The 107,500-nt window shown below is 56.8% G+C and overlaps 3 protein-coding genes and 1 long non-coding RNA gene across 4 annotated transcripts; all 4 read right to left on the reverse strand.

Annotated features, from left to right (window-relative positions):
* Positions 1 to 3,249: 3,249 nt before the first annotated feature.
* On the reverse strand, positions 3,250 to 19,818 carry LOC144952810 (uncharacterized). Its single transcript, XM_078883278.1, has 6 exons — positions 19,741 to 19,818; positions 12,145 to 12,404; positions 10,090 to 10,283; positions 8,667 to 8,870; positions 6,458 to 6,659; positions 3,250 to 3,390 (listed from the first exon to the last, which is right to left on the reverse strand). The coding sequence occupies exons 1-6, from the start codon at positions 19,816 to 19,818 to the stop codon at positions 3,291 to 3,293; spliced, it is 1,038 nt and encodes a 345-aa protein (XP_078739404.1). The 3' UTR covers positions 3,250 to 3,290.
* A 17,984-nt stretch (positions 19,819 to 37,802) lies between these two features.
* Positions 37,803 to 44,707, reverse strand: LOC144952784 (uncharacterized). The gene is made up of 3 exons (XM_078883256.1): positions 44,532 to 44,707; positions 41,961 to 42,267; positions 37,803 to 38,815 (listed from the first exon to the last, which is right to left on the reverse strand). Exons 1-3 carry the CDS (start codon positions 44,567 to 44,569, stop codon positions 38,690 to 38,692), a joined length of 471 nt encoding a protein of 156 aa, XP_078739382.1. The 5' UTR covers positions 44,570 to 44,707; the 3' UTR covers positions 37,803 to 38,689.
* Positions 44,708 to 45,222: 515 nt separating this feature from the next.
* On the reverse strand, positions 45,223 to 76,590 carry TDRD12 (tudor domain containing 12). The gene is made up of 12 exons (XM_078883279.1): positions 76,504 to 76,590; positions 72,477 to 72,680; positions 71,876 to 72,004; positions 70,194 to 70,311; positions 66,624 to 66,771; positions 65,394 to 65,600; positions 63,721 to 63,811; positions 53,856 to 54,457; positions 51,987 to 52,194; positions 49,880 to 49,972; positions 48,251 to 48,445; positions 45,223 to 45,234 (listed from the first exon to the last, which is right to left on the reverse strand). The coding sequence occupies exons 1-12, from the start codon at positions 76,588 to 76,590 to the stop codon at positions 45,223 to 45,225; spliced, it is 2,094 nt and encodes a 697-aa protein (XP_078739405.1).
* Positions 76,591 to 82,355: 5,765 nt separating this feature from the next.
* Positions 82,356 to 91,383, reverse strand: LOC144952863 (uncharacterized). The gene is made up of 5 exons (XR_013640701.1): positions 91,356 to 91,383; positions 89,064 to 89,126; positions 85,208 to 85,268; positions 83,385 to 83,504; positions 82,356 to 82,393 (listed from the first exon to the last, which is right to left on the reverse strand). It is a non-coding gene; the product is annotated as an uncharacterized LOC144952863 (long non-coding RNA).
* Between the last annotated feature and the right edge of the window lie 16,117 nt (positions 91,384 to 107,500).

Genomic DNA, 107,500 nt, shown 5'->3' on the forward strand with positions numbered 1-107,500 from the left:
GCAAGCTGCAGGCTGCAGGCTGCAAGCTGCAAGCTGCATGCTGCAAGCTGCAAGCTGCATGCTGCATGCTGCAAGCTGCAAGCTGCATGCTGCATGCTGCAAGCTGCATGCTGCAGGCTGCAAGCTGCATGCTGCATGCTGCAAGCTGCAAGCTGCATGCTGCAAGCTGCAAGCTGCATGCTGCAAGCTGCAAGCTGCATGCTGCAGGCTGCAGGCTGCAGGCTGCAGGCTGCAGGCTGCATGCTGCAGGCTGCAGGCTGCAGGCTGCAAGCTGCAAGCTGCATGCTGCAAGCTGCAAGCTGCAGGCTGCAGGCTGCAGGCTGCAGGCTGCAGGCTGCATGCTGCATGCTGCAGGCTGCAGGCTGCAGGCTGCAGGCTGCATGCTGCAGGCTGCATGCTGCAGGCTGCATGCTGCATGCTGCAAGCTGCAAGCTGCATGCTGCAGGCTGCAAGCTGCATGCTGCAGGCTGCAGGCTGCATGCTGCAGGCTGCAAGCTGCATGCTGCAGGCTGCAAGCTGCATGCTGCAAGCTGCAAGCTGCAAGCTGCATGCTGCATGCTGCAGGCTGCATGCTGCAGGCTGCAGGCTGCAGGCTGCAGGCTGCATGCTGCAGGCTGCAAGCTGCATGCTGCATGCTGCATGCTGCAAGCTGCAAGCTGCAAGCTGCATGCTGCAGGCTGCAGGCTGCAGGCTGCAGGCTGCAGGCTGCAGGCTGCAAGCTGCATGCTGCATGCTGCAGGCTGCAGGCTGCAGGCTGCAAGCTGCATGCTGCAGGCTGCAGGCTGCAAGCTGCATGCTGCAGGCTGCAGGCTGCAAGCTGCAAGCTGCATGCTGCAGGCTGCAGGCTGCAGGCTGCAGGCTGCAGGCTGCAGGCTGCATGCTGCAGGCTGCAGGCTGCAGGCTGCAGGCTGCAAGCTGCAGGCTGCAGGCTGCAGGCTGCAGGCTGCAAGCTGCATGCTGCATGCTGCAAGCTGCAAGCTGCATGCTGCATGCTGCAAGCTGCATGCTGCAAGCTGCAAGCTGCATGCTGCAAGCTGCAAGCTGCAAGCTGCAAGCTGCATGCTGCAGGCTGCAGGCTGCAGGCTGCAGGCTGCAAGCTGCAAGCTGCATGCTGCAAGCTGCATGCTGCATGCTGCAGGCTGCAGGCTGCATGCTGCAAGCTGCAAGCTGCAAGCTGCAAGCTGCATGCTGCAGGCTGCAGGCTGCAGGCTGCAGGCTGCAAGCTGCAAGCTGCATGCTGCAAGCTGCATGCTGCAGGCTGCAGGCTGCATGCTGCAGGCTGCAGGCTGCATGCTGCAGGCTGCAGGCTGCATGCTGCAAGCTGCAAGCTGCATGCTGCATGCTGCAAGCTGCAAGCTGCATGCTGCATGCTGCAAGCTGCATGCTGCAAGCTGCAAGCTGCAAGCTGCAGGCTGCAGGCTGCATGCTGCAGGCTGCAGGCTGCATGCTGCAAGCTGCAAGCTGCATGCTGCATGCTGCAAGCTGCAAGCTGCATGCTGCATGCTGCAGGCTGCAGGCTGCAGGCTGCAGGCTGCAGGCTGCATGCTGCAAGCTGCATGCTGCAAGCTGCATGCTGCAGGCTGCAGGCTGCATGCTGCAAGCTGCAAGCTGCAAGCTGCATGCTGCATGCTGCAGGCTGCAGGCTGCAGGCTGCATGCTGCAGGCTGCAGGCTGCATGCTGCAAGCTGCAAGCTGCATGCTGCAGGCTGCAAGCTGCATGCTGCAGGCTGCATGCTGCATGCTGCAAGCTGCAAGCTGCATGCTGCAGGCTGCATGCTGCATGCTGCAGGCTGAAAGCTGCAAGCTGCAAGCTGCAAGCTGCATGCTGCAAGCTGCATGCTGCAAGCTGCAGGCTGCAGGCTGCATGCTGCAGGCTGCAGGCTGCATGCTGCAAGCTGCAAGCTGCATGCTGCATGCTGCAAGCTGCAAGCTGCATGCTGCAAGCTGCAAGCTGCAAGCTGCATGCTGCAAGCTGCAAGCTGCAGGCTGCAGGCTGCATGCTGCAGGCTGCAGGCTGCATGCTGCAAGCTGCAAGCTGCATGCTGCATGCTGCAAGCTGCAAGCTGCATGCTGCATGCTGCAAGCTGCAAGCTGCATGCTGCAAGCTGCATGCTGCATGCTGCATGCTGCAAGCTGCAAGCTGCATGCTGCATGCTGCAAGCTGCAAGCTGCAGGCTGCATGCTGCAAGCTGCAAGCTGCATGCTGCAGGCTGCATGCTGCATGCTGCAAGCTGCATGCTGCATGCTGCAGGCTGCAGGCTGCATGCTGCAAGCTGCAGGCTGCAGGCTGCATGCTGCATGCTGCAAGCTGCAAGCTGCAAGCTGCAGGCTGCAAGCTGCAAGCTGCAAGCTGCATGCTGCAAGCTGCAAGCTGCATGCTGCAAGCTGCAAGCTGCATGCTGCAAGCTGCAAGCTGCATGCTGCAAGCTGCAAGCTGCATGCTGCAAGCTGCAAGCTGCAAGCTGCATGCTGCAAGCTGCAAGCTGCAAGCTGCATGCTGCAAGCTGCAAGCTGCAGGCTGCATGCTGCAAGCTGCAAGCTGCATGCTGCAAGCTGCAAGCTGCATGCTGCAAGCTGCATTGTGGTGGTGGTTGTTGCGGTGGTGGTTGCGGTGGTTGTGATTGTGGTGGTAGTGGTTATGATTGTGGTGGTAGTGGTTGCTGCGGTGGTTGTGGTGGTGGTGGTGATTGCGGTGGTTGTGGTGGTTGTGGTTGTGGTAGTGGTTGCTGCGGCGGTTGTGGTGGTGGTGGTGATTGCGGTGGTTGTGGTGGTGGTGGTGATTGCGGCGGTTGTGATTGTGGTGGTGGTAGTGGTTGCTGCGGTGATTGTGATTGTGGTGGTGGTGGTGGTTGCTGTGGTGGTGGTGGTTGCGATCGTGGTGGCGGTAGTTGTGGTGGCGGTGGTTGTGGTGATTGTGGAGGTGGCGGTAGTGGTGGTGGTTGTTGCTGCGTGTAGACCGTGCGTGGCGCTGCGCAGGCGAGGCGTGGCCCCCAGGTGCAGTCTGGTGGAGGCCCACGCGTTGTACTTGTAGGACGGCGTGCCCAGCGGGCTCTCGTCTGTGACTCCCCCTCGCGACCTGCTACTCCTGCCACAACAACAACAACAATCACCACCACAACAACAACAACAACAACAATCACCACCACCACCACAACAACAACAACCACGGGTTGTACTTGTAGGACGGCGTGCCCAGCGGGCTCTCGTCTGTGACTCCCCCTCGCGACCTGCTACTCCTGCCACAACAACAACAACAATCACCACCACAACAACAACAACAACAACAACAATCACCACCACCACAACAACAACAACAACCACGCGTTGTACTTGTAGGACGGCGTGCCCAGCGGGCTCTCGTCTGTGACTCCCCCTCGCGACCTGCTACTCCTGCCACAACAACAACAACAATCACCACCACAACAACAACAACAACAATCTCCACCACCACAACAAACACCACAACCGCCACAAACAAAACAACCACCTATCCACCCACCCACCTATCTACCCGCTCACTCCCCCACCCACCTATCCACCCACTCACCCACCCACCTACCCACTCACCCACCCACCTACCCACCCACCTAATCACCCACCCACCCATTCACCCACCCACTCACCCACCCACCTACCCAGCCACTCACCCACCCACCCACTCACCCACCCACCTACCCAGCCACTCACCCACCCACCCACTCACCCACCCACCTACCCAGCCACTCACCCACCCACCCACTCACCCACCCACCTACCCACTCACCCACCCACTCACTCACCCACCCACCTACCCAGCCACTCACCCACCCACCCACTCACCCACCCACCTACCCAGCCACTCACCCACCCACCCACTCACCCACCCACCTACCCACTCACCCACCCACTCACTCACCCACCCACCTACCCAGCCACTCACCCACCCACCCACTCACCCACCCACCTACCCAGCCACTCACCCACCCACCCACTCACCCACCCACCTACCCACTCACCCACCCACTCACTCACCACCCACCCACCTACCCAGCCACTCACCCACCCACCCACTCACCCACCCACCTACCCAGCCACTCACCCACCCACCCACTCACCCACCCACCTACCCACTCACCCACCCACTCACTCACCCACCCACCTACCCAGCCACTCACCCACCCACCCACTCACCCACCCACCTACCCACCCACTCACCCACCCACCCACCGACCCACCCACTCACCCACCCACCTACCCACCCACTCTTCCACCTACCCACCCACCGACCCACCCACTCACCCACCCACCGACCCACCCACTCACCCACCCACCCACCGACCCACCCACTCACTCACCCACCAACCTATCCACCCACTCACTCACCCACCTATCCACCCCACTCACCCACTCACCTACCCACCTATCCACCCCACCCACCCACCTATCCACCCCACCCACCCACCTACCCACCCACCCACCTACCCACCCACCCACCTATCCACCCACTCACCCACCCACCTATCCACCCACTCACCCACCCACCAATCCACCTACCCACCTATCCACCCGCTCACCCACCAATCCACCTATCCACCCACTCACCCACCCACCTATCCACCCACTCACCCACCCCACCCACTCACCCACCCACCTATGCACTCACCCACCCACCCACTCACCCACCCACTCACCCACCCACCTATCCACTCACCCACCCACCTATTCACCCACTCACCCACCAATCCACCCACTCACCCACCCACCTACCCAGCCACTCACCCACCCACCCACTCACCCACCCACCTACCCACTCACCCACCCACTCACTCACCCACCCACCTACCCAGCCACTCACCCACCCACCCACTCACCCACCCACCTACCCAGCCACTCACCCACCCACCCACTCACCCACCCACCTACCCACTCACCCACCCACTCACTCACCCACCCACCTACCCAGCCACTCACCCACCCACCCACTCACCCACCCACCTACCCAGCCACTCACCCACCCACCCACTCACCCACCCACCTACCCACTCACCCACCCACTCACTCACCCACCCACCTACCCAGCCACTCACCCACCCACCCACTCACCCACCCACCTACCCAGCCACTCACCCACCCACCCACTCACCCACCCACCTACCCACTCACCCACCCACTCACTCACCCACCCACCTACCCAGCCACTCACCCACCCACCCACTCACCCACCCACCTACCCACCCACTCACCCACCCACCCACCGACCCACCCACTCACCCACCCACCTACCCACCCACTCTTCCACCTACCCACCCACCGACCCACCCACTCACCCACCCACCGACCCACCCACTCACCCACCCACCCACCGACCCACCCACTCACCCACCAACCTATCCACCCACTCACTCACCCACCTATCCACCCCACTCACCCACTCACCTACCCACCTATCCACCCCACCCACCCACCTACCCACCCACCCACCTACCCACCCACCCACCTATCCACCCACTCACCCACCCACCTATCCACCCACTCACCCACCCACCAATCCACCTACCCACCTATCCACCCGCTCACCCACCAATCCACCTATCCACCCACTCACCCACCCACCTATCCACCCACTCACCCACCCACCCACTCACCCACCCACCTATGCACTCACCCACCCACCCACTCACCCACCCACTCACCCACCCACCTATCCACTCACCCACCCACCTATTCACCCACTCACCCACCAATCCACCCACTCACCCACCCACCTATCCACTCTATCACCCACCAATCCACCTACTCACCCATCCACCCACTCACCCACCCACCAATCCACCCACTCACCCACCCACCTATCCACTCTATCACCCACCAATCCACCTACTCACCCATCCACCCACTCACCCACCCACCCCATCCACCCACTCATCCACCCATTCACCCACCCACCCACCTATCCACCCCACTCACCCACCCACCTATTTACCAACTCACCCACCCACCTATCCACCCCACTCACCCACCCACTCACCCACCCACCCACCTATCCACCCCACTCACCCACCCACCTATTTACCAACTCACCCACCCACCTATCCACCCCACTCACCCACCCACCCACCTATCCACCCCACTCACCCACCCACCCACTCACCCACCCACCCACCTACCCCCCCACTCACCCACCCACTCACCCACCCACCGACCAACCAATGCACCCATTCACCCACCAACCTATCCACCCACACACCCACTCACCCACTCACTGGTGAGGGAGGGGGGAGCTGGTGAGGGGGGGTGAGGAGGGTGAGCTGGTGAGGGTGAGCTGGTGAGGGTGAGCTGGTGAGGGAGGGGGGTGAGGGTGAGCTGGTGAGGGTGAGCTGGTGAGGGTGAGCTGGTGAGGGAGGGGGGTGAGGGTGAGCTGGTGAGGGTGAGCTGGTGAGGGAGGGGGGGTGAGGGTGGGGGGGGGCTGGTGAGGGACCTGTCGCCGTGCCGTGGTGAGGAGGGTGAGGAGGGTGAGGAGCGGAGGTGCTGCGATGGCGCTGGTGAGGGCGAGTCCCACTGGGAGCGGCGGAGACGGCCACCACCGCCACCACCGCCACCACCACTGCCACCACCACTGCCACCACCACCACCACCATCTTCCTCCTCGTCCCAGCCGGCTCCAGACGGTGTCAGGGAGCCTGCAACAACATCAACAACAACAACGTCAACAACAACTTCAACAATGTCAGCAACGTCATCAACGTCGTCAACAACGTCAACAACAACATCAACAACATCAACGTCAACAACGTCATCAACAACATCAACGTCAACAACGTCATCAAAGTCAACAACAACATCAACAACATCAACGTCAACAACATCATCAACGTCAACATCAACGTCAACAACAACATCAACAACAACATCAACAACGTCAACAACAACATCAATATCAACATCAATGTCAACAAACTCAAACAACATTAACAACATCAACAACATCGATATCATCAATATAAATATCAGCAAAACATCCACAACATCAACAATCATTATCAACAACATCATTATCAACAACATCAAAAACATCCTCATCAACAACAACACCAACAACATCAACAACACCAACAACATGGCTGATGTTGTGGGTGAGGAGTGTTTCGGTGAGGAGTGTTGTGGGTGAGGAGTGTTTCGGTGAGGAGTGTTGTGGGTGATGAGTGTTGTGGGTGATGAGTGTTGCGGGTGATGAGTGTTTCGGTGAGGAGTGTTTCGGTGAGGAGTGTTTCGGTGAGTGTTGTGGGTGAGAAGCGTTTCGGTGAAGAGTGTTTCGGTGAGGAGTGTTTCGGGTGAGGAGTGTTTCGGTGAGGAGTGTTTCGGGTGAGGAGTGTTACGGTGAGGAGTGTTGCGGGTGAGGAGTGTTTCGGTGAGCAGCGTGTGGATTAGTGTTTCGGTGAGGAGTGTTTCGGTGAGGAGTGTTTCGGTGAGGAGTGGTGTGCGTGAGCAGCGTGTGGGTGAGGAGTGTTGTGGTTGAGGAGTGTTTCGGTGAGGAGTGTTTCGGTGAGGAGTGTTGTGGGTGAGGAGTGTTTCGATGAGGAGTGTTTCTGTGAGCAGCGTGTGGGTGAGGAGTGTTTTGGTGAGGAGTGTTTCGGTGAGGAGTGTTGTGGGTGAGGAGTGTTGCAGGTGAGGAGTGTTTCGGCGAGGAGTGTTGTGGGTGAAGAGTGTTTCGGTGATGAGTGTTGCGGGTGAGGAGTGTTTCGGTGAGGAGTGTTTCGGTGAGCAGCATGTGGGTGAGGAGTGTTTCGGTGAGGAGTGTTGTGGGTGAAGAGTGTTTCGGTGAGGAGTGTTTCGGTGAGGAGTGGTGTGGATGATCAGCGTGTGGGTGAGGAGTGTTGCGGGTGAAGAGTGTTTCGGTGAGGAGTGTTTCGGTGAGGAGTGTTGTGGGTGAAGTGTTTCGGTGAGGAGTGTTTCGGTGAGGAGTGGTGTGGATGATCAGCGTGTGGGTGAGGAGTGTTGCGGGTGAAGAGTGTTTCGGTGAGGAGTGTTTCGGTGAGGAGTGTTTCAGCGAGAGTGTTTCGGCGAGGAGTGTATCGGTGAGGATTGATTCGGTGAGGAGTGGTGTGGATGAGCAGCGTGTGGGTGAGGAGTGTTGCGGGTGAAGAGTGTTTTGGTGAGGAGTGTTTCGGTGAGGAGTGTTTCGGTGAGGAGTGTTTCGGTGAGGAGTATGTCTGTGAGGAGTGTTTCGGCGAGGAGTGTTTCGGCGAGGAATGTTTATGTGAGGAGTGTTTCGGTGAGGAGTGTTTCGGTGAGGAGTGTTTCGGTGAGGAGTGTTTCGGTGAGGAGTGTTTCGGTGAGGAGTGTTTCGGTGAGGAGTGTTGTGGGTGAGGAGTGTTTCGGTGAGGAGTGTTGTGGGTGAGGAGTGTTTCGGTGAGGAGTGTTGTGGGTGAGGAGTGTTACGGTTAGGAGTGTTTCAGTGAGGAGTGTTGCGGGTGAGGAGTGTTTCGGTGAGGAGTGTTTCGGCGAGGAGTGTTTCGGCGAGGAGTGTTGCAGGTGAGGAGTGTTTCGGTGAGGAGTGTTTCGGTGATGAGTGTTTCAGTGAGTATTGTTTCGGTGAGGAGTGTTTCGGTGAGGAGTGTTTCGGTGAGGAGTGTTTCGGTGAGCAGCGTGTGGGTGAGGAGTGTTTCGGTGAGGAGTGGCGAGCTCACCTTTCGGTCTCTGCCGAGGGGTGAGTGGTTCCTCCCGAGTCTCTGAGCGACGGCTGCGTTCTGACCACTTTCCACGCTCACCACGCTCACTCCCACGCTCACCACCACGCTCACTCCCACGCTCACTCCCACGCTCACCACCACGCTCACTCCCACGCTCACCACCACGTTCACCACGATCTCGGTATCGCTCGCCAGATGACCCTGTGACACACAGAGGGCGCGTGGGGTGACGGGGACAGAGAGGTGAGGATACTCACCCCTGCGCTCACCACCACGCTCACCATGACACTCACCATCACGCTCACCAGTTGTCATGGTGGTGGTTGTCGTGGTGATGGTTGTCATGGTCGTAGTTGTCGTGGTGATGGTTGTCGTGGTGATGGTTGTCGTGGTGGTGGTTGTCATGGTAATGGTTGTCATGGTGGTGGTTGTCATGGTCGTGGTTGTCATGGTCATGGTTGTCATGGTCGTGGTTGTCGTGGTGGTGGTTGTCGTGGTGATGGTTGTCGTGGTGGTGGTTGTCATGGTAATGGTTGTCATGGTGGTGGTTGTCATGGTCGTGGTTGTCGTGGTGATGGTTGTCATGGTCGTGGTTGTCGTGGTGGTGGTTGTCGTGGTGATGGTTGTCGTGGTGATGGTTGTCGTGGTGGTGGTTGTCATGGTAATGGTTGTCATGGTGGTGGTTGTCATGGTCGTGGTTGTCGTGGTGATGGTTGTCATGGTCGTGGTTGTCGTGGTGGTGGTTGTCGTGGTGATGGTTGTAGTGGTGATGGTTGTCGTGGTGGTGGTTGTCGTGGTGGTGGTGGTTGTCGTGGTCGTGGTGGTGATGGTTGTCATGGTGGTGGTTGTCGTGGTGATGGTTGTCGTGGTAATGGTTGTCGTGTTGATGGTTGTCATGGTCGTGGTCGTCGTGGTGATGGTCGTCGTGGTCGTCGTGGTGGTGGTCATCATGGTGATGGTTGTCGTGGTGATGGTGGTTGTCACTAGAGGCCGAACCGAAAGGAAACTTTTTGGCTTCGGCCGAAACAGAAACTGTGCCGGAAAGTACACTCTTAGTTCTTTCGGTAAAGTCACCGTGCAGGTAAAAAAAATTAAATTAAAATTAATAAAAAATAAAAACAATAACATCACGACGTTTCGGAGGCAACACAAGCTTCCGTCTTCAGGTGAAAAACCGTCACAGCCAAAATATCCGTATCAAGTGACAGTTCCACCTGAAGACGGAAGCTTGTGTTGCCTCCGAAACGTCGTGTTTTTATTGTTTTATTTTTTTATTAATTTTCATTTCATTTTTTTCCTACGCGGTGACTTTACCGAAAGAACTAAGCGTACGAATCCTTGCAGAGTAACGAAAGTTTCAAATCTAGAATGTGCCGGAGAAAGTGTCCATTTGGACAACTGTCGCCACCGAAACCCTCACCTGTTCGACCTGACGAAGTTGACGCTGCCGCTGATGACGTGGTGGTGGTGGCGTTGTTGTTGTTGTTGCTGGTGGTGCTGGTGGTGGTGGTGGCGTGCTGGCGACGCCGTTCCCGCTGGCGACGTCTTTCGTGGAACTCGCAGCTCACGCCGCCCGTGTGGGAGGGAGTCTCCACACGCACAGCGCGGTACGTCCTGTAGCACACACACACACACAGTGACACACACACACACAGTTACACACACACACACACAGTTACACACACACACACACACAGTTACACACACACACAGTGACACACACACACACATGGAACTCGCAGCTCACGCCGCCCGTGTGGGAGGGAGTCTCCACACGCACAGGGCGATACGTCCTGTAGCACACACACACACACAGTTACACACACACAGTTACACACACACAGTTACACACACAGTGACACACACACACACACAGTTACACACACACACAGTTACACACACACAGTTACACACACACACACAGTTACACACACATGCACACACAGTGGTCACAGCCACCACAGCCACCACCGCCATCACCACCTCCATCGCCACCACCGCCACCACCACCTCCATCACCACCACCACCGCCACCACCACCACCACCACCACCACCGCCACCACCACCTCCATCACCACCGCCACCACCGCCACCACCACCACCTCCATCACCACCACCACCACCACCGCCACCACCACCTCCATCACCACCACCACCACCGCCACCACCACCTCCATCACCACCACCACCTCCATCACCACCACCACCACCACCACCACCTCCACCACCACCTCCATCACCACCACCACCACCACCACCGCCATCACCACCACCACCACCACCACCGCCACCACCACCTCCATCACCACCGCCACCACCGCCACCACCGCCACCACCACCTCCATCACCACCACCACCTCCATCACCACCAACACCACCGCCACCACCACCTCCATCACCACCGCCACCACCACCGCCACCATCACCTCCACCACCACCACCACCACCTCCATCACCACCACCACCACCGCCATCATCACCTCCACCACCACCACCACCACCGCCACCATCACCTCCACCACCACCACCACCTCCATCACCACCACCACCACCACCACCACCACCTCCATCACCACCGCCACCACCGCCACCACCACCACCTCCATCACCACCACCGCCACCACCGCCACCACCGCCACCACCACCACCTCCATCACCTCCATCACCACCACCACCACCACCACCACCTCCACCACCACCACCACCTCCATCACCACCACCACCACCGCCATCACCACCTCCATCACCACCGCCACCACCGCCACCACCACCAGCTCCATCACCACCACCACCACCACCACCGCCACCACCACCTCCATCACCACCACCACCTCCATCACCACCACCACCACCACCACCTCCACCACCACCACCACCTCCATCACCACCACCACCACCACCGCCATCACCACCACCACCACCACCACCGCCACCACCGCCACCACCACCACCTCCATCACCACCACCACCACCACCACCACCGCCACCACCACCTCCATCACCACCACCACCTCCATCACCACCACCACCACCACCACCACCTCCACCACCACCACCACCACCACCTCCATCACCACCACCACCACCACCACCTCCATCACCACCGCCACCACCGCCACCACCGCCACCACCACCACCTCCATCACCACCACCACCACCACCACCGCCACCACCACCTCCATCACCTCCATCACCACCACCACCACCACCTCCACCACCACCACCACCTCCACCACCACCACCACCTCCATCACCACCACCACCACCACCACCGCCACCACCACCTCCATCACCACCACCACCACCGCCACCACCACCACCACCTCCACCACCACCACCACCGCCACCACCACATCCATCACCACCACCACCACCACCACCGCCACCACCACTACTACTACTGCCACAAACCACCACCACCAACAGCTCCAGCACCACCTCCTCCCCCCCCCCCTTCCCCCTCCTCCCACTCACCTCTCTGCACGACGGGTGGCGCCACCACCACCACCACCACCACCTCCACCACCTCCACCACCTCCACCTCCACCACCACCATCACCACCACCGCCACGTTGCCCCCTCCCCTCGCCGCGTGTCTCCGTAACGAGTCTCTCACTCCTCTCCTCCCTCTCAACCTCCTCCGCCTCCTCCGCCTCCTCCTCCTCCTCTCGCTGTTGGCGCTTGAGAGCGGCCAGGCGGTCCAGGCCCAGGAGGCTGCATCTCGGTGCCGGGACCTGCAGATGGAACAGATGGGGATTAGTCCACACACACTCTGGAGAGAGATGGAACAGATGGAGATTAGTCCACACACGAGGTAGGAGGGAGTGAGATGGAACAGATGGGGATTAGTCCACACACGAGGTAGGAGGGAGTGAGATGGAACAGATGGGGATTAGTCCACACACGGGGTAGGAGGGAGTGAGATGGAACAGATGGAGATTAGTCCACACACGGGGTAGGAGGGAGTGAGATGGAACAGATGGAGATTAGTCCACACACGGGGTAGGAGGGAGTGAGATGGAACAGATGGGGATTAGTCCACACACGGGGTAGGAGGGAGTGAGATGGAACAGATGGAGATTAGTCCACACACGGGGTAGGAGGGAGTGAGATGGAACAGATGGGGATTAGTCCACACACGGTGTAGAAGGGAGTGAGATGGAACAGATGGAGATTAGTCCACCCACGGGGTAGAAGTGAGCGAGATGGAACAGATGGAGATTAGTCCACCCACGGGGTAGGAGGGAGGGAGATGGAACAGATGGAGATTAGTCCACCCACGGGGTAGGAGGGAGCGAGATGGAACAGATGGAGATTAGTCCACCCACGGGGTAGGAGGGAGGGAGATGGAACAGATGGAGATTAGTCCACACACGAGGTAGGAGGGAGTGAGATGGAACAGATGGGGATTAGTCCACACACGGGGTAGGAGGGAGCGAGATGGAACAGATGGGGATTAGTCCACACACGGGGTAGGAGGGAGTGAGATGGAACAGATGGGGATTAGTCCACACACTCTGGACTGAGATGGAACAGATGGAGATTAGTCCACACACGGGGTAGGAGGGAGTGAGATGGAACAGATGGAGATTAGTCCACCCACGGGGTAGGAGGGAGTGAGATGGAACAGATGGGGATTAGTCCACACACGGGGTAGGAGGGAGTGAGATGGAACAGATGGAGATTAGTCCACACACGGGGTAGGAGGGAGTGAGATGGAACAGATGGAGATTAGTCCACACACGGGGTAGGAGGGAGTGAGATGGAACAGATGGGGATTAGTCCACACACGGGGTAGGAGGGAGTGAGATGGAACAGATGGAGATTAGTCCACACACGGGGTAGGAGGGAGTGAGATGGAACAGATGGGGATTAGTCCACACACGGTGTAGAAGGGAGTGAGATGGAACAGATGGAGATTAGTCCACCCACGGGGTAGAAGTGAGCGAGATGGAACAGATGGAGATTAGTCCACCCACGGGGTAGGAGGGAGGGAGATGGAACAGATGGAGATTAGTCCACCCACGGGGTAGGAGGGAGCGAGATGGAACAGATGGAGATTAGTCCACCCACGGGGTAGGAGGGAGGGAGATGGAACAGATGGAGATTAGTCCACACACGAGGTAGGAGGGAGTGAGATGGAACAGATGGGGATTAGTCCACACACGGGGTAGGAGGGAGCGAGATTGAACAGATGGGGATTAGTCCACACACGGGGTAGGAGGGAGTGAGATGGAACAGATGGGGATTAGTCCACACACTCTGGACTGAGATGGAACAGATGGAGATTAGTCCACACACGGGGTAGGAGGGAGTGAGATGGAACAGATGGAGATTAGTCCACCCACGGGGTAGGAGGGAGTGAGATGGAACAGATGGAGATTAGTCCACACACGGGGTAGGAGGGAGTGAGATGGAACAGATGGGGATTAGTCCACACACGGGGTAGGAGGGAGTGAGATGGAACAGATGGAGATTAGTCCACACACGAGGTAGGAGGGAGCGAGATGGAACAGATGGGGATTAGTCCACACACGGGGTAGGAGGGAGTGAGATGGAACAGATGGGGATTAGTCCACACACTCTGGGGTGAGATGGAACAGATGGAGATTAGTCCACACACTCTGGGGTGAGATGGAACAGATGGAGATTAGTCCACACACTCTGGGGTGAGATGGAACAGATGGGGATTAGTCCACACACTCTGGGGTGAGATGGAACAGATGGGGATTAGTCCACACACTCTGGGGTGAGATGGAACAGATGGAGATTAGTCCACACACTCTGGGGTGAGATGGAACAGATGGAGATTAGTCCACACACTCTGGGGTGAGATGGAACAGATGGGGATTAGTCCACACACTCTGCTCACCGTGCAGAGGAGTTTTGGGGTTAGGAGTGAGGAGTTACAGTGGTGAGGAGGAGTGAGTGGTGGTGAGTGGTGAGTAGTGGTGGTGAGTAGTGGTGGTGGTGAGTAGTGGTGGTGGTGAGTGTGAGTGGTGAGTGTGAGTGGTGAGTGTGAGTGGTGAGTGTGAGTGTGAGTGGTGAGTGTGAGTGTGAGTGGTGAGTGTGAGTGTGAGTGGTGAGTGTGAGTGGTGAGTGTGAGTGGTGAGTGGTGAGTGAGTGGTGGGATGAGTGGTGAGTGGTGAGTGATGAGTGGTGAGTGGTGGTGAGTGAGTGGTGAGTGTGAGTGGTAGTAGTGAGTGGTGAGTGTGAGTGGTGAGTGTGAGTGGTGAGTGTGAGTGGTGAGTGTGAGTGGTGAGTGTGAGTGGTGAGTGTGAGTGGTGAGTGTGAGTGGTGAGTGTGAGTGTGAGTGGTGGTGAGTGGTGGTGAGTGTGAGTGGTGGTGAGTAGTGAGTGTGAGTGGTGAGTGTGAGTGGTGAGTGTGAGTGGTGAGTAGTGAGTGGTGGTGAGTGTGAGTGGTGGTGAGTGTGAGTGGTGGTAGTGAGTGGTGAGTGTGAGTAGTGAGTGGTGGTGAGTGTGAGTGGTGAGTGTGAGTGGTGAGTGTGAGTGGTGAGTGTGAGTGGTGAGTGTGAGTGGTGAGTGTGAGTGGTGAGTGTGAGTGTGAGTGGTGAGTGTGAGTGGTGAGTGTGAGTGGTGAGTGTGAGTGGTGAGTGGTGAGTGTGAGTGGTGAGTGTGAGTGGTGAGTGTGAGTGGTGAGTGTGAGTGGTGAGTGTGAGTGGTGAGTGTGAGTGTGAGTGGTGAGTGGTGAGTGTGAGTGGTGAGTGTGAGTGGTGAGTGTGAGTGTGAGTGGTGAGTGTGAGTGGTGAGTGGTGAGTGTGAGTGGTGAGTGTGAGTGGTGAGTGTGAGTGGTGAGTGTGAGTGGTGAGTGTGAGTGGTGAGTGGTGAGTGTGAGTGGTGGTAGTGAGTGGTGAGTGTGAGTGGTGAGTGTGAGTGGTGAGTGTGAGTGGTGAGTGTGAGTGGTGAGTGCTAGTGATGGTAGTGAGTGTGAGTGGTGAGTGTGAGTGGTGAGTGTGAGTGGTGAGTGTGAGTGGTGAGTGTGAGTGGTGAGTGTGAGTGGTGAGTGTGAGTGGTGAGTGTGAGTGGTGAGTGTGAGTGTGAGTGGTGAGTGTGAGTGGTGAGTGTGAGTGGTGAGTGTGAGTGGTGAGTGGTGAGTGTGAGTGGTGAGTGTGAGTGGTGAGTGGTGAGTGGTGAGTGTGAGTGTGAGTGGTGAGTGTGAGTGGTGAGTGTGAGTGGTGAGTGTGAGTGGTGAGTGTGAGTGGTGAGTGTGAGTGGTGAGTGGTGAGTGGTGAGTGTGAGTGGTGAGTGTGAGTGGTGAGTGTGAGTGGTGAGTGTGAGTGGTGAGTGTGAGTGGTGATGGTGAGTGGTGAGTGGTGAGTGGTGAGTGTGAGTGGTGAGTGTGAGTGCTAGTGATGGTGAGTGGTGAGTGTGAGTGGTGAGTGTGAGTGGTGAGTGGTGAGTGTGAGTGGTGAGTGTGAGTGGTGAGTTTGAGTGGTGAGTGTGAGTGGTGAGTGTGAGTGGTGAGTGTGAGTGGTGAGTGTGAGTGGTGAGTGTGAGTGGTGAGTGTGAGTGGTGAGTGTGAGTGTGAGTGGTGAGTGTGAGTGGTGAGTGTGAGTGGTGAGTGTGAGTGGTGAGTGTGAGTGGTGAGTGTGAGTGGTGAGTGTGAGTGGTGAGTGGTGAGTGGTGAGTGGTGAGTGGTGAGTGGTGAGTGTGAGTGGTGAGTGTGAGTGGTGAGTGTGAGTGGTGAGTGTGAGTGGTGAGTGTGAGTGGTGAGTGTGAGTGTGAGTGGTGAGTGTGAGTGGTGAGTGTGAGTGGTGAGTGTGAGTGTGAGTGGTGAGTGTGAGTGGTGAGTTGGTGGTGAGTGTGAGTGGTGAGTGTGAGTGTGAGTGGTGAGTGTGAGTGGTGAGTGGTGAGTGTGAGTGGTGAGTGGTGAGTGGTGAGTGTGAGTGGTGAGTGTGAGTGGTGAGTGTGAGTGGTGAGTGGTGAGTGTGAGTGGTGAGTGTGAGTGTGTGATGGTGAGTGGTGAGTGTGGGTGGTGAGTGTGAGTGGTGAGTGTGAGTGTGAGTGGTGAGTGTGAGTGTGAGTGGTGAGTGTGAGTGGTGAGTGTGAGTGGTGGTGTGAGTGGTGAGTGTGAGTGGTGAGTGTGAGTGGTGAGTGTGAGTGGTGAGTGGTGAGTGGTGAGTGTGAGTGGTGAGTGTGAGTGGTGAGTGGTGAGTGTGAGTGGTGAGTGTGAGTGGTGAGTGTGAGTGGTGAGTGGTGAGTGTGAGTGGTGAGTGTGAGTGGTGAGTGGTGAGTGTGAGTGTGAGTGGTGAGTGGTGAGTGTGAGTGGTGAGTGGTGAGTGGTGAGTGGTGAGTGGTGGTGTGGTGTGAGTGGTGAGTGTGAGTGGTGAGTGTGAGTGGTGAGTGGTGAGTGTGAGTGGTGAGTGTGAGTGGTGAGTGGTGAGTGTGAGTGGTGAGTGTGAGTGGTGAGTGTGGTGGTGAGTGTGAGTGGTGAGTGTGAGTGGTGAGTGTGAGTGGTGAGTGGTGAGTGTGAGTGGTGGTGTGAGTGGTGAGTGTGAGTGGTGAGTGTGAGTGGTAGTAGTGAGTGGTGAGTGTGAGTGGTGAGTGTGAGTGGTGAGTGTGAGTGGTGAGTGTGAGTGGTGAGTGTGAGTGGTGAGTGTGAGTGGTGAGTGTGAGTGGTGAGTGTGAGTGGTGAGTGGTGAGTAGTGGTGAGTGTGAGTGGTGAGTGTGAGTGGTGAGTGTGAGTGTGAGTGGTGAGTGTGAGTGGTGAGTGTGAGTGGTGAGTGTGAGTGTGAGTGGTGAGTGTGGCGGTGAGTGTGAGTGGTGAGTGTGAGTGGTGAGTGTGAGTGGTGAGTGTGAGTGGTGTAGTGAGTGGTGAGTGTGAGTGGTGAGTGTGAGTGGTGAGTGTGAGTGGTGAGTGTGAGTGGTGAGTGTGAGTGGTGAGTGTGAGTGGTGAGTGTGAGTGGTGAGTGGTGGTAGTGGTGAGTGTGAGTGGTGAGTGTGAGTGGTGAGTGTGTGTGTGAGTGGTGAGTGTGAGTGGTGAGTGTGAGTGGTGAGTGTGAGTGTGAGTGGTGAGTGTGAGGGGTGAGTGTGAGTGGTGAGTGTGAGTGGTGAGTGTGAGTGGTGAGTGTGAGTGGTAGTGTGAGTGGTGAGTGTGAGTGGTGAGTGTGAGTGGTGAGTGTGAGTGGTGAGTGTGAGTGGTGAGTGTGAGTGGTGAGTGTGAGTGGTGAGTGTGAGTGGTGTGTGGTGAGTAGTGGTGTGTGTGAGTGGTGAGTGTGAGTGGTGAGTGGTGAGTGTGAGTGGTGGTGAGTGGTGGTGTGGTGAGTGGTGAGTGTGAGTGGTGAGTGTGAGTGGTGAGTGTGAGTGGTGAGTGTGAGTGGTGAGTGTGAGTGTGAGTGGTGAGTGGTGTGGTGGTGTGAGTGGTGAGTGTGAGTGTGAGTGGTGAGTGTGAGCGGTGAGTGTGAGTGGTGAGTGTGAGTGGTGAGTGTGAGTGGTGAGTGTGAGTGGTAGTAGTGAGTGGTGAGTGTGAGTGGTGAGTGTGAGTGGTGAGTGTGAGTGGTGAGTGTGAGTGGTGAGTGTGAGTGGTGAGTGTGAGTGGTGAGTGTGGTGGTGAGTGTGGTGTGAGTGGTGAGTGTGAGTGGTGAGTGTGAGTGGTGAGTGTGAGTGTGAGTGGTGAGTGTGAGCGGTGAGTGTGAGTGGTGAGTGTGAGTGGTGAGTGTGAGTGGTGAGTGTGAGTGGTGTAGTGAGTGGTGAGTGTGAGTGGTGAGTGTGAGTGGTGAGTGTGAGTGGTGAGTGTGAGTGGTGAGTGTGAGTGGTGAGTGTGAGTGGTGAGTGTGAGTGTGAGTGGTGGTGAGTGGTGGTGAGTGTGAGTGGTGAGTGGTGAGTGTGAGTGGTGGTGAGTAGTGAGTGTGAGTGGTGGTGAGTAGTGAGTGGTGGTGAGTGTGAGTGGTGGTGTGAGTGGTGAGTGTGAGTGTGAGTGGTGGTGAGTGTGAGTGGTGAGTGTGAGTGGTGAGTGTGAGTGGTGAGTGGTGAGTGAGTGGTGAGTGTGAGTGGTGAGTGTGAGTAGTGAGTGTGAGTGGTGAGTGGTGAGTGGTGGTAGTGGTGGTGAGTGTGAGTGGTGAGTGTGTGTGGTGAGTGTGAGTGTGAGTGTGAGTGGTGGTGTGAGTGGTGAGTGTGAGTGGTGAGTGTGAGTGGTGAGTGTGAGTGGTGAGTGTGAGTGGTGAGTGTGAGTGGTGAGTGTGAGTGGTGAGTGTGAGTGGTGGTGTGAGTGGTGTGTGGTGAGTGTGAGTGGTGAGTGTGAGTGGTGAGTGTGAGTGGTGAGTGTGGTGTGAGTGGTGAGTGTGAGTGGTGAGTGTGAGTGGTGAGTGTGAGTGGTGAGTGTGAGTGGTGAGTGTGAGTGGTGAGTGGTGAGTGGTGAGTGGTGGTGGGAGTGGTGGTGTGGGTGGTGGTGTGAGTGGTGGTGGTGGTGTGGGTGGTGGTGTGAGTGGTGGTGTGAGTGGTGAGTGTGGTGGTGAGTGTGAGTGGTGAGTGTGAGTGGTGAGTGTGAGTGTGGTGTGGTGAGTGTGAGCGGTGAGTGTGAGTGGTGAGTGTGAGTGGTGAGTGTGAGTGGTGGGTGTGAGTGGTGAGTGTGAGTGGTGAGTGTGGTGGTGAGTGTGAGTGGTGAGTGTGAGTGGTGAGTGTGAGTGGTGAGTGTGAGTGGTGAGTGTGAGTGGTGAGTGGTGAGTGTGAGTGGTGAGTGGTGAGTGTGAGTGGTGAGTGTGAGTGGTGAGTGGTGAGTGGTGAGTGTGAGTGGTGAGTGTGAGTGGGTGAGTGTGAGTGGTGAGTGTGAGTGGTGAGTGTGAGTGGTGAGTGTGAGTGGTGAGTGGTGAGTGGTGAGCGTGAGTGGTGAGTGTGAGTGGTGAGTGGTGAGTGTGAGTGGTGAGTGTGAGTGGTGAGTGTGAGTGGTGAGTGTGAGTGGTGAGTGTGAGTGTGAGTGGTGAGTGTGAGTGGTGAGTGTGAGTGGTGAGTGTGAGTGGTGAGTGGTGAGTGTGAGTGGTGAGTGTGAGTGGTGAGCAGTGCGACCTTGAAGACGTGGGGTTCTGTGGCGGCGCTCTTCTTGCGGACCACCAACCCCCCCCGGGAGGGAGCCGCTCGTCCCCTCCAAGCGGTGGAGCGACGCCTCCACCAGCTCGTCCTCCTCCTCCTCCATCACCTCCACCTCCTACTCCACCTCCACCTACTCCACCTCCACCTACTCCACCTCCACCTACTCCACCTTCTCCTGCTGCTGCTGCTGCCAAACAGAAATCTGATCAGCTCCGTCTCTTCTCCAGCCGTGCCACTCGCTCGCTCGCCCGCTCGCCCGCTCGCTCGCCCGCTCGCTCGCCCGCTCGCTCGCTCACCCGCTCACTCGCTCACCCGCTCGCTCACCCACTCACTCGCTCGCCCACTCACTCACTCGCTCACCCACTCGCTCACCCACTCGCTCGCTCGCCCACTCACTCACTCGCCCACTCACTCACTCGCTCACCCACTCGCTCGCTCGCCCACTCGCTCGCTCGCCCACTCGCTCGCTCGCCCACTCGCTCGCTCGCCCACTCGCTCGCTCACCCACTCGCTCGCTCGCCCACTCACTCGCTCACCCACTCACTCGCTCGCCCACTCACTCGCTCGCCCACTCACTCGCTCGCTCACTCGCTCACCCACTCGCTCACCCACTCACTCGCTCACTCGCTCACCCACTCACTCGCTCACCCACTCACTCGCTCGCCCACTCACCCACTCACTCGCTCACCCACTCACTCGCTCACTCGCTCACCCACTCACTCGCTCACCCACTCACTCGCTCGCCCACTCGCTCGCTCACTCACCCACTCACTCGCTCACCCGCTCACCCACTCGCTCGCTCACTCACCCACTCACTCGCTCACCCGCTCACCCACTCACTCGCTCACCCACTCACTCGCTCGCCCACTCGCTCGCCCACTCACTCGCTCGCCCACTCACTCGCTCACCCACTCACTCGCTCACCCACTCACTCGCTCACCCACTCACTCGCTCACCCACTCACTCGCTCGCCCACTCACTCGCTCGCCCACTCACTCGCTCGCCCACTCGCTCGCTCGCCCACTCGCTCACCCACTCACTCGCTCACCCACTCACTCGCTCACCCGCTCACTCGCTCACCCGCTCACTCGCTCACCCACTCGCTCGCTCACCCACTCGCTCGCTCACTCACTCGCTCGCCCACTCACTCGCTCGCCCACTCACTCGCTCACCCGCTCACTCGCTCACCCGCTCACTCGCTCACCCGCTCACTCGCTCACCCACTCGCTCGCTCACCCACTCGCTCGCTCACTCACTCGCTCGCCCACTCGCTCGCCCACTCGCCCACTCGCTCGCCCACTCGCCCACTCGCTCGCTCGCTCACTCACTCACTCACCCACTCACTCGCTCACCCGCTCATTCATTCACCAACTCACTCACCCACCCACTTACTCACTCATTCCCCAACTCACACGCTCACTCACCCGCTCACTCGCTCGCCCACTCATTCATTCACCAACTCACTCACCCGCTCGCCCACTTGCTCGCCCACTCACTCATTCACCCACTCATTCATTCACCAACTCACTCACCCACTCACTCACCCACTCACTCACCCACTCACTCACCCACTCACTCACCCACTCACTCACTCGCCCACTCACCCACCCACTCACCCACTCATTCATTCACCAACTCACTCACCCGCTCGCCCACTTGCTCGCCCACTCACTCACCCGCTCACTCACCCACTCACTCACCCACTCATTCATTCACCAACTCACTCACCCGCTCGCCCACTTGCTCGCCCACTCACTCACCCGCTCACTCACTCGCCCACTCACTCACTCACCCACTCACTCACTCACCCACCCACCCACTTACTCACTCACCCACTCACTCACTCACCCACCCACCCACTCACTCACTCACCCACACACCCACTCACCCACTCACTCACTCACCCACTCACTCACTCACCCACCCACCCACTCACTCACTCACTCACCCACACACCCACTCACTCACTCACTCACCCACACACCCACACTCCCACTCACCCACTCACTCACCCACCCACTCACTCACTCACCCACCCACTCACTCACTCACCCACCCACTCACTCACTCACCCACCCACTCACTCACTCACCCACCCACTCACTCACTCACCCACCCACTCACTCACTCACCCACCCACTCACTCACCCACCCACTCACTCACTCACTCACCCACCCACTCACTCACTCACCCACACTCCCACTCACCCACTCACTCACTCACCCACACTCCCACTCACCCACTCACTCACCCACTCACTCACCCACCCACTCACTCACTCACTCACCCACCCACTCACTCACTCACCCACCCACTCACTCACTCACCCACCCACTCACTCACTCACCCACTCACTCACTCACCCACACTCCCACTCACCCACTCACTCACTCACCCACACTCCCACTCACCCACTCACTCACCCGCTCACTCACTCGCCCACTCACCCACCCACTCACCCACTCATTCATTCACCAACTCACTCACCCGCTCGCCCACTTGCTCGCCCACTCACTCACCCGCTCACTCACCCGCTCACTCACCCACTCACTCACCCACTCACTCACCCACTCACTCACCCACTCACTCACCCACTCATTCATTCATTCACCAACTCACTCACCCGCTCGCCCACTTGCTCGCCCACTCACTCACCCGCTCACTCACCCACTCACTCACCCGCTCACTCACCCACTCATTCATTCATTCACCAACTCACTCACCCGCTCGCCCACTTGCTCGCCCACTCACTCACCCGCTCACTCACTCGCCCACTCACCCACCCACTCACCCACTCACCCACTCACTCACTCACCCACTCACTCACTCACCCACCCACCCACCCACTCACTCACTCACTCACCCACACACCCACACTCCCACTCACCCACTCACTCACCCACCCACTCACTCACTCACCCACCCACTCACTCACTCACCCACCCACTCACTCACTCACCCACCCACTCACTCACTCACCCACTCACTCACTCACTTACCCACCCACTCACTCACTCACTCAGCCACCCACTCACTCACTCACCCACACTCCCACTCACCCACTCACTCACTCACCCACACTCCCACTCTCCCACTCACCCACTCACTCACCCACTCACTCACTCACCCACCCACTCACTCACTCACTCACCCACCCACCCACCCACTCACTCACTCACCCACCCACTCACTCACTCACTCACCCACCCACTCACTCACTCACTCAGCCACCCACTCACTCACTCACCCACACTCCCACTCACCCACTCACTCACTCACCCACACTCCCACTCTCCCACTCACCCACTCACTCACCCACTCACTCACTCACCCACCCACTCACTCACTCACTCACCCACCCACCCACCCACTCACTCACTCACCCACCCACTCACTCACTCACTCACCCACCCACTCACTCACCCACTCACTCACTCACCCACACTCCCACTCACCCACTCACTCACTCACCCACACTCCCACTCACCCACTCACTCACCCGCTCACTCACTCGCCCACTCACCCACCCACTCACCCACTCATTCATTCACCAACTCACTCACCCGCTCGCCCACTTGCTCGCCCACTCACTCACCCGCTCACTCACACACTCACTCACACACTCACTCACCCACTCATTCATTCACCAACTCACTCACCCGCTCGCCCACTTGCTCGCCCACTCACTCACCCGCTCACTCACCCACTCATTCATTCACCAACTCACTCACCCGCTCGCCCACTTGCTCGCCCACTCACTCACCCGCTCACTCACTCGCCCACTCACCCACCCACTCACCCACTCACCCACTCACTCACTCACCCACTCACTCACTCACCCACCCACCCACTCACTCACTCACCCACACACCCACACTCCCACTCACCCACTCACTCACCCACCCACTCACTCACTCACCCACCCACTCACTCACTCACCCACCCACTCACTCACTCACCCACCCACTCACTCACTCACCCACCCACTCACTCACCCACCCACTCACTCACTCACCCACACTCCCACTCACCCACTCACTCACTCACCCACACTCCCACTCACCCACTCACTCACCCACTCACTCACTCACTCACCCACCCACTCACTCACTCACCCACCCACTCACTCACTCACTCACCCACCCACTCACTCACTCACCCACCCACTCACTCACTCACCCACCCACTCACTCACTCACCCACTCACTCACTCACTCACCCACACTCCCACTCACCCACTCACTCACTCACCCACACTCCCACTCACCCACTCACTCACCCACTCACTCACTCACCCACTCACTCACTCACTCACCCACCCACTCACTCACTCACTCACCCACCCACCCACTCACTCACTCACCCACCCACTCACTCACTCACCCACCCACTCACTCACTCACTCACCCACCCACCCACTCACTCACTCACCCACCCACCCACTCACTCACTCACCCACCCACTCACTCACTCACCCACACTCCCACTCACCCACTCACTCACTCACCCACACTCCCACTCACCCACTCACTCACCACACTCACCACACTCACCCACCCACTCACTCACTCACTCACCCACACTCCCACTCACCCACTCACTCACTCACCCACACTCCCACTCACCCACCCACTCACTCACTCACCCACACTCCCACTCACCCACCACACTCACCACACTCACCCACCCACTCACTCACTCACTCACCCACACTCCCACTCACCCACTCACTCACTCACCCACACTCCCACTCACCCACCCACTCACTCACTCACCCACACTCCCACTCACCCACTCACTCACTCACCCACACTCCCACTCACCCACTCACTCACCACACTCACCACACTCACCACACTCACCACACGCTCTTCAACAACAACAACCGCCATTCGCCACTAAGTGGCGGTGACGTCACCACGACGCTTGTGCCAGGCTCCTCACACGACTCACCACACTCACCACCACACTCACCACCACACTCACCACCACACTCACCACCACACTCACCACACACTCACCACCACACTCACCACACACTCACCACCACACTCACCACACACTCACCACACACTCACCACACACTCACCACCACGCTCACCACCACACTCACCACCACACTCACCACCATACTCCTCACCACCACACTCACCACCATACTCCTCACCACACGCTCACCACACCACACTCACCACACACTCACCACCACACTCACCACACACTCACCACACACTCACCACCATACTCCTCACCACACTCACCACCACACTCCTCACCACACGCTCACCACACCACACTCACCACACACTCACCACACACTCACCACCACACTCACCACCACACTCACCACTACACGCTCACCACCACACTCACCACCACACTCACCACACGCTCACCACCATACTCCTCACCACACTCACCACACGCTCACCACACACTCACCACCACACTCACCACACTCACCACACGCTCACCACCATACTCCTCACCACACTCACCACACGCTCACCACACACTCACCACCACACTCACCACACTCACCACACGCTCACCACCATACTCCTCACCACACTCACCACACGCTCACCACACACTCACCACCACACTCACCACACTCACCACACGCTCACCACCATACTCCTCACCACACTCACCACACTGTTGTGGTTGTTACTCACCCGGCCGAACGAGGTGGTGGTGAGTGCTGAGAGAGGTGGTGAGTGGTGAGTGCTGAGAGGTGGTGAGTGCTGAGAGAGGTGGTGAGTGGTGAGTGCTGAGAGGTGGTGAGTGGTGAGTGCTGAGAGGTGGTGAGTGGTGAGTGCTGAGAGGTGGTGAGTGGTGAGTGCTGAGAGGTGGTGAGTGCTGAGAGAGTTGGTGAGTGATGAGTGGTGAGAGGTGGTGAGTGCTGAGAGAGTTGGTGAGTGGTGAGTGCTGAGAGGTGGTGAGTGCTGAGAGAGTTGGTGAGTGGTGAGTGCTGAGAGGTGGTGAGTGCTGAGAGAGTTGGTGAGTGGTGAGTGCTGAGAGGTGGTGAGTGGTGAGAGAGGTGGTGAGTGGTGAGTGCTGAGAGAGTTGGTGAGTGATGAGTGGTGAGAGGTGGTGAGTGCTGAGAGAGTTGGTGAGTGGTGAGTGCTGAGAGGTGGTGAGTGGTGAGTGCTGAGAGGTGGTGAGTGCTGAGAGAGTTGGTGAGTGGTGAGTGCTGAGAGGTGGTGAGTGGTGAGAGAGTTGGTGAGTGGTGAGTGCTGAGAGGTGGTGAGTGCTGAGAGAGTTGGTGAGTGGTGAGTGCTGAGAGGTGGTGAGTGGTGAGAGAGTTGGTGAGTGGTGAGTGCTGAGAGGTGGTGAGTGCTGAGAGAGGTGGTGAGTGGTGAGTGCTGAGAGGTGGTGAGTGCTGAGAGAGTTGGTGAGTGGTGAGTGCTGAGAGGTGGTGAGTGGTGAGTGGTGGTGAGTGGTGAGAGAGTTGGTGAGTGAGTGGAAAGTGGTGGTGAATGAGTGAGTGAGCAAACCACGAGGTGAGTGAGTGGTGAGTGAGCAGACGATGATGTGAGTGAGTGGTGAGTGAGCGAGTGAGTGGTGTGGTGAGTGGTGAGTGAGTGGTGTGGTGAGGTGAGCGAACAGACTGAGTGGTGAGTGATGTGGTGAGTGAGTGGTGAGCTGAGTGAGTGGTGAGGTGAGGTGAGTGGTTTGGTGAGTGAGTGGTGAGCTGAGTGAGTGGTGAGTGAGCAGACTGAGTGGTGAGTGAGTGGTGAGGTGAGTGAGCGAGTGGTGAGGTGAGTGGTTTGGTGAGTGAGTGGTGAGGTGAGTGAGCGAGTGGTGTGGTGAGGTGAGTGGTTTGGTGAGTGAGTGGTGAGGTGAGTGAGCGAGTGGTGTGGTGAGGTGAGTGGTTTGGTGAGTGAGTGGTGAGGTGAGTGAGCGAGTGGTGTGGTGAGGTGAGTGGTTTGGTGAGTGAGTGGTGAGGTGAGTGAGCGAGTGGTGTGGTGAGGTGAGTGGTTTGGTGAGTGAGTGGTGAGGTGAGTGAGCGAGTGGTGTGGTGAGGTGAGTGGTTTGGTGAGTGAGTGGTGAGGTGAGTGAGCGAGTGGTGTGGTGAGTGGTGAGGTGAGTGGTGAGCTGAGTGAGCAGACTGAGTGGTGAGTGAGTGGTGAGCTGAGTGGTGAGCTGAGTCAGTGGTGTGGTGAGTGAACAGACTGAGAGGTGAGTGAGTGAGTGGTTTGGTGAGTGAACAGACTGAGTGGTGAGTGAGTGGTTTGGTGAGTGAACAGACTGAGTGGTGAGTGGTTTGGTGAGTGAGCAGACTGAGAGGTGAGTGATGAGGCTCTACGCGGCCTAGTCGCCTCTGCCGTGAAGTGCGCAGGCGAGCGCGGGGCCGGGACTACTTTTTAAGCGCCTCGGTCGCCGGCCGAATCACAACCCAGACTCCATCTTGGTAAGGGGGGAGGGATCCTTCCGCGTGACGTCACGGAGGGGCGTGGTCATAACGGCAACCCCCCCCCCTTACCAAGATGGCGGACGGAGCTTCCGGTCCCCAGCCGTGGCTGCAGTGAGGACGGTGGCCGCGGCGGAAGCGGGCCGCTCGAGCTGTGATTGGCCGAGACGTGGAAGGCGTTTCGTAATTCACGCGCGGTGGAGTGATGGTGGTGGTGGTGACAACTTAACACGTGGAACACGATTTGGAGATAATTTTAACTCCAGCGGGATGAGAAATCCGAAGATCCGAGAAGCTCTTGCAGATAGCCAGTTAAGAGGGGGGGGGGGGGCACGGGGTCCCCCAGTTATAACAGATAGAACAATTTATTTTTTACAAAAAATGTATCTTTTTAATTTTCGATTTAAAGCTTTCGTGACTGCAATGATTCATCTTCAAGGCACTCTCCCCCCTCCAACCCAGCAGCTTAAATAGACGCTCCCCAAGCCTGGCGGTGTTTCATTCAGACGCTGTCTCCCCGACAGACATGTTCCTTCCCCTGAGGACGGCTGCTTGCGTTGTGGCCGAAACGTCGTGAGAATTATTTTATTATGTTTTATTTTTATTATTTTATTATTTTATTATTTTATTATGTTTAATTTTTATTATTTTATTGTTTTATTTTTATTATTTTATTGTTTTATTTTTACTATTTTATTATTTCAATTCTACGTGATGACTTTACCGAAAGAACCAAGAAGATTATTGTATTGTTTTATTTTTATTGTTTTATTTTTACTATTTAATTATTTCCCTTCTACGTGACTTTACCGAAAGAACCAAGATTATTTTATGTTTTATATTTATTATTTTGTTTTATTTTTACTATTTTATTATTTCCCTTCTACGTGATGACTTTACCGAAAGAACCAAGAAGATTATTGTATTGTTTTATTTGTATTGTTTTATTTTTACTATTTTATTATTTTATTGTTTTATTTTTATTATTTTATTGTTTTATTTTTATTATTTTATTGTTTTATTTTTATTATTTTATTGTTTTATTTTTACTATTTTATTATTTCTCTTCTACGTGACTTTACCTAAAGAACCAAGATTATTTTATTGTTTTATTTTTATTATTTTATTGTTTTATTTTTACTATTTTATTATTTCTCTTCTACGTGACTTTACCGAAAGAACCAAGATTATTTTATTGTTTTATTTTTATTATTTTATTGTTTTATTTTTACTATTTTATTATTTCAATTCTACGTGACTTTACCGAAAGAACCAAGAAGATGAATGTATCTTCCATAAATAAAATGTATCGTATACTCTTAGATTCTCACTTGATACAGTGAACTCAGCTGTGACGGTCCCACCTGATGACGGAGACTTGTGTTGCCTCCGAAACGTCGTGGGAAGTAGTTTTATTCTTATTATTTTATTATGTTTTATTTTTATTATTATGTTTTATTTTTATTATTTTATTATTTCCCTTCTACGTGACTTTACCGAAAGAACCAATAATATTATTTTATTATATTTTATTTTTATTATGTTTTATTTTTATTATTTTATTATATTTCATTTTTATTATATTTTATTTTTATTATTTTATTATGTTTTATTTTTATTATTTCCCTTCTACGTGACTTTACCGAAAGAACCAAGAAGATGAATGTATCTTCTCTAAATAAAAAAAAAGTACCTTCGATAAATAAACAAGTATCTTCTAATAAATTATAAGAAAATTATTTTTTCGGTACCCTTTCTGCACACAAGACACGAGATGCGTTAAGATAGTGATAGGATTTTACCCTTTCAACTGGTACAAAAACTGACACCTTTATACAAGGCATCATGTTTGCAATAACCACAACACAAGCAGTCAAAATGCAAACAAAAATCAACTATAATGATAAAAGGTTATTGCAAACATGATGCCTTGTATAAAGGTGTCAGTTTTTGTACCAGTTGAAAGGGTAAAAACCTACTACTATATTTTGCCACTGGTAAAGGAGATGTCTCGTAGTGTAAATGCGTAACCCCGAGCTCTCAATACTCTGATGGTGGCGTTGTCGTTGAGTTGTGCGCCTTTTGGCGTCATCTGGTCCAACACCATGTGAGACTAGGCTCTAAGGAAAGCTGTCTCGGGTGTGGACCAATCAACTTCAAGGACAGTGCATATCATTATCATGGTCAAAGTTGTTTATTTTTTTGCATTTTGACTGCTTGTGTTGTGGTTATTGCAAACATGATGCCTTGTATAAAGGTGTCCGTTTTTGTACCAGTTGAAAGGGTAAAAACCTACTACTATATTTTGCCACTGGTAAAGGAGATGTCTCATAATGCGTTAAGATGTTCAAACGCCAAAAAAAAAAAGTTTCAACCTTTTGCAAGGAATCAAATTCACTGCGTTAACAAAGACAAAGATCCCCCGTGTAGCCTGCCACAGAGTGTAGGGGCAAGTGCTGTTAGCGAGTAGCAGCAGCACCTATGAAGGCTACCGGCACTGTGGCACACACAAGAGGGGGTGGGTGGCCAGCACCACGCCCGGCCGCCTTTGTCTCTCCCCTAGTGGTGATGTTTACGACACACCGCACCAGCTCATTTGAGGCTGAGTCGACCTAGGGGACGCCCAGGACCAGTTCAGATCATTCATCTTCACCGGTGTTGGCGGTGAGCGGGAATGGAACCCGGGTCGCCGGGTTCGTAGCGTAGCGTTGACCACTACACTACCGCTCCCCACATTTCCAATAACACCACACACACCACCACCACTCACCACCACACTCACCACCACACTCATCACCACACTCACCACCACACTCACCACCACACCCACTCACTCACCTACTCACTCACTCACCCACCCACTCACTCACCTACTCACTCACCACCACAATCACCAAACTCACTCACTCACCCAACCACTCACTCACCTACTCACTCACTCACACACACACTCACCACCACACTCACCAACTCACTCACCTACTCACTCACTCACCTACTCACTCACTCACCCACCCACTCACCTACTCACTCACTCACCCACTCACTCACCTACTCACTCACACACACTCACCACCGCACTCACCACCACACTCACTCACCCACTCACTCACTCACCCACCCACTCACCTACTCACTCACACACACTCACCACCACAATCACCAAACTCACTCACTCACCCAACCACTCACTCACCTACTCACTCACTCACACAAACACTCACCAACTCACTCACCCACTCACTCACCTACTCACTCACTCACTCACCTACTCACTCACTCACCCACTCACTCACACACACTCACCACCGCACTCACCACCACACTCACTCACCCACTCACTCACCTACTCACTCACTCACTCACCCACCCACTCACCTACTCACTCACACACCACCACACTCACCAAACTCACTCACTCACCTACTCACTCACTCCCACACTCACCACCACACTCACCAACTCACTCACTCACTCACCACCACACCCACTCACTCACCCACTCACTCACCTACTCACTCACCCACTCACTCACCTACTCACTCACACACACTCACCACCGAACTCACCACCACACTCACCCACTCACTCACTCACCCACCCACTCACCTACTCACTCACACACACACACACCACCACCACAATCACCAAACTCACTCACTCACTTACTCACTCACACACACACTCACCACCACACTCACCAACTCACTCACTCACTCACCTACTCACTCACTCACCTACTCACTCACTCACCCACCCACCCACTCACCTACTCACCCACTCACTCACCTACTCACTCACACACACTCACCACCGAACTCACCACCACACTCACTCACTCACCCACTCACTCACTCACCCACCCACTCACCTACTCACTCACACACACCACCACACTCACCACCACAATCACCTACTCACTCACTCACCTACTCACTCACACACACACTCACCACCACACTCACCAACTCACCCACTCACTCACCTACTCACTCACTCACCTACTCACTCACTCACTCACCACCACACCCACTCACTCACCTACTCACTCACTCACCCACTCACTCACCCACTCACCTACTCACTCACCCACTCACTCACTCACCCACTCACTCACTCACCTACTCACTCACACACACACACCAACTCACTCACTCACCACCACACCCACTCACTCACCTACTCACTCACTCCCACACTCACCAACTCACTCACTCACTCACCACCACACCCACTCACTCACCTACTCACTCACCCACTCACTCACCTACTCACTCACCCACTCACTCACCTACTCACTCACACACACTCACCACCGAACTCACCACCACACTCACCCACTCACTCACCCACCCACTCACCTACTCACTCACACACACACACCACCACACTCACCACCACAATCACCAAACTCACTCACTCACTTACTCACTCACACACACACTCACCACCACACTCACCAACTCACTCACTCACTCACCTACTCACCCACCTACTCACTCACTCACTCACCTACTCACCCACTCACTCACCTACTCACTCACACACACTCACCACCGAACTCACCACCACACTCACTCACCCACTCACTCACTCACCCACCCACTCACCTACTCACTCACACACACACACACCACCACAATCACCTACTCACTCACTCACCTACTCACTCACACACACACTCACCACCACACTCACCAACTCACCCACTCACTCACTAACTCACTCACTCACTCACCTACTCACTCACTCACCCACTCACCCACTCACCTACTCACTCACCCACTCACTCACTCACCCACCCACTCACTCACCACCACACCCACTCACCTACTCACTCACTCACTCACCAACTCACTCACCCACCCACTCACCTACTCACTCACACTCACCACCACAATCACCAAACTCACTCACACACACACACCACCACACTCACCACACCCACTCACTCACCTACTCACCCACTCACTCACTCACCCACTCACTCACCACCACACCCACTCACTCACCTACTCACTCACTCACCAACTCACTCACCCACCCACTCACCTACTCACTCACACACACCACCACAATCACCAAACTCACTCACACACACACACCACCACACTCACCAACTCACTCACTCACCACCACACCCACTCACTCACCTACTCACCCACTCACTCACTCACCCACCCACTCACCACCACACCCACTCACTCACCTACTCACTCACTCACCCACTCACTCACTCACCCACCCACTCACTCACCACCACACCCACTCACTCACCTACTCACTCACTCACCCACTCACTCACTCACCCACCCACTCACTCACCACCACACCCACTCACTCACCTACTCACTCACTCACCCACTCACTCACCCAACCACCCACTCACCTACTCACTCACTCACCTACTCACTCACACACACAAAAAAACAAGAAAAATCATCTTTAATGCGAAGCGGTTTCCTGTGATGCAATAGCAAGCATGGTGTTGTCGAGTCAGCCGTTTCTTGTGCGGGGAAAATATAAACACATTCCTCCTGCGGAGGGAGCTGGTAGGAACGTCGGGATGCTCGGTCAATGGCCTGCAGGGTCAACGGCCAGGGCGTGGTGTATTCCGCAAATATGGCCGACTGTGAGGGCGGGCACAAGCCGGCGTGAGTAGGTGAAACGTTGAGTTTTATAAGGGCACCACGGGGTGACCAGCCCCTCCCCACCCAGCCCCACCCCTCCCACCCCCCATCCAGCCCCACCCTCCCCACCCCACCCCTCCCCACCCAGCCCCTCCCCACCCTCCCTTCCCCACCCAGCCCCACCCCTCCCCACCCAGCCCCTCCCACCCACCCAGCCCCACCCCTCCCCACCCAGCCCCTCCCACCCACCCAGCCCCTCCCTCCCCACCCAGCCCCTCCCTGCACGACGGACGGACAAAATAATCCCCTGTGGGCTGGTGTAACCAGGAGTTTCCTACCAGTATCAAGCCAATATATTTAAAAAAATGAAAATTTGTGAATGTGTGTCTGTTCTAAATGTTTAGCATACTTCCCGACATGCAACACGACTTAAAATTTGGCACGCGGGTAGCTTCCAGACGGTACACAGTGCAAAAAGTATAAAAAGACTTTTGTATTTTTTTTTTTGAACTTACAATCGTGACTTTACCTAAAGACCCAAAGAATAAGGATGTTGGTTGAGGCTTAGCGCGTATTCAGCGGGTTCATAACACCGTGACTGTCAACCTCTTATCAGTGCCCTGCCTGATGAGAGACCAACCAGGTCCCTGCGGGGTGGGCTGGTAGGAACGAATAAACAAAGAATATAAACATAATGTATTATTACACTTGTTTAGCCAGGAAAGCCCCACTGCGTCTAAAGGTTTTTGTAGGGTCCTGCAAAGTGTTTGCAGTAGGGGGCGATGTTGCTTCACCTAATCGGACGATACGAAGGGAGAGTTTGAGGCCTAGTTCTAGGCTTTAGGCCTAGCTGTAGGCTTTAGGCCGCTGTGAGTTAATTTTGAATTTAAATGTTTTAATGATTAATGTAAAAGTTTTAAATGTAAATGTTTCTATTGGAAAAAAAACATCAGGGAATGTAACATTGTTAAACATTAAGTCCCTTTCACACACGCGGGGGTACGATACGAAGGGAGAGTTTGAGGCCTAGTTCTAGGCTTTAGGCCTAGCTGTAGGCTTTAGGCCGCTGTGAGTTAATTTTAAATTTAAATGTTTTAATGATTAATGTAAAAGCTTTAAATGTAAATGTTTCTATTGAAAAAAACATCAGGGAATGTAACATTGTTAAACATCAACTCCCTTTCACACACGCGGGGGTACGATACGAAGGGAGAATTTGAGGCCTAGTTCTAGGCTTTAGGCCTAGCTGTAGGCTTTAGGCCGCTGTGAGTTAATTTTTTATTTAAATGTTTTAATTAAAAACTATGTCAGGGAATTATAAGGGAATGTCACACTTGTTTAGCCAGGAAAGCCTCACTGAGTCTAAAGGTTTTTGTAGGGTCCTGCCAAGTGTTTGCAGTAGGGGGCGATGTTGCTACACGGACGGACGGACGATATAATCTATTGTAGGCTGGTTCACTTCGTTCCTACCAGTATTAAGATATTATTGATCACCCCACATACACCCTTGGGCTTTTATTATTTTAAATTTATTTGTAATTGAATTTTCCTTTATAAATCTCGACGTTCATCCCCCAAAGTCCCATCACAAGAGAGAAAAACAAAGAGAATGTTTTGCCCGGATTGAAACGGCTGTACGATGTATGGACTTGAAAACCGTATGGGTTGACAACTATGCACCACCATCACCACCATCACCACCATCACCACCATCACCACCATCACCATCATCATATCAACATCAGCACCACCGTCAAGGACATTACCATATCTTCTTGGTTCTTTCGGTAAAGTCACGTAGAAGGGAAATAATAAAATACAAATAAAACAATAAAATTTAATTCTCACGACGTTTCGGCCACAACGCAAGCAGCCGTCCTCAGGTGAAGAACAGGTCTGTCAGAAAGACAGCGTCTGAATGAACAGGTCTGTCGGAAAGACAGTCGGAAAGACAGACCTGTTCATTCAGACGCTGTCTTTCCGACAGACCTGTTCATTCAGACGCTGTCTTTCCGACAGACCTGTTCATTCAGACGCTGTCTTTCCGACAGACCTGTTCATTCAGACGCTGTCTTTCCGACAGACCTGTTCTTCACCTGAGGACGGCTGCTTGCGTTGTGGCCGAAACGTCGTGAACATTGTATTTTATTATGTTTTATTTTTATTATTTTACTTCTATTCTACGTGATGACTTTACCGAAAGAACCAAGAAGATGAATCCCTGCCTTCACGAAAGCTTTAAATCGAAATGTTATTGTTTTATTTTTATTATTTTATTGTTTTATTCTTATTATTTTATTATGTTACATTTTTATTATTTTATTATGTTATATTTTTATTATTTTATTTTTATTATTTTATTATGTTTCTTTTTAGTATTCTATTATGTTTTATTTTTATTATTTTATTATTTCCCTTCTACGTGATGACTTTACCGAAAGAACCAAGAAGATGAATCCCTGCCTTCACGAAAGCTTCAAATCGAAATGTTATTATGTTTTATTTTTATTATTTTATTGTTTTATTCTTATTATTTTATTATGTTACATTTTTATTATTTTATTATGTTATATTTTTATTATTTTATTGTTTTATTTTTATTATTTTATTATGTTTCTTTTTAGTATTCTATTATGTTTTATTTTTATTATTTTATTACTTCCATTCTACGTGATGACTTTACCGAAAGAACCAAGAAGATGAATCCCTGCAGTCACGAAAGCTTCAAATCGACACCTAGCCTGTGGTTATTGTGTCATTGGACAACTCCACCCCCCCCCCACACACAACTCCCCCGTTGGTGATGGCACAGTTGTGGAGAGAGTGGAGATGATATTGTTGGTTCTTTCGGTAAAGTCACGTAGGTGAGAAAACTAAAAAATTTAAATAAAAAATAAAAAAAAATGTATTGTGAATAATAAAAGCGAAAAAAAAAAACACGTTAACAAAAAGTTTAATGAAACTAAAATTGCCACACCTGGGCAGTGTGCTCATGACCGGCTCTCCAGGTTTGACAGCAAAGGTCTCTCGCTCCGAATCAGTCGAGCGGCATTATATTTAAATTGGCTGCGTAACGCCGCTGCGCGGAAGCTACCTGGTCTGTCGCTCCGCAAGAAGCTTCAGGTCTTCTCGGCCACGGTCATTCCCTCCCTTCTCTCTACGCTTGCGAAACGTGGACCCCTCTCTAATGGAACATCTTCGCCGGTTAGAAACATTCAGGCTGCCCTGCCTACAATCCATCCTGGGTTTTAACAGGCTGGATTGTGAGCTCACAAATCCTTGAAAAATCTGGCCAAAGTCCCATCGGTGAGCTCCTCTGGCAGGCAAGGCTGCATTGGCTGGGTCATGTAGCCCGCATGCCCAGCCACCGCATGCCCAGCCACCGCATGCCTAAACAGCTTCTGTTCGGCCGGATCGAGCGGGCTAAACAGGCACGGCACGGGCTAGAGAAGAGATGGAGTGATGTGGTACAGGAGGACGTGGAGCTGAGTGGACTTGCCGATGACTGGTACCAGCGGTGTCAAGATCGGCCTCAGTGGAGGAGGCTCGTGAAGGACGCTACTGGGCAGTTGGAGGCAGTCGCCCTCCAACAACAACGGAGGGCGGAGGAGCGACGCTCACAACAACGAGCGGAGCGCCGGGTGGCTAAAGCACAGCGAGTTGGCACAGTAGGAGGCACAGGTGGCGCATCGGCCAGTAATTTCAGTCAGTCGACCCGTGGCACCTGCTGGGTCTGACCTCCCTCTCAGTGAGCCTTCGACACTTCACGTGGCCTCAAAAAGTGCACCTGGCCTGGCACAGGTGCCGTGGTGACGTCACCTCCACTTTGTGGCGAATGGTTCGTGTCCATGCGTCTCAGTTTGTGTGCGTGTATGTCTCTGTGTGTCTCTGTGTGTGTCTCTTTGTGTGTCTCTGTGTGTGTCTCTGTGTGTGTCTCTGTGTGTGTCTCTGTGTGTGTCTCTGTGTGTGTCTGTGTGTGTCTCTGTGTGTGTCTCTGTGTGTGTCTCTGTGTGTCTCTGTGTGTCTCTGTGTATGTCTCTGTGTGTGTCTCTGTGTCTGTCTCTGTGTGTGTCTCTGTGTGTCTCTGTGTGTCTCTGTGTGTCTCTGTGTGTCTCTGTGTGTGTCTCTGTGTGTGTCTCTGTGTGTGTCTCTGTATGTGTCTCTGTGTGTGTCTCTGTGTGTGTCTCTGTATGTGTCTCTGTGTGTCTCTGTGTGTGTCTCTGTATGTGTCTCTGTGTGTGTCTCTGTGTGTGTCTCTGTGTGTGTCTCTGTGTGTCTCTGCGTGTGTCTCTGCGTGTGTCTCTGCGTGTGTCTCTGTGTGTCTCTGTATGTGTCTCTGTGTGTCTCTGTGTGTGTCTCTGTGTGTGTCTCTGTGTGTGTCTCTGTGTGTGTCTCTGTGTGTGTCTCTGCGCGCGTGTTTACGGGGAGTGGTGGGTGTAGTGGTTAGCGCTACGCTGCGCTATGAACCCGGCGACCTGGGTTCGATTCCCGCTCACGGCCAACACCAGTGACGATTATCTGAACCGGTCCTGGGCCTCCCCTAGGTCGACTCAGCCTGAAATGAGTACCTGCTGCGGTGTGTAAACATCGCCACTGGGGAGACAAAGGCGGTCGGGCGTGGTGCTGGCCCACCCAACCCCCTCGTGTACCGTTCCGGCCTTCATAGGTGCTCGCTAACAGCACTTGCCCCTACAGTCTGTTAAGGCTACACGGGGGATCTTTGTCTTTGTCTCTGCGGTGAGGTGTGTGGGAAGCTGTAAGCCCCAGGCTACTTTGGGCTCGCCTTCCCATCAACCGGAGGCGGTGGTCGAGTGGTGGTCGTGGTTACTTATGCGCCCACCGAAAACGAACATCCGTGGAGGGATGCGGGCAAAGCCGATGAGTCGGATGCCTTCTATGACCTCCTGTCACAGCTGCTGGCTAAAGTGGCCCCTCGGGATAGAGTCATCCTGTTGGGTGACTTCAATGCCCGAGTTGGTCATGATGCTGGCACACCTGGTCAGGAGCGATTGGGCCAGATCAGCTCAATAACAACGGCATTATTTTATTTTTTACCTACATGGTGACTTTACCGAAAAAAACCTAAAAGTATGAATCCTTGCAGTCACGAAAGCTTCAAATCTAAAATCGTCTCGGTCATCTCAGTCAGTCGACCCGTGGCACCTGCTGGGTCTGCCCCGTGACCTCCTGCCAGCGGGCGTTCGACACTTCACGTGGTAGCCTCAAGGTGCACTTGGCCTGGCACAAGCGTCGTGGTGACGTCACCGCCACTTAGTGGCGAATGGTGGTTGTTGTTGCGTGTCTCTGCGTGTATGTGTCTCTGCGTGTCTGTGTGTCTCTGCGTGTGTCTCTCTGCGTGTGTCTCTGCGCATGTGTCTCTGCGTGTCTCTGCGTGTGTGTCTCTGTGTGTCTCTGCGTGTCTCTGTGTGTCTCTGCGTGTGTGTCTCTAGGTGCGTGTCTCTGTGTCTCTGCGTGTCTCTGTGTGTCTCTGTGTGTGTGTCTCTGTGTCTCTGCGTGTCTCTGCGTGTGTGTCTCTATGTGCGTGTCTCTGTGTCTCTGCGTGTGTCTCTGCGTGTGTCTCTGCGTGTGTCTCTGCGTGTGTCTCTGCGTGTGTCTCTGCGTGTGTCTCTGCGTGTGTTTCTATGCGTCTCTGCGTGTCTCTGCGTGTCTCTGCGTGTGTCTCTGCGTGTGTCTCTGCGTGTGTCTCTGCGTGTGTCTCTGCGTGTGTCTCTGTGTGTCTCTGCGTGTGTCTCTGCGTGTGTCTCTGCGTGTGTCTCTGTGTGTCTCTGCGTGTGTCTCTGCGTGTCTCTGTCTGTCTGTGTGAGTGTCTCTGCGTGTGTCTCTGCGTGTGTCTCTGCGTGCGTGTCTCTGTGTGTCTCTATGACTGTCTCCGCGTGTCTCTGCGTGCGTGTCTCTGCGTGTGTCTCTATGCGTCTGCCGAGTTGTCCGAGTCCTGCAGGTCGCTGACATCAGAGGCCGAGTCCCAGACGTCCGGGTCCATCACGTGAGGAGGGAGCGGAGACACGGGGGACACGCACTGCACACACACGCACTGCACACACGCCCAGACACACACGCACACACACACACAGACACACACACACACAGACACACACACATCACGTGAGGAGGGAGCGGAGACACGGGGGACACACTGCACACACACGCACTGCACACACACACACACGCACACACACACGCACACACACGCACACACACGCACACACACACGCACACACGCACAGACACACGCACACACACACATCACGTGGTGAGGGAGCGGAGACACGGGGGACACGCACTGCACACACACACACGCACACACACACGCACACACACACACACACGCACGCACAGACACACACACACGCACGCACAGACACACACGCACAGACACACACACACACGCACAGACACACACACGCACAGACACACACACACACGCGCAGACACTCACACCCACGCATGCACACCCATCCACCCGCACACGCACGCACACACACACATACACACGCACAGACACACACACACGCACAGACACACACACACGTACAGACACACACACGCGCAGACACACTCACACCCACGCATGCACACCCATCCACCCGCACACGCACGCACACACACATACACACACACACACGCACAGACCCACACACACGCACACCCACACGTACAGACACACACACACACGCACAGACACACACACACCCACGCATGCACACCCATCCACCCGCAGACACACACACACGCACAGACCCACACACACGCACGCACACCCACACGTACAGACATACACACAGACACACACACACACACGAACGCATGCACACCCATCCACCCGCGCACGCACGCACACACATAAACACTCGCACACACATACAAAGATTCCGTGTCTTTCCGACAGACCTGTTCTTCACCTGATGACGGCTGCTTGCGTTGTGGCCGAAACGTCGTGAGAATTGTATTTTATGAAGTTTTATTTTTATCATTTTATATTTCCCTTCTACGCGACGACTTTACCGAAAGAACCAAAAAGATGAATCCCTGCAGTCACGAAAGCTTCGAATCGAAATTTAAAGATTGCCCCGTGTAGCCTTAACAGACTGCTGCTAAGTGTGTAGCACCTATGAAGGCCGGAACGGCACACGAGGGGGTGGTTGGCCAGCGCCACGCACGGCCGCCTTTGTCTCCCCAGTGGCGAAGTTTACCAAACACCGCACCAGGTACTCATTTGAGGCCGAGTCTACCTAGGGGAGGCCCAGAACCGGTTCAGATAACCGTCGCTGGTGTTGGACGTGCGCGGGAATCAAACTCGTAGCGCAGCGGCTAACCACTACACTACCGCCCCAATACATACACACAGGGGCGGTTTCTTCATTAGGGCGATTGGGCGACGCACCACCAATGTCATTCAACCACAGAGTCACGCGAGCCGTCACTGTCAGCCTCTGGATATAGTTCCAATCAGCGTCATGTCACGTTCTGTGGAGCGCCGCCTCTTTTTGGGCGATTTCACGAGTGTTCCCGTAGACCAGGGGTCCTCAAACTTTTTAAACAGGGGGCCAGTGCTCGCCACCGCAGCCCAATCAGTGCTCACCAGCGCAACCCAATTAGTGCTCGCCACCGCAGCCCAATCAGTGCCCACCATCGCAGCCCAATCAGTGCCCACCATCGCAACCCAATTAGTGCTCACCATCGCAACCCAATTAGTGCTCACCAGCGCAACCCAATTAGTGCTCACCAGCGCAACCCAATTAGTGCTCACCAGCGCAACCCAATCAGTGCTCACCAGCGCAACCCAATCAGTGCTCACCACCGCAGCCCAATCAGTGACCATGGGCCGGATAAATGTCCTCGGCGGGCCGCATGTGGCCCGCGGGCCGTAGTTTGAGGACCCCTGCCGTAGACTTACATTCAAAGATGTTTTTTTTCGAACGGGGGGGGGCGCTGCAATGCATTCTCTACGGCTTCATCATACGCAAGCACGTTTCATCCAACAATATAATTTGTGGCCACCTCGTGGAATCTTTAATAAAAGAAACTTGAGTGGATTGTTTTAATAGTGAGTATAGAAACAAACAAGATGTATTGTAAGAGTCACTTTATTTTTCATTAATATTAAAGAAGTGAAGTTGCCTTTTTACACGCTTAAGCTGTTAATTTATCCTTTGCATGGGTGGACCTTATTCTTATAAATCATCCAGACATTTGCCCCCCCCCTGAGAGATTTTGCAGGAGCCGCCACTGCATACACACACACACATGTACGGAACACACGTACGGAACACACGTACGGAACACACGTACGGAACACACGTACGGAACACACACGCACGTACACAGAAAGACAAAGAAACCCCCCGTATGGCCTTTAACAGACTGTTGGGGGGCAAGTGCTGTAAGTAGCAAGCTCCAGCTTAGGGCCTAAGGCCTGGGGTCTCAGGCCTAAGACTTACAGCCTAGGGCTTCGGGCCCAGAGGCTGGGGCCTCAGGCCTAGGCTGGAGGGCTTAGGGCCTAAGGTTTAGGGCCTAGGGTGGAGGGGCTTGGGCATAGGGTGGAGGGCTTGGGGCCCTAGTGTTTAAGGCTTAGGGCCTAGGGTGGAGGGGCTTAAGGCCTAGGGTGGAGGGCTTAGGGCCTAGGGTGGAGGGCTTAGGGCCTAGGGTGGAGGGCTTAGGGCCTAGGGTGGAGGGCTTAGGGCCTAGGGTGGAGGGGCTTAGGGCCTAGGGTGGAGGGCTTAGGGCCTAGGGTGGAGGGTTTAGGGCCTAGGGTGGAGGGCTTAGGGCCTAGGGTGGAGGGCTTGGGGCCTAGTGTTTATGGCTTAGGGCCTAGGGTGGAGGGGCTTAGGGCCTAGGGTGGAGGGGCTTAGGGCCTAGGGTGGAGGGCTTAGGGCCTAGGGTGGAGGGTTTAGGGCCTAGTGTTTAAGGCTTGGGGCCTAGGGTGGAGGGTTTAGGGCCTAGGGTTTAAGGCTTGGGGCCTAGGGTGGAGGGCTTGGGGCCTAGTGTTTAAGGCTTGGGGCCTAGGGTGGAGGGCTTGGGGCCTAGGGTTTAAGGCTTAGGGCCTAGAGTGGAGGGGCTTAGGGCCTGGTGTTTAAGGCTTGGGGCCTAGGGTGGAGGGTTTAGGGCCTAGGGTTTAAGGCTTAGGGCCTAGAGTGGAGGGGCTTAGGGCCTGGTGTTTAAGGCTTGGGGCTGCGTACCAGAGTGTGGCGACGTCCATCTCTGCGTCCCATCCCTCCGTCGGAGTCGTCCACTCCAATTGGGGCGGTGCTGGCGGAGTCGTCCCCCCTGGCGGAGTCGTCCCCCCTGGAGGAGTCCACCCTGGTGGAGGAGTCGTCCCTGGAGTCGTCGTCGTCCCTGGCGGAGTCGTCCCCCCAGGCGGAGGAGTCCACCCTGGCGGAGTCGTCCCCCCTGGCGGAGGAGTCCACCCTGGCAGAGGAGTACACCCTGGTGGAGTCCACCGTGGGCGCCGCAGCTTGCCGGGGTCGTCCCCTCCCCAGGAAAGCGCTGCCACACGGACACACGGCGACACACGGACACAGGGAGGGGCTGGGTGGGGGGAGGGGCTGGGTGGAGCTGGGTGGGGCTGGGTGGGGGGTGGAGCTGGGTAGGGAGGGGTTGGGTGGGGAGGGGCTGGGTGGGGTGGGGCTGGGTGGGGAGGGGCTGGGAGGGGCTGGGTGGGGAGGGGCGGGTGGGGCTGGGTGGGGAGGGGCTGCGTGGGGAGGGAAGGGTGGGGAGGGGCTGGGTGGGGAGAGTGGGGCTGGGTGTGGGGTGGGAGGGGTGGGGCTGGGTGGGGGGTGGGAGGGGTTGGGTGGGGAGGGGTGGGTGGGGCTGGGTGGGGAGGGGTTGGGTGGGGAGGGTGGGTGGGGACGGGCTGGGTGGGGAGGGTGGGGCTGGGTGTGGGGTGGGAGGGGTGGGGCTGGGTGGGGAGGGGCTGGGTAGGGAGGGGAGGGTGGGGAGGGTGGGGCTGGATGGGGGGTGGTAGGGGTGGGGCTGGGTGGGGCTGGGTGGGGAGGGGCGGGCGGGGCTGGGTGGGGAAGGGCTGGGTGGGGAGGGTGGGTGGGGACGGGCTGGGTGGGGAGGGTGGGGCTGGGTGTGGGGTGGTAGGGCTGGGGCTGGGTGGGGAGGGGCTGGTCACCCCGTGGTGCCCTTATAAAACTCAACGTTTCACCTACTCACGCCGGCTTGTGCCCGCCCTCACAGTCGGCCAGATTTGCGGAATACACCAGCACGCCCTGGCCGTTGACCCGATGACTTTAATCGAAATTGTCTCGTGATTTCGATGTAAAGCTTTCGTGACTGCAGGGATTCATATTCTCGGTTCGTTCGGTAAAGTCACGTAGAAGGGAAATAATAAAATAATAAAAATATTCAACAATAATTTTATTGTTTTAGAGTTTTTTTAATGTATTTCTTTATATATATTTTACATTTTTTAAAATATATTTTTAATTTTTTATTTCCCTTCCACCTGACTTTACCGAAAGAACCAAGTCTTATGGTTGTTATTGTTTGACTTGCATCAATACGGTGTTTTTGCTTTTCCCGGGAAAGATTTGCCGGTTTATCCCAGGATGTTTCTGTTTGCACGCCGCCGCTTTAAGATGTTTCTCCGTTCATGTTTTTGTTTGTTGCGGTTGCACCCAAATCAAGAGCTTGCACGGCTCACAGGGCTATCTACATATATCTAAAAGGCAAAGTCGTCATTATGTGCGTCTGTTCAAAATGTTTAGCATACTTCCCGACATGCAACAAACTTGAAATTTGCCATGTGGGTACATTCCAGACTGCACACCATGTAAACATTATACAAATACACTTTTGTTATTTTTTTTGGGTGGGGGGGGGGAGCTCAATAATGCATTTTTTCTTTGCACGGCAAGTCAGCTGTCACGTCAAATCTGTCATGTGACCAGAGGTCGCAAACGGGTTTTGATTCCTTACCCGTACCCGGCCGCACCAGGGTCGCAAACGGGTACCCTACCCGTACCCGTACCCTACCCGTACCCGTACCCTACCCGGCCGGGTAGGGTACGGGTACCTGATTGCGACCTCTGGGATGAAGCCACGTTGCAGGCGCGGGTGGGTTGATTCTAGGAACTTGAATTGTGAGAAGAGACAAGACGTTGGGAAATGAGTGACTCACGGTGACTCACCATGTGACTCACGGCCTACCCGTACCCCATACCCGTACCCTACCCTGGTGCGGCCGGGTACGGGTAGGCCGTGAGTCACATGGGGAGACGCCGTTTGTCACTCATTTCCCAACGTCTTGTCTCTTCTCACAATTCAAGTTCCTAGAATCAACCCACCCGCGCCTGCAACGTGGCTTCATCCCAGAGGAGGTCGCAATCGGGTACCCGATACCCGTACCCTACCCGATACCCGGCCGGGTACGGGTAGGGTAGGCCGTGAGTCACTGGTGAGTCGCCGTTTGTCACTCATTTCCCAACGTCTTGTCTCTTCTCACGATTCAAGTTCCTAGAATCAACCCACCCGCGCCTGCAACGTGGCTTCATCCCAGAGGTCGCAATCGGGTACCCGATACCCGTACCCGGCCGGGTACGGCCGGGTACGGGTAGGGTACGGGTAGGGTACGGGTACCCGTTTGCGACCCCGGTGCGGCCGGGTACGGGTAAGGAATCAAAACCCGTTTGCGCCCTCTGACTCATCTCTCCGCTCATCGCGTGAAGATGTACACACGCCACGTGGTTTGTCAACATCGGGGGGGGTGGGGGGGGTTTGGGGGGCACGGAGCCCCGTGTACTCACAGGTTCAGGGGGCGACCGGGCAGGCAGACTCCGATCATGTGACGGAGTCGAGGACTGGTCACGTGACTGGCTGGTGGAGTGGTCACGTGACCGACTTGAGGACTGGTCACGTGACTGGCTGGTGGAGTGGTCACGTGATTGACTTGAGGACTGGTCACGTGACTGACTTGAGGACTGGTCACGTGACCGACTGGTGAACTGGTCACGTGACTGACTGGTGGACAGGTCACGTGACCGACTTGAGGACTGCTCACGTGACTGGCTGGTGGAGTGGTCATGTGACCGACTTGAGGACTGGTCACGTGACCGACTGGTGAACTGGTCACGTGACTGACTGGTGGACAGGTCACGTGACCGACTTGAGGACTGCTCACGTGACTGGCTGGTGGAGTGGTCACGTGACCGACTTGAGGACTGCTCACGTGACTGGCTGGTGGAGTGGTCATGTGACCGACTTGAGGACTGGTCACGTGACCGACTTGAGGACTGGTCACGTGACTGACTGGTGGACGGGTCACGTGACCGACTGGTGGAGTGGTCACGTGACCAACTTGAGGACGGACCGGTGGACTGGTCATGTGACTGACTTGATGGGTCACGTGACTGGCTGGTGGACTGGTCACGTGACCGACTTGAGGACTGGTCACGTGACCGGCTGGTGGACTGGTCACGTGACCCACTGGTGGACTGGTCACGTGACCGGCTGGTGGAGTGGTCACGTGACCAAATTGAGGACGGACCGGTGGACTGGTCATGTGACTGACTTGATGGGTCACGTGACTGACTTGATGGGTCACGTGACTGGCTGGTGGACTGGTCACGTGACTGACTTGATGGGTCACATGACTGGCTGGTGGACTGGTCACGTGACTGACTTGATGGGTCACGTGACTGGCTGGTGGACTGGTCACGTGACTGACTTGATGGGTCACGTGACTGGCTGGTGCACTGGTCACGTGACTGACTTGAGGATGGGTCACGTGACTGGCTGGTGGACTGGTCACGTGACTGACTTGAGGATGGGTCACGTGACTGGCTGGTGGACTGGTCACGTGACTGACTTGAGGATGGGTCACGTGACTGGCTGGTGGACTGGTCACGTGACTGACTTGAGGATGGGTCACGTGACTGACTGATGGACTGGTCACGTGACCAACTGGTGGACTGGTCACGTGACTGACTGGTGGACTGGTCACGTGACTGACTTGATGGGTCACGTGACTGGCTGGTGGACTGGTCACGTGACTGACTTGATGGGTCACGTGACTGGCTGGTGGGCTGATCACGTGACTGACTTGATGGGTCACGTGACTGGCTGGTGGACTGGTCACGTGACTGACTTGATGGGTCACGTGACTGGCTGGTGGACTGGTCACGTGACTGACTTGAGGATGGGTCACGTGACTGACTGGTGGACTGGTCACGTGACCGACTGGTGGACTGGTCACGTGACTGGCTGGTGGACTGGTCACGTGACTGACTTGAGGACTGGTCACGTGACCGGCTGGTAGACTGGTCACGTGACTGACTGGTGGTGATTGACGGATGAGCGGTGATGTTCGCTGACAGATGAATGGTGACGGTGGATAACTGATGAACGGTGATGTTCGCTGACCGATGAATGGTGACGATCTTGGCGGATAACTGATCAACTGTGACGGTGGTTGACTGATGAGTGGCGATGGTGGATAACTGATGAGTGGCGATGGTGGATAACTGATGAGTGGCGATGGTGGATGACTGATGAGTGGCGATGGTGGATGACTGATCAACTGTGACGGTGGTTGACTGATGAGTGGCGATGGTGGATGACTGATCAACGGTGATGGTGGATGACTGATGAGTGGCGATGGTGGATGACTGATGAGTGGCGATGGTGGATGACTGATGAGTGGCGATGGTGGATGACTGATCAACTGTGACGGTGGTTGACTGATGAGTGGCGATGGTGGATGACTGATCAACGGTGATGGTGGATGACTGATGAGTGGCGATGGTGGATGACTGATGAGTGGCGATGGTGGATGACTGATGAGTGGCGATGGTGGATGACTGATGAGTGGTGATGGTGGATGACTGATCAACGGTGATGGTGGATGACTGATGAGTGGCGATGGTGGATGACTGATGAGTGGCGATGGTGGATGACTGATGAGTGGCGATGGTGGTTGACTGATGAGTGGCGATGGTGGTTGACTGATGAGTGGCGATGGTGGTTGACTGATGAGTGGCGATGGTGGTTGACTGATGAGTGGCGATGGTGGATGACTGATGAGTGGCGATGGTGGATGACTGATCAACGGTGACGGTGGATGACTGATGAGTGGCGATGGTGGATGACTGATCAACAGTGACGGTGGTTGACTGATGAGTGGCGATGGTGGTTGACTGATGAGTGGCGATGGTGGATGACTGATCAACAGTGACGGTGGTTGACTGATGAGTGGCGATGGTGGTTGACTGATGAGTGGCGATGGTGGATGACTGATCAACGGTGATGGTGGTTGACTGATGAGTGGCGATGGTGGATGACTGATGAGTGGCGATGGTGGTTGACTGATGAGTGGCGATGGTGGATGACTGATGAGTGGCGATGGTGGATGACTGATGAGTGGCGATGGTGGCTGACTGATGAGTGGCGATGGTGGATGACTGATGAGTGGCGATGGTGGTTGACTGATGAGTGGCGATGGTGGCTGACTGATGAGTGGCGATGGTGGATGACTGATGAGTGGCGATGGTGGATGACTGATGAGTGGCGATGGTGGTTGACTGATGAGTGGCGATGGTGGCTGACTGATGAGTGGCGATGGTGGATGACTGATCAACGGCGATGGTGGATGACTGATGAGTGGCGATGGTGGTTGACTGATGAGTGGCGATGGTGGATGACTGATGAGTGGCGATGGTGGATGACTGATGAGTGGCGATGGTGGCTGACTGATGAGTGGCGATGGTGGATGACTGATGAGTGGCGATGGTGGTTGACTGATGAGTGGCGATGGTGGTTGACTGATGAGTGGCGATGGTGGATGACTGATGAGTGGCGATGGTGGTTGACTGATGAGTGGCGATGGTGGATGACTGATGAGTGGCGATGGTGGTTGACTGATCAACGGCGATGGTGGATGACTGATGAGTGGCGATGGTGGATGACTGATGAGTGGCGATGGTGGATGACTGATGAGTGGCGATGGTGGCGGTGGTGGTGCCGGACACATGCGAGACTGAGCAGTGACACGTGACACGTGGCCAGTGCCAGTCCCGACTGGCGCAGTCTTGACACTGGTGGGTGTGGTGAGTGTGGTGAGTGTGGTGGGTGTGGTGGTGGTGGGTGTGGTGGTGGTGGTGGGTGTGGTGGTGGTGGTGGTGGGTGTGGTGGTGGTGGTGGCGGTGGTGGTGACGGCAGCAGACGTAGTGGTGGCGTTGTCGGTGGTGATGGTGACAGGGGTGGCAGCAGACGCAGTGGTGGCTTTGTCGGTGGTGATGGTGACGGGGGTGGTAGCAGATATAGTGATGGTGTTGTTGGTGGGTGTGGTGATGATGGCAGCGGTGATAGCAGACGCAGTGATGGCGTTGTTGGTGGGTGCGGTGATGGTGGCAGCAGACGTAGTGATGGCCTTGTCGGTGGGTGCCGTGGTGATGATGGTGGCAGTGCCAATGCAACTGTTGCTGTGGTTGCTACTGCCACAGTCGCCCTCCACCCCCTCCCCCCCCACCCCCCCCTCCCGCCCCCCGCGGCGACGCGTGGCTCCCCCCCGGGGAGTCTCCGCTCCGCCGCTGGGCGAGATGGCTCGCACGAGAGCGGCCGCGTGTCCCGGGTTGGCTTCGGCAAAGCCGCGGCTCATCAGCTGGGCGTGGACGCCCGCCTCCACCGCCTCGGCACGCAAGCCAGGCAGCCACGTACGCCGGTGCTGCACCGGGCGTACAAAAGAGGGGGGGGGTGGGGGGGGGTGAGGTTATCAGTGAGCGGCGTTTGTGAGAGCTGGCTAGGAGATGTTGACTACCTCGCCTGATACGCAGGAGGTCGTGGGTCTCTCTCATCATCATCATCATCACAGGGCTAGGAGATGTTGACTACCTCGCCTGATACGCAGGAGGTCGTGGGTTCAATCCCAGACCCTGACGATGCCATGGTGGCTAGGAGATGTTGACTACCTCGCCTGATACGCAGGAGGTCGTGGGATCGATCCCAACCCTGACACCTGCTGTATATTTTGAGTTTGCGTCTCTCTCTCATCATCATCAAGGTGGCTAGGAGATGTTGACTACCTCGCCTGGTACACAGGAGGTCGTGGGTTCCATCCCGACCCTGACGATGCCTGCTGCTGCTGTAGATTTGAAGTCTGCGTCTCTCTCTCATCATCATCACGGTGGCTAGGAGATGTTGACTACCTCGCCTGGTCTGCAGGAGGTCGTGGGTTTGATCCCGACCCTGACACCTGCTGTGTATTTGGAGTCTCTCTCTCTCTCTCTCCGTGGTCAAGTTGATTTTTCTCACCAGGTCCTCCGTTTTTTTCCCCCTCCACATTTAGAATCGACGTCATCACACGTTCAGAGTGTTTGGCGTCTGCGTGCGTGTGTGCGGGTGTGTGTGTGTACGAGTGTGTGTGTGTGTGCGGATGTGTGTGTGTACGAGTGTGTGTGTGTGCGGGTGTGTGTGAGTGTGCATGCGTGTGTGTGTGCGGGTGTGTGTGTGTACGAGTGTGCATGCGTGCGTGTGTGCGGGTGTGTGTGTGTACGAGTGTGTGTGTGTGTGTGTGTGCACGAGTGTGTGTGTGTGTGCGGGTGTGTGTGTGTGTGTGAGTGTGCATGCGTGTGTGTGTGTGTACGAGTGTGCATGCGTGCGTGTGTGCGGGTGTGTGTGTGTACGAGTGTGTGTGTGTGTGTGCACGAGTGTGTGTGTGTGTGCGGGTGTGTGTGTGTGTGAGTGTGCATGCGTGTGTGTGTGTGTACGAGTGTGCATGCGTGCGTGCGTGTGTGCGGGTGTGTGTGTGTACGAGTGTGTGTGTGTGTGTGCGCGTGTGTGCGTGTGTGTGAGTGTGTACGAGTGTATGTATGAGTGTGTGTGCGTGTGTGTTTGTACGAGTGTGTGTGTGTACGAATGTGTGTGTACGAGTGTGTGCGTGTGTGTGTATGAGTGTGTGTGCGTGTGTGTTTGTACGAGTGTGTGTGTGTACGAGTGTGTGTGTGTACGAATGTGTGTGTACGAGTGTGTGCGTGTGCGTGTATGAGTGAGTGTGCGCGCGTATGAGTGTGTGCGAGTGGATGTATGAGTGTGTGTGCGTGCGTGCGCGCGCGTGCGTGGGCGAGCGCGTGGGGGTCGAGTTGTCGAACGAGCGACTCACCAGCGAGTCCACCCACAGCGTGTCCTCAGCAGCGAGGGCGACGCTCCCCTCCACCACCGTGCCCTGCACCGCTTCGCGCACGAACGCCAGCGCCTGCCCGCACAGACAAAGACAGAGGTCCCCCGTGTAGCCTCGACAGACCGTTGGGGCAAGGGCTGTTTGCGAGTAGCAGCACCTGTGAAGGCACACACAGAGGGGGTGGGTGGGTGGCCAGCACCACGCCCGGCCGCCTTTGTCTCCCCGGTGGCGATGTTTACTATTGTCCACCACTGCAACTCGTTTGAGTCGACCTAGGGGAGGCCCAGGACCGGTTCAGATCTCTAGAATCGGTGGTGTTGGTGTTGGCCGTGAGCGGGAATCGAATTCGGGCCACCACCGCTCCCCACATACACACTCAGACACACACAGGCACGCGTACACACACACACACACGTACACACACACACAGGCACGCGTACACACACACAGGCACGCGTACACACACACAGGCACGCGTACACACACACACACACAGGCACGCGTACACACACACACACACAGGCACGCGTACACACACACAGGCACGCGTACACACACACACACACAGGCACGCGTACACACACACACGTACACACACACGTACACACACAGGCACGCGTACACACACACACGTACACACACACACACACGTACACACACACAGGCACGCGTACACACACACACACACACAGGCACGCGTACACACACACACGTACACACACACACGTACACACACAGGCACGCGTACACACACACACGTACACACACACACACACGTACACACACACAGGCACGCGTACACACACACGTACACACACACAGGCGCATACACAATCAGACACACACAGTCCCACGTACACACACACAGACACGCGTACACACACAGACAGGCGCATACACACTCAGCCACACACACACACAGGCACGCGTACACACACACACACACGTACACACACACAGGCACGCGTACACACACACACGTACACACACACAGGCGCATACACACTCAAGACACACACAGACACGCGTACACACACACAGACACGCATACACACACACAGACACGCGCACACACACAGACAGGCGCATACACACTTAGCCACACAGACACGCGTACACACACACACACAGGGCATGCGTACACACACACACACACGTACACACACACACACACACGTACACACACACACACACACGTACACACACACACACGCGTACACACACACACACACACAGGGCACGCGTACACACACACGTACACACACACACGTACACACACACACAAGGCACGCTTACACACACACACGTACACACACACACATGTACACACACTCAGCCACACACACACACGTACACACACACACACACGCGTACACACACACACGTACACACACTCAGCCACACACACAGGGCACGCATACACACACACACGCGCACACACACACACGTACACACACACACATGTACACACACTCAGCCACACACACACACGTACACACACACACACAGGCACACGTACACACACACGTACACACACTCAGCCACACACACAGGGCACGCATACACACACACACACGCACACACACACAGGCACGCGTACACACACGTACACACACGTACACACTCAGCCACACACACAGGCACGCGTACACACACACACACACGTACACACACACACAGTCCCGCGTACACACACACACAGGTGCATACACACTCAGCGTGCGGGCGAGTTGGTGAGCGTGCGGGTGAGCGTGCGGGTGAGTGGGTGAGCGTGCGGGTGAGTGGGTGAGCGTGCGGGCGAGTGAGTGAGCGTGCGGGCGAGTGTGCAGGCGAGTGTGTGAGTGTGTGAGCGTGCGGGTGAGTGGGTGAGCGTGCGGGTGAGCGTGCGACCGAGCGTGCGGGTGAGTGTGTGAGCGTGCGAGCGAGCCAGCGAGCGAGCGTGCGGGTGAGTGAGTGAGCGTGCGGGTGAGTGTGCAGGCGAGTGTGTGAGTGTGTGAGCGTGCGGGTGAGTGGGTGAGCGTGTGAGCGAGTGGGTGAGCGTGCGGGTGAGTGGGTGAGCGTGCGAGCGTGCGTGCGAGCGTGCGTCCACCTGCGGCGTCCACTCGCAGTCCCCTGCGGCGGGTCGCAGGCCGCACATCACCACGGAGACGGCGAGGGGGGGCGGCCGAGTGACCAGCGCCGGCGGGAGCTCCAGCAGCTCGCCGGGCCTCACCGCGACGGAGCGACCCTCGTCCACCAGGCTCACCGGGAGAAGCGCCGACGCCGAGTTTGCCGGGACCACCCCGAGCAGGCGAGCCCTGCGCACGCAGGCAAAGGTGGCCGTGCCGTGCCGTGTAGCCTCGACAGACTGTTGGGGCAAGTGCCGTGAGCGAGCAGCGGTGAAGGCTGCCGGCGCTGTGGCGCGTTCGTAAAGTCACACACTGACACACACACACGCTGACACACACACACTGACACACACTGACACACACTCACTGACACTCAACACACACTCACACACACACAAACACTCGCATAGTCACACACTGACACACACACACTCACATCACACTCACACGCTGACACACACACTGACACACACTGACACACACACTGACATTCACACACACATAGTCACACACTGACACACTCACATACACACACTGACACACACTCACATACACACACTGACACACACAACACACACACGCTGACACACACACACGCTGACACACACACACTGACACACACACACGCTGACACACACAACACACACACAACACACACACTCACATTCACTTACTGACAAAACACACTCACATAGTCACACACTGACACACACACTCACACACACACTGACACACACACACACTCACACACATACTCACACACTGACACACACAACACATACACATAGTCACACACCGACACACACTCACATACACACACTCACACTCGCAGTCACACACTGGCACACACAACACACACACGCTGACACACACACTCGCATAGTCACACACTGACACACACTCAACACACACACTGGCACACTCACAGACACACTCACACACTCGCATAGTCACACACTGACACACACACACACTCACATTCACACACACATTCACTTACTGACACAACACACACTCACATACTCACTGACACACACACTCACTCCCACACACACTTACTGACACACACACACTCACATACTCAACAACAACAACCGCCATTCGCCACTAAGTGGCGGTGACGTCACCACGACGCTTGTGCCAGGCCATGTGCACCCTGAGGCCACGTGAAGTGTCGAACGCCCGCTGGCAGGAGGTCACGGGGCAGACCCAGCAGGTGCCATGGGTCGACTGACCGAGATGACCGAGATGACTGGCTGATGCACCACCTGTGCCCCCTACTGTGCCAACTGGCTGTGCTTTAGCCACCCGGCGCTCCGCTCGTTGTTGTGAGCGTCGCTCCTCCGCCCTCCGTTGTTGTTGGAGGGCGACTGCCTCCAACTGCCCAGTAGCGTCCTTCACGAGCCTCCTCCACAGAGGCCGATCTTGACACCGCTGGTACCAGTCATCGGCAAGTCCACTCAGCTCCACGTCCTCCTGTACCACATCACTCCATCTCTTCTCTAGCCCGTGCCGCGCCCGTTTAGCCCCCTCAATCAGGCCGAACAAAAGCTGTTTCGGCATGCGGTGGCTGGGCATGCGGGCTACATGACCCAGCCAACGCAGCCTTGCCTGCCGGAGGAGCTCACCGATGGGACTTTGCCCAGATCTTTCAAGGATTTGTGAGCTCCTCACACAATCACCCACTCACCTACCCACTCACCCACTCACTCACTCACCCACCCACTCACCCACTCACCCACTCACTCACTCACCCACCCACCCACCCACTCACCCACCCACTCACCCACTCACTCACCCACTCACCCACCCACTCACTCACCCACCCACTCACCCACCCACTCACTCACCTGCAGTAGAAGCCGGCTGCCATCCTCACGCCGTAGAGCTGCCCGGGCACGAGGAGCGGTGGCGCCGCGCCGGGCGCCAACCGGGAGTAGTGGCGCCTCAGCTGGGCGGCCAGACGCAGGTGCACCGCGCTCGTGGTCACGGACGGACCGTCACCGTCACCATCACCACCACCTTCACCGTCACCGCCACCACCACCACCGTCACCACCACCGTCACCGTCATCACCACCACCGCCACCGCCATCACCATCACCGCCTCCGTAGTCGTCGTCACCCTCATCGCCGCCGGTGGTGGAGGAGTCGGTGACGGTGCTGCTGGTGGTGGTGGCGTCGGTGACGGTGTTGTTGCTGTTGGTGGTGTTGTTGTTGTTGGTGTTGTTGGTGGTGGTGCTGTTGGTGTTGTTGGTGGTGGTGCTGTTGTTGTTGTTGGTGTTGTTGGTGGTGGTGTTGTTGGTGTTGTTGGTGGTAGTGGTGGTGACGGTGTTGTTGGTGTTGGTGGTGGTGGCGGTTGTTGTTGTTGTTGTTGTTGCTTCTGGCGGGCGTCGGTAGTGCAGTATCCGCCCGGAGAACTGTGTCACGCACTCCACGTGTGTGACGAGCAGCTGCGGGGAGACACAGAGAGACACACACACAGAGAGACAGACACAGAGAGACAGACACACAGAGAGACACACACACAGTGAGACAGACACAGAGAGACAGACACAGAGAGACACACACACAGTGAGACAGACACAGAGAGACAGACACACAGAGAGACACACACACACACAGAGACACACACACAGAGACAGACACACAGAGACACAGAGAGACACACACACAGAGAGACAGACACAGAGAGACAGACACACAGAGAGACACACACACAGTGAGACAGACACAGAGAGACAGACACACAGAGAGACAGACACAGAGAGACAGACACAGAGAGACAGACACAGAGAGACAGAGACACAGTGAGACAGACACAGAGAGACAGAGACACACACACAGAGACACACACAGACAGACACACACACAGAGAGACAGACACACAGAGACAGACACACAGAGACACAGAGAGACACACACACAGTGAGACAGACACAGAGAGACAGACACAGAGAGACAGACACACAGAGAGACACACACACAGTGAGACAGACACAGAGAGACAGAGACACATAGAGACACATACACAGAGACACACACACAGAGACACACACACAGAGACACACACAGACAGACACACACACACAGAGAGACAGACACACAGAGACAGACACACAGAGACACAGAGAGACACACACACAGTGAGACAGACACAGAGAGACACACACACAGTGAGACAGACACAGAGAGACAGACACACAGAGAGACAGACACACAGTGAGACAGACACAGAGAGACAGACACATAGAGACACATACACAGAGACACACACACAGAGACACACAGAGACACACACACAGAGACACACACAGACAGACACACACACACACAGAGACAGACACACAGAGACAGACACACAGAGACACAGAGAGACACACACACAGTGAGACAGACACAGAGAGACAGACACAGAGAGACACACACACAGTGAGACAGACACAGAGAGACAGACACACAGAGAGACACACACACAGTGAGACAGACACAGAGAGACAGAGACACATAGAGACACATACACAGAGACACACACACAGAGACACACAGAGACACACACACAGAGACACACACAGACAGACACACACACACAGAGAGACAGACACACAGAGACAGACACACAGAGACACAGAGAGACACACACACAGAGACACACAGAGACCCGTAGAGACACAGAGAAACACAGAGACACACAGAGAGACACAGAGACACACAGAGACACACAGAGACACACAGAGACACACAGAGAGACACAGAGACACACAGAGACACACAGAGACACACAGAGAGACACAGAGACACACAGAGACACACAGAGACCCACAGAGACACACAGAGACACACAGAGACACACAGAGACACACAGAAACACACAGAGACACACAGAGACCCGTAGAGACACGTAGAGACACAGAAAAACAGAGACACACAGAGACACACAGAGACACACAGAGACCCGTAGAGATACACAGAGACACGCAGAGACACGCAGAGACACACAGAGACACACAGAGAGACACAGAGACACACAGAGACACACAGAGACCCACAGAGACACACAGAGACACACAGAGACACACATAGACACACAGAGACACACAGAGACACACAGAGACACACAGAGACCCGTAGAGACACGTAGAGACACAGAAAAACAGAGACACACAGAGACACACAGAGACACACAGAGACACACAGAGACACACAGAGACACACAGAGACACACAGAGACCCGTAGAGATACACAGACACACGCAGAGACACGTAGAGACACAGAAAAACAGAGACACACAGAGACACACACACACAGAGACAGACACACAGAGAGACAGACACACAGAGAGACAGACACAGAGACAGAGAGACAGACACAGAGACACACAGAGAGACAGACACACACAGAGAGACAGAAACACAGAGAGACAGACACACACACAGACAGACACAGAGAGACAGAAAGAGATACAGACACACAGAGAGACAAACACACAGAGAGACAGAAACACAGAGAGACAGACACACACACAGACAGACACAGAGAGACAGAAAGAGATACAGACACACAGAGAGACAAACACACAGAGAGACAGAAACACAGAGAGACAGACACACACACAGACAGACACAGAGAGACAGAAAGAGATACAGACACACAGAGAGACAAACACACAGAGAGACAAACACACAAAGAGACAGACACACAGAGATACACAGAGAGACAGACACACAGAGAGACAGAAAGAGATACAGACACACACAGACACACACACATAGACAGACACACAGAGAGACAGAAACACAGAGAGACAGAAAGAGATACAGACACACAGAGAGACAGACACACACAGAGACACACACACACACAGAGACACACACAGACAGACACACAGATACGCACTTTCAGACACAGAGACACAAGAGACATGCACAGAGACACAAAGCCCAGTGTGGTGAGGGAGCGAGTGAGTGGTGAGCGAGTGAGTGGTGAGCGAGTGAGTGGTGAGCGAGTGAGTGGTGAGCGAGTGGCGAGTGAGTGGCGAGCGAGTGAGTGGCGAGCGAGTGAGTGGTGAGCGAGTGAGTGGTGAGCGAGTGAGTGGTGAGCGAGTGAGTGGTGAGCGAGTGAGTGGTGAGCGAGTGAGTGGCGAGCGAGTGAGTGGCGAGCGAGTGAGTGGCGAGCGAGTGAGTGGTGAGCGAGTGAGTGGTGAGTGAGTGGCGAGCGAGTGAGTGGTGAGCGAGTGAGTGGTGAGCGAGTGAGCGGCGAGCGAGTGAGTGGTGAGCGAGTGAGTGGTGAGCGAGTGAGCGGCGAGTGAGTGGTGAGCGAGTGAGTGGTGAGCGAGTGAGTGGTGAGTGAGTGAGTGGTGAGCGAGTGAGTGGCGAGCGAGTGAGTGGTGAGCGAGTGAGTGGTGAGCGAGTGAGTGGTGAGCGAGTGAGTGGTGAGTGAGTGAGTGGTGAGCGAGTGAGTGGTGAGCGAGTGAGTGGCGAGCGAGTGAGTGGCGAGCGAGTGAGTGGTGAGTGAGCGAGTGGTGAGCGAGTGAGTGGTGAGTGAGTGAGTGGCGAGCGAGTGAGTGGCGAGCGAGTGAGCGAGTGAGTGGCGAGCGAGTGAGTGGCGAGCGAGTGAGTGGCGAGCGAGTGAGTGGCGAGCGAGTGAGTGGCGAGCGAGTGAGTGGTGAGCGAGTGAGTGGTGAGCGAGTGAGTGGCGAGCGAGTGAGTGGTGAGCGAGTGAGTGGTGAGCGAGTGAGTGGCGAGCGAGTGAGTGGTGAGCGAGCGAGTGGCGAGTGAGTGAGTGGTGAGCGAGTGAGTGGCGAGTGAGTGAGTGGTGAGTGAGTGGTGAGCGAGTGAGTGGCGAGCGAGTGAGTGGCGAGCGAGTGAGTGGCGAGCGAGTGAGTGGTGAGCGAGTGAGTGGCGAGCGAGTGAGTGGTGAGCGAGTGAGTGGCGAGTGAGTGGTGAGCGAGTGAGTGGTGAGTGAGTGAGTGGCGAGCGAGTGAGCGAGTGAGTGGTGAGCGAGTGAGTGGTGAGCGAGTGAGCGAGTGAGTGGTGAGCGAGTGAGTGGTGAGCGAGTGAGCGAGTGAGTGGTGAGTGAGTGAGTGGTGAGCGAGTGAGTGGTGAGCGAGTGAGTGGTGAGCGAGTGAGTGGCGAGCGAGTGGTGAGCGAGTGAGTGGCGAGCGAGTGAGCGAGTGAGTGGTGAGCGAGTGAGTGGTGAGCGAGTGAGCGAGTGAGTGGTGAGCGAGTGAGTGGTGAGCGAGTGGTGAGCGAGTGAGTGGTGAGCGAGTGAGTGGTGAGTGAGTGAGTGGCGAGCGAGTGAGTGGTGAGCGAGTGAGTGGTGAGCGAGTGAGTGGCGAGCGAGTGAGTGGTGAGCGAGTGAGTGGCGAGTGAGTGGCGAGCGAGTGAGTGGTGAGTGAGTGGTGAGCGAGTGAGTGGCGAGCGAGTGAGTGGTGAGCGAGTGAGTGGCGAGCGAGTGAGTGGCGAGTGAGTGGTGAGCGAGTGAGTGGTGAGTGAGTGGTGAGCGAGTGAGTGGCGAGCGAGTGAGTGGCGAGCGAGTGAGTGGTGAGCGAGTGAGTGGTGAGCGAGTGAGTGGCGAGTGAGTGGCGAGCGAGTGAGTGGTGAGTGAGTGGTGAGCGAGTGAGTGGCGAGCGAGTGAGTGGCGAGCGAGTGAGTGGTGAGCGAGTGAGTGGCGAGTGAGTGGCGAGCGAGTGAGTGGCGAGCGAGTGAGTGGTGAGCGAGTGAGTGGCGAGCGAGTGAGTGGTGAGTGAGTGAGTGGTGAGTGAGTGGCGAGCGAGTGAGTGGTGAGTGAGTGGCGAGCGAGTGAGTGGTGAGCGAGTGAGTGGCGAGCGAGTGAGTGGTGAGCGAGTGAGTGGTGAGCGAGTGAGTGGCGAGCGAGTGAGTGGTGAGCGAGTGAGTGGTGAGCGAGTGAGTGGCGAGCGAGTGAGTGGTGAGCGAGTGAGTGGCGAGCGAGTGAGTGGTGAGCGAGTGAGTGGCGAGTGAGTGGCGAGCGAGTGAGTGGCGAGCGAGTGAGTGGTGAGCGAGTGAGTGGTGAGTGAGTGGTGAGCGAGTGAGTGGTGAGCGAGTGGTGAGCGAGTGAGTGGCGAGCGAGTGAGTGGTGAGTGAGTGGTGAGCGAGTGAGTGGCGAGCGAGTGAGTGGTGAGCGAGTGGTGAGCGAGTGAGTGGTGAGCGAGTGAGTGGTGAGCGAGTGGTGAGCGAGTGAGTGGCGAGCGAGTGAGTGGTGAGCGAGTGGTGAGCGAGTGAGTGGCGAGCGAGTGAGTGGTGAGCGAGTGGTGAGCGAGTGAGTGGTGAGCGAGTGAGTGGTGAGCGAGTGAGTGGCGAGCGAGTGGCGAGCGAGTGAGTGGTGAGCGAGTGGTGAGTGAGTGAGTGGCGAGCGAGTGAGTGGCGAGCGAGTGAGTGGCGAGCGAGTGAGTGGTGAGTGAGTGAGTGGCGAGCGAGCGAGTGGTGAGTGAGTGAGTGGCGAGCGAGTGAGTGGTGAGCGAGTGAGTGGCGAGTGAGTGAGTGGTGAGCGAGTGAGTGGTGAGCGAGTGAGTGGCGAGCGAGTGAGTGGTGAGCGAGTGAGTGGTGAGCGAGTGAGTGGTGAGTGAGTGGTGAGCGAGTGAGTGGTGAGCGAGTGGTGAGCGAGTGAGTGGTGAGCGAGTGAGTGGTGAGTGAGTGGTGAGCGAGTGAGTGGTGAGTGAGTGGTGAGCGAGTGAGTGGCGAGCGAGTGAGTGGTGAGTGAGTGGCGAGCGAGTGAGTGGCGAGCGAGTGAGTGGTGAGCGAGTGAGTGGTGAGCGAGTGAGTGGTGAGCGAGTGAGTGGCGAGCGAGTGAGTGGTGAGCGAGTGAGTGGTGAGCGAGTGAGTGGTGAGTGAGTGGTGAGCGAGTGAGTGGTGAGCGAGTGAGCGAGTGAGTGGTGAGCGAGTGAGTGGTGAGCGAGTGAGTGGTGAGCGAGTGAGTGGTGAGCGAGTGAGTGGCGAGCGAGTGGCGAGTGAGTGAGTGGTGAGCGAGTGAGTGGCGAGCGAGTGAGTGGTGAGCGAGTGAGTGGTGAGCGAGTGAGTGGTGAGCGAGTGAGTGGTGAGCGAGTGAGTGGTGAGCGAGTGAGTGGTGAGCGAGTGAGTGGTGAGCGAGTGAGTGGCGAGCGAGTGAGTGGTGAGCGAGTGAGTGGTGAGCGAGTGAGTGGTGAGCGAGTGAGTGGTGAGCGAGTGAGTGGTGAGCGAGTGAGTGGTGAGCGAGTGAGTGGCGAGCGAGTGAGTGGTGAGCGAGTGAGTGGTGAGCGAGTGAGTGGTGAGTGAGTGGTGAGCGAGTGAGTGGTGAGCGAGTGAGCGAGTGAGTGGTGAGCGAGTGAGTGGTGAGCGAGTGAGTGGTGAGCGAGTGAGTGGTGAGCGAGTGAGTGGCGAGTGAGTGGTGAGCGAGTGAGTGGCGAGCGAGTGGTGAGCGAGTGAGTGGTGAGCGAGTGAGTGGCGAGCGAGTGAGTGGCGAGCGAGTGAGTGGCGAGCGAGTGGTGAGCGAGTGAGTGGTGAGCGAGTGAGTGGCGAGCGAGTGGTGAGCGAGTGAGTGGTGAGCGAGTGAGTGGCGAGCGAGTGAGTGGCGAGCGAGTGGTGAGCGAGTGAGTGGTGAGCGAGTGAGTGGCGAGCGAGTGAGTGGCGAGCGAGTGAGTGGCGAGCGAGTGGTGAGCGAGTGAGTGGTGAGCGAGTGAGTGGCGAGCGAGTGAGTGGCGAGCGAGTGAGTGGTGAGCGAGTGAGTGGCGAGCGAGTGAGTGGCGAGTGAGTGGTGAGCGAGTGAGTGGCGAGCGAGTGGTGAGCGAGTGAGTGGTGAGCGAGTGAGTGGAGAGCGAGTGAGTGGTGAGCGAGTGAGTGGTGAGCGAGTGAGTGGCGAGCGAGTGAGTGGCGAGCGAGTGAGTGGTGAGCGAGCGAGTGGTGAGCGAGTGAGTGGCGAGCGAGTGAGTGGTGAGCGAGTGAGTGGCGGGCGAGTGAGTGGCGAGCGAGTGAGTGGCGAGCGAGTGAGTGGTGAGCGAGCGAGTGGCGGGCGAGTGAGTGGTGAGCGAGGTGAGTGGCGAGCGAGTGAGCGAGTGAGTGGTGAGCGAGTGAGTGGCGAGCGAGTGAGTGGTGAGCGAGCGAGTGGTGAGCGAGTGAGTGGTGAGCGAGCGAGTGGTGAGCGAGTGAGTGAGTGAGTGGTGAGCGAGTGAGTGGTGAGCGAGTGAGCGAGTGAGTGGTGAGCGAGTGAGTGGCGAGCGAGTGAGTGGTGAGCGAGTGAGTGGTGAGCGAGTGAGTGGTGAGCGAGTGAGCGGTGAGTGAGTGAGTGGTGAGTGAGTGAGTGGTGAGCGAGTGAGTGAGTGGTGAGCGAGTGAGTGGTGAGCGAGTGAGTGGTGAGCGAGTGAGCGAGTGAGTGGTGAGCGAGTGAGTGGCGAGTGAGTGAGTGGTGAGCGAGTGAGTGGCGAGCGAGTGAGTGGTGAGTGAGTGGTGAGCGAGTGAGTGGCGGGCGAGTGAGTGGCGAGCGAGTGAGTGGTGAGCGAGTGAGTGGTGAGCGAGTGAGTGGCGAGCGAGTGAGTGGTGAGTGAGTGGTGAGCGAGTGAGTGGCGGGCGAGTGGCGGGCGAGTGGTGAGTGAGTGAGTGGCGAGCGAGTGAGTGGTGAGCGAGTGAGTGGTGAGCGAGTGAGTGGCGGGCGAGTGGCGGGCGAGTGGTGAGTGAGTGAGTGGCGAGCGAGTGAGTGGCGAGCGAGTGAGTGGTGAGCGAGTGAGTGGCGAGTGAGTGGCGAGCGAGTGAGTGGTGAGCGAGTGAGTGGCGAGCGAGTGAGTGGTGAGCGAGTGAGTGGCGAGCGAGTGAGTGGTGAGCGAGTGAGTGGCGAGTGAGTGGCGAGCGAGTGAGTGGTGAGCGAGTGAGTGGTGAGCGAGTGAGTGGTGAGTGAGTGAGTGGCGAGCGAGTGAGTGGTGAGCGAGTGAGTGGTGAGCGAGTGAGTGGCGAGCGAGTGAGTGGCGAGCGAGTGAGTGGTGAGCGAGTGAGTGGTGAGCGAGTGAGTGGCGAGCGAGTGAGTGGTGAGTGAGTGAGTGGCGAGCGAGTGAGTGGTGAGTGAGTGGTGAGCGAGTGAGTGGTGAGCGAGTGAGTGGTGAGCGAGTGAGTGGTGAGCGAGTGAGTGGCGAGCGAGTGAGTGGTGAGTGAGTGGTGAGCGAGTGAGTGGCGAGCGAGTGAGTGGCGAGCGAGTGAGTGGTGAGCGAGTGAGTGGCGAGCGAGTGAGTGGCGAGCGAGTGAGTGGTGAGCGAGTGAGTGGTGAGCGAGTGAGTGGCGAGCGAGTGAGTGGTGAGCGAGTGAGTGGCGAGCGAGTGAGTGGTGAGCGAGTGAGTGGCGAGCGAGTGAGTGGCGAGCGAGTGAGTGGTGAGCGAGTGAGTGGTGAGCGAGTGAGTGGCGAGCGAGTGAGTGGTGAGCGAGTGAGTGGCGAGCGAGTGAGTGGCGAGCGAGTGAGTGGTGAGCGAGTGGTGAGCGAGTGAGTGGCGAGCGAGTGAGTGGTGAGCGAGTGAGTGGCGAGCGAGTGAGTGGTGAGCGAGTGAGTGGCGAGCGAGTGAGTGGCGAGCGAGTGAGTGGTGAGTGAGTGGTGAGCGAGTGAGTGGCGAGCGAGTGAGTGGCGAGCGAGTGAGTGGTGAGCGAGTGAGTGGCGAGCGAGTGAGTGGTGAGCGAGTGAGTGGTGAGCGAGTGAGTGGTGAGCGAGTGAGTGGCGAGCGAGTGAGTGGCGAGCAAGTGGTGAGCGAGTGAGCGAGTGAGTGGTGAGCGAGTGAGTGTTGAGCGAGTGAGCGAGTGAGTGGTGAGCGAGTGAGTGGTGAGCGAGTGAGTGGTGAGCAAGTGGTGAGCGAGTGAGTGGTGAGCGAGTGAGTGGTGAGCGGTGAGCGAGTGAGTGGTGAGCGAGTGAGTGGTGAGCGAGTGAGTGGCGAGCGAGTGAGTGGTGAGCGGTGAGCGAGTGAGTGGTGAGCGAGCGAGTGGTGAGCAAGTGGTGAGCGAAGTGAGCGAGTGAGTGGTGAGCGAGTGAGTGTTGAGCGAGTGAGCGAGTGAGTGGTGAGCGAGTGAGTGGTGAGCGAGTGAGTGGTGAGCAAGTGGTGAGCGAGTGAGTGGTGAGCGAGTGAGTGTTGAGCGAGTGAGTGGTGAGCGAGTGAGTGGTGAGCGAGTGAGTGGTGAGTGGTGAGCGAGTGAGTGGTGAGCGAGTGAGTGGTGAGCGAGTGAGTGTTGAGCGAGTGAGTGGTGAGCGAGTGAGTGGTGAGCGAGTGAGTGGTGAGTGGTGAGCGAGTGAGTGGTGAGCGAGTGAGTGGCGAGCGAGTGAGTGGTGAGCGGTGAGCGAGTGAGTGGTGAGCGAGTGAGTGGTGAGCGAGTGAGTGGCGAGCGAGTGAGTGGTGAGTGAGTGGTGAGCGAGTGAGTGGCGGGCGAGTGAGCGGCGAGCGAGTGAGTGGTGAGCGAGTGAGTGGTGAGTGAGTGGTGAGCGAGTGAGTGGTGAGCGAGTGAGTGGTGAGCGAGTGAGTGGCGAGCGAGTGAGTGGTGAGCGAGCGAGTGGTGAGCAAGTGGTGAGCGAGTGATGAGCGAGTGAGTGTTGAGCGAGTGAGTGTTGAGCGAGTGAGCGAGTGAGTGGTGAGCGAGTGAGTGGTGAGCGGTGAGCGAGTGAGTGGTGAGCGAGTGGTGAGTGGCGAGCGAGTGAGTGGTGAGCGAGTGAGTGGTGAGCGGTGAGCGAGTGAGTGGTGAGCGAGTGGTGAGTGCGCCTCACCGTGACGCGAGTGCCGGCTGGTAGGGTTGCTGGCCGATTCACTTGCCGCTCTCCGTAGAGAATGTGTCGCCATTGACAGAGTCGCTCCTGCCTGCAGACACAGAGACACACAGAGACACACAGAGACACACAGAGACACACAGAGACACACAGAGACACACAGAGACACACAGAGACACAGAGACACACAGAAACACACAGAGACACACAGAGACACACAGAGACACAGAGACACACAGAGACACACAGAAACACACAGAGACACACAGAGACACTCAGAGACACACAGAGACACACAGAGACACAGAGAGATACAGAGAGACACACAGAGACACACAGAGACACACAGAGACACACAGAGATACACAGAGACACACAGAGACACACAGAGACACACAGAGACCCGTACAGATACACAGAGACACACAGAGACACACAGAGACACACAGAGACACACAGAGACACACAGAGACCCGTACAGATACACAGAGACACACAGAGACACAGAGACACACAGAGACACACAGAAACACACAGAGACACACAGAGACACTCAGAGACACACAGAGACACACAGAGACACAGAGAGATACAGAGAGACACACAGAGACACACAGAGACACACAGAGACACACAGAGATACACAGAGACCCGTACAGATACACAGAGACACACAGAGACACACAGAGACACACAGAGACACGTAAAGACACAGAGACCCTCCGTAGAGAATGTGTCGGCCTGGTACGGGTAGCCATTTGCGACCCTGGTGCGGCCGGGTACGGGTAAGGAATCAAAACCCGTTTGCAAACTCTGGCTTCCACACAGCGTTACGCAGCCGCTCACTCACTCACACGCTCACCCACACGCTCACCCACCCGCTCACCCGCCCGCTCACCCGCCCACCCACCCGCTCACCCACACGCTCACCCGCCCGCTCACCCGCCCACCCACCCGCTCACCCACACGCTCACCCGCCCACCCACCCACTCACCCACACGCTCACCCACACGCTCACCCGCCCACTCACCTGCCCACCCACCCACTCACCCACACGCTCACCCGCCCGCTCACCCGCCCACCCACCCGCTCACCCACACGCTCACCCGCCCGCTCACCCGCCCACCCACCCGCTCACCCACACGCTCACCCGCCCACCCACCCACTCACCCACACGCTCACCCACACGCTCACCCGCCCACTCACCTGCCCACCCACCCACTCACCCACACGCTCACCCACCCGCTCACCCACACGCTCACACGCCCACCCACCCACCCGCACGCCCACCCACACGCCCACCCGCTCACTCACCCACACGCCCACCCACCCACCGACTCGCTCACCCACTCACCCACCCACTCAACTCACCCACCCACACGCCCACCCACACGCCCACCCACTCGCTCACCCACCCACTCACCCACTCGCCCACCCACCCACCCACTCACCCACTCACCCACCCACTCAACCCACCCACCCACCCACTCGCTCACCCACCCACCCACCCACCCACTCGCTCACCCACCCACCCACTCGCCCACCCACTCGCTCACCCACTCACCCACCCACTCAACTCACCCACCCACACGCCCACCCACTCGCTCACCCACCCACCCACCCAATCACCCACTCACCCACCCACCCACCCACACGCCCACCCACACGCTCACCCGCAAGCGCCCACCCTGGCGAGGCTGGGGCACAGTTGGCGCGACTCTCTGCGGCGCTCCCTGCGGACGCGATCCCGCGCGGCGGCGCGCCGCATCTGGGCGGGCACCGGCGATCCGGTGCGCTCCAGCAGTGCCAGCAGAGGCAGCGCGGCACGCACACCGGCACCCTCCACCGCCAGCGTCACCGACGAGGGGGCGGCTGGCGGCCTAGGAGCGCCGTTACCGCCGCGCGGAGCCTGGGGGGGAAGGGTGGTGGTGGTGAGTTGAGTGTGTGGGTGAGGGGGTGGGTGTGGGGGTGGGTGAGTGTGGGTGGGTGGGTGGGTGAGTGTGGGTGAGTGGGTGGGTGTGTGGGTGAGTGTGAGTGTGAGTGAGTGGGTGGGTGGGTGGGTGAGCAAGTGTGGGTGAGTGGGTGGGTGAGCGGGTGGGTGGGTGAGTGGGTGGGTGAGTGTGGGTGGGTGGGTGAGTGGGAGTGAGGGGGTGGGTGTGGGTGAGTGTGTGGGTGGGTGAGCGAGTGAGTGAGTGAGGGGGTGAGTGTGGGTGAGTGAGTGGGTGGGTGGGTGGGTGAGTGGGTGGGTGGGTGTGGGTGGGTGGGTGAGTGAGTGGGTGAGTGTGGGTGAGTGGGTGGGTGGGTGGGTGAGCGGGTGTGGGTGAGTGGGTGGGTGTGTGAGTGGGTGAGCGAGTGATTGAGTGGTTGAGCGAGTGGGTGAGTGTGGGTGAGTGAGCAAGTGGGTGAGTGTGGGTGAATGAGCGGATAAGCAAGGCGGTGAGCGAGCAGGTGAGCGGATGGGCGAGCAAGTGAGCGGGTGGGCGAGCGAACGAGCGATTGAGCGGGTGAGCGGATGGGTGAGCGGGCGGATGGGTGAGCGGGCGGATGGGTGAGCGGGCGGATGGGTGAGCGGTGCGAGCGACTGAGCGAGCGGAGGTGAACGGGCAATCGAGCGATTGAGCGGATGGGTGAGCGGGGCGAGCGACCGAGTGAGCGAGCGATCAAGCAAGCGAGCGGATGGGTGAGCGGGCGAGCGACTGAGCGGGTGAGCAGACGATCGAGCGATTGAGCAGATGGGTGAGCGGGCGTGCGGGCGAGCGGATGGGTGAGCGGGCGAGCGAACCGAGCGAGCGGGTGAGCGTGCGGGCGAGCGGATGGGTGAGCGGGCGAGCGACCGAGCGGGCGATCGAGCGGATGGGTGAGCGGGCGAGCGGGTGAGCGTGCGGGCGAGCGAGCGAGCAGGCCGTGCCTCGGGTTGCAGGGGATGGCCAAAGGAGCGCCGGAGGCAGCAGAGGCGCGCGCCCAGCACCGCCGGGGATTCTGGGAAGTGGTAATGGACTACGCAGGTGGCGTCTTGCACGTCCAGCAGACGAGAGCACGCGTCCGTGGTCACTGCTCAGACAGACGAGGACACAACCCACGCACACACGAGACGCACAGACTGTAGACCAGGCGAGGTAGTCAACATCTCATAGCCACCGTGATGATGATGATGATGAGAGACACACAGACTGTAGACCAGGCGAGGTAGTCAACATCTCCTAGCCACCGTGATGATGATGAGAGAGACACACAGACTGTAGACCAGGCGAGGTAGTCAACATCTCATAGCCACCGTGATGATGAGAGAGACACACAGACTGTAGACCAGGCGAGGTAGTCAACATCTCATAGCCACCGTGATGATGAGAGAGACGCAGACTGCACATATACAGCAGCAGACGTGTCTGCGCCCCCCGTCTCCACCCCCCGTGTCTCCACTCCCGTGTTTCCACCCCCGTGTCTCCGCACCCCCCCGTGTCTCCACCCCCGTGTCTCCACCCCCGTGTCTCCACCCCCGTGTCTCCACTCCCGTGTCTCCACCCCCGTGTCTCCACCCCCGTGTCTCCACCCCCGTGTCTCCACCCCCGTGTCTCCACTCCCGTGTCTCCACCCCCGTGTCTCCACCCCCGTGTCTCCACCCCCGTGTCTCCACCCCCGTGTCTCCACCCCCGTGTCTCCACTCCCGTGTCTCCACCCCCGTGTCTCCACCCCCGTGTCTCCACCCCCGTGTCTCCACCCCCGTGTCTCCACTCCCGTGTCTCCGCCCCGTGTCTCCGCCCCCGTGTCTCCGCCCCCGTGTCTCCGCCCCCCGTGTCTCCGCCCCCCGTGTCTCCGCCCCCGTGTCTCCGCCCCCGTGTCTCCGCCCCCCGTGTCTCCGCCCCCGTGTCTCCGCCCCCGTGTCTCCGCCCCCGTGTCTCCGCCCCCGTGTCTCCACCCCCGTGTCTCCACTCCCGTGTCTCCGCCCCCCGTGTCTCCGCCCCCCGTGTCTCCACCCCCGTGTCTCCACCCCCGTGTCTCCACCCCCGTGTCTCCACCCCCGTGTCTCCACTCCCGTGTCTCCGCCTCGTGTCTCCGCCCCCGTGTCTCCGCCCCCGTGTCTCCGCCCCCCGTGTCTCCGCCCCCCGTGTCTCCACCCCCGTGTCTCCACCCCCGTGTCTCCACCCCCGTGTCTCCACCCCCGTGTCTCCACCCCCGTGTCTCCGCCCCCGTGTCTCCGCTCCCGTGTCTCCGCCCCCGTGTCTCCGCCCCCGTGTCTCCGCCCCCGTGTCTCCGCCCCCGTGTCTCCGCCCCCGTGTCTCCGCCCCCGTGTCTCCGCCCCCCGTGTCTCCGCCCCCCGTGTCTCCACCCCCGTGTCTCCACCCCCGTGTCTCCACTCCCGTGTCTCCACCCCCGTGTCTCCACCCCCGTGTCTCCACCCCCGTGTCTCCACCCCCGTGTCTCCACCCCCGTGTCTCCACTCCCGTGTCTCCACCCCCGTGTCTCCACCCCCGTGTCTCCACCCCCGTGTCTCCACTCCCGTGTCTCCACCCACGTGTCTCCACTCCCGTGTCTCCACCCCCGTGTCTCCGCCTCGTGTCTCCGCCCCCGTGTCTCCGCCCCCGTGTCTCCGCCCCCCGTGTCTCCGCCCCCCGTGTCTCCACCCCCGTGTCTCCACCCCCGTGTCTCCACCCCCGTGTCTCCACCCCCGTGTCTCCACCCCCGTGTCTCCACCCCCGTGTCTCCACCCCCGTGTCTCCACCCCCGTGTCTCCACCCCCGTGTCTCCACCCCCGTGTCTCCACTCCCGTGTCTCCACCCCCGTGTCTCCACCCCCGTGTCTCCGCCCCCCGTGTCTCCGCCCCCCGTGTCTCCACCCCCGTGTCTCCACTCCCGTGTCTCCACCCCCGTGTCTCCACCCCCGTGTCTCCGCCCCCCGTGTCTCCGCCCCCCGTGTCTCCGCCCCCCGTGTCTCCACTCCCGTGTCTCCACCCCCGTGTCTCCACCCCCGTGTCTCCACCCCCGTGTCTCCGCCCCCCGTGTCTCCGCCCCCCGTGTCTCCGCCCCCCGTGTCTCCACCCCCGTGTCTCCACCCCCGTGTCTCCACTCCCGTGTCTCCACCCCCGTGTCTCCACCCCCGTGTCTCCACCCCCGTGTCTCCACTCCCGTGTCTCCACTCCCGTGTCTCCACCCCCGTGTCTCCACCCCCGTGTCTCCACTCCCGTGTCTCCACCCCCGTGTCTCCACCCCCGTGTCTCCACTCCCGTGTCTCCGCCCCCCGTGTCTCCGCCCCCCGTGTCTCCACTCCCGTGTCTCCACCCCCGTGTCTCCACCCCCGTGTCTCCACCCCCGTGTCTCCACCCCCGTGTCTCCACCCCCGTGTCTCCACTCCCGTGTCTCCACCCCCGTGTCTCCACTCCCGTGTCTCCACCCCCGTGTCTCCACCCCCGTGTCTCCACTCCCGTGTCTCCACCCCCGTGTCTCCACCCCCGTGTCTCCGCCCCCCGTGTCTCCGCCCCCCGTGTCTCCACCCCCGTGTCTCCACCCCCGTGTCTCCACCCCCGTGTCTCCACTCCCGTGTCTCCACTCCCGTGTCTCCGCCCCGTGTCTCCGCCCCCGTGTCTCCGCCCCCGTGTCTCCGCCCCCGTGTCTCCGCCCCCCGTGTCTCCGCCCCCCGTGTCTCCGCCCCCCGTGTCTCCACCCCCGTGTCTCCACCCCCGTGTCTCCACTCCCGTGTCTCCACCCCCGTGTCTCCACCCCCGTGTCTCCACCCCCGTGTCTCCACTCCCGTGTCTCCACCCCCGTGTCTCCACCCCCGTGTCTCCACTCCCGTGTCTCCACCCCCGTGTCTCCACCCACGTGTCTCCACCCCCGTGTCTCCACTCCCGTGTCTCCACCCCCGTGTCTCCACCCCCGTGTCTCCACCCCCGTGTCTCCACCCCCGTGCCTCCACCCCCGTGTCTCCACTCCCGTGTCTCCACTCCCGTGTCTCCACTCCCGTGTCTCCGCCCCGTGTCTCCGCCCCCGTGTCTCCGCCCCCCGTGTCTCCGCCCCCCGTGTCTCCGCCCGTGTCTCCGCCCCCGTGTCTCCGCTCCCGTGTCTCCACCCCCGTGTCTCCACCCCCGTGTCTCCACCCCCGTGTCTCCACCCCCGTGTCTCCACCCCCGTGTCTCCGCCCCCGTGTCTCCACCCCCCCCCCCGTGTCTCCACCCCTGTGTCTCCACTCCCCCGTGTCTGTCTCCCCCACCGTGTCTCCCCCACCGTGTCTCCACCCCCGTGTCTCCGCCCCCGTGTCTCCACCCCCCCCCATGTCTCCACCCCTGTGTCTCCACTCCCCCGTGTCTGTCTCCCCCACCGTGTCTCCCCCACCGTGTCTCCACCCCCGTGTCTCCGCCCCCGTGTCTCCACCCCCCCCCGTGTCTCCACCCCTGTGTCTCCACTCCCCCGTGTCTGTCTCCCCCACCGTGTCTCCCCCACCGTGTCTCTCCCCCCCGTGTCTCCGCCCCCGTGTCTCACCGAGGACACGTGGGTGCTGGAGGTCTCCGTCCATGTCCCACTGGCGACGCACAGCATCCACCACCTCCGGATTGGGCACCGAGCAGCCCAGCGACAAACAGCCCCCCTGCATCAACATCTACACAGACACGGGGGAGACACGGGAAGACATGGGGACAGAGACACGGGGACAGAGACACGAGGAAACACGGGGACAGAGACACGGGGAGACACGGTGACAGAGACACGGGGACAGAGACACGAGGAAACACGGGGACAGAGACACGGGGAGACACGGGAACAGAGACACGGGGAGACATGGGGACAGAGACATGGGGAAAGACACACGGAGACTCAAGGAGACACGGGGACAGAGACATGGGGACAGAGACACGGGGAGACATGGGGACAGAGACATGGTGACAGAGACTCAAGGAGACACGGTGAAAGAGACACGGAGAGACATGGGGACAGAGACACAGGGAGACATGGGGACAGAGACAAGGTGACAGAGACACGGGGAAAGACACGGGGAGACTCAAGGAGACACGGTGACAGAGAAACGGGGAGACATGGGGACAGAGACATGGTGACAGAGACTCAAGGAGACACGGTGAAAGAGACACGGAGAGACATGGGGACAGAGACAAGGTGACAGAGATACGGGGAAAGACACGGGGAGACTCAGTGACAGAGAAACGGGGAGACACGGGGACAGAGACACGGGGAGACATGGGGACAGAGACACAGGGAAAGACACGGGGAGACTCAAGGAAACACGGTGAAAGAGACACGGAGAGACATGGGGACAGAGACATGGGGACAGAGAGACGGGGAAAGACACAGGGAGACTCAAGGAGACACGGTGACAGAGACACGTGAGAGACACGGGGAGACACGGGAGAGACACGGGGAGACTCAGTGACAGAGAAACGGGGAGACACGGGGACAGAGACACGGGGAGACATGGGGACAGAGAGACGGGGAAAGACACAGGGAGACTCAAGGAGACACGGTGACAGAGACACGGGGAGACACGGTGACAGAGACATGGGGACAGAGACACGGGGAGACTCAAGGAGACATGGTGACAGAGACACGGTGACAGAGACACGGGGAGACACGGTGACAGAGACATGGGGACAGAGACATGGGGAGTCACGGGGAAAGACACGGGAGAGACACGGGAGAGACACGGGGAGACACAGGGAGACACGGGGAGACACGTGAGAGACACGGGGAGACACAGGGAGACACGTGAGAGACACGGGGAGACACGTGAGAGACACGGGGAGACACGTGAGCGACACGGGGAGACACGGGGAGACACGGGGAGACACAGGTACACACGGGAGAGACACGGGGGAGACACGGGGAGACACGGGGAGACACGTGAGAGACACGGGGAGACACGAGAGAGACACGGGGAGACACGGAGAGACACGGGGAGACACGGAGAGACACGGGGACACACGGGTACACAAGGGGAGACACGGGTACACACGGGAGAGACACGGGGAGACACAGGTACACACGGGAGAGACACGGGAAAAACACGGGGAGACACGAAGACACGCATGGGAGACACGGGGAGACACGGGGAGACACAGGTACACACGGGAGAGACACGGGAAAGACACGGGGAGACACGAAGACACGCATGGGAGACACGGGGAGACACGGGGAGACACGGGGACACACACCGCGTGAAGTTGCTCAGCGTGCGTCTCCGAGTCGACGAAGACGACGATCTTGCGACGTCGTTCCGAGTCCGGACCCAACAGAGTGAGCAGCGTGAAGATCGCCTGGCCAGCTCTGCACACGTGCACAACCTGGGGACACACGGAGACAGGGAGGAGACACACAGAGACACGGAGACACACAGAGACAGGGAGACACACAGAGACAGGGAGACACACAGAGACACGGAGACACAGGGAGGAGACACACAGAGACACGGAGACACAGGGAGGAGACACACAGAGACACGGAGACACAGGGTGGAGACACACAGAGACACGGAGACGCAGGGAGGAGACACACAGAGACACGGAGACGCAGGGTGGAGACACACAGAGACACAGGGAGGGGGGGAGGTGGGGGTGAGGGTGGGGGGGGCGTGGAGGGGATGGAGGTGGGGGTGGAGGTGGGGGGGGGTGAGGGGATGGAGGTGGGGGTGAGGGTGGAGGTGGGGATGGAGGAGGTGGGGGTGAGGGTGGAGGTGGGGATGGAGGAGGTGGGGGTGAGGGTGGAGGCGAAGGTGGAGGAGGCAGGGGGGGATGGAGGTGGTGGTGGGGGTCTCACGTGTCGCACTCCCCCGTAGACGGAGGCCTCGATGCCTCCGCGCAGCAGCACGCAGCGGTCCGTGCCCAGGGCGAGCGCCAGCGGCAGCAGCGCCGGGGTCCATCGGGCGCACAGCGCAAGCAGGGACTGCGGCGAGGGGGGCGGGGGGGAGCCCCGCACACGCGCAGACACCGCCTCGCGGAACGCACGGACCACCTCGCCCGTCTAGGTAGCGGGCGGGGGGGCGAGGAGGGGAGACGCGGGGGGATCGGGTGAGACGCGGGGAGACGCGGGGAGAGACGCGGGGAGACGCGGGGAGACGCGGGGAGACGCGGGGAGAGACGCGGGGAGACGCGGGGAGACGCGGGGAGATGCGGGGAGATAGGGTGAGACACGGGGAGACGCGGGGAGACGCGGGGAGACGCGGGGAGACGCGGGGGGACGCGGGGAGAGACGCGGGGAGACGCGGGGAGACGCGGGGAGAGACGCGGGGAGACGCGGGGAGAGACGCGGGGAGACGCGGGGAGACGCGGGGAGAGACTAGGGTGAGACGCGGGGAGAGACGCGGGGAGACACGGGGAGACGCGGGGAGACGCGGGGAGACACGGGGAGACGCGGGGAGACGCGGGGAGACGCGGGGAGAGACGCGGGGAGACGCGGGGAGACGCGGGGAGACGCGGGGAGACACGGGGAGACGCGGGGAGACGCGGGGAGACGCGGGGAGACGCGGGGAGACGCGGGGAGAGACGCGGGGAGACGCGGGGAGACACGGGGAGACGCGGGGAGACGCGGGGAGACGCGGGGAGACGCGGGGAGACGCGGGGAGAGACGCGGGGAGACGCGGGGAGACGCGGGGAGAGACGCGGGGAGACGCGGGGAGACGCGGGGAGACGCGGGGAGACGCGGGGAGACGCGGGGAGACGCGGGGAGACGCGGGGAGAGACGCGGGGAGACGCGGGGAGAGACGCGGGGAGACGCGGGGAGACGCGGGGAGACGCGGGGAGAGACGCGGGGAGACGCGGGGAGAGACGCGGGGAGACGCGGGGAGACACGGGGAGACGCGGGGAGACGCGGGGAGACGCGGGGAGAGACGCGGGGAGACGCGGGGAGAGACGCGGGGAGACACGGGGAGACGCGGGGAGACGCGGGGAGACACGGGGAGACGCGGGGAGACGCGGGGAGACGCGGGGAGAGACGCGGGGAGACGCGGGGAGACGCGGGGAGACGCGGGGAGACGCGGGGAGACGCGGGGAGACGCGGGGAGACGCGGGGAGAGACGCGGGGAGACGCGGGGAGACGCGGGGAGACGCGGGGAGACACGGGGAGACGCGGGGAGACGCGGGGAGACGCGGGGAGACGCGGGGAGACGCGGGGAGACGCGGGGAGACGCGGGGAGACGCGGGGAGACGCGGGGAGACGCGGGGAGACGCGGGGAGACGCGGGGAGACGCGGGGAGACGCGGGGAGACGCGGGGAGACGCGGGGAGACGCGGGGAGAGACGCGGGGAGACGCGGGGAGACGCGGGGAGACGCGGGGAGACGCGGGGAGACGCGGGGAGACGCGGGGAGACGCGGGGAGACGCGGGGAGAGACGCGGGGAGACGCGGGGAGACGCGGGGAGACGCGGGGAGACGCGGGGAGACGCGGGGAGACACGGGGAGACGCGGGGAGACGCGGGGAGAGACGCGGGGAGACGCGGGGAGAGACGCGGGGAGACACGGGGAGACGCGGGGAGACGCGGGGAGACACGGGGAGACGCGGGGAGACGCGGGGAGACGCGGGGAGAGACGCGGGGAGACGCGGGGAGACGCGGGGAGACGCGGGGAGACACGGGGAGACGCGGGGAGACGCGGGGAGACACGGGGAGACGCGGGGAGACGCGGGGAGAGACGCGGGGAGACGCGGGGAGACGCGGGGAGACGCGGGGAGACGCGGGGAGACACGGGGAGACACGGGGAGACGCGGGGAGACGCGGGGAGACGCGGGGAGACGCGGGGAGACGCGGGGAGACGCGGGGAGACGCGGGGAGACGCGGGGAGACGCGGGGAGACGCGGGGAGACGCGGGGAGACGCGGGGAGACGCGGGGAGACGCGGGGAGACGCGGGGAGACGCGGGGAGAGACGCGGGGAGACGCGGGGAGAGACGCGGGGAGACACGGGGAGACGCGGGGAGACGCGGGGAGACACGGGGAGACGCGGGGAGACGCGGGGAGACGCGGGGAGACGCGGGGAGAGACGCGGGGAGACGCGGGGAGACGCGGGGAGACGCGGGGAGACACGGGGAGACGCGGGGAGACGCGGGGAGACACGGGGAGACGCGGGGAGACGCGGGGAGAGACGCGGGGAGACGCGGGGAGACGCGGGGAGACGCGGGGAGACGCGGGGAGACACGGGGAGACGCGGGGAGACGCGGGGAGACGCGGGGAGAGACGCGGGGAGACGCGGGGAGAGACGCGGGGAGACACGGGGAGACGCGGGGAGACGCGGGGAGACACGGGGAGACGCGGGGAGACGCGGGGAGACGCGGGGAGAGACGCGGGGAGACGCGGGGAGACGCGGGGAGACGCGGGGAGACACGGGGAGACGCGGGGAGACGCGGGGAGACACGGGGAGACGCGGGGAGACGCGGGGAGAGACGCGGGGAGACGCGGGGAGACGCGGGGAAACACGGGGAGACGCGGGGAGACGCGGGGAGACACGGGGAGACGCGGGGAGACACGGGGAGACGCGGGGAGACGCGGGGAGACGCGGGGAGACGCGGGGAGACGCGGGGAGACGCGGGGAGACGCGGGGAGACACGGGGAGATGCGGGGAGATGCGGGGAGATGCGGGGAGACGCGGGGAGACACGGGGAGATGCGGGGAGACACGGGGAGATGCGGGGAGACGCGGGGAGATGCGGGGAGACGCGGGGAGACACGGGGAGATGCGGGGAGATAGAGTGAGACACGGGGAGACACGGGGAGACACGGGGAGACACGGGGAGACGCGGGGAGACGCGGGGAGACGCGGGGAGACGCGGGGAGATAGGGTGAGATCAGATGAGACACGGGGAGACACGGGGAGACACAGGGAGATGCGGGGAGATAGGGTGAGATCAGGTGAGACACGGGGAGACACGGGGAGACGCGGGGAGATAGGGTGAGACACGGGGAGACGCGGGGAGACACGGGGAGACACGGGGAGACGCGGGGAGACGCGGGGAGACGCGGGGAGATAGGGTGAGATCAGGTGAGACACGGGGAGACACGGGGAGATGCGGGGAGATAGGGTGAGACACGGGGAGACGCGGGGAGACACGGGGAGACACGGGGAGATACGGGGAGACACGGGGAGACACGGGGAGACGAGGAGAGACAGGGTGAGATCAGGTGAGATACGGGGAGACGCGGGGAGACGCGGGGATATACGGGGCGATACGGGAGATCAGGTGAGACACGGGGAGATACGGGGAGACACGGGGAGACACGGGGAGACACGGGGAGATCAAGTGGGTGGATGAATGAGTGGGCTAGATGGTGGATGGGTTAGTGGGTGGATGAATGAGTGGGTGACTGGGTGGATGGGTTAGTGGGTGGATGAATGAGTGGGGTAGTGGGTGGATGGGTTAGTGGGTGGATGAACGAGTGGGGTAGTGGGTGGATGGGTTAGTGGGTGGATGAACGAGTGGGTGGGTGCGTGGGTGAGTGTGTGGTGAGTGTGTGGTGAGCGTGTGGTGAGTGTGTGGTGAGCGTGTGGTGAGTGTGTGGTGAGCGTGGGGTGAGTGTTTGGTGAGTGTGTGGTGAGTGTGTGGTGAGTGAGTGGTGAGTGTGTGGTGAGCGTGTGGTGAGTGTGTGGTGAGTGTGTGGTGAGCGTGTGGTGAGTGTGTGGTGAGTGTGTGGTGAGCGTGTGGTGAGCGTGTGGTGAGCGTTTGGTGAGTGTGTGGTGAGCGTGTGGTGAGCGTGTGGTGAGTGTGTGGTGAGTGAGTGGTGAGCGTGTGGTGAGCGTGTGGTGAGCGTGTGGTGAGCGTGGGTGACTGCGTGGGTGACTGCGTGGGTGAGCGAGCAGCACCTGTGTGGAGAGGGTGAGGACCAGGCTGTCGGCTCCGTGCAGCACCACATGGCAAAGTCGGTTCAATGGCAACAACCGCCGTGACATCGCAGAGAGAACCGCATCCGGTGTGGCCACCACCACCTCCACTAACAACCACCACAACCACCACAACCACAACAACCACCACCACAACCATCGTCATGTCTATACACCACACAACAACCGGGGTAGCCACCACCATCTCCACTAACAACCACCACAACCACCACAACCACCACCACAACCATCGTCATGTCTATACACCACACAACAACCGGTGTGGCAACCACCATCTCCACTAACAACCACCACAACCACAACCACCACAACAACCACCACCACAACCATCGTCATGTCTATACACCACACAACAACCGGTGTGGCCACCACCACCTCCACTAACAACCACCACAACCACCACAACCACAACAACCACCACCACCACCATCGTCATGTCTATACACCACACAACAACCGGTGTGGCCACCACCACCTCCACTAACAACCACCACAACCACCACAACCACCACAATAACCACCACCACAACCATCGTCATGTCTATACACCACACAACAACCGGGGTAGCCACCACCATCTCCACTAACAACCACCACAACCACCACAACAACCACCACCACAACCATCGTCATGTCTATACACCACACAACAACCGGGGTAGCCACCACCATCTCCACTAACAACCACCACAACCACAACAACCACCACCACAACCATCGTCATGTCTATACACCACACAACAACCGGGGTAGCCACCACCATCTCCACTAACAACCACCACAACCACAACAACCACCACCACAACCATCGTCATGTCTATACACCACACAACAACCGGTGTGGCCACCACCATCTCCACTAACAACCACCACAACCACAACAACCACCACCACAACCATCGTCATGTCTATACACCACACAACAACCGGGGTAGCCACCACCATCTCCACTAACAACCACAACAACCACAACCACCACAACAACCACCACCACAACCATCGTCATGTCTATACACCACACAACAACCGGTGTGGCCACCACCACCTCCACTAACAACCACAACCACCACAACAACCACAACAACCACAACAACCACCACCACCAACACAACCACCACAAGCATCATCATCATGCCTATACACCCAACAACCGGTGGTGGCCACCACCACCAACACCACCACCACAACCACCACAACAACCACCACCACAACCATCGTCATGTCTATACACCACACAACAACCGGTGTGGCCACCACCACCTCCACTAACAACCACAACCACCACAACAACCACAACAACCACAACAACCACCACCACCAACACAACCACCACAAGCATCATCATCATGCCTATACACCCAACAACCGGTGGTGGCCACCACCACCAACACCACCACCACAACCACCACAACAACCACCACCACAACCATCGTCATGTCTATACACCACACAACAACCGGTGTGGCCACCACCACCTCCACTAACAACCACAACCACCACAACAACCACAACAACCACAACAACCACCACCACCAACACAACCACCACAAGCATCATCATCATGCCTATACACCCAACAACCGGTGGTGGCCACCACCACCAACACCACCACCAACACCACCACCAACACCACCACCAACACCACCACCACAACACTCACACAACAATATACAGCTTCCCTGGGTAGTGATCTGAGATCCCTCCTGTAGGGGTGTGTAGGGGTCTATAGGGTTCTATAGGGGTCTATAGGGTTCTGTAGGAGACTGTAGGGGTCTATAGGGGTCTATTGGGGTGTGTAGGGGTCTATAGGGGTCTATTGGGGTGTGTAGGGGTCTATAGGGGTATGTAGGGGTGTGTAGGGGTCTGTAGGGGTCTATAGGGGTGTGTAGGGGTCTATAGGGGTCTATAGGGGTCTGTAGGGGTGTGTAGGGGTCTATAGGGGTCTATAGGGGTGTGTAGGGGTCTATAGGGGTCTATTGGGGTGTGTAGGGGTCTATAGGGGTATGTAGGGGTGTGTAGGGATCTGTAGGGGTCTATAGGGGTGTGTAGGGGTCTATAGGGGTCTATTGGGGTGTGTAGGGGTCTATAGGGGTCTATAGGGGTGTGTAGGGGTCTGTAGGGGTCTATAGGGGTGTGTAGGGGTCTATAGGGGTCTATAGGGGTCTGTAGGGCTGTGTAGGGGTCTATAGGGGTATGTAGGGGTGTGTAGGGGTCTGTAGGGGTCTATAGGGGTGTGTAGGGGTCTATAGGGTTCTATAGGGGTGTGTAGGGGTCTATAGGGTTCTATAGGGGTCTATAGGGGTCTGTAGGGGTATGTAGGGGTCTATAGGGGTATGTAGGGGTGTGTAGGGGTCTGTAGGGGTCTGTAGGGGTCTATAGGGGTCTATAGGGTAGTCTATAGGGTAGTCTATAGGATTCTGTAGGGGTGCCACCTCCTGTGAGGAGTGCCGCGTCAGGGCAGGAGTTGGCGGAACAGAGTAGTGCGCAGCGCAGGTCTATAGGGTTCTATAGGGATCTATAGGGTTCTATAGGGGTCTATAGGGTAGTCTATAGGATTCTGTAGGGGTTCCACCTCCGGCGAGGAGTGCCGCGTCAGGGCAGGAGTTGGTGGCACAGAGTAGTGCGCAGCGCAGGCCGCCCAGCTCGGCGAGGAGCGAGACCAGCAGGTGGTGGACCCCGAGGCAGCAGCGCCAGCCCGCACACAGCACCAGCAGCAGCGGCTACACAGACACACACAGAGACACACAGATACACACAGATACACACACAGATACACACAGAGACACACACAGAGACACGCACAGAGACACGCACAGAGACCAGCAGGTGGTGGAGCCCGAGGCAGCAGCGCCAGCCCGCACACAGCACCAGCAGCAGCGGCTACACAGACACACACAGAGACACACAGACACACACAGATACACACAGATACACACAGAGACACGCACAGAGACACGCACAGAGACCAGCAGGTGGTGGAGCCCGAGGCAGCAGCGCCAGCCCGCACACAGCACCAGCAGCAGCGGCTACACAGACACACACAGACACACACAGAGACACACAGAGACACACACAGAGACACGCACAGAGACACGCACAGAGACACGCACAGAGACACGCACAGAGACCAGCAGGTGGTGGAGCCCGAGGCAGCAGCGCCAGCCCGCACACAGCACCAGCAGCAGCGGCTACACAGACACACACAGAGACACACAGACACACACAGATACACACAGAGACACACACAGAGACACGCACAGAGACACGCACAGAGACCAGCAGGTGGTGGACCCCGAGGCAGCAGCGCCAGCCCGCACACAGCACCAGCAGCAGCGGCTACACAGACACACACAGATACACACACAGATACACACAGATACACACACAGATACACACAGAGACACACACAGAGACACACAGATACACACACAGATACACACAGAGACACACACAGAGACACGCACAGAGACCAGCAGGTGGTGGAGCCCGAGGCAGCAGCGCCAGCCCGCACACAGCACCAGCAGCAGCGGCTACACAGACACACACAGAGACACACAGATACACACACAGACACACACAGAGACACACACAGAGACACGCACAGAGACACGCACAGAGACCAGCAGGTGGTGGAGCCCGAGGCAGCAGCGCCAGCCCGCACACAGCACCAGCAGCAGCGGCTACACAGACACACACAGATACACACAGAGACACACAGATACACAGATACACACAGATACACACACAGATACACACAGAGACACACACAGAGACACACACAGAGACACGCACAGAGACCAGCAGGTGGTGGAGCCCGAGGCAGCAGCGCCAGCCCGCACACAGCACCAGCAGCAGCGGCTACACAGACACACACAGAGACACACAGAGATATAGAGATACACACAGAGATACAGAGAGATACACACCCACACAGAGATACACAGAGACTCGTAGAGATACACGCACACAGAGACACACGCACACAGAGACACACACAGAGACACGTAGATACAGAGATACGCAGAGATACACGCAGAGAGATACACACCCACGCAGAGATAGACACAGATACAACAACCGCCATTCGCCACTAAGTAGCGGTGACGTCACCACGACGCTTGTGCCAGGCCATGTGCACCCTGAGGCCACGTGAAGTGTCGAACGCCCGCTGGCAGGAGGTCACGGGGCAGACCCAGCAGGTGCCACGGGTCGACTGACTGATATGACCGAGATGACTGGCTGATGCACCACCTGTGCCCCCTACTGTGCCAACTTGCTGTGCTTTAGCCACCCGGCGCTCCGCTCGTTGTTGTGAGCGTCGCTCCTCCGCCCTCCATTGTTGTTGGAGGGCGACTGCCTCCAACTGCCCAGTAGCGTCCTTCACGAGCCTCCTCCACTGAGGCCGATCTTGACACCGCTGGTACCAGTCATCGGCAAGTCCACTCAGCTCCACGTCCTCCTGTACCACGTCACTCCATCTCTTCTCTAGCCCGTGCCGCGCCCGTTTAGCCCCCTCGATCCGGCTGAACAAAAGCTGTTTAGGCATGCGGTGGCTGGGCATGCGGGCTACATGACCCAGCCAACGCAGCCTTGCCTGCCGGAGGAGCTCACCGATGGAACTTTGCCCAGATCTTTCAAGGATTTGTGAGCTCCTCACACAATCCAGCCTGCAGGTTAAACCCAGGATGGATCGTAGGCAGGCCAGCCTAAACGTTTCCAACCGGCGAAGATGCTCCATTAGGGGGGGGTCCACGTTTCGCAAGCGTAGAGAAGGGAGGGAATGACCGTGGCCACTCACCCACCTCTCACCCACCGCTCACCCTCTCACCCACTCACCCACCTCTCACCCACTCACCCACCTCTCACCCCTTCACCCACCTCTCACCCACTCACCCACCTCTCACCCACTCACCCACCTCTCACCCACTCACCCACTCACCCACCCACCCACTCACCCACCACTCACCCACTCACCCACCCCTCACCCTCTCACCCACCCCTCACCCTCTCACCCACCCCTCACCCTCTCACCCACCCCTCACCCTCTCACCCACCCCTCACCCTCTCACCCACTCACCCACCTCTCACCCACTCACCCATCCCTCACCCACTCACCCACCTCTCACCCCCTCACCCACCTCTCACCCACCCCTCACCCTCTCACCCTCTCACCCACTCACCCACCTCTCACCCACTCACCCACCTCTCACCCACCTCTCACCCACTCACCCACCTCTCACCCACTCACCCACCTCTCACCCCCTCACCCACCTCTCACCCCCTCACCCACCTCTCACCCACACCTCACCCTCTCACCCTCTCACCCACTCACCCACTCACCCACCCACTCACCCACCCCTCACCCTCTCACCCACTCACCCACCCCTCACCCACTCACCCACTCACCCACCCCTCACCCTCTCACCCACTCACCCTCTCACCCCGCCCCCCACTCCCCTCCCTCACCCCCCCCCCCCCACAAAATTCTCACCCCACTCACCCACTCACCCACTCACCCACCTCTCACCCCGCCCCCCTCACCGCCCCCACTCCCCTCACCGCCCCCCCCTCACCCCTCACGCCCCCACAAACCTCCCGCCCCACTCACCCCGTTGCCAAAGGGCAACCCTTGGTAGGCCCCGGGGTTGCAGAGCCACGCGAGGAGCGGCGGCAGGTAGGCGAGGGCCGCCCCGGTGGGGAGCCGGTGGCACACGCCGCCCGGCTCCGCGCTCGTCGCCACGGCGACGGTGCCCGCGGTCGTCACGGCGACCACGTCGGCGCCTGCCAACACGGGAGCCCAGCAGCGGGCGGCCAGCGAATCGGGCTGCACGAAGCCGGACCTCAGCAGGGCCTGCGGCGGCAGAGGGATGGGCCGCGCGGTTACCACGGAGACGCGGGCCTCGGAGCACGCGGTTGCCGCGGCGACGCGGGCCTCGGAGCACGCGGTTGCCACGGCGACAAGAGCCACACGAACTACCTCGCCTGGTATACAGGAGGTCGTGGGTTCGATCCCGACCCTGACGCCTGCTGTTATATTTGGAGTTTGCGTGTCTCTCTCTCTCTCATCATCATCACGGTGGCTAGGAGATGTTAACTACCTCGCTTGGTATAGGTATACAGGAGGTCGTGGGTTCGATCCCAACCCTGATGGCTGCTGTTATATTTGGAGTTTGCGTGTCTCTCTCATCATCATCACGGTGGCTAGGAGATGTTAACTACCTCGCCTGGTGTACAGGAGGTCGTGGGTTCAATCCCAACCCTGATGGCTGCTGTTATATTTGAAGTTTGCGTGTCTCTCTCATCATCATCACGGTGGCTAGGAGATGTTAACTACCTCGCCTGGTATACAGGAGGTCGTGGGTTCGATCCCTACCCTGATGCCTACTACTATATATTGAGTCTGCGTCTCTCTCTCTCATCACCATGGTGGTGAGACGTTAACTACCTCGCCTGGTGTACAGGAGGTCGTGGGTTCGATCCTGACCCTGATGCCTGCTGCTGTATATTTGGAGTGTGCGTCTCTCTCTCTCTCATCACCATGGTGGTGAGATGTTAACTACCTCGCCTGGAATACAGGAGGACGTGGGTTCGATCCCGACCCTGATGCCTGCTGCTGTATATTTGGAGTGTGTGTCTCTCTCTCTCATCACCATGGTGGTGAGATGTTAACCACCTCGCCTGGTCTACAGGAGGTCGTGGGTTCGATCACGACCCCTTGACGACCCCTTGACGACAGACCCCGTGACGACCCCGTGACGACCCCTTGACGACCCCTTGACGACCCCGTGACGACCCCCACGGCGCAACCGACCCCCACGACGGGGGCTACGAGCGTGCCTGACCTTCTTGACCTCGCCGGGGAAGGGCACGGCGTCCAGCGAGCGGTAGGCGGTGAAGGGGCGAGTCGAGTGGGCGACGACCCCGTCCCAGGGCGGCCATGCAGCCCGGCTCCACGACCTCACCTGCAGACAAAGGTACACACCAACCAACCCCCCCCCCCACACACACACACACAGATGACTGTCTGTGTGTGTGTGTGCGGGGGGGGTGAGGGGCAAGTGCTGTCACGCCTACGAAGGGGGGCGGGTGGGTGAGGGGGGGGGAGTTGTTGTGGTCGGTAACCGCCAGAGGTCGCTAACGGGTTTTGATTCCTTACCCGTACCCGGCCGCACCAGGGTCGCAAACGGGTACCCGTACCCTACCCGTACCCTACCCTACCCGTACCCTACCCGTACCCTACCCGTACCCTACCCGTACCCGTACCCTACCTGTACCCTACCCGTACCCTACCCGTACCCCTACCCGTACCCCTACCCGTACCCTACCCGTACCCCTACCCGTACCTTACCCGTACCCTACCCATACCCTACCCGTACCCTACCCGTACCCGTACCCTACCCGTACCCTACCCGTACCCCTACCCTACCCGTACCCAGCGAGTGGTGAGCATCTCGGCGCTGCGTGTGTCCGAGTGTTCCCCAATGCTGCGTCTACAAGTTGGGAAACACACTGCTGGATTCAAACACAGCGAGTGGTGAGTGTCTCGGCGCTGCGTGTGTCCAAGTGTTCCCCAAAGCTGCGCCTACGAGATGGGAAACACACTGCTGGATTCAAACACAGCGAGTGGTGAGCGTCTCGGCGCTGCGTGTGTCCAAGTGTTCCCCAAGGCTGCGCATACGAGTTAGGAAACACACTGCTGGATTCAAACACAGCGAGTGGTGAGTGTCTCAGTGGTGTGTGTGTCCCAGTGTTCCCCAATGCTGCGTCTACAAGTTGGGAAACGCACTGCTGGATTCAAACACAGCGAGTGGTGAGTGTCTCAGTGCTGCGTGTGTCCCAGTGTTCCCCAATGCTGCGTCTACAAGTTGGGAAACGCACTGCTGGATTCAAACACAGCGAGTGGCGAGCGTCTCGGCGCTGCGTGTGTCCAAGTGTTCCCCAAGGCTGCGCATACGAGTTAGGAAACACACTGCGGGATTCAAACACAGCGAGTGGTGAGCGTCTCGGCGCTGCGTGTGTCCAAGTGTTCCCCAAGGCTGCGCATACGAGTTAGGAAACACACTGCGGGATTCAAACACAGCGAGTGGTGAGCGTCTCGGCGCTGCGTGTGTCCCAGTGTTCCCCAAGGCTGCGTCTACAAGTTGGGAAACACACTGCTGGTTTCAAACACAGCGAGTGGTGAGCGTCTCAGTGCTGCGTGTGTCCCAGTGTTCCCCAATGCTGCGTCTACGAGATGGGAAACACGCTGCTGGTTTCAAACACAGCCAGATGTGAGCGTCTCGGCGCTGCGTGTGTCCAAGTGTTCCCCAATGCTGCGTCTACAAGTTGGGAAACACACTGCTGGATCCAAACACAGCGAGTGGTGAGCGTCTCGGCGCTGCGTGTCCAAGTGTTCCCCAATGCTGCGTCTACAAGTTGGGAAACACACTGCTGGATCCAAACACAGCGAGTGGTGAGCGTCTCGGCGCTGCGTGTGTCCCAGTGTTCCCCAATGCTGCGTCTACAAGTTGGGAAACGCACTGCTGGTTTCAAACACAGCGAGTGGTGAGCGTCTCGGCGCTGCGTGTGTCCCAGTGTTCCCCAATGCTGCGTCTACAAGTCGGGAAACGCACTGCTGGATCCAAACACAGCGAGTGGTGAGTGTCTCCTGTCTGTGCTGCGTCACCTGGAGTTGGAAGTCGTGCTTTTCGTGGTTCATAGGGCTCGGGTTCAGAATCTCCAACAGCCTACAGCGCGCACAGCATACACAGAGCAGAGGGTTAACCTATCGTACAAAGCATAGCTATTCAAGCGACTTTAAATCTCTCACATTAACATAGCCACTTCCGTGCCCAGTTGCACGCTAATTTCTCACGTTAACATCACTAGCCCCGGCCACTTCTTTATGACCCTTGGGCCACACCCATTTCAAACCTTTTTAAAACAGTCTGCCTCACCGGCAGGCCACGCTCTCCCACACCTGAAGGACGCTTGCGTTGCGCCCGAAACGTCGTGATTTGTTTTATTTCCTACCGACGTGACTTTACCGAAAGAACCAAAGAGTAAGGATTCCTAGCAGTCGCTAAGCTTTAAATCAAGATTAAACTTTTAATTGTTTTATTTTACCTGCTAAGGCATCCACTGTGGCTGTGTAGAGCTGCTCTTTTTGACAGAAGAGAGCTCCTGGATCCTCACAAATGATAGCAGCTCAGCCACGTGGCTTCTCGTCAAACGTAGTCACCATCATTTCTAGATTTGAAGCTTGAAGACGGAAGCTTGTGTTGCCTCCGAAACGTCGTGAAGGGAAGTAATAAAGTAATAAAAATAAAACAAAATAATTCTCACGACGTTTCGGCCACAACGCAAGCAGCAGCCGTCCTCAGGTGAAGAACAGGGCTGTCGAGGCGACAGCGTCTGAAACGTCGTGAGAATTATTTTATGTTTTGTTTTTAAATCCTTTATATTAAGTTCGCTTGCTTGCTTAGGACCGTGCAAATCTTTCGGTCGTTTTTTTAACCCACTTCCCGTGATCCAATCGAGCTGACATTTTCCACGCAGACTCGTTGTGCGTGACAATGAATTTTCGTGAAAATTTTTTTCAAAAATTTTACACTGTTTAGGGAAAAAAATATCAATATTTATTTACCAATTGGTTAATGCTGGCACACAATCATCTGACCCATAGGTGGCAGCCATTTCAAGCCAGAGGACGAGAGGACTCGAGCCGCCCCGATGCCACGCATATAAAGGATTTAAAAACATTGTTTTTAAATCCTTTATATTAAGTTCGCTTGCTTGCTTAGGACCGTGCAAATCTTTCGGTCGTTTTTTAACCCACTTCCCGTGATCCAATCGAGCTGACATTTTCCACGCAGACTCGTTGTGGCGTGACAATTAATGTTCGTGTAAAATTTTACCCAAAATTTTACACTGTTTAGGACAAAAAAATTCTGTTTAATTACCAATTGCTTAATGGTGCAATGCAATTATCTGACCCATAGGTGGCAGCCATCTCAAGCCAGAGGACGAGAGGACTCTGGCCGCAACGCATATCAAGGATTTATAGTGACAAACTTTGTTTTTACGGGTTATACTTATTATTGTTTTATTTTTATTAATTTTAATTACTTTTTTTACCTACGTGACTTTAACGAAAGAACTAAGAGTATAGTCGTCACCATCGTCGCGCGGGAATTTATAGCGGCGGGCGAAATTTCCCTTCAGAATCGCGTGGCGATTTTGAATCTCCACAAATAAACAGCGCACCCGCACTCAAACACCCACCCTCACACACACCCTCACTCACACACACCCACCAACACCCACCCTCACCCACCCACACCCACCCACACCCACCCACCCTCACCCACCTACACCCACCCACCCTCACCCACCCACACACACCGACACCCACCCACACACACCGACACCCACCCACACACACCGACACCCACCCACACTCACCGACACCCACCCACACACACCGACACCCTCACCAACACCCACCGACACCCACCAACACCCACCCACACCCACAACCACCCACCCACACCCTCAACCACCCACCCACACCCTCAACCACCCACCCACACCCTCAACCACCCACCCACCCACCCTAACCCACCCATCCACACCCACCCACCCTCACCCACCCACCCTTACCCACCCACCCTCACCCACCCACCCTAACCCACCCACCCTAACCCACCCACCCTCACCCACCCTCACCCACCCACCCTCACCCACCCACCCTCACCCACCCACCCTAACCCACCCACCCTCACCCACCCACCCACCCTCACCCACCCACCCTCACCCACCCTCACCCACCCACCCTAACCCACTCACCCTCACCCACCCACCCTCACCCACCCACCCTAACCCACCCACCCTTACCCACCCACCCTAACCCACCCACCCTAACCCACCCACCCTAACCCACCCTCACCCACCCTCACTCACCCACCCACCCTCACCCACACACACCCACACTCACCAACACCCACCCACACACACCGACACCCTCACCAACACCCACCGACACCCACCAACACCCACCCACACCCACAACCACCCACCCACACCCTCAACCACCCACCCACACCCTCAATCACCCACCCTCACCCACCCACCCTAACCCACCCATCCACACCCACCCTCACCCACCCACCAACCCTAACCCACCCACCCTAACCCACCCACCCTCACCCACCCACCCTCACCCACCAACCCTCACCCACCCACCCTAACCCACCCACCCTCACCCACCCACCCTCACCCACCCACCCTCACCCACCCACCCTCACCCACCCACCCTAACCCACCCACCCTCACCCACCCACCCTAACCCACCGACCCTCACCCACCCACCCTAACCCACCCACCCTCACCCACCCACCCTCACCCACCCACCCTCACCCACCCTCACCCACCCACCCTAACCCACCCACCCACCCTCACCCACCCACCCTCACCCACCCTAACCCACCCACCCTAACCCACCCACCCTTACCCACCCACCCTCACCCATCCACCCTAACTCACCCACCCTCACCCACCCTCACTCACCCACCCACCCTCACCCACCCACCCTCACCCACCCACCCTCACCCACCCACCCTAACCCACCCACCCTCACCCACCCACCCTCACCCTCCCACCCTCACCCACCCACCCTAACCCACCCTCACCCACCCACCCACCCTCACCCACCCACCCTAACCCACCCACCCTTACCCACCCACCCTCACCCATCCACCCTAACTCACCCACCCTCACCCACCCTCACTCACCCACCCACCCTCACCCACCCTCACCCACCCACCCTTACCCACCCACCCTCACCCACCCACCCTCACCCACCCACCCTAACCCACCCACCCTAACCCACCCACCCTAACCCACCCACCCTTACCCACCCACCCTCACCCACCCACCCTAACTCACCCACCCTCACCCACCCACCCTCACCCACCCACCCTCACCCACCCACCCTCACCCACCCTCACTCACCCACCCACTCTCACACACCCTCACTCACACACACCCACCAACACCCACCCTCACCCACCCACCCTTACCCACCCACCCACCCTCACCCACCCACCCTAACTCACCCACCCTCACCCACCCACTCTCACACACACCCACCAACACCCACCCTCACCCACCCACCCTTACCCACCCACCCTCACCCACCCACCCTAACTCACCCACCCTAACACACACCCACCAACACCCACCCTCACCCACCCACCCTTACCCACCCACCCTCACCCAGCCACCCTAACTCACCCACCCTAACTCACCCACCCTCACTCACCCACCCACTCTCACACACACCCACCAACACCCACCCTCACCCACCCACCCTTACCCACCCACCCTGACCCACCCACCCTAACTCACCCACCCTCACCCACCCACCCTCACTCACCCACCCACTCTCACACACACCCTCACTCACACACACCCACCAACACCCACCCTCACCCACCCACCAACACCCACCCACCCTCACCCACCCACAGAGTGGCTCTCACCTCGTCCCTAGTGCCCTCTTGCTCAGACCGTCGCGTTTCTCGACAGACTCCTCCTCATGTGCCCTGTACACAAAGTGCACACACACACTTACACTCACACACAGTGACACACTCACACACACACATACTCAGACAGTGACACACTTACACACACACAGTGACACACTTACACTCACACTTTCTCAGACTTACAGTCGCACTCAGTCACACTCAGTCACACTCACTCACTCACACTCACTCACACACAGTGACACACATACACTCACACACACACACACTCAGACACACTCACAGTGACACACTTACAAACACACACTCACAAACAGTAACACACTTACACACACACTTACTCAGACACACTCAGTCACCATTCGCCACTAAGTGGCGGTGACGTCACGACGACGCTTGTGCCAGGCCAAGTGCACCTTGAAGCCACGTGAAGTGTCGAACGCCCGCTGGCAGGAGGTCACGGGGTAGACCCAGGAGCCACGGGTCAACTGAAATGACTGGCTGATGCACCACCTGTGCCCCCTACTGTGCCAACTTGCTTTGCTTTAGCCACCCGGCGCTCCGCTCGTTGTTGTGAGCGTCGCTCCTCCGCCCTCCGTTGTTGTTGGAGGGCGACTGCCTCCAACTGCCCAGTAGCGTCCTTCACGAGCCCGCTCTACAGAGGCCGATCTTGACACAGCTGGCACCAGTCATCGGCAAGTCCACTCAGCTCCACATCCTCCTGTACCACATCACCCCATCTCTTCTCTAGCCCGTGCCACGCCTGATTAGCCCCCTCGATCCGGCCGAACAAAAGCTGTTTAGGCATGCGGTGGCTGGGCATGTGGGCTACATGACCCAGCCAATGCAGCCTTTCCCGCCGGAGGAGCTCACCGAAGGGACTTTGTCTAGAACTTTCAAGGATTTGTGAGCTCCTCGCACAATTCAGCCTGGTTAAACATAGGATGGATCGTAGGCAGGCCAGCCTGAATGTTTCTAACCGGCGAAGATGTTCCATTAGGGGGGTCCACGTTTCGCAAGCGTAGAGAAGGGAATGACCTTGGCCGAGAAGACTCAAAGCTTCGTGTGGAGCGACAGACCAGGTAGCTTCCACACAGCGTTACGCAACCGATGAATAGATGCCGCTCGACTGATTTGGAGTGAGACCTCTGCTGTTAAACTGGAGCCGGTCATAAGCACACTGCCCAGGTATGGGAAACTCTCCACTCTCTCCACAACTGCCCTATCACCAATTGGGAGTTGTGGGGGTGGAGTGTCCGATGGTACAAAATACCCAGGCAGGTGCTTAGTTTTGGTGGGGCTGATGGTAAGGCCCCACCTCTTAGTGGCACGCTCCAGGTTCAGCAGCAGCGCCTCCAACTCCTCCTCTGAGTGAGCAGCAATGACCAGATCATGGCATACTTAACATGTTTGACCAATAGGGAGCCATCCCTTGACCACAACCCAGGCATCGATCAGCCTCCCATTGTATCTGTACCAGATGGAAATTCCTCCGGTATAGCCATCGAAGGCTTTCACGAACTACGTGGTCAAAATAGATGTTAAATAATGTGGGAGCCAAAGGACATCCCTGTTGCACCCCAAGGTGAACAGGGAATGACTCCGACTCCCAACTACGTAGTTTTACCCAGGCCTGCTCACCATTATGAAGATCCTTAATGATTGTGAGCAGTCAGGGACTCCGAAAGCACGAACAACAACCCAGAGCTACTGATGGTATCATAGGTTTTGACCAGGTCAATAAAGCAGAGTTGTAAGTATTGTTGGAATTCTCTACACCTCTGCTGTAGCAGACGGACGTAAAATATGGTATCTGTGCAGGACCGCCCTTTCCTGAAAGACATTGGTGCTCTGCAAGCCTCTCCTCAGTGTGCCTGGCAAGGCGATGTTGAATAATCCTTGCCAGGACCTTTCCCGGCACACTGAGGAGTGAGATGCCCCTGTAGTTGTTACAGTCTGAGCGGTCCCCCTTCTTGAAGAGGACGACCACCAGGGCATCCTTCCAGTCCTGCGGAACCCGTCCAGTGGTCCAGACTGTTGTTATGATGTCATGTAGGGCAGTCTGTGCAAAAACGCCACCCTCCGTCAGCATTTCGCTTGGGAGATCATCTCTGCCCGGTGTCTTTCCTAGTCTCAGACTCTGGATCGCTTTTAGTACTTCCACAAATTGGCCCTCCCACATCGATGGCACTGCTCACCACAGTGTCATCGTCCGGCACAAGCGAAGGGGTAGGGGGGGGTTGTTTTTGCCCTACACGCCCGAACCGTCTCTCGCGCGCGCACCTAGCCTGGCGCGATGCGGGGCCTCCCTCCATCCAGACTTCGCCGTCCTGGCCTCTCGTAGAGCGGGGGGACCCCTCCCCCGGCGGGCGTCCTCGCCCCCCCCCCTCCTCATGGAGCAAGACCTTGACCTCTGTGTTCATGATGTTGCAGACCACGCCTCGGTGCAGCTGATCGTAGTACAGGAACTCGTGGTACTCCATCAGCGGGGGAGGAGAGGAGGGCCGCTCGTACCAGGCGCCGTCACCGTGGCGACCACCGTCACCGTGGCGACCACCGTCACCGTGGCGACCACCGTCGCCCCCGTCACCGCCATCGCCGCGGCAACCGCTACCACCGTCGTCTTCGTGGCGACCGCCACCACGGCCGCCGTGTCGACCGCCGTCGCCGTGATGACCGTCACCGTGGCGACCGCCGTAACCGTGACGACCGCCGTAACCGTGACGAGGGCCACCGCCACCACCGCCATGGATATTGCCGTCACGATCAGCGCTGCAGTGTTGACCGGCGCCAGCGCCATCACCACCACCACGACCGTCGCAGTGGCGATCGGCGCCACCGTAGCCATAACCTTCGCCGTAATCAATACCACGGCTAGCGCCATCACCACAACTACCACCACCACCACCACGAGCACTGGCGTTATCCTGCAGCCACACCGGCTCTGGTAGCCGATGCACCTGCCCCACCTCCACCTCCCCACTCTCCCTCTCGGTCTCTTCCTCAATCTCCTCCTCCTGCTGCTGCTGCTGCCCCCTCTCCTCTTTGTTATCAACCTCCTTAGCCTCCTCCTCCCTCTGCGCGTCACGGCTGCCACTTAACAGCGACAACACCAGGCGAGGCCGACACTCCTCCTGCCTCTCCTCAAGCTCCCCCTCCTCAATGTCCTCCCTCTCCTCTTCATTTTGAATCTCTCTCTCCTCCTCAAGCTCCTCCCTCTCCTCTACATTTTGAATCTCTCTGACCTCCCTCTCCTCCTCCCTCTCCTCTACATTTTGAATCTCTCTGACCTCCTCCCTCTCCTCTACATTTTGAATCTCTCTCTCCTCCCTCTCCTCTACATTTTGAAGCTCTCTAGCCTCCTCCTCCCTCTCCTCTACATTTTGAATCTCTCTGACCTCCTCCCTCTCCTCTACATTTTGAATCTCTCTCACCTCCTCCTCCTCCCTCTCCTCTACATTTTGAATCTCTCTCTCCTCCCTCTCCTCTACATTTTGAATCTCTCTCACCTCCTCCTCCTCCCTCTCCTCTACATTTTGAATCTCTCTCACCTCCTCCCTCTCCTCCCTCTCCTCTACATTTTGAATCTCTCTCTCCTCCCTCTCCTCTTCATTTTGAATCTCTCTCACCTCCTCCTCCTCCCTCTCCTCTACATTTTGAATCTCTCTGACCTCCTCCCTCTCATCATCCTCCTCTTCACGGCTGCCACTTGACAGCGACAACACCAGGCGAGGCACACACACCTCGAATTCAGAGAAATCCACAAATGAACCGCCACTACCGCCACCATCACCAGCGGCACGCCACGGTGGCGCCAGTTGTTCCAATGCCAGGGACTCGTGCAATCGGCTGGAGCCGGCATCCGGCTCTGGTAGTGACACTGGTGGTGACACCGGTGGTGACACCGGTGGTGACACCGGTGGTGACACTGGTGGTGACACTGGTGGTGACACTGGTGGTGACACTGGTGGTGACACCGGTGGTGACACTGGTAGTGACACTGGTGGTGACACCGGTAGTGACACTGGTGGTGACACTGGTGGTGACACTGGTGGTGACACCGGTGGTGACACTGGTGGTGACACTTGCGGTGATGGTGCTGATGGTGCTGATGGTGCTGGTGGTGCTGGTGGTGATGGTAGCACAGCTAAGGCCACACCGCTCGCCAGCCAATGCTGTTGCTGCTGATGATCCCGCTGATGCTGATGCTGCTGCAATAGCTGCTGCATCTCCTGCTGGTGCTGCAGTAGCTGCTGAAGCTGCTGATCAAGCAAGAGCTGATGATTCTGCTGATGCTGATCCTGCTGCTGCTGCAGTAGCTGCTGCCTCTCATGCTGCTGCTGCAGCAGCTGCTGCACCTCCTGCCGATGCTGCTGCAGCTGCTGATGCTGCATCTCCTGTTGATGCTGCTGATGCTGATGATGCTGCTGCTGCTGCAGGTGTTGCTGATGATGCTGCTGCTGCTGCTGCAGGTGTTGCTGATGATGCTGCTGCTGCATTTCCTGTTGATGCTGCTGCTGATCCTGCTGCTGCTCCTGCTGATGCTGCAGCTGCTGATGCTGCTGCTGCAGGTGTTGCTGATGATGCTGCTGCTGCATCTCCTGCTGCTGATCCTGCTGCTGCTGAGGCTGCTGATGATGCTGCTGCTGCAGGTGTTGCTGATGATGGTGATGATGCTGCATCTCCTGCTGCTGATCCTGCTGCTGCTGAGGCTGCTGATGATGCTGCTGCTGCAGGTGTTGCTGATGATGGTGATGATGCTGCATCTCCTGCTGCTGATAATCCTGCTGCATCTCTTGTTGCTGATGCTGTTGCTGCTGATTCTGATGCTGCTCATGATGCTGATGCTGCTGATGATGCAGGTTTTGCTGATGATGGTGATGATGCTGCATCTCCTGCTGCTGATAATCCTGCTGCACCTCTTGTTGCTGATGATGCTGCTGCAGATGATGCTGCAGCTGCTGATTATGCAGCTGTTGCTGCTGATGATGTTGATGCTGCTGATCCAGACGCTGCTGCTGATGACGCTGCTGCATCTCCTGCTGCTGGTTCTGCTTCTGATGCTGCCGAGTCTGCTGCTGCTGCTGCTGCTGCTGTTGATGATGATGCTGTTGCTGCTGCAGCTGCTCATGATGCTGTTGGTGATGGTCACCGGCCGTTATGCTTCCACCACACACCCAGTCTTGCCGACCAGATGTGGTGATGTGGTCAGATGCGGTGAGTGCGGTGAGTGTGGTGTGTGGTGAGTATACGGTAAGCGTGCTGTGTGAGGCGAGCGGTGAGTGTGTGGCGAGGGGTGAGTGTGTGGCGAGGGGTGAGTGTGTGGTGAGGGGTGAGTGTGTGGTGAGGGGTGAGTGTGTGGTGAGGGGTGAGTGTGTGGCGAGGGGTGAGTGTGTGGCGAGGGGTGAGTGTGTGGTGAGGGGTGAGTGTGTGGTGAGGGGTGAGTGTGTGGTGAGTGGTGAGTGTGTGGTGAGGGGTGAGTGTGTGGTGAGGGGTGAGTGTGTGGTGAGGGGTGAGTGTGTGGTGAGGGGTGAGTGTGTGGTGAGGGGTGAGTGTGTGGTGAGTGGTGAGTGTGTGGTGAGTGGTGAGTGTGTGGTGAGTGGTGAGTGTGTGGTGAGTGGTGAGTGTGTGGTGAGTGGTGAGTGTGTGGTGAGGGGTGAGTGTGTGGTGAGGGGTGAGTGTGTGGTGAGCGATGAGTGTGTGGTGAGGGGTGAGTGTGTGGTGAGGGGTGAGTGTGTGGTGAGGGGTGAGTGTGTGGTGAGGGGTGAGTGTGTGGTGAGGGGTGAGTGTGTGGTGAGGGGTGAGTGTGTGGTGAGGGGTGAGTGTGTGGTGAGGGGTGAGTGTGTGGTGAGGGGTGAGTGTGTGGTGAGGGGTGAGTGTGTGGTGAGGGGTGAGTGTGTGGTGAGCGGTGAGTGTGTGGTGAGGGGTGAGTGTGTGGTGAGGGGTGAGTGTGTGGTGAGTGGTGAGTGTGTGGTGAGGGGTGAGTGTGTGGTGAGGGGTGAGTGTGTGGTGAGGGGTGAGTGTGTGGTGAGGGGTGAGTGTGTGGTGAGGGGTGAGTGTGTGGTGAGTGGTGAGTGTGTGGTGAGTGGTGAGTGTGTGGTGAGTGGTGAGTGTGTGGTGAGTGGTGAGTGTGTGGTGAGTGGTGAGTGTGTGGTGAGGGGTGAGTGTGTGGTGAGGGGTGAGTGTGTGGTGAGGGGTGAGTGTGTGGTGAGGGGTGAGTGTGTGGTGAGCGATGAGTGTGTGGTGAGGGGTGAGTGTGTGGTGAGGGGTGAGTGTGTGGTGAGGGGTGAGTGTGTGGTGAGGGGTGAGTGTGTGGTGAGGGGTGAGTGTGTGGTGAGGGGTGAGTGTGTGGTGAGGGGTGAGTGTGTGGTGAGTGGTGAGTGTGCGGTGAGTGGTGAGTGTGTGGTGAGGGGTGAGTGTGTGGTGAGTGGTGAGTGTATGGTGAGTGGTGAGTGTGTGGTGAGGGGTGAGTGTGTGGTGAGGGGTGAGTGTGTGGTGAGGGGTGAGTGTGTGGTGAGGGGTGAGTGTGTGGTGAGTGGTGAGTGTGCGGTGAGTGGTGAGTGTGTGGTGAGGGGTGAGTGTGTGGTGAGGGGTGAGTGTGTGGTGAGGGGTGAGTGTGTGGTGAGGGGTGAGTGTGTGGTGAGCGGTGAGTGTGTGGTGAGTGGTGAGCGTGCGGCAAGCGTGGCGCATGGTGAATGTACGGCGAGTGGTGAGTGTACAGTGAGTGGTGAGTGTACAGTGAGTGGTGAGTGTACAGTGAGTGGTGAGTGTACAGTGAGTGGTGAGTGTGCAGACAGCGTGGCACGTGGTGAGTGTACAGTGAGTGGTGAGTGTACAGTGAGTGGTGAGTGTGCAGACAGCGTGGCGCGTGGTGAGTGTACAGTGAGTGGTGAGTGTACAGTGAGTGGTGAGTGTACAGTGAGTGGTGAGTGTGCAGACAGCGTGGCGCGTGGTGAGTGTACAGTGAGTGGTGAGTGTACAGTGAGTGGTGAGTGTACAGTGAGTGGTGAGTGTACAGTGAGTGGTGAGTGTGCAGACAGCGTGGCGCGTGGTGAGTGTACAGTGAGTGGTGAGTGTACAGTGAGTGGTGAGTGTACAGTGAGTGGTGAGTGTACAGTGAGTGGTGAGTGTACAGTGAGTGGTGAGTGTGCAGACAGCGTGGCGCGTGGTGAGTGTGCGGCGAGTGGTGAGTGTGTTGTGAGTGGTGAGTGTGCGGCGCGTGGTGAGTGTGTTGTGAGTGGTGAGTGTGTTGTGAGTGGTGAGTGTGTTGTGAGTGGTGAGTGTGTTGTGAGTGGTGAGTGTGTTGTGAGTGGTGAGTGTGTTGTGAGTGGTGAGTGTGCGGCGCGTGGTGAGTGTGTTGTGAGTGGTGAGTGTGCGGTGAGTGGTGAGTGTGTTGTGAGTGGTGAGTGTGCGGCGCGTGGTGAGTGTGTTGTGAGTGGTGAGTGTGTTGTGAGTGGTGAGTGTGTTGTGAGTGGTGAGTGTGCGGCGCGTGGTGAGTGTGTTGTGAGTGGTGAGTGTGTTGTGAGTGGTGAGTGTGTTGTGAGTGGTGAGTGTGTTGTGAGTGGTGAGTGTGTTGTGAGTGGTGAGTGTGTTGTGAGTGGTGAGTGTGCGGCGAGTGGTGAGTGTGTTGTGAGTGGTGAGTGTGCGGTGAGTGGTGAGTGTGTTGTGAGTGGTGAGTGTGCGGCGCGTGGTGAGTGTGTTGTGAGTGGTGAGTGTGTTGTGAGTGGTGAGTGTGCGGCGAGTGGTGAGTGTGTTGTGAGTGGTGAGTGTGTTGTGAGTGGTGAGTGTGCGGCGCGTGGTGAGTGTGTTGTGAGTGGTGAGTGTGCGGCGCGTGGTGAGTGTGTTGTGAGTGGTGAGTGTGCGGCGCGTGGTGAGTGTGTTGTGAGTGGTGAGTGTGCGGCGCGTGGTGAGTGTGTTGTGAGTGGTGAGTGTGCGGCGCGTGGTGAGTGTGTTGTGAGTGGTGAGTGTGCGGTGAGTGGTGAGTGTGTTGTGAGTGGTGAGTGTGTTGTGAGTGGTGAGTGTGTTGTGAGTGGTGAGTGTGTTGTGAGTGGTGAGTGTGCGGCGCGTGGTGAGTGTGTTGTGAGTGGTGAGTGTGTTGTGAGTGGTGAGTGTGCGGCGCGTGGTGAGTGTGTTGTGAGTGGTGAGTGTGTTGTGAGTGGTGAGTGTGCGGCGAGTGGTGAGTGTGTTGTGAGTGGTGAGTGTGCGGCGCGTGGTGAGTGTGTTGTGAGTGGTGAGTGTGCGGCGAGTGGTGAGTGTGTTGTAAGTGGTGAGTGTGCGGCGAGTGGTGAGTGTGTTGTGAGTGGTGAGTGTGCGGCGCGTGGTGAGTGTGCGGCGCGTGGTGAGTGTGTTGTGAGTGGTGAGTGTGTTGTGAGTGGTGAGTGTGCGGCGAGTGGTGAGTGTGTTGTGAGTGGTGAGTGTGCGGTGAGTGGTGAGTGTGTTGTGAGTGGTGAGTGTGCGGCGAGTGGTGAGTGTGTTGTGAGTGGTGAGTGTGTTGTGAGTGGTGAGTGTGCGGTGAGTGGTGAGTGTGTTGTGAGTGGTGAGTGTGCGGCGAGTGGTGAGTGTGTTGTGAGTGGTGAGTGTGCGGTGAGTGGTGAGTGTGCGGTGAGTGGTGAGTGTGTTGTGAGTGGTGAGTGTGCGGCGAGTGGTGAGTGTGTTGTGAGTGGTGAGTGTGCGGCGCGTGGTGAGTGTGTTGTGAGTGGTGAGTGTGCGGCGCGTGGTGAGTGTGTTGTGAGTGGTGAGTGTGCGGTGAGTGGTGAGTGTGTTGTGAGTGGTGAGTGTGCGGCGAGTGGTGAGTGTGTTGTGAGTGGTGAGTGTGTTGTGAGTGGTGAGTGTGCGGCGAGTGGTGAGTGTGTTGTGAGTGGTGAGTGTGTTGTGAGTGGTGAGTGTGCGGCGCGTGGTGAGTGTGTTGTGAGTGGTGAGTGTGCGGCGCGTGGTGAGTGTGTTGTGAGTGGTGAGTGTGCGGTGAGTGGTGAGTGTGTTGTGAGTGGTGAGTGTGCGGTGAGTGGTGAGTGTGTTGTGAGTGGTGAGTGTGTTGTGAGTGGTGAGTGTGCGGCGCGTGGTGAGTGTGTTGTGAGTGGTGAGTGTGCGGCGCGTGGTGAGTGTGTTGTGAGTGGTGAGTGTGCGGCGCGTGGTGAGTGTGTTGTGAGTGGTGAGTGTGTTGTGAGTGGTGAGTGTGCGGCGAGTGGTGAGTGTGTTGTGAGTGGTGAGTGTGTTGTGAGTGGTGAGTGTGCGGCGCGTGGTGAGTGTGTTGTGAGTGGTGAGTGTGCGGCGAGTGGTGAGTGTGTTGTGAGTGGTGAGTGTGCGGCGCGTGGTGAGTGTGTTGTGAGTGGTGAGTGTGCGGCGCGTGGTGAGTGTGTTGTGAGTGGTGAGTGTGCGGTGAGTGGTGAGTGTGTTGTGAGTGGTGAGTGTGCGGCGCGTGGTGAGTGTGTTGTGAGTGGTGAGTGTGCGGCGCGTGGTGAGTGTGTTGTGAGTGGTGAGTGTGCGGTGAGTGGTGAGTGTGTTGTGAGTGGTGAGTGTGCGGCGCGTGGTGAGTGTGTTGTGAGTGGTGAGTGTGCGGCGAGTGGTGAGTGTGTTGTGAGTGGTGAGTGTGCGGCGCGTGGTGAGTGTGTTGTGAGTGGTGAGTGTGCGGTGAGTGGTGAGTGTGCAGACAGCGTGGCGCGTGGTGAGTGTGCGGCGAGTGGTGAGTGTGTTGTGAGTGGTGAGTGTACAGTGAGTGGTGAGTGTGCAGACAGCGTGGCGCGTGGTGAGTGTGCGGCGAGTGGTGAGTGTGTTGTGAGTGGTGAGTGTGCGGTGAGTGGTGAGTGTGCAGACAGCGTGACGCGTGGTGAGTGTACGGCGAGTGGTGAGTGTACGGTGAGTGGTGAGTGTGCGGTGAGTGGTGAGTGTATGGTGAGTGGTGAGTGTGTTGTGAGTGGTGAGTGTACGGTGAGTGGTGAGTGTGCGGTGAGTGGTGAGCGTGCGGCAAGCATGACGCGTAGCGAGTGTGCGGTGAGTGTTGAGTGTACAGCGAGTGTTGAGCGTGCAGCGAGTGGTGAGTGTGCAGCGAGTGTTGAGCGTGCAGCGAGTGTTGAGCGTGCAGCGAGTGGTGAGTGTGCAGCGAGTGTTGAGCGTGCAGCGAGTGGTGAGTGTGCAGCGAGTGGTGAGCGTGCAGCGAGTGTTGAGCGTGCAGCGAGTGGTGAGTGTACAGCGAGTGGTGAGCGTGCAGCGAGTGTTGAGCGTGCAGCGAGTGGTGAGTGTGCAGCGAGTGGTGAGCGTGCAGCGAGTGGTGAGTGTACAGCGAGTGTTGAGCGTGCAGCGAGTGGTGAGTGTGCAGCGAGTGTTGAGCGTGCAGCGAGTGGTGAGTGTACAGCGAGTGGTGAGTGTGCAGCGAGTGGTGAGTGTGCGGCGAGTGGTGAGTGTACGGTGAGTGGTGAGCGTGCAGCGAGTGGTGAGTGTGCAGCGAGTGGTGAGTGTACAGCGAGTGGTGAGTGTGCAGCGAGTGTTGAGTGTGCAGCGAGTGGTGAGTGTGCAGCGAGTGGTGAGCGTGCAGCGAGTGGTGAGTGTGCAGCGAGTGGTGAGCGTGCAGCGAGTGTTGAGCGTGCAGCGAGTGGTGAGTGTGCAGCGAGTGGTGAGTGTGCAGCGAGTGGTGAGTGTACAGCGAGTGGTGAGTGTGCAGCGAGTGGTGAGCGTGCAGCGAGTGTTGAGCGTGCAGCGAGTGGTGAGCGTGCAGCGAGTGGTGAGTGTACAGCGAGTGTTGAGTGTACAGCGAGTGGTGAGCGTGCAGCGAGTGTTGAGCGTGCAGCGAGTGGTGAGTGTGCAGCGAGTGTTGAGCGTGCAGCGAGTGGTGAGTGTACAGCGAGTGGTGAGTGTGCAGCGAGTGGTGAGTGTGCAGCGAGTGGTGAGTGTGCAGCGAGTGGTGAGCGTGCAGCGAGTGGTGAGCGTGCAGCGAGTGGTGAGCGTGCAGCGAGTGGTGAGCGTGCAGCGAGTGTTGAGCGTGCAGCGAGTGTTGAGTGTACAGCGAGTGGTGAGCGTGCAGCGAGTGTTGAGCGTGCAGCGAGTGGTGAGCGTGCGGTGAGCGCGGGTGGTGGAGGTGAGGAGGTGAGACGCTCCGTCACCACCCCCAGGAGCTCGTAGTTCACGGAGGCCTGGGGACCCAAGCAGAGCGGCACAACTCAGGAGAAAGCCTGCCTGCGAAGGCCGACATTCAGCAGTGGATTGACCATGTCCCATGCCCATAGACTCTACACTGCCCTTAGATTCATATTGCTCACAGGTCTGTACGATTATTGAGCACGGTCGATGGTGCAAAGAGACAATTGATTTTTGCCCGCACTGAAACGGCTGCCGCATAGATCTGTAACACTCAAAACGAGGGAGGGGGGTAAAGCCGTACGGATTGTTGACAGGTAAACACCAACAACAACAACAACCGCCGTTCGCCACTAAGTGGCGGTGACGTCACCACGACGCTTGTGCCAGGCCATGTGCACCTTGAGGCTGCCACGTGAAGTGTCGAACGCCCGCTGGCGGGAGGTCACGGGGCAGACCCAGCAGGTGCCACGGGTCGACTGACCGATATGACCGAGATGACTGGCTGATGCACCACCTGTGCCCCCTACTGTGCAACTTGCTGTGCTTTAGCCACCCGGCGCTCCGCTCGTTGTTGTGAGTGACATTATCAGTGCCCTACCTGATTACAGGTAAATTCAGACATTATTGATCACCCTGGGCCTTAACATATCTGCTGGGGGCAAGTGTTGTTGTTATCAGCAGGCAGCACCTGCGAAGAACGCCATCATTTTTTTGGTTCTTTCGGTAAAGTCACGTAGAAGGGAAGTAATAAAATAATAAAAATAAAACTTTTTTAAATAATAAAAATAAAACATAATAAAATTATAAAAATAAAAAAATAATAAAATAATAAAAATAAAACATAATAAAATAATACAAATAAAACATAATAAAATAATTCTCACGACGTTTCGCCCACAATGCAAGCAGCCGTCCACAGGTGAAAACCAGGTCTGTCGAAGCGACAGCGTCTAAAACGTCGTGAGAATTATTTTATTATGTTTTATTTTTAAATCCTTTATATTAAGTTCGCTTGCTTGCTTAGGACCATGCAAATCTTTCGGTCGTTTTATAACCCACTTCCCGTGATCCAATCGAGCTGACATTTTGCACACAGACTCGTTGTGGCGTGACAATGAATTTTCGTGAAAAATGTTTTCAAAAATTTGACACCGTTTAGGGAAAAAAATATCAATATTTATTTACCAATTGGTTAATGCTGGCACACAATCATCTGACCCATAGGTGGCAGCCATCTCAAGCCAGAGGACGAGAGGACTCTAGCCGCCCCAATGCCACGCATATAAAGGATTTATAGTGAAACACTTTGTTTTTAAATCCTTTATATTAAGTTCGCTTGCTTGCTTACGACCGTGCAAATCTTTCGGTCGTTTTTTAACCCACTTCCCGTGATCCAATCGAGCTGACATTTTGCACACAGACTCGTTGTGCGTGACAATTAATGTTCGTGAACATTTTTTTCCAAAATTTTACACCGTTTAGGGAAAAATATATGTAATTACCAATTGCTTAATGGTGCAATGCAATCATCTGACCCATAGGTGGCAGCCATCTCAAGCCAGAGGACGAGAGGACTCTAGCCGCCACGCATATAAAGGATTTATAGTGAAAAACTTTGTTTTTACGGGTTATACTTGTTACGGGTTAATTTTTTTATATTTTATTACTTCCCTTCTACGTGTTGACTTTACCGAAAGAACCAAGAAGATGAATCCCTGCAGTCACGAAAGCTTTAAATCGAAATGTTATTATGTTTTATTTTTATTATTTTATTATGTTTTATTCTTATTATTTTATTACGTTATATTTTTATTATTTTATTATGTTATATTTTTATTATTTTATTGTTATATTTGTATTATTTTATTATGTTATATTTTTATTATTTTATTGTTTTATTTTTATTATTTTATTGTTTCTTTTTATTATTTTATGAAGTTTTATTTTTATTATTTTATTACTTCCCTTCTACGTGTTGACTTTACCGAAAGAACCAAGAAGATGAATCCCTGCAGTCACGAAAGATTTAAATCGAAATGTTATCGTTTTATTTTTATTATTTTATTATGTTTTATTCTTATTATTTTATTATGTTATATTTTTATTATTTTATTATGTTATATTTTTATTATGTTATATTTTTATTATTTAATTGTTTTATTTTTATTATTTTATTATGTTTCTTTTTTTTATTTTATTATGTTTTATTTTAATTATTTTATTACTTCCCTTCTACGTGATGACTTTACCGAAAGAACCAAGAAGATGAATCCCTGCAGTCACGAAAGATTTAAATCGAAATTTAACCGCCATCATTGTGGTGGTGTGGACTGCAAAACCACCACGCCCGGCCGCCTTTGTCTCCCCAGTGGCGATGTTTACTACTGCTACTTCGACAGACACCCAACGCACCAGGTGACTCATTTGAGGCTGAGTCGACCTAGTCTTTACACACACACACAGTGCGCACGCTTTTTGTTTGCACTTTAACTTTCGATTTAAAGCTTTCGTGACTGCAGGGAATTCATATTCTTGGTTCTTTCGGTAAAGTCACGTAGAAGGGAAATAATAAAATAATAAAATGTTATTAATAAAAATTAAATAAACATAAAAATATTAATAAAAACCTTTTTCTTGCTGTGGTTTTCACACCTTATGATGAGTGCTTGTGTTGCAATCGAAACGTCGTGAGAATTGTATTGTTTTATTTTTATTATTTCCCTTCTACGTGACTTTAATGAAATAACAAATAATATAATAGTAGAAATAACGTTATTTTTGGGGCTCAGAATTAATGAACACGCGTATATCGTATGGGTTGAGGGGTAAGCCCCTGAGATTCAAGTCTTTCAGCACACGCACACACAGTTACACACTTTGTAATCGCACTTTAACAGAAGAAATGTCATTATTTTTGGAGCCCATAATTAATTAATCCGTAAACCGAATGGGTTTAGGGGTAAGGCCTTTAAATAACACTTTTATTCGCACTTTAACAGATGAAATGTCATTATTTTTGGAGTCCATAATTAATTAACCCGTAAAAAAATATGGGTTGAGGGGAAAAGCCCTCAAGATTAGGTTAAAGTGTTTCAATCCACACACTTTTATTTACACTTTAACAGTAAAAAGAACACTTTTATTTTCACTTTAACAGTAGAAATCACACACTTTTATTTACACTTTAACACGAGAAATTTCAGTATTTTTGGAGTCCATAATTAATTAACCCGTAAAAAAATATGGGTTGAGGGGTAAGGCCCTGAGATTAGGTTAAAGTCTTTCAATCCACACACTTTTATTTTCACTTTAACAGTAAAAATAATACTTTTATTTTCACTTTAACAGTAGAAATTACACTTTTATTTACACTTTAACAGTAGACATGTAATTATTTTTGTAGCCCATAATTATCTTCTTGGTTCTTTCGGTAAAGTCACGTAGAAGGGAAGTAATAAAATAATAAAAATAAAACATAATAAAATGTTTTATTTTTATTTTTATTATTTTATTACTTCCCTTCTACGTGACTTTACCGAAAGAACCAAGAAGATGAATCCCTGCAGTCACGAAAGCTTTAAATCGAAAGCCCATAATTAATTAATCCGTAAACCGAATGGGTTTACGGGTAGGCCCTTAGGTTAAAGTCTTTCAATTCACACACTTTTAGTGTCACTTTAACAGTAAAAAGAACACTTTTATTTTCACTTTAACAGTAGAAATCACACACTTTTATTTACACTTTAACACGAGAAATTACATTATTTTTAGAGTCCATAATTAATTAATCCGTAAAATATATGGGTTGAGGGGTAAGGCCCTGAGATTAGGTTAAAGTCTTTCAATCCACACACTTTTATTTTCACTTTAACAGTAAAAATTACACTTTTATTTTCACTTTAACAGTAGAAATTACACTTTTATTTACACTTTAACAGTAGACATGTAATTATTTTTGTAGCCCATAATTAATTAATCCGTAAACCGAATGGGTTTACGGGTAGGCCCTTAGGTTAAAGTCTTTCAATTCACACACTTTTAGTTTCACTTTAACAGTAAAAAGAACACTTTTATTTTCACTTTAACAGTAGAAATCACACACTTTTATTTACACTTTAACACGAGAAATTTCAGTATTTTTGGAGTCCATAATTAATTAATCCGTAAAATATATGGGTTGAGGGGTAAGGCCCTCAGATTAGGTTAAAGTCTTTCAATGCGCGCACTTTTATTTTTGCTTTAACAGTTAAAATAACACTTCTATTTTCACTTTAACAGTAGAAATAACACTTTTATTCGCACTTTAACAGTAGACATGTAATTATTTTTGGAGTCCATAATTAATTAATCCGTAAACCGAATGGGTTTACGGATAGGCCCTTAGGTTAAAGTCTTTCAATCCACACACTTTTATTTTCACTTTAACAGTAGAAATCACACTTTTATTCGCACTTTAACATAAGAAATTTCATTATTTTTGGAGTCCATAATTAATTAATCCGTAAACCGAATGGGTTTACGGATAGGCCCTGAGATTAGGTTAAAGTCTTTCAATCCACACACTTTTATTTTCACTTTAACAGTAGAAATAACACTTATTTTCACTTTAACAGTAGAAATCACACACTTTTATTACACTTTAACATAAGAAATTACGTTATTTTTGGAGTCCATAATTAATTAATCCGTAAACCGAATGGGTTTACGGATAGGCCCTGAGATTAGGTTAAAGTCTTTCAATCCACACACTTTTATTTTCACTTTAACAGTAGAAATCACACACTTTTATTACACTTTAACATAAGAAATTACGTTATTTTTGGAGTCCATAATTAATTAATCCGTAAACCGAATGGGTTTACGGATAGGCCCTGAGATTAGGTTAAAGTCTTTCAATTCACACACTTTTATTTTCACTTTAACAGTAGAAATAACACTTATTTTCACTTTAACAGTAGAAATTACACACTTTTATTCGCACTTTAACAGTAGAAATTACATTATTTTTGGAGTCCATAATTAATTAATCCGTAAACCGAATGGTTTTACGGGTAGGCCATGAGATTAGGTTAAAGTCTTTCAATCCACACACTTTTATTTTTACTTTAACAATAGAAATAACACTTTTATTTTCACTTTAACAGTAGCAGACACATTCGTTTTGGAGCCAAGTATTAATAAAGAAGTTAATGATGAATTAGAAGTTTGTGGGTAGTTTCCCCTATTACTACTTTTAAATAAAAGTCGCGTGTATCGGTGTATTGTAGAAAACAAACCCTTAGTTATGTTACCTCACTAATTTTAATGTAAATATTTGTTTAGTTATAGTTTCTATACTTTACACACCTAAACACGAACAATTAAAACGAAATGGCAATCATCGTCCGGGTAATTATCATCATTATAACATTTTGACGTCGTAAAACTCAACAGTTTGCACATTTGGTAAAAAATGTAAGACAATGTGTAAAAAGGGTAGTTGAATTAAAGATGAAAATGTCTAAGGAGAGTTTTTACTTTGAAAGTTTATTTTATTATTACATTTTCTCCTCAGAAAATGTGAAAAGTTTATATTTTGAAAAATTATTTTATTTAAATGTTCTCCTCAGAAAGTGTATATAGAGAGAAAGTTTTGATTCTGAATTTTTTATTTGTATTATTTCTCCTCAGAAAACGTATAAAGAGAGAAGTATTGATTGTAAAAATTTATTTTATTTTAAAAATTTCTCCTCAGAAAATGTATAGAGAGAAAGTTTTGATTCTGAATTTTTTTTCTCTTTATAATTTCTCCTCAGAACGTGTATCGAGAAAGAGAGTTTTGATTGTGAAAATGTATTTTCTTATTTTAATAATTTCTCCTCAAACGGCGCGGCCGCGATTTTCCCGCCACCCACCTCGTGGTTTGCCGCCATTTCCACGCGGCACGAAATCTGTTCTGTTGGTCGTGACGTCACTTCCTCTGTAGAGCCCATCCCCCTTGCCCCGCCCATCCACCCCCAAGCCCCGCCCATCCACCCCCAAGCCCCGCCCGTCCACTCCCAAGCCCCGCCCATCCACCCCCAAGCCCCGCCCATCCACCCCCCAAGCCCCGCCCATCCACCCCCAAGCCCCGCCCGTCCACTCCCAAGCCCCGCCCATCCACCCCCAAGCCCCGCCCATCCACCCCCCAAGCCCCGCCCATCCACCCCCAAGCCCCGCCCGTCCACCCCAAGCCCCGCCCACCCACCCCCCAAGCCCCGCCCATCCACTCCCAAGCCCCGCCCATCCACCCCCAACTCCCGCCCATCCACCCCCAAGCCCCGCCCATCCACTCCCAAGCCCCGCCCGTCCACCCCAAGCCCCGCCCATCCACCCGCCAAGCCCCGCCCATCCACCCCAAGCCCCGTCCATCTACCCCCAAGCCCCGCCCATTCACCCCAAGCCCCGCCCATCCACTCCCAAGCCCCGCCCATTCACCCCAAGCCCCGCCCATCCACTCCCAAGCCCCGCCCATCCACCCCAAGCCCCGTCCATCTACCCCCAAGCCCCATCCATCTACCCCAAGCTCCGTCCATCTACCCCCAAGCCCCGCCCATTCACCCCAAGCCCCGCCCATCCACTCCCAAGCCCCGCCCATTCACCCCAAGCCCCGCCCATTAACCCCAAGCCCCGCCCATTAACCCCAAGCCCCGCCCGTCCACCCCAAGCCCCGCCCATCCACCCCAAGCCCCGCCCATCCACCCCAAGCCCCGCCCATCCACCCCAAGCCCCGCCCATCCACCCCCAAGCCCCGCCCATCCACTCCCAAGCCCCGCCCGTCCACCCCAAGCCCCGCCCATCCACCCCCAAGCCCCGCCCATCCACCCCCAAGCCCCGCCCATCCACCCCAAGCCCCGCCCATCCACCCCAAGCCCCGCCCATCCACTCCCAAACCCCGCCCGTCCACCCCCAAGCCCCGCCCGTCCACCCCCAAGCCCCGCCCATCCACTCCCAAACCCCGCCCATCCACCCCAAGCCCCGCCCATCCACCCCAAGCCCCGCCCATCCACCCCAAGCCCCGCCCATCTACCCCAAGCCCCGTCCATCCACCCCAAGCCCCGCCCATCCACCCCAAGCCCCGCCCGTCCACCCCTAAGCTCCGCCCATCCACCCCCAAGCCCCGCCCATCCACCCCAAGCCCCGTCCATCTACCCCCAAGCTCCGCCCATCCACCCCCAAGCCCCGCCCGTCCACCCCCAAGCCCCGCCCATCCATCCTCAAGCCCCGCCCATCCACTCCCAAGCCCCGCCCATCCATCCTCAAGCCCCGCCCATCCACTCCCAAGCCCCGCCCATCCACCGTCCAGTGGTCCAGACTGTTGTTATGATTCTAGATTTGAA

The sequence above is a fragment of the Lampetra fluviatilis genome, chromosome 70 (genome assembly GCF_964198595.1).
Source record: "Lampetra fluviatilis chromosome 70, kcLamFluv1.1, whole genome shotgun sequence".
NCBI lineage: Eukaryota > Metazoa > Chordata > Hyperoartia > Petromyzontiformes > Petromyzontidae > Lampetra > Lampetra fluviatilis.

Bases quoted from the DNA above. Each gene is read 5' to 3' on its own strand.
- LOC144952810 (XM_078883278.1), bottom strand. From the start codon at position 19,818: ATGGAGGAGGAGGAGGACGAGCTGGTGGAGGCGTCGCTCCACCGCTTG. The intron at 10,284-12,144 runs GTGAGTGGGAGG...TGTGTGCTACAG, and splicing joins GCCACCCGTCGTGCAGAGAG to GACGTACCGCGCTGTGCGTG. The intron at 8,871-10,089 runs GTGAGGGTTTCG...TGTGTGTCACAG, and splicing joins AACTTCGTCAGGTCGAACAG to GGTCATCTGGCGAGCGATAC.
- LOC144952784 (XM_078883256.1), bottom strand. From the start codon at position 44,569: ATGATCGGAGTCTGCCTGCCCGGTCGCCCCCTGAACCT. The intron at 42,268-44,531 runs GTGAGTACACGG...TCCGTGTGGCAG, and splicing joins CCCGGTCGCCCCCTGAACCT to CGCTTTCCTGGGGAGGGGAC. The intron at 38,816-41,960 runs GTACGCAGCCCC...GCGTGTGTGCAG, and splicing joins ATGGACGTCGCCACACTCTG to TGCGTGTGTGTGCAGTGCGT.
- TDRD12 (XM_078883279.1), bottom strand. From the start codon at position 76,590: ATGTCACGGCGGTTGTTGCCATTGAACCGACTTTGCCATGTGGTGCTG. The intron at 63,812-65,393 runs GTGAGCGTGTGG...CTGTGTCTGCAG, and splicing joins GCCAGGGTGGGCGCTTGCGG to GCAGGAGCGACTCTGTCAAT. The intron at 52,195-53,855 runs GTGAGTGAGTGG...CTGCGTGCGCAG, and splicing joins GCAGCCGGCTTCTACTGCAG to GGCTCGCCTGCTCGGGGTGG.